General features: G+C 42.0%; 5 protein-coding genes across 5 annotated transcripts; 1 reads left to right on the top strand and 4 right to left on the bottom strand.

Moving 5' to 3' along the window:
* The first annotated feature begins 32,741 nt into the window (after positions 1-32,741).
* Positions 32,742-51,875, top strand: LOC139339106 (protein APCDD1). The gene is made up of 5 exons (XM_070974566.1): positions 32,742-33,097; positions 39,348-39,531; positions 40,499-41,024; positions 48,747-49,068; positions 50,519-51,875. Exons 1-5 carry the CDS (start codon positions 33,058-33,060, stop codon positions 50,956-50,958), a joined length of 1,512 nt encoding a protein of 503 aa, XP_070830667.1. The 5' UTR covers positions 32,742-33,057; the 3' UTR covers positions 50,959-51,875.
* Positions 51,876-58,318: 6,443 nt separating this feature from the next.
* Positions 58,319-75,101, bottom strand: vapal (VAMP (vesicle-associated membrane protein)-associated protein A, like). Its single transcript, XM_070974757.1, has 6 exons — positions 74,847-75,101; positions 67,522-67,674; positions 65,020-65,123; positions 63,498-63,578; positions 60,994-61,173; positions 58,319-59,326 (listed from the first exon to the last, which is right to left on the bottom strand). Exons 1-6 carry the CDS (start codon positions 74,902-74,904, stop codon positions 59,165-59,167), a joined length of 738 nt encoding a protein of 245 aa, XP_070830858.1. The 5' UTR covers positions 74,905-75,101; the 3' UTR covers positions 58,319-59,164.
* A 985-nt stretch (positions 75,102-76,086) lies between these two features.
* rab31 (RAB31, member RAS oncogene family) lies at positions 76,087-84,376 on the bottom strand. The gene is made up of 7 exons (XM_070974761.1): positions 84,175-84,376; positions 83,138-83,217; positions 82,345-82,426; positions 80,258-80,329; positions 79,736-79,842; positions 78,791-78,900; positions 76,087-78,266 (listed from the first exon to the last, which is right to left on the bottom strand). Exons 1-7 carry the CDS (start codon positions 84,208-84,210, stop codon positions 78,169-78,171), a joined length of 585 nt encoding a protein of 194 aa, XP_070830862.1. The 5' UTR covers positions 84,211-84,376; the 3' UTR covers positions 76,087-78,168.
* Positions 84,377-84,965: 589 nt separating this feature from the next.
* Positions 84,966-94,414, bottom strand: ralbp1 (ralA binding protein 1). Its single transcript, XM_070974753.1, has 10 exons — positions 94,308-94,414; positions 92,351-92,648; positions 90,805-91,236; positions 90,343-90,692; positions 89,646-89,807; positions 88,734-88,865; positions 88,270-88,380; positions 88,006-88,127; positions 86,946-87,066; positions 84,966-86,772 (listed from the first exon to the last, which is right to left on the bottom strand). Exons 2-10 carry the CDS (start codon positions 92,598-92,600, stop codon positions 86,467-86,469), a joined length of 1,986 nt encoding a protein of 661 aa, XP_070830854.1. The 5' UTR covers positions 92,601-92,648; positions 94,308-94,414; the 3' UTR covers positions 84,966-86,466.
* An 816-nt stretch (positions 94,415-95,230) lies between these two features.
* Positions 95,231-109,972, bottom strand: twsg1a (twisted gastrulation BMP signaling modulator 1a). Its single transcript, XM_070974760.1, has 5 exons — positions 109,829-109,972; positions 108,849-109,008; positions 100,948-101,047; positions 96,670-96,930; positions 95,231-95,704 (listed from the first exon to the last, which is right to left on the bottom strand). The coding sequence occupies exons 2-5, from the start codon at positions 108,972-108,974 to the stop codon at positions 95,523-95,525; spliced, it is 669 nt and encodes a 222-aa protein (XP_070830861.1). The 5' UTR covers positions 108,975-109,008; positions 109,829-109,972; the 3' UTR covers positions 95,231-95,522.
* Between the last annotated feature and the right edge of the window lie 1,356 nt (positions 109,973-111,328).

Here is a 111,328-nt window from a genome sequence, read left to right as displayed (position 1 = left end):
TAATGCTAGCAACATCAATGACACTACATACGGTTGACAAACAGTAAATATAATTTTACAGCATGTTCTAGAGTATCTAACTATCCAATCACATCATTGTCCCTAAATCAGTATAAAGATTTTCCCAAACAAATCTTTGGACATGTGTACTGCCTGAAGTGCTGAGCTGAACAGTGAATGTGATATGAGATGACCGCTGATGTGATTCAAAGCATCAGCGAGCTCAGAGGGGCCGTGTACTTCCTGCAGCGTGTGCGTTACAGTCGCCATCGTGTGGTGTTCAGAGGATGAGGCGCCGCCAGTAACTGTTGTAAATAAGATAATCAGATATTTTTTTCATGATCCGACTCAGGTGGTGGCTGCTATCTTCACAGCTTTACCTGTAAGCTTTAAGTTTGGCTTTAAACGCCTTACCACTGTGCTCCCCCCGCCCTGTTCGACTTGACAGCGGCATGAGGGTCTCATCAGAATATCCACAAATAGGTTAAAAAGAAATGCTGAAGCCACTTATTGTGGTAATTACTTAAATGTTAGCTTGTTAAAACGTCGCCATTAATTGCAAGCGGAAAGACTTGACTACGTACCTGTTGCTATGGTTACTACTACTTTAAGATACAGGCGGCGCATTAATTTGGAACGGTGAGCAGACAGTTCGACTGGAACTACTTAGCAGGTGCACCCTGCAGCCAATCAGAATCGAGTATTCACCCAGACCCTGATATAAATCTGAATGAATCTGACCCACGTCCTGCTGGACCTTACAATGGTGTTTTCATACGATTCCATGTTTGATCAGACCTCTTGGAGCAGCTGGCACACATCTTAAAAATAAAGGCACCATAAAATTAATTTCATTTAGCTTTGAGGGTTTTTTCAAATACACTAAAACTGTCAAAAGTATTTCAGCTGAAACTTAGAAAGAATCCATGATGAATCCCCAGTAGAGCATATAACCCCACACATAAACACAGCCAGTGATGGGACATGAGGGATTGCCCCTTCGACCTCACGCTGTCGTCAGTTTTGACAGACTCTTGTTCTTTGTGTAGACAGTCTTGATTTACTTGCATGACATAAGAAATGATACAAATTGCATTTCACTTAAAAGCCTCTTGGAAGAGTCAGATCTGTTTCCAAATTGGCTTTGTAATCGTCTCCAGACGTAACTCGGGGCAAAAACTCCCCAGATCATGACTCCACCATCACCAGTTACTCTGTGGTTTCTCCCTGTGGGGAAGAGTGCACCAGCTTTTAAAGACGAGTCAGCCTCTTACTGCTGATTCACATGCATGTCTCGTTGTTTTGGAAGGGTGCGTCGATCCGGACAGCCTAGACAGCATTATCATAAAGGCCTGTCAAAGCAGAGATGGAGGTGAACATCTCATTCAGCAACGTGAATCCTCTGTGGTTGAGAAATGGAGAACAATAGGAGTGTTGAAACTTTGCTGTAGGTGAAGTCGAGGGCCTCGCGGTCCCTTTGCCTCAGCAGGTGTTCAGATATCAATTATCAGCGATTGTTTCTTCAGTCTGCGCCTCCAGGAGTGCTTTTTATTTTGGTGTTTAATCTGAGGATGTCCCCGCTGAGGGAAAATAAGTGATTAAAGGTATCATTTCGATTTCTGTGCACTTGGCCTCTCCCTGTCTCGTCTGAGTCTGAGGGTGGAGGGGAACTTTGATGTCAGCCAGCTGTGCCGGGGTCTGCTGTTCATCAGAGGGGGCTCTGTTTTCATCTGCCAGACACTCAGACCACAGGACCCTCACTGGGCTGCACACAAGGTCCGGGGGAGTCCCTGAAAATATTGATCTATCACTAGAGGCACGCTTCTGTGGAATCTGATATGAAAATACGTGTTGCATGCATACGTCTCTGTTTTTATATCAAGTCTACAACAAATGCAACAACAAAACTTCTTTATCTGCATTCAGTCCAGTTTTATTCACTATCTGTGCTCAGCAGCTGCTGACCTAAGAGACCTTTATTCAACCAGGATGTGTTTATATCTTAAAATGAGCCTGTACTTTACTGAACTGCATACACTGTGACACTGACGCTGTGATAAGAGACGATTAAAGAATACTGGCAGATGCTTAAACCTGGTCTATCAGTAGAATAAAATCATTTAACTGACTTAGTGATGCCAGTCACACAGCAAAACTGGATCTATCGAAAGCTTGCAGGGTTGAGCTAACTATAGCCACCATAAGCTACAGGTCACACCAGACCAAATAAGGCTAATTTCTAAAAGGAAGAACGTGTAAAATGCATAGTTAGCGTGAACAGACAAATAAGAGCATGCCCTCTAAAGAAACTTTTCTCTGGGAAAATTCACTAGAAATACAATAGAAGTCAAGAAATACACAATGAAGGAGGAAAATTAACAATCAACAAACAAAGCTCTGGAAGCAGGAGACAAAAAGCAAACGTAGAAACGTACCTTTTTTTTCATGTAAGGCAAATTAACAGCAAAGCCTTTGTCTCAAAGGTAGAAACCAACTCAAGCTGAGTCATGCTAGCATCTTACAAATTTGTTATGGTGAATATGTTAGCAAATAGTTAGCTATTTCAGCATCCAGCAGATGCGCAGCAACGTTAGCATTCATTTGGAGTTGGTTTTCTGTCCCCTCAGTGAATCTAAGTGCAGTATTCACACCTCTTGTAGCTCTGTTTTGTTCTCCACCATCTCCTGAGGGAGATATCTGCCTCTTTAGCTGCTAAATGCTCCACTACGTTCACCAGTTAGTTGCTTACTGTGTCTTTCTGCCATTTGGTGCTGGGCAGGTAGGTCTAGCACACAGTTCAAGAGGCGAAATTACACATGGTCATTTGATCCTTTGTTCATATAAAAAACATTGATGTAGCTCAGCTTCACAGGGTGATTTCTTTGTCAACAATGTACCTGGTTTTGCATCTGTAGCTCAAAGGCAACGTGCAGGTGACACTGTTCATCTACTATCAGTCTGAAGATAAAAACCAAAAGATTAAAGAACATTACAGCTTTTAAAACATTGCCATACGCTTCCTCTCAGCATGAAAGCGATTTAATCTTCACAGGAAATAAAGTCTCTGTTTGACAAGTGATTGCTGGGAAGTGTGGTGAAAAAAACGCCACGGCAAGGACCGCTTAGCGCCACACATGTCACCAAAATCAAAGCAACACGAATCCGGAGATTACCACTGAACTTCAACCTCAATGCCTCTGCTTTCATCCTGTCACACATGACTCAGATCAGTCCAGAGCCGGTGTTATCAGCAGCTGTAGCGTCCTCGGTCGGCACTCATCCACAGAAAGCTGCTCCATGAACAGTGGAGGCCTTGTCTCAAAACCATCACAAGTGGTCAACAGCGCCGCAGCCAAAGGTTTTGAACTCGCTATCTGGCAACAACCACCCAACATCATCTAATGTGGTGGTTCAGCAGAGGTGGAAATCTTTGTGGAGATTTAGAGAGGTGGAAAAGTAAATGTCTTTATTTTGCCTGCCAGCCCTCTGAATGACTGAAAAAGAACAGAGTAGAGGAAAGATACCAGCAGTTTGCAGTTGTTAGGGCCGCATACTTTCTGGGAAATCATCTGAAGCCTTGTTTATCACCATCAGACCAGAAGTCCATTTGAGTTCTTTACACTTAAAGATTCAAACAAGGATGAAAGGTGGACATTTCTCTGCCATATTCCCACAATCTAAGATTTCAAACCGTAGCTTAGCGATGGTCGGGGCTCCGGCCGAGGAATGAAGGGACTGTTTTTACATTCGGGTGTGGGATCGGGGGGGTCACATAGCTCAAGTGCCTAAAATCCAACCTGCTGCCATAAACACCTCGTAGGGAGAAGGTCGGCGGGCCGCTTTCAGAGGGATTTCAACCCCCTCCAGCCCAACAGTTGCTGTTTCGGCACAAAACGGAGGCACTGTGCAGGGAACAGGTGGAGTGACGATGACGATACCGTTACAGGGGGCTAAAATGGGGTGCCATGTGCTCAAGTGTGGTGACCTATTTCTCTGCACATCTGCAAGACACTAAAGCTGGAGATAATGCTGCTTAAGAGCAGCAAATGAACGAAGCAAGGTCACATTAGCTCATCTACAAACCAGTAACTTTTTATGGGAGTGGAGCGTGTGAATGTAAACAGGATACAACACTGACTTTAATTCTATACACACACTCACTTAGTGCATGCCTTTCCCTGTAGAGTACACACACCTATCACACTGCCCCGCTGGCTGATGGGCAGGCCATCTGAGAGGTTAAATAAACCCGGATGATTAAATAGCTCCAGCGGTGAATAATTCACCAGCTCATTGAAGCTGATGCGAGTTCAGGGCTCCAAACTGGATACACTTTGTGCAGACACTTCCTGTTCACTTATCCCCGCCACCTTCCACAGACAAAGACCGACAAACACTCACATAAGTTAAACATGTGCATAGGTGTTGGGCAACGGATCTAATATTGCAGGCACTTTAAACATAAACACGTGATCTCAAGTGTTTCCTATCCATCATGTCTTGCACACAGAGGGATGAAGAGGTCGGGGGAAGGGATGTGATTTATTGAAAGCCTCTTTATGACTCCCCACCTTCACTTGTTCAGATGTGAGAGCGTTTTGTTAACCAAGGTAAAGGACACTGCTGCGCCAGAGATGAATACGCCTTATCTTTTGCTCTCTGACACTGATAAATTTGTTCCTGTCACAAGGAAAGGCTGGACAAGTCAATGATTCACTTTCATTCAATGTCATTACGTCTTTTATCAACCTACTCTGATCCCTTACTGTCCATTAGCTGTTTTCTGACACCAGCAGTTGGTTTCAGTTCAACTTACTGTTGCTAGTAGCAACCACACGAGTTTTCCTGCCATTGTTCTGACCAGTTTATAAAATGAGTGACAGGCATATATTAATATTTAGTAGTTTTATCTTCTCCCCAAATACTCTCATTGTAGATTTTCTTTAGCTGTATTGTAATCAATAATTTGTTAATTTAGTTTTTTTTTTATTAGTTTAGTACTAGCAAAACTAGCCGTTATGCTAGCCATCTGAAGCTAAGGTGTTACTAGCGCTAGCATTTCAAGTCAGGTGAAGCCGGTATGAAAGTGGTGCATTATGAAAATAACACTGAGACCATATGAGTCTGTTTTACCGAACTGTGTCAGCACATGCAGCGCTCACCACAACCATGAAAAATCTCATGGATATATCATACTGTAGCACCCGAAAAGCTGTTTTGGATTCAATTCATACATTTTTTTTTTTTAAATGACGAGTTATGTTTATTGTTTAATGTGTCATAGTCACGATCATGTGACAGATTATTTCGTACTTCAATGCTTCCTGAAGTTTGCCAAGTCAGAGTTTTTCAGTAAAGAAGCAAGTCGGGTTGAATACATTCACATTCACAACGATTTCTTTCAGCTCACTGCTAATGCGGTCACACTGTGTTTAACAAAATATACCAAGAGTCAGGATAAGGAACTACCTTCCCCATACAGCCACTGAAGAGAGCTACACACCAAACTCCATTCAAAAACTGTGGTGTTGAATGACTGTCAATGTGTGCATGTGTATGTCCCAAAATCAAGAATAAAGGCTCTATTCAAACATATCTAAGTATAACTATGTAATCCATGCAGCAGCACTTTTTTAATAAAACAATGAAGCTAAAGGTCAGTTAACAATAACGTACATAGTCAACCTACACTTCTGTTGTCCATCACCGTGTGTAAACTGCATAATTGACAATCACTGTAGGAATGAAACAAGAACCAATTCAAAGTTTAGAATTAAAATAAATAGTTTATTGTGTGTGAGGAGACATTCGGCTCATCCTTGGCTGGGGAAGTGTGGGTGCGGTGAGTTTTGGCTGCTCTGGTCCCATGAGGCATGCGCTGAGGGCGCACAGCACCATAGCTAACCGTCACGGCTGAGACAGTGAATGAAAAAGAGGATTTGATGTTGCAGTGTGTTGCAGGTAATTCATGTTTACAATGCATTCTGTCTAAAAGCCAGCATTTATTGGAAATGTGTTGCAGCATAGCTCCCACATGCATAGTGAGGGCAAGAGCTGAAATCAGTACAAAACTTAATAAATAAATTAATAATCTAGCTGTTTTTTTGTGGGAAGACCTACTTTTTTACTAAGAACTAGTCCCTAAGAAAACCGCGAGCACTGTTTTGCGAATTCATTGCATGTCACTCGTTGTAAGATGGGTCTACTCAAATCTTGGCCACAGTCTGTGTCAGCCTGTATGAGATCAATTTTGAGGTGTGTCAGACTGTGTGATGAATTTCTGGCGCAAACAGAGACATGTCATCAAGTCGTGTCATCCATCTGCGGCGCTCTCGTGTTTTGAAAGTGTAGAAAAAATTGCTTTGGCCTTTGGCGACCTTTTTTATCGCTCACCAATAGCAGCGGAAAACATTCTGTCATTTTCTGTTGTACTCCAGTTGGCTGGTTTGTAGATGTTGGTTGTAGCAACACTTAGATTAAGAAAACAGTGTCCTAAATGTCATTGTCAGGATTTTCATGCAGCTGCCTTTGAAGCAAATCTCTAAATTGGTCTTCAATGGACATTTTTCATGGTGAGATCTTGGAGTTCTATCTTGGATTGACGATTTCCTCACATTTTTCTCACGCTTGTCAACTTTTGTCTGGCACAGCTCAACAGTGCTCAGTGTGTCGGGCCTTAACTTTGACATGGTTTCTGCAAGGACACATTATTGTTGAATTTTTCACTTATTTCCACTTCCATTCACCTCTGTCATATTTGGATGACTGCAGAAGTATCATCGATTTCTCAAAAAATTTCAGCTATTTGAGAAATCGATTTAGTCCATTTATCTGGAACAGCGATCAATTTGATTTAAATCCTGTAACACATCCTGTTACATTCAGATCTAAACCCATTCAGACACACTGGAAACTTGAGCCCTTTTTTTTTGTGTCTGCTTCATTTTTCTGCCTCGAGAGGCGAACGCCCACCCCACTCTGCATTTGTGGGTTGCTGGTTCACATTGAGGCAGCCATCTAATGAGAAGCATTCCTGCCTGAGAGAGGAAAAGATGGCCGGGCTGCAAGTCCTTTAATTTTCAAGATTTGTTCCTTTGATTTTAGCCTCCCCCTAATCACCCCACTCCAACGACAGCAGGTTCCCTGTGTGTGTGCATGCGAGGGGAGGGGGGATTCACACATGTGGTTTTGGGTAGTCTTCAAGGGCAGGCCACATGTTACTGGAGTTACTATCTGCTTGGCAAAGGTGGTGCTGAGGATGAAATGTGATAGGGGCTGTTTTTTCTGCCTGTGACCCACAGCGAGGAATGCAGGCAGTTTGGTTGGGGGGGGGGGTCTGTCATTACTCCCAAGCAGAGCGAAATCTAATGTTGTCCTTACTGATGTCGGTGACGTCTGGCTCCTGTGCGTCATATCGTATGATGGCACGCGGGTCGATCCAGTGCAGAGCAGGAGAACATCTGGACACATTAAAAAGACTCGCACATCTTTTCTGAGCCTTTAAACGTCAAAAGGCGACCAGTCGGAATAAGATCGAAAGAAAATAGGAGAGAATTCATCCTGGTGGTAGAGGCGTGGAGACACATGAATATGGCTACGCAAGGATGTTTCCGTGTTGTTAATGACATACGAGGCAAAGGATCCTGCGGTCCAAATGTAGTCTTCAAGTAGTTTAAAGTAAAAGTCCACACTGTAATGTCTGCTTGTTCCAACACTTAATCGAAGTGTTTTTGTGGCTGCACCAGATGTCTTGTGCATCATTTTATGCACACATCCTATAATTTAGTCTGACATATTTGGTATCTCTGGAAACTTTGAGATGCCCACAAGAATATAAGCTTCATATCTGGGGTTTGAACAATGTTTGGCCACACAACACAACTCTGAAGCAATTTCAGGGTTCAAGAGGTTAAACTACATACTCATAAAAAGTTCCCTGACTAATATGAAATACATAATTCACCCCCTGTGCCAGTAATGCCATTGACAGGGTAAGAAAATATTAGAATATTACCATGCAGTTTGGAAAATTATCTTCAAAGCAAAGGACTATAAGAGCAAATATAATGAAAACACTTGAGTCTATATTTAACATGACAAAATACATTTTCATTAATCTTAAAGTAATGCACCCAGGATGAATCCACCCCTTTATCTTTCTGATGGATGCACTCTTCCCAAACCTCCATTTCTTGCTGATGAATATCCTACATTCCCCAGAATGCATCACCTGTGGGTTACAGGTGTTTTGGTTTTCCAATCAAGTCAAGCTGGAGGAGCTAAAAACTTGTGGCTGCACTGTGTTACGGTGAAGAAAGTCTGTCTTCTACAGTTGATTGATTGAGTCTTTAAAGACACACTTGTTTGATTTTGAGTGAAGGGAATATTTCCACACTTTAATATAGATGTAAGATTTAAAAAAAAAAAAAAAGCACCACAGCACAAGGAAATGGAGACAGGAGTGATGCGTCCGGAGCTTACAATCATATGCATGATTTTCAGCACCTGGATGGAGTTTACTCTGCATGCAATATCTGGCAATGAAAGCTCCAGGACAGCTACTAAATGGACCTTTAATGTGAGTCTATCTTGAGAATCTTTGAGAATGAGTATGTGTTGTCTTAAGGATTTCATTATGAAAGTTCAGGTCCAGTTCTCTCTTCGTTTTTTGTTTTTGTTTTGTTTTTTTCTTGGAGCCTTCATCCATACCATGCAGTCTTCATTAGCAAATGGAAAAAGTCCTTAAACAACGACGGACAAAATCATAACAGCTGTCGACAGATCCATCTCTGTGACAGCTGAGCACACTTCATCCACAGATAAAGACCCTGTGAAACGACTGAAAGCTCCTGAAAAAGCGAGTGGTGGTCAAAGAGGTAGTGGTCATGACCACTGACAGATATGTCTGTGTGTTTTGGTGTAGCACCATATTGTAAAAGCTGCCTACCTGCCAAATACTTTGTAGAAAGAAACATCTGGGTGCACTTGTTTAGCTTCTGCTGAAGAGAAAACAGTTTTGGGACAGATCTCATCAGATCTGGAATATCTGGCAATCAAGAAGATTGTGTGCAGCCTGACCTAATGTAAACCTTTGACTCCATTATGTCTGCCAGGATTAAGGTATAAGGAACTGAAGCATTTCAGGCCTGAACTTGATTTTGGGGGGGAACCAGCTGTAAATACAACATTGAAATATTATCACCTTAAAAACTGATAAGGAAAATATCAGCAGTTGTCTACACATTCATAAGACATGGAGCAACATTAGCATTTATTTGGAGTTGTGTTTTGGGCCACCTGCAGAATTTAACTCCTATATTTGCTTTCCTTTAAGCTTCGTTCAGTCTCCACCAGCTCCTGACGGCTGAAACACGTGGTGCACGAGACATCTGCTGCAGGAGAGTGTGTCCATTATAATCAACTGAGGCTGCTGCACTGACCGCGGCATCAAGCTGCTCATCTCTATTTTTATGCAGCTTGTCTATTTTTTTCTCTTTATGTGGCTTCACAGCCTTCCACCAGGTAAAAACAACATAGAACTGTGCAAAAATATCTGTTTAAATGATTCAAATATTTTATCAGAGGCAATGCAACAGAGCAGAGCAACCTTATTTTTACATTTGACATTAAATGAATTAATCAAAACAAAATGTATCCATGATCCTGCAGTTAAACTGATCAATTTGGTTCTAGTTAATATAGCCTATGCTTCTAAACCCTGCATAACCAACTGTGCACATGCCCTAAAGATGAAGTGTAGCAGGTAAAAACCCCGACAACCTGACGCATTGTATCTGTGCCCCATGTATTTTGGCCGTTAGGGAAATATCTCCCTCTTCAGCTGCTGAATGCTCCACTGTGCTTCTACGGTCTCCTAAAATCATCTTTCTATAAAGAACATCAGCCTCCACAAACTCCAAATGACAGTCTATCTCTACATGAGGTCCTGTCAACAAAGTTTTCCAGACAGCTTCTGCATCCAAACACTGAGTGGTGATAATTCTAGCAGTATTGGGGTTGGTGTTCAGTGCTTGCTGCATGGCGAAGCAGCCGGCAGAGCGAGACTCCTGCGGGTCAGAAGCCTCAGAGCTGTGCAACAGATGCACACGATTAACGCAGGCTACTTCACATTAGTCGCCTTTTGAAGTTCAAGTTCCTTTTTTGTGACATTTTCTTTTGGAGACCAGCGATGCCTTGTAACTCGAGACCGAGGGGAGGGTTGGGTGAGCTGGGAGTGAGCGGGGGAGGCAGCGTGGGGGTCTTTTTGGGTGGTCTGCTCCACAATGAGGAATGCTGAAAGTTTGCCTTTGAGCTCATACAGATTGCTCTGTTTCTCCATCGAGCTGTACTGAGATGCAGCTGTTTATTAACCAGTCAATAGTCAATATTTAATATTGAGGAAATAAACCGGAGCTTGTCCTTACTTTACAATCCTCTAACAGTATTGTTTGCAAAAAGTCAGGCACACAAAAGCACAGGTTTTCGTTATTTTATTATTATGATTCAAATAATCAGCTCAGAACATTACAACATGTGGGCTGCGCTACAATATTGGCAACAGTATCTCTATTTGTATTGCGTATTTATGTGATGGTGTCATCATTGTTGTGGACCTCCTGGAAAGCTTCCACTTTTATGGGAATGTCAAGTGGAAATCAATGTTACTATGCATCTTTAAATATAAACTTTTCAAGTCTTGTTTGGCCTTGGTGGAAGAGAAGAGCACCACATATGCTGATGTCAAACACCCCTGAAATACAGCATGATGACAGGTTGAATGCTGACGGTTTGGTCAGTATGTGAACTTGTGCCAGGTGTGTTTCCACAGGCTTGAGTGGCAGCTGCCTGTGCAAGACAGACAGGCCTTTAGTACAGAAAAGATGGTGATTCGGACATCGGCAGCATTGTTTATGGTCAAGGAGCTCACTGTATAACATTTTGTGGATAAAATCCGGCTTAGCTATGTGGAGGCTGAATTTAATAAGATTCTTAAGTCACAGAAACAGGCTTGTAAATACACCTATACACCTATTATGAAATGAAAAGAATAGAGACTGCCTTAATGATAACGAACTAGAGAAGCATCACTTTCTCTTTATTCACATCCACAAAATTGCCTACATGCACACTGAATTGGAGAGTTTTTGATGAAAGCGTGACTAGTGAATAATGTGAGAGTAGGACAGTATAATGAACGCAGACACACAGACTCAGGACCACTGTTTGGTTTGGTTTGCTGTTCACAAAGCGTGCATGGAAAAAAAAAAAGAGCTTGGCTTGAAGAAACAGTTACTGTTCACAAATGTTGGGGACTCATTTGTCCTTTACATAAATCTGATATGCATTTACAAAATGGGAACCAAATGTTCATAAATGATGAATTACTTGGCTTAATCCGCAAGCATGTGTGTCACAGAATGTCATTTCTTCTTCCTGCACTGTGCAAGAAACTGCATGCCACAAAAAAGAAAAAAAAAAAACAATACAAAACAATAAGCAGTTACATCTTTATCTGCATGGTTCTGCATATAGGCCCTGTAAATTAAAGGGTAAAAAAGTGAGGGATGATGATCGATGCCACATGTAAATAACACCAGTTCTCCATAAAACCTGATGAAAGCATGACTGCATCCATCTGAAGCAGCCAAATGTGACTTTCTGCTGTTGCCCTCCATTAATAGTGGTAAATAGAAAAAAGTGAGAGGATTATTTTTGCTTTACAGTAATAATTATGTGGGTTAACAGAGCTCAATTATCAATCTGAATAATCTTAATTTAAACCAGAATACACTGTTTTCCTCCAAAAATTAGTATATAGGTGTATAACTATTGACTAAAATCTGCAGCTGCACTGTTGGTTCCAAGATCACAGGCACTCTGACAGATTATGAGGCAAGTGTTTGAGATGGTCTAGATATTGTCCGACATTTTGCTCGGTCACTCCTCCCATCTGTTTCCAACCTGCTGGAGGGACCAGACAAGGCAGCCGTGCCAAGAGACGGAGTCGGTGAAATGTTTGAAAATCCATTGCCTCGCAACTCATCAGTAATGAAGTGTTTGAAATCGTGTGGGTTGGAGAGGAGGAGGGGAGCACTGAGACAGTCTCAGGCTCTGTGACAAATCCTCTGCAGGTTTCTAATGGCTCAAAGAGTCACACAACACTTTGGCCTGGCCGTTAATAAACTCAGGTTCACGGCTCTGAGACACTTGTCTTAATCAGTATCTTCTAAAGAGACTTTACTCAGTATTTGACTTTAGATGGTGACGGTCAGGGAGTCACATCTGGACACTCTGATGGGCGGACGATGTTAGGTTGCTAAAGTTAATCCCAAGATGTTGTGCAGAAGAACTCATTTCCACCCAGGGTAAAACACCAGTGTCACAGAAACGTTTTCATTTCCAAAGAAAGCAAATGGTAGGGTTTCCCGAAAGTTGGACAATCAGTTCATCTGACAGTCCTATGAAAAACTGGCATCACCCTCGGTGGGAGCATACTTGATATTACTTTATATAGAATTGCAACCAGTCGTCATACCCAAACCACAAAATAGGTTTGTAAAGAAATAGTCTAAGCTCAAATGTCCACTAACTACCTTTCTGGGCCTTTGGCTGCATCTCATCAGTGAATGGAGCTGGCACAGATGTCAGCAGCATGCCACTCTCATGCAATCATATCTCTACTCTCAAGACTCAATCAAAAATGACAAATGAAAACTTGCAGTTTGCAGTCTAGTCTCTTGTAATCACTGTTGGCTAACCACGCTAATTTGCAAGTCAGAGTTGGAAAATTTCATCTCATCCTTGAATTTTTCCATCAAACAGGCTTCAGCTGAGGTGATGAAGGAGAATATTTCAAATATTTGATGCTTAAAAAAACGTACATGTAATTCATACTTGTTTGAACATGCTAATGCTAATTTTTCTGCTGAGACTCTCCATGTAGCATCGCCTGCTTTAGCTAACTCCGTAGTCATTTTAGCTAGCTTAATCATGTTTTATCATTCAGAGGTCATGAGTGTCTCACATTATAAGCAGTTTAGTTCTAGGTATAAATGTCAGTAAGTCAATAATGAAGGACCATGAATCAATTTCTAATATGCCATCAAGTTTAAAATGTTAGCTAAAAAGATAGTGCTAATTATGCTAAAGTGGGATACACCAGCCAAAAGGATTTTATTAGCCTACAACCCAAATGTTGTTTTTATTAATGACTTTTGGTGATCTGTAAAGCACAATTAACCATTTTTAAAGCCATTACTACCAACTTATAAACCTTTTATAAAGTATGACTAAGTAGTACTGCTTAATGTTTATGTACTTATGGGCAAATCAAAACCACCTCGTACTTAAAAAAACAACAAGCCGTAAAAACTATTTGTGCCCCATTTGTGTCCAGCTCACAAATGGGGCTCATATTTTATGTCCTCTACGCAACACCCACTGCTTCTGCTTCACATTCAGATGCACAAAGCACCACATACCCCACAGTAACACATAAAAGAATGGGGATTATCTTTTCAATTTAGTCAGCCCTTGATGTTATGCAAACAAGATGGAGTGGCGAGGGGAAAAATCCGGTTAGTTGGACACCGTGGAATCTATTTCTTGAACCCAGAAAAGCGAGATCTGTCAGGCTTTAAGTCCTAATGTACTGCAGCTGATCCCCCCAGCTTTCACAGCCTCATTCCATCTTTCAATCATAAGATTATAACAGATTCTTAATTGGACGCAGGCTCCCTGAGTCTTTAAAGGCCTACGGGCATCCAAATCATATTGTTCACATTCAGCTTGAAACAATCTGAAGATGACAAAAAAAAGTCTGTGACACACACACAGAGACACACACGCTGTTTTCATCAGGCAATGGCTGCGAGGAGAGCAAGGTGATGATCTGCACATTGTGCTCACAGGTCCATGCAAAACTGTGAACCTTAAGAAGCACAGGAAGGATAATTGGTTGTGATCTTTAGCTGGATGTGTACCCAGAGAGAACAAGGTTAGATCTTTGGGAACTTTTGAGTAGATGACAACTTTTCATACACTATTTAATTCTGAATTTAATGACCAGACAAATCTAGTTCCAGAAACTGAGATTGTCTGTGTTCACCAGATGGAGCGATTATCCTCCAACGTTTCGGTCTTTCTAGTACAAAGTTCACAATTTGTGTCCTCTTGCTAACCCATTACAAAGTCCTGGTAGTTGCACTGCTGAGATGAAACACCAGAAATAAACACACAGCTACCAGGACAAAGACATTCACTTGATTTGACTCAGACTGCTGAAGTCTCATATTAGCTTTGGTTAAACCTGAACTTGAGTTCTGCACAGCAGCAGTGAATTTGTCTCCATTTCTTTCAGTGGAGTCACAGCACGAGGGCTTCTCTTCACGACCACAGCGGAGAAGATGAGTGATTACAGTGACGAAGAACTCTCTCAGCGAATGGCATGTGAGTATCGTATTAAGGCAGACTTGAAAAGATCGGAGCCTATCCTTCATGTTGTCAGCGTGCTTCAAACGAACCACTTGTCAGATCAGCAAATGGAGGCTGTGACCCCCTCCTCAAACTTTTCCGAGATGGTAATTGAAGGGTGTGCTGGCCTACAATCCATGGCCACCCTTGTTTTTTTCTTTCTTTTTTTAACATTTATGAAAACAGATTCCTGGACAGGAATGCCTAATCCACATTTTCAAAGGTATTTGTCAAAACAAAGCTTTTTCTTTGTGTTTTGGCCTTTCGTCCACTCGCAAACACAGTTTTAGGTCACTGAGAACTTTTGGAAAACTCCTTCAAGGATGAAGATATTCAGAAACTTTTTGCAGTGTTGATGTGTAGGTTTGACACTGAGGTTTTGCCTTGTGACAAAAAAGTGCACATCTCCTTTATTTACATGAGGAAAAATTGTGCAATGGCAGACAGGGTCAAATTATGCTGGTGCTAACCTTGCTAACAGGATTTGTTACCATGCAGATTTACAGTTATTCTTTTACTTTTTTTTACTTCATCAAAGACAAAAACAAAGCATAAAGATGCAAAGAGGGAGGAAAATAACCAAGGACAACACAGGTCTTCATGCAAAAGTCAAAATCATAGCACAGTTATTTGTGTTTTTACATATCAATGTGATTTTGGATGAGGTTTTTCCTCAGTTTGGCTTCCTATGATGTTAAGCTTTTTGTCCTGCCTTCGACTGTTACCATTCAGAAGTGACATAAACGCTCTTGCCTCTAAATGTGTTTGGACCGCACTTCACACAAACTAGTTCATCTGAAGCATATCAAGCTCTTTGGATCTCTGCGATTTTTGTTTTACGACTTAAAAGCTATAACCTCAAACAGAGTATGTACCAAAAGTAGTTGGTAGAAAGTTTAATGCAGGAATCCCATCATAGAAAGAACATTTTTTCCAAAAGAAGGAGTATGTGAATGTAATGTGGTAATGCTTTCTCCCTTCTCTGAGCCAAAGAAAAAAACTTCGTCTTAGTTTCTAATCATGTGTTGGGCAAACACAAGGGGCTCCATTGTGACCTAAGAACACTGCATTTAAAGATGTTTTCTGGGCTACTGAAGCAGAACTCAACAGTCTCTCACTTACACACAGAAACACACACACACCTGAGGATAAAAAGAGGGCTGGCAGAGATTGTGTATCTAAAAGATTTCTACAAATATACCCTCACGCACAAACACACACGGAGGGAAAAATGAGAAAGGTTTTTCATGCTTTGTGGAGTTAAATTACACACACATGCACCCAAAAATGCAACAAGCATGCACGCACACACACAGTGACTTATGGGAGAGTCGGACACTGCTGAGTGGTTGCATTGTTGATGACAAGCACCCATGAAGGAAGGACAGGCTTCCTGTCTGTGATCTTGTTGTCGTGGAGACAGCAGGGCCCAGTCAAATAGATTAGCCCAGATCCTTTGATCTTAAAGAAGGAAACCAAAGAGGATCCTTAAATTGGCACCACTTTTCCACATTAAACAAACCACTGGCATAGTTTTGGAGTTTTTCTGTCAGCGACTTTCATCTGACTCAATGCTCACTGGAAAAAATCTGCATTTTAAAACTCTTAAACCGGCATCTTGTACGTTTGGTAACACAACGATTTGTCTGAGTGGAGCCAGAGAGCCACTCTTTATAGGGACACATTACTTAACTGGCAAAGTTAAAGAGCCACTGGGAACTGTGGTCAAACTCTCAATAATAATAGGAATTTATTTTTCATTCACTCATGAACATGGCATTCGTGTGGCTGCTTTGACCATGAAAGGTCAGCGAGGCAAGCTTACTTACATACTGTAGGTGGTGGTGGGCTGAAACACAAAGGTGGGTGTGCGAGGGAGTCGTTTGATTGGCTGCTTCTTTTATAATTCTGTCTTTTAATTATCATCTCCACTTCAAACCCAGCTCTTAATGGGAGTTACATCAACTAATCAACTTGCACAAGTCTGCACAGCACATTGTTGACATTTGGGAGGTATACGCGTCAGCTCCTCTGTGAGGCTCTACGGCTACCCACAATTCCCTTCTTTGCATAGTTCCACAGAGTATTTACATGCATCATTCGTAGAAGCATAATTCCAGCCGTCATTGGGCGAGACTGCACTTTTTACAAATGCTCTTCACATTATGTCAAAGCAGTCTTCTCGTAGTCTCGAACTCTACAATTAGAAACACATACGGTTGTTTCCATCCACCAGTTTTTAGGCACACATTTAATTTGCACATAAAAAAAAACCTCAGTGAATAAAGCTAAAACTTTGTGCGCTTGGCTCAAATGGAAAAGTTTGCACATTTAAAAAGAAAAAATGCAATAAATGCATAACGGAAGGAGATTTGTCAAATCTGTTCTTGTGTCATGTGATGATGCCACTCAGCGTCCCCTGCCTACGTCAAAAATAAAGATTATAAAGAGTGGGGGGTGTGAGGATTCAAGCTCAAGTCCAAACAGATGGTCTTTATTATAGCCGACATCGTTCCCTTTCTCCATCACCATAACTGTTGGTAATAACACAACATGGCACATGGGGATCAGACAAATTCATTGTTAGATTGGCGGCTGCAGTGAAACTTCAGTTTCCATGTACTCTTGTAACGTCCTCTTGAATATATTGGCGTAAACGTCACAGTCAAGTTTAACTTCTCTTAAAGCTCGTGCATAATTTTAATAGAGAAATAACTAGTAGTATTATATCTGGAAAAACTGGCTCTCAGTATGAGAGACACTTCACAGCCAGCTTGGTTCTGGTCGGAGACATCTGTCGCATGTTCCTCTCCTCTCAACTCTGTCTCCTGGAGATTCAGTTTATATACGACTAATTTGCATTCACCATTTCGTTGTGCTGACAAACAAAATCGCTGCGTGGAGAATGTTTGGAGTCAGCGTTTGTTTGACTGCATGAAACACTACGTTTCATGTAATGCAGGAAGGTGGTCAGGCGGATGGCGGCCGCACAATGTGCAGGACTGTGACACCAGAATCCGGCGTTCCTGTCCAGACTGTGGTTAGTTTTAGGCAACAAAAGCGCTTTGGAAAAGGTTTGGGAAAGAGCGTGACTCTTTCTGTATTAAAATAGACCTTGACATTAGCATTAACAAAGTGCAGTGAGTGGTCAGAGCATTGCATGGCTGCCTGTTCTGGTGAAAAATGAAATGCGCTGTCAGTAAACATACGTTCAGTATCAACACTTTTGAACTTCCCAGGTATGTAAATTAACATTTCCTCCTTATGTTTATGCAAAACGTGATTCATTCAGCTTTTATGTTTCCTTTGAAATGTATTTGCTGTCGCTAATTAGTTGCGTGTAAATATGATTTCTAGGAGACAGGCGCCCCCTCGCTCTCCCCCTGTTTTCCATTTGGGCTCCATGTGAGGTCATGTGGTGTTTGTACCAGTAAGTGAGGTTGTATTGTAAATTTCTAACTTGTCAATACGCCTCTGCACCAATGTCAACAAGACAAACTCTGCTGTGTTTATTGGACTTGACGATTAAAGTGATTCTGATCCTGCAGCTCATTTAAAACCTCTTGAAATTCCCCAGCAGCCAGCTCAAAACACTTGTCACTCACCGAACTGCTCTCTGTATTTGTCTTCATCTTTAATAAACAAAATCAGCTCTTAGTCCTTTTCTGTTTACTCTCTGCCGGGTTCGATTGCCCCCCAATCAAAACAGTCGGATCTTTCCGTTGTACTTAGCATCCAGCGTGCGTTACCCTGCCATTGTGTTGCCCTGCTTTTGCCGTGCTGCATAAACAGTTATTTGACATAAGAGGTAAACACTTCATGTCGTGCCTGCCTCACGGAGAGACGGAGAAGGAAACAGAGGAAGCGAATGAAGAGGCGAGAGAAAGATGGTGGAAAGACTGACTTTACGTTCGCCATAATCCGTCCTTCCTCTCTAAGCAGACAGAGATGGGTAAGCATCATTTCGGAGAGGTCAGATTAATCTCACTGTCTGTGGCTTTCACTGCTTTTCAAGTCTTCTCAGCTACATTAACGTCCCCAGTGACCGGCGACCCGAGGGAAATTCTTAATGTACGCCTTTATGTTTTTTGCGGTCAAAGCCAAAGATGGAGCTGCGTGGGCTCCCTGCCAAACTCTACAGTGTCACATGAGGGTCATAAATCAAAACTATTATGAGGTTTGTGTAATGGTACAGTACGAGCGGTTATGGAGAGTCGTGGGAGAGACAGATTTGATTCAGCTTGTGTTCTGTCATCCTGCTGATGCTGGTGTGGTTGTTGGTGGCCTGGTGGTCAGACAGAGCGTCCTTCAAACGCAGGACCGGGCTGCAAACCTGCTGTGTCAGCAACAAAAGTTAACCTGGAAAAACTAAAAAAAATTTACAACCCTTGGAGATGTACAGCAGATTTTTAAGAGTCTGTTTTATCACTTTTCCCAACACGTCCTCATACCGAAACAGCTGAAAAGCTTGACTGCCAGTGACCTCCAAAAGGACAAATGTGACCATTAGAGAGCACCAGTGAAAGGCGACCATCGTCATCACGTGGTTAACGTTGTGAAACGATCACAGTTTGCGCCAAAGCTACTTGGTTAGGTTTCGGAAAAGATCCTGGTTTGGGTTAAAATCGTTCCTTTTACGTAGGTTACGTAACTTAGCGCATTAATATCAGTTAAAATGAGTGAACGCTGGGTGGAAGTCCTGTGTTAGTTTGACTCATTTGAGGACTTTTTTGCTTTTTAGACTACATCACCTGACTTCCTCCTTTGCTCCGTCATGATTACTACAGCCACTAGAGGTCGCCACCAAACAATAACCATAAATAAAGTGGGCCATTACAATCTGCTTGCACAGATGACCTATTTGGCCATTTTGTGGTAAGGATGGCTTATTTTTAATCTGGTAACTGCCCATTCCTAGAAAACAGCAAAGGATCGAGTCTAAAATTAGAATAATTTTAATGATCTTAAATACAAACATATAAAACTTCAAGGTTCCTTCTTTCTAGATACTCCACAGACTGTCATCCCAGTATACGACAAGTATATTTCTCACCCATTTTGGGACCAGAATAACTCTTGCTGTCTTGCTTTTATTGCGATCATCACTCCCTCCACCTACACAGAAAACCCACAGCTGAAAGGGGCAAGTTTAGGCATATTCTTTGGGAGTTGTCTCAAGTCATTCTGGGAAATGTAGGACACTGCTAACTGAAGCAGAACAACAGGAAAGAGAAGAGAAAAAGTTTAATAAAAACAATTCACTCAAACAAAAATGTTTCAGTGACAGTGTAAATGCATCTTTTGTCTTATGATGCTGGGCTGGCCTTTAGTCAGGACCAGGATTTCACCCTCCTCATTAAGTCACAATCCAGATATTAAATAGACGACTTACATATTCTGTTTTTCATTATTGTCAGATCCTGCCTCAATATCCAGCCAATCAGTTGGCCCTAATTCTTATTAACTGGGCCAACTAGACTGCCACAGCTCAAAGACAACAGCTGGTACAATGCCGAAACTTTCTGGATAAAACTCTAGATTTTCTGTTCCGTACTTGCGAATACGTAGAAAGAAATATATTTTGAAAGTCACAGTTTAGGTCACAGAACGTGCTGAACCAAGAAAGTCGCATACCGAACTGAATGTCCTATAACGAACAGCTCAGGATGAAAACATGTACCGCCGCATCCCCAGTAAATAATACTACACTGCAGTTCTATTTTCGGCAGTTGCTTCATTCATTTTTTTAGATTTTTAGCAGTGATGAAAGCCACCAGGGATGAGCCATGAACCATGGTTGATGTTTTTGTGTTTTCTGATGTTCAAAATGTTGTTTCAGAGGCTTTTTTCAGCCTGTTGAAAATAAAGGTCTTGTGACGTTGAATAGATAATACTAAATACATCACGAAGTATTGCCTTTTGTCTGCGTTAGTATAAAAATATCAGCTTTCACGAAGCATTATCAGTTTAAACCTTGTTGTAAAACCCTTGCATGAGTAGGATGAATAGTTCCATCAAGTTCTCATGTGTTTTGGGTTATTTCTGAGCGTACACATGAGACGCCTTATTCACTTTTAATAATACAAAGAATAATTCCATGATTGCGATACTCAGTAGCCTTTCGTCTGTGCTCTGCTAGATTTCCCTCCCGGTGATCGATTGTATTTTCATCTTCTTCTTTTTGAAAAAAAAAACAACAAAAAAACATTCATTTCTCATGTGGTGGCTGCATGGGGAAAAGCCTTTCTGGGCTTAAGTACATCATGTCATATACAATTTAAACTCCACTATGCTCTCAGCCTGGTGCTGCTCTTGGGGGCTTGAGCCCAAATAAAATACCCTTGTATGCTGATGACTGGATGTTTCCTGCTATAAAACCCTAAAATAGTAGTTGTTTGCCGACGCGTGCCGTAACTGAGACAAGATTCTTAGTTCATGTCTTGCATTCATGCTCATCTCTGCTGTTTACTGTAGACTGTTACCCCTCCAAGACACCCCCCTCTGTCTGCTTTGATGCAGCAAACTTTACAGTAAACTCGGCTGGCATGGAGGCAGCCCCCCTGTAGCCCTGCACCCATCTTCTCTCTCTCTCTCTCTCTCTCTCTCTCTCTCTTTTATTTATATATATGCCTCTGCACCACAAGCCAGTCCAAAGAGCATCTGGTTCCTCTTGGGCCTGCGGTCACAACACTGAGAGAGTGCCACATCAAAGCTCCCTCCATCCATCCCGCGGAGAAGAGAGGAGAGCAAAGAGGGAGGAAGAAGAAGAGAGAAAATCTGGGACAAATTCTGTTTCACACACACACCGCAAATCTGTCTTTGCTCATGGAAAAATTGCAGCGCACATCTGTGGTGTTGCGTTGAGAATCCATCAATCTCCGTGCCCTGACCGCTTCACTCGCGCAGATAGTCTGACTTTGGCTCCCACGCTCATCTTTTTACTGCTCTACAGACTTTGGCAAGACGGTTTTAAGCTCTAAATTTTGTTGTCAGTGTCTATTGTATTAGCGTTACATCATTTCTTTACAGTCACGACGGAGAAACTGCAATGGCATGACTTAACCTCAACCCCTGTCTTCGGTGGGTGCTCCCTGAACAAACAAATCCACACCGTGAAAAAGATCACTGGGATCAAAAATCCTCTTAATGCCTTTCCTGCCTTCAGGCTAGGACACGTACACACACACACACACACACACACACACACACACACACAGAAAGAAGATCAAATGTTGAGGGGTGTGCTGGTACGTTTTGAAATGTGACCCTCTAGCAATTTTCCTGTCACTCAAAGGCGCCCAAACACAAACATGAGTGTACCTGCTGCTTCCTGCTGCTCTTGTGTTTGACAGCTGAAAACCCAGAACAATTCTCTCTCTGCACAGACACGTTTTGACAAGTGATGTGAACGTAATGAATTGCCTTTAAATTACATTTTGTCTCTGAGCTTAAGCGTTTAAATTAGTAACAGATGAAAGTAATGCGGGCCAGCAGGGTGGAGCGTCGGTTAGCTCGGCTGGCTGGTGGTGGAAAGGTTATCAGTTCAATCCCAGCAGCGCTGCCAGGCAAGAACACCTACACATTTCCCACTTCTCAACATAAATGGGCGTTTCAACCCCTTATCAAGCACTCCTCTCTTTGAGTCCAAGCCCGAAAATGACACAATAAAATGGCAAGCGGTGGAATGTAAAAAGTACTGTACTTAAGGACAAATTTGAGGTACTTGTACTTAACTTGAGTGTTCATGACATATTATACTTTGACTGCACTGAATTTCAGAGGGAAATATGGTACTTTTATACTTACAGCACTACGGAAAGTACAGATAAAACAATTAGCTGATTAATTGATTGACAGAACATTTTAATGATCATCAGATTAGTCCAGATTACAGTCCTGCACAACACTAAATGCTACTTTTACATGAATGCATCAGTAACGATATTCCAATGATATAATACCTAACAGCATAAAAGTCACATTTCTGCATGAGTACTTTTGATACTTTAAGTACATTTTCTTGGTTTGTACTTAACATACTTTTATTTAAGTCTGATTTTCAGTGCAGGAGTTTAACAGCGTATTTTTATTTTGTTGTATTACTTTTATTTACTAAACTTTAATCTGACAGGTAAATTAAAATTGACAGCAAAAGCTGAATTAGTCAAAGTGATACTGAACCAAATTTGCAAACATGGTAGAAATGTGACTTTTTTCTCTTCCATTTTTATTTTACCATTAAGACACTGAAGTGTGTGTTCATCACTTCACAGAAGATGTTTTTCTCACCCAGTTACACCGTTTCATATCATGAAACTGTCACATTAAGTGCTGCAGGTTGTTGTGTTGCGATGCAGTTTTAGTTGTTTGTTATAATCACATGATTTCCACCCTGAATGCCTTCTGACGGCCTCCAGAGAAGAGACCTGAACTTGTGCATAAAGTTTTAAAGACCTATAACGTAGTAACACACCACGATAAAAAGCAAAGCATGTCTTGCAGCTGCAGAGCTGTGGCGTGAAATAAATACGTTGGCCACACAGCATCAGTGCCAAGCCAGCACTGTTGACCTCATCTGTCTGAAAATCCAATAAAGGGTCACAATCCCTCCGGCTCCGGGCCAGCAAGAGAAACCGAGTGCAGAGGTCAAACCCACCTGTCAGCCCACAGAGGAGGAGCTGCAGCTGAGAGGAACCTGACAATCTTCTCAAAAAAAAAAAAACCCGTCCTATAAATAACAAACAGCATTCCCATAGAAAGCATAAGGTAGAAACAGCTGTGGGCGGGTTATTCTAAATGTGCTGCAGAAATGTGGATCCCTGAAAACCATTTGTGTCGCTGATGTAGGAAGGCGAGTGAATTACTCACCTGAATTTAGATTCATAAAAATGTCAATTCTGCAAAACAACTGGACTCTTGTTTGGGAAAACAGGCAAGAAAAGTGAACGAGAGACAATTTACAATCACATTTCAGCTACTAGTATGACATCCAGCATGGCTGCACTGTCAATAATCTCTTACTGCCAGTCAGTGATCACCTGATCACCACAAGGCAACACAGTACAAATACTTCATGTCAAAGTACCTCAGTGTCTGATTATCTTAAGAGATGATTTACTCGAATATAGAATCTCACTTTTGGTGAGTTTACCCTCATTATTGCTGAGATTCATGTTTGTCTTCAGCAACGATTTGAAAGATTATTACCTTGAAGTTCAGTCTTGACTGTGGATTATGTTTAAAAGAAGGAGTTTAAGTTCTGTTTCTGATGTAAAGTCTCGGCTTTCAAGCCAACGTGGACAAGAAGTCCTTCCAGTGTTTATTTGAACATCTACAACCCATTGATTTGATGTGATCAAAAGCTCCAGAACAGCTTTAAACTTTTATGCTTACGCTTTAAAGACACAATGTTTGCTGTTTGCTTCATATTACAAACAGCACCATAAAATGTCTTTTATGTGCAGCGTGAGATGTTCTCCAGCAAAGAGGGACCCAGCATGCAAATACAAAACCTTTATTAACTGGCATTAGCTATCAAAACAGGAATTTATTTAAATGAAAAGTTCTTATTACTTTAAACTCCCATCTCCCAAAAGCCCTGCCATAAATAATATTGTCATCAACTTGTCTGGTTAAAAACACGGTCTAAAAAAAAAAATTTCCAGTAATTCAAAAGTGATGGCAGGACTTGAAATGAGGATGATGAATGCGTTTCTGGCGCCGTCTCAGCTCTTCATCCACCAGCGCCATCAGAGTCCTCAGTGAGACGTCTGATTTGCGAGGCCGCTCTCCGGTCATCTTTCTGCCACCTGCGAGCTGCTGGATGGTCAGGAAGCGTTTCGCAGATTTCTGTTCCTCCTCATCCTCAGACTGCTGCCAGAGTCTTTGATGCATGCAGCTGCCTGTCACACCCAGGGGAAAACCGCTTGGACAGAAATAAAATGAAATCTCTATATACGACTCCGCGGTAGACCTTCAACAGAGCTGTTATTTATTATTACTTTTTCATGTTTTGTTTACAAGTTGCCAACTTGTGCGACGCTGCCTGCAAACATTACTACGCTGAACAAACGCTATTAACACATGTTATCCTATGGCACCAAAGTGAAAGCTGGGACATGTGCTGGTGGACTCAAAGCCGTTTTAACAGTGCGGACAGTTTGTGCAAGTTCATCAAATCTGTGAACACAAAGCTCACATTAACTCAGCGACCCTCATTAAGGTCAGCGTGCTACGACTACGAGAAGCAATCCAGCATACAGTCTTTGCGTAAATCATGAAAAGCTCAGTTTTTTTTATAGGAGTTGGTAGAAAATGTGGATTTCTGGCCTTTTCTAAAATCTTAAAAACAATGAACACAGGTTCCCATATGTTTTTTTCCTCAGGCTGTTCTAGAAAAAGCAACAGTTTTGAGTTTATACTCGTGAGTCATGAGCTGAACTAGATTTTCCATCATTTTGAGCTATTTGAAAAACACATTGTTTGCTTCTGATCCGTCATATTTCCTCAAGTCGTAATTCAACTCGATACGTGACATGTCTGCAGGACCACAGACACGTTTGTTTTTGGATAGCAGCTAATGTTTTTCTCTGATTGGTTACCGAAGTGTTGACAGGGCTGCCCATTGACATAAACTGCCAAAACGCTGCAGTTTCATGGCATTTCACCAACAGGTGGCACTGCAGTAAAAACTAATTACATTGCTATAATTCACTGAAGCGGGGAGCCCAAACTTTTTCAGGTTTGTGTTATCTTAGAAAGTAAGTTTGTACGACAAGAAGACTAAAGTGTTTCTAAATGTTACCAACGGCCACATTCAAAGGCAGAGTCGTAGAGAAAAGAGATATGATAACGTAAGAATAACGAATTTTCAACGAATGTTTGATTGTCGGTTTGAGAAAGTAGCAGATGTGGAGGGAGGGGGTTTCCACAGTTCTCTGACAAGCACTTCTTCAGAGGCATACGACCAGCTTTCCTTTCTGTCTTCTCTCCCGTCTTTCCAAACGCTTAGTACCTACAGCGCTGCTTTCCAGGTCACCAGAAGAATTCATCATGTATATTTATGGCGATGGCTGCGCTCTGAGCATAAATCACTCCCGCTTCAGCCGGCCGATGTCCTCAGCTTCCTCGGCCTGCTTCATACAGAGCCGGACGGTGTCGGGTCAGCCTGTGTGTTCACCAGGCAGCTGGCACCATGGAGGACAAACAGGGGCCTGTCAGAGGAGGCCAAAGGCCGCTGGATGGACCAGAGGCCACAGAAACCACAAGAATCCCGACTCTGGCATAGCAGAGCAGCAGCTAAGGCGTCTCTTAGGTTGGTTCACAAAAGGAGAAAGGGTCGTGCTGCGTCATGGATTTCTGTAAATTTTATCTTTTATCTGCTTGTGCCAGTAACTACCCTTCTCCCCTCTTTTCCATTTTTATCATTTTTTTGTTTTTCTTCCTTCAGACAGAGCAAATTTGTGCCGCTCACTCTCGTTCACTATGGAAAACAACCTCAGCGGTCCTGGAAGTCGCCTATAGCAAACAATCCATCACAGAAAACATGACAGCTCGCAGTATGGGTTCTGTCAGTGTTTCGGTTTTATCAACGTCCCTCTGTGCCGAGCGGCGTGTTTTCGTATCAGCACTGCGTTACGTTACGCTCTGCCCACTGTCAATCACCACGCACCCGCATTAAGACCAGGACGCCTCCTGGAGGAAGACATCACTCAAACGCTTGTTGCCTTATAAAAGTTACATCCTGATCTTCCCGTGGGACAGCAGGTTTTTTTCATGCTTCTCTAAGCTGGACAGAAAAGTCTGGGTTTAAAAATGATATTAAAAAAAATGCTAAATGATTCAGGGAAAAGAAAATAAGATGAAGACAGCAGGAACTGTGTTTCTTTGACCTCTCCATGTTCTCCCTTGAACATTGTCTGTTTCTTTTCTCCTTTGTCTCTGGGATTTTTTTTCAGGGTTCTAGACAATGGGATCTCTCATTGCACACTGGAGTATTTACCAACGCAACACAGATGAAATAACCTCCCTCCCCTCCTCTCCTACACCTCCTCTCTGCTTTTTTTTCCTCTCTCTGTCTCTCTGCTTCCCGCTCCCAGTCTGGATTGATTTAACTGTACTGTTTCAGTTGTCTTTGCAGCAGCAGCAGCAGCAGCAGATGTCGGCCATATTGAACGTGAACTTGGAGCCAGGATTTCTCGACTGGGCTCAGGGCTACCTCTCACAGTCGTCCTTCTGCAGTCGGTGCAAACGTGGGTCAAGTGCAGAAGTACTTGGAGATACTTTTCATTTGTTTTATATCACCTTAAAAAAAATCAGTTTACTCCTCATGAAAAGTTAAGATTTTTTGGCTTCAGATTTGTGCTTTTTCAGTCTGTCTCATTTTCCAGCAACTTGGAAACTATGGTAGTGAAATACTACATCACTGGAGCAGCTGGATACTCCTTTAACTGAATGGCAGATGGTTCAAAAGAAATATGCCAAGAGAGCCAGAAAATCAAGTACAAGCATATACTCTTTATTTGACAGACAGCAAATCTCACGCTGCTTGAGTAGTTCTTGCAGGCTGAATCCCTCTTAAAGCAATAGATTATATGCAGCCACTGTTTGAACCACGTCTAATATTCAGTGCAAAGAAAGTAAATAGATTGGTACAACAGGAACCTACAGATTTGAAAGGGATTTAACTCACAGACACTGCAGTTCCCCTCAGCTCTATGGAGCATTTTAGCGTCGTTCAGCTTTGTTTTGATTTTACAGATCACGACTGTATTGTTGGTTTGCTCTCGCTGCTCTCATCAGGCCACAACAGGAAGCTTTTTCAATTCAATTCAATTCAATTTTATTTGTATAGCGCCAAATCACAACAGACGTTGTCTCAGGACACTTTCCATATAGAGCTGGTACAGACCAAGCTCTTTTATCTACAAAGAAACCAACAATTCCCCCATGAGCAAGCACTTGGCGACAGTGGCGAGGAAAAACTTCCTTTTAACAGGCAGAAACCTCGAGCAGAACCAGACTCTGGGTGGGCGGCCATCTGCCTCGACCGGTTGGGTGAGAGAGGAAGAGCAAGAGAGGGAGAGTGAGACAGACAGACAGACAGACAGACAGACAGACAGACAGACAGACAGACAGACAGACAGACAGACAGACAGACAGACAGACAGACAGAAAAGCAGTCAGAGAGAGAGAGAGAGAGAGAGAGAGAGAGACAGACAGAGACAGAGAGACAGACATGCAGTCACAGTAACAGTGACAGTGGATGTAATAACAGCAGTAGCAGTTTCAGTGGATGTCAGGCAGGGCCAAGGCAGGAGATGCAGCTGAAATCCACAATCCAGATTCAGCCACTGTCCATGGGAACCTGCAAGACGACAAAGCACAGAGACTCCGGGGAAGGAGCTAAGTTAGTAACACGCCGTGGTAGGACATGAGAGCGTGCGGATGGAGAGGGACAGAAGGACGGAGGAGCTCGGTGTATCTTTGGATGTCCCCCGACAGTCTAATCCTATAGCAGCATAACTAGGGGCTGGTCCAGGACATGCCTGAGCCAGCCCTAACTATAAGCTTTATCAAAAAGGAAAGTTTTAAGCCTACTCTTAAATGTAGAGACAGTGTCTGCCTCCCGGACAAAGACTGGAAGATGGTTCCACAGGAGAGGAGCTTGATAGCTAAATGCTCTGACTCCTGTTCTGCTTTTTGAGACTTTAGGAACCATAAGTAGACCTGCATTCTGGGAACGCAGTGTTCGAGTGGGGCAATAAGGTACTATGAGCTCTTTAAGATAAGAAGGTGCCTGGCCATTTATGGCTTTGTAAGTAAGGAGGAGAATTTTAAACTCTATTCTAAACTTTACAGGGAGCCAGTGCAAAGTGGCGAGTATTGGAGAAATATGATCTCGCTTCCTGGTTTTTGTCAGAACACGTGCTGCAGCGTTCTGGAGCAACTGGAGAATATTCAGCAACGAATTTGGGCAGCCTGATAGTAAAGAATAATCCAGCCTGGAAGTTACGAATGCATGGACTAGTTTTTCTGCATCATTTTGAGACAAAATATGCCTGATTTTTGCGATATTACGTAGGTGAAAAAAGGCAGTCCTTGAAATTTGTTTTACATGGCAGTGAAAGGACATGTCTTGGTCAAAGATAACAGGTCATCCAGGTCTTTATGTCATGAAGACATGCTTGTAGTCTAGTTAACTGACTGGTTTCTTCCGGTTTCATTGATAAAGCTCCAAAAACTCACTGTGAGCTGCCTGCCCGGCACCTAACAGCTGACAGACAAAGTTAGCTCCTATATAGCCAAATATTACCCCCAGCAATTAGTTGGTGGAGACCAAAAACAGAGCTAATAAAGAGTAAATGTTGGATTTATATTCATCAGGTGAACAGAAACGTGATTCAAAATGAATGTATCTGTCTTATACTGTATATCCCGTAGTAGCTTGTTCCAGATCTTCATTGAACCTACAGTATAAGATGTTTACACTGAATTTAACACCCAGACCTGAGACCACATGTTTAATGTGGCTGCACAATGCCACTAAATGGAGCTATTCTAGAGGTCTTGTGCATCATTTTATACACATTTTCCTGAAGCTAAGTCTGACATATTTGGTATATTTAGTAACTTTAGGATCTCTAGCAGCATTTCAGATTAAAATTTGTGGTGTTTGACCAAAGTTTGTTTGACTGAGCCACCAGTAAGTCAGCAGGTTAGAGAGGTTAGACTCAAGATGATGCTAACACACCACTGAAAACACATTGCTATTGCAGTCAGTACTCTAAGCAACTCCTCTGGGCTGCTATACAGTAACAAACAATAAACAGTTAAACAATTAACATCCCATAACTCAGTGTGAGTTTTATGCTCAGTGTGTGCCACTCCCTTCTCATTCCGCCTTTTACAACGCTCTCCAGAAATGACACAAACGTCTACGGGGAGACATGAAAACAGAGGCAAACAGAAAACAGCACAGTCATCCAGTTCTTCACAACACGGCCTTAATGAGAAACAGAGAGACAGCAACTTTGAAATGTCCCCACTCACATTCATCTGCCCTGACATGTTTAGGGACACTGATGATAAAGGCTTAATGCAAAAAGCATGTTCGAAAAATCCCTGATGGTTGAAAAAGAGAATAACAAGTTTCAGCATCCACAGGCAAAATCATAATCAGGTTGCACTATCAACGCTCCCTGTAGGAGATGTGATGGAAACATAGTGGGTACAAGTTTTTCACTGGTTTTACTGTCCCAGTGAGCCTTTTGACAATCACAGCAGTCTTATTTCCACCTCTCATAGATCACATTCCTGCAGCGACACAAAGAGGGTGCAGCGATGCTTTGATTAGCCACAGGACAACGCAGGGGTCAACACACCAGAACAAGCCGCCCAGTTTCACCTCCCTGCCTCCAGCCTCTCCTCTATACAGACTTCTTATTAATACCCCTTCCGGGCTTCTTGCAAATCCCATCAGTGTGTTTGTCCGGATCTCGCTTGGCGGCTTTTCCGGATCCAGAGAAAAGAAGGAATTGAGAGAGAGAGAGGAGGGCTGGAGTCGCTCTCCCAGAGCGTGGATCCAGGATTAGAGGAGAAAGAGCAAATACCATGGAGCGTATACAGGGAGGCAGCCGTGAGGGTTAAGACTGCAGACAATAGAAATTAATTAGAGCTCCATCAGTGGAGGATTGCTCCACTGATTAAGGATTGGAGGATTATTGGATAAGCACGTGAAATACTGTTTTTGTGTACACCGGAGCCTCCTTCACTATCATCACTATCACTCTCTATATGGGAAAGCATACACGTAAACTTTACACTGCAAAAAATGTTGTAGCACTTTGAGACAAAATCTTTCTTGGTACCCTAAAATTTTTTAAGTTTACTGAAACAGAACTCAGAAGTAAAAATGCATTTTAACCCAATTGTCCCCTTAAGTACCCATGAAAGAATCAGTGAGTGAGACTGCAATGGGAATTCTTATTGTTCATCTTCTCTGTCACTCATTCACTGTCTTAAAGCCAAATGAATAACTATGTCATGTGATTAGGTGTGTGCGTGCGTCATAATCTGCTGACCATGACAGCACGTTTGTCATTATCTGCTGAATAAGTGAACCTTTTGTCCTGACTGTACGGCACATTATTCTTTGCCTGTTGTGCCGATGTTGCTCTGATGATAGCACAAAGTCGTCCTGTCTACAAGATAATGTATTGTACATAATCTAAGACCGTCTACTGCTCTGGTCCTGCTCCCACATACAGTGGGATGCAGAAGTTTGGGCACCCCTGGTCAAAATGTCGGTCACTGCGAAAAGCTAAGCGAGTAAAATCTTATCTGATTTCCGAACAGCAGAAAGTTAAAGATGACACATTTCTTTAATATTTCAAGTGAGATTACTTCTTTATTTCTATCTTTGGCAGAAGCAAAAGTTTGGGCGCCCTGCACAGACCGTGCTTACTAACACCCCCTTTGGCAACTATCACAGCTTGTAAAGGCTTTTTGTATCCAGCAAAGAGTCTTTCAGCTCTCGTTTGGGGGATTTTCACCCAGTTTTCTTTTCAAAAGGCTTCTAGTTCTGTGAGATTATTGGTCCATCTTGCATGCACTGCTCTTTTGAGGTCTATCCACATATTTCTGAGTTCAGATGTTCAGATGGGGGTAATGGGACACTGCAAAACCTTCAATTTGGTCTTCCTGAAGCATCCGAGGTGTGTTTAGGATCATTATCCTGTTGTAAAAGCCATCCTCTTTTCATCTTCAGCTTTTTTACAGATGCTGGGATGTTCTCTTCCAGAATTGGCTGCTATTTAATTGAATCCATTCTTCCCTCTACCACTGAAATGTTCCCCGTGCCACCAGCTGCAACACAAGCCCAAAGCACGATCGATCGTGATCGTTATCAGAGAGCTCAAGTGTCTTGGTGCTCCTTTGCTTGCGTCTTTCATGTTATGTCTTTTGGACATCAGTCCATCTCCTATTCACTTAACTATTCACAGTAACATACACTTTAACCAGAGGTGCCCGAACATTTGCATGCACTGCCAGCTGTAAAGCTGATAATCAGCAATTGTACACTGAAGCATAGTATCATAAGAGAAAAAACTAGGCTTCATGCTTTTGCGCCGATACGATCAGACCAGTGTTTAAAGGCAGTTATAACACACTCGGCTCAGTGTCAGAGGGGCTGAGTGTATGAATGAAGAGGAGCTGGAGACCCTCGCCTCAGGGTCAAAAGATCAGAGAGACGCCTGCAAAGAACCATGAGTTGAAAGAGACAGGCCAGAAACTCAAGGCCAAGGTCTCTCTCTCTCTCTCTCTCTCTCTCTCTCTCTCTCTCTCTCTCTCTGACACACACACACACACACACACACACTCAAGAGTTGTGTTGTTGGTCCCCCCTCCAGGCAGGCAGGCAGGCAGGCAGGCAGGCTATGATGAGACGGTGTATAATTTGAGAGCGACAGTCAAGAAAAATGTGCAGCGTTCATCATGAATGAACGAGCAGGATGTTGGACACATGTGCAATGAATGAAGTCTCAACAGTCATGGACCGGTGTTGTCCTCGAACAACTTTATCCCTCATTAATCCCAAATAAGACAAGAGTTTTTTTTAAACAAACAGGTACTCTGGATATGTTGGAATATAATTGCAATTGATCTAATTTCAAGGTTAACTTAAAGTACTATTGTTATTGCATAGATAGCTCTTTTGAATGGGATTATGATTTTGCAAGGCATTTCTGTTTGAGCAACTTTTTTTACTCCGGGAACAACATGAATAGGTAAAATGTCTTCACTGCAAAAAAAAATGTCACACATGGAGTTAAAATCTGTTTTTCTTCAAAGCCAGTAGAAAAGTTGTGCATGAGGATTTAGACTTAATTCAGTTTTCAATCTGGAGATTTTGCTTGTAAAGTCTCATTTTAAGGGAGTAATATTAAAATATGTATATATATTTAGCATTGTGATGTTAAGATGATATGATGTTGATGTTGCTCACCAGCCTTGCACTAGGTAACAATGAAATTCAAAGTTATTTGAATTCATTTTTAAGATATTTTGAGAGTCAGAACACCTCCAGGGGTCTGCAGTATGCCTTGTACGCATGGGCGATATTTTTTTGCAGTGCGGACCTAAAGGGAGAAAACTTCAACACACACTCCACGCCCCTAAAATCTCCACCGAGGCTGAGGGGTTGAGTCCAGTCTCTGAACACACGTATTAGCACTCTCCCAGGGCGCAGGACGCACAGAAGACGCGCGTAAAAGCGACGGAGCTGCTCCATTTCAGCAGTGAGCGACGGCGTTTCAGCGTGGCACGTTACAAAGTTTGGACTTTGCTTCGTTTTCTAGATGCCAGTCTTTGTTTCGAAGCTCAGGTACAGCCGGAGTTTTATCCTCTCCAGCGAAGCGGAGGTGTGTTTCCTATGATGCTCGGATATCACAGGAGTGTTTCCTGCACGCCTCGGATACATAATGTGAGGATGTGTGTCGGAATAAACCAGGACGCTGCGTAAAGGAAGCCGAGATCTCCCCAAAGTGACCAGTGAAGCTCGTTTCAGTCCCCTTCAAGTGCGGAATGGGGCCCTTTGCTGCTCTGCTTCTCGTTGCTTTCTTAGGTGAGAAACTTTTATTTGAGTTTGTTTTGATCCATGCGGTGCAACAAGTGCCGAGGCTTGAGGGACTTTCCAAAATGAACGAAAAACATGTTTTGTTCCAGGTGTGCATGGAAAACAAAGTGCTTATACAGCCTAAAAAGACGCTTTGTGGTACAAAAGTTAGCCCTAACATAAGAGTGGACGAGATCCTCTAAATTCTCTGTTTATTTTTTCGAAATTTCAGTGAAGTTTAAATGTGCTGACATGCCTGTCTTCAGCTCAGCACACCTGTTGACCATCATGGCTATGTGTCTGTGTCTGTGTGTCCAACAGGAATAATAATAATGATAATAATATTTTCTGGCTAAGTTATCCCTTATGCCACAGTGATGAACATGTTTGAAGGCTAAAAGGCAATAAAAAGCTTCCCTGGGGCTGCAGGGCACATGAAAGCAGTGGGAGAGTTAAGAGCCACTTAAAACATCCATTCCTGATGAAAACCCTGTCTGAGCAGCAGAGGATTATGGGACTGCAGTTGACCCAATCCATCTGCTGCCAGTGACAGTGGAAGGCAACATTTGGCTGCAACTTCAAATGACCGGTTTGAGATAAAACGATATTTTGGAGTGCACTTATCCTTAAGTGTGTTTAAGTGAATCAAACGTTCAATTAAGTGGTGTGTTATTGCAGCCTTTCGTAGTGGCAATGAAAATGCACTGTCAGCCTAGATTAGAGTGTGCTGTAAATTTACTGGGGGGAGAAAACCTCAGCGAGCCTTCGGAGAGTTAAACAGCAAAGTCTGAAAAAGACAGGAAGAAACGCGGAGCTGCTCGTACTTCACCTTCACGCTGATGTGAATCTATGAGACTTCTGCTGGACCTCAGGAGGCTCTTTAAGGTTTGTTTCACCTGTAAATATTCAATGCAACAGGATGATTAAACTGTTTGTTCTTGTAATAGCTACAACTTTTTTATGTCCATTTGGATGTTTGAATTTTTCTCTTCTCCTGGTTGCAAAGTTGAATTGCGAAGATGTGAGTGTGTGTCACATTTTGGTCACTGTCAGTACAGGAATTAGACAAAACTGACAAATAATACAAAAACTTAACTTAAAAAAGCCTTTAAATCACAAACTGATCATGATTCTCTGGGGCTGGTAGTGATATTGATATTTGAGAGTTGGAAAAGAAAAGATCTCTAAATTATGAAGGATTAATGAAAATGCGTAACTTAAAGAAACATTTTTAACAATGCTCACTCAAATGTGGCTACGAAGGAGCTTTGACGTGCACTGAGGCATATTTGACAGTTAAATAATTAAACTTTACCATCAAAGGTAAGAGCGAATGTAAGCTCACGGTAAATTTTGAAAAGGAGACTTCACTGGAAATTGAATTAATCTTAATCCATAAATGTTAAAACCTGTCACACAGATACAGGAACCTATTTGAATTCAAAAGAACAACAGTGAAATAAATAAATAAACATTTATGTGCTCAATTTTTATTTAGTGTATGTATTTGCGCATATGTTGCCACCAAAGGATTAAGATATTTGCATATATACTGTATGCAGTGGTGTATATGCTACATGTATATATGCTGCATAAATTAGCAAACAAAACAAAATGTAAAACAGGATTGTGCTGGTGGGATTTAAAACAAACAATGGGCTATAAAGAAATCTCCACAACAGAAATAAAACAAACTTCAGTGTCAGTGTGAGGAATGTGATCAGCCTGCTGATATTTCATTCGGGATCTGCCACAAACACCGCTTACTGCCAGGCTTCGCTTCTCTGGGGATCAATACTCTGACGTGTTTTCAAAGCAACATGAGACAACTGACAGAAATCCAAAGACGTAGTCGTGAGCGTTGTAGCTGCAGAGGCATCAGTCAGAAAATTGGAAAAATAATTGAATATCAAGGGGAAAATTCTTAGAAGTCACGTCAACATAAACTTGATAAACGGAGGCAAACTGCAGCAACAGGAAGAGAGAACGGTCACAAGTTGGAGGAAGCCAACAGGGGAAAGATGGAGGAAAGACAGATGCAGCTCATACAAATGATGCTAATTGTCATGCAGCCCAGCAGGTCCCACCTCAGCATCAGCAGGGTCTCAGTGGTGATTCATTCAGTGGAGGAAGACGTCAAGTTGAGAGAATATATTCATTCCTGCATGGAGAGCGCTGATGGTAAAGAACACATCAGTCTCTCCTCCAGGTTCATTTAGTGGACGTTTCACTTCTATCACATGGTCTTCATCAACTGGTGCGATTGGTCGTAGAGTTGTAGTCGCCACTTTGCTCCAGACTGAAATATCTTGCCATTAAACTTGGTACAGACGTTCATGGTGCCCAGAGGATAGACCCCAAAAGCGTCTTAAGGATGTATTGTAATAACTATGGGGACTTAACGTGAAGTGCCAACATTTGTCCAATAGCGTACTTTGTCTGTATGACCAGACCTTCAAAACTAATGACATTCCCATCAAATAGGCAAATATTAGCATGCTAACACGCTAAACTAAGGTGATAAAGGGGCAAACATTATACCCTCTAGATATCCACCTGTTAGCATTGTCCCTGTGAGCGCATTAGCTATTAGCTATACATGCTACAGCCTCACAGAACTCGTAGCATGGCTGGAGGACGTTAGCACGTTGATGCTAGCATTTAGCCAACATCAGCATGCTACATGTGCTGCAGCCTCAAATAGCTTGTGGCATGTAGACTCTTAAGCTCATACTTTTATTTTTTGTGTTTTTCTCATCCTCTTAAGCTCATATCTGCCCTTTCTTTGACTGTCTGTTGGATGTTAGCAGGCTGATGTTAGCATGTAGGTCAAAGCTCCGCTGAGCCAGCCTCACTGAGCTGCTCACACGGCCGTAGACTCTTGTTCCCCAACGAAAACAATATTTTATGACCTTCCTGCTGAATGTAAAATTTGAATCTGCACAAACTAACTCATAACTGCAGCTGTCATATAAATGTGTTTTAGATTACAAAAAGTACAGTGTTTCCCTCTGAGATCCAGTGAAGTAAAAAGTGCTCAAGCGGCGATTCCTTCTTAAGTGTTATTCTCTCAACCCGGTTCAAGTCCTGGTCACTGCCAAACGCTAAGATAACACAAAGAACAGTCCTTTGTCTGGTCTCTGCTCTGGCACTTGTGGACTTTTCTCCTCTCATAAACGATGTGGAGTCTCTCCGCTTGTCAGGGGTCCCAGTGCTGTTACCTCACCGGTGGGATTGGGCCAACTGGAAATGTTCTGTGTGGTTTAGGGGTCTGGGAGTTTTGTGGATGCTTTGATTTAGATAGAGAGCAGCAGTTTGGGAAAGCGGCAGCGGCAGCCAGGGACCGGAGAGGGTTCGAGTCCAGCCGCTCTGATTATTGCCGTAATGAGGGGAGAGTATTTTTTTTAAAGGAAACTATTGGAGGAAACTCCCACCACTCACACTTTCAGCAATCATTAAATTTGCGGAGAAGGAGTCATATGACGCACCCTCTCACAAAGTAATTTTACAAACGGGCTACACACAGCCTCTTTTTAATAATTTCCTCACTTAATTCCCCTGTAAGCGTGTTTTTCAGTCTGTCCTCGCTTGGCTTTGATGTAATACAACTCTCAGCAAAAAAGATTTGTCGCTGTTTTTAAGATTACTCTAAATAAAGCTCACGTTTCATTCTAACTATATTTTCACAAAGCCACAAATGACTCTTAAAGCAGATTTGGTTTGATGTAGCTGATTCTGGATCAGGTGCTGCACAGTTTGACATGAGATACAGAGACACTTCCTTTACACCTGTGAGCAGAAACAGCCAAATAAGACGTTTTCTCAACGTTACTGGCCTCTGTAAGTGAGGAGAAAATGGGAATTCCCCAGTAGAAGCTGGGGAAGAAACTAAATATTAAACTTGAGTTTAATGTTTTCAGATTACTTTATTTGCAGACTAAATGTCCAAAAATGCTTTATGTGCATCTCAAGTATTCCTCAAGATAAGAGGGCATGCTTTACCCAGAATCCTTAGAAGGCTGCAGCAGGATGTCAGGAGATAATTCACCATATTATCAGCTGACATTTCCATAATATCTGTCACAAATATCACAAGGTATTTTAATCCATCATAGCTGATTCTTGGGGGCTCTCCAGGATTTTGGCTGTATATGAAAAATATATTTTCAGTTGCTGGAGATGGAGACTAAAAACACCAGTCAAAAATCATTATCAACATCATATAAAAGACTCATTTTTACTGTTTTAACTGACTCTTTTAAATTGGTTAAGTTGTTGTGGTGTTGTGTGTAAAGCTGATGGCACCTTAATTCGGCCATATATCAAATTTACCTCAACGCTAATAAGTGGGCAACCCCCTGTTTTTAATGACAAAGACCAAGAAAACAAAACTCCCATTAAATAGGCATTATGGTTATAAAACTGCTATATGAACAAATTCATGTCAGAAAGAGATTCATAATGTTGGTAATTCAGCGAATATTGTTCAATGCCCAGACCTTAGCTGTGTGTGTTTGTGCTCTTAATACTGTTCCTTGTGTTTCTATGTATTTATTGCTGCATACATGCATATATTAGTCTTCAGAGCATAAAAATATAGCGCATTTGTGTGCGTGCGTGCGTGCGTGCGTGCGTGCGTGCGTGCGTGCGTGCGTGTGTGCGTGCGTGCGTGCGTGACCAACCCTGAAATTCACCTGCTGCTAAACTGTAGGCACGATTTGACCAGCGGAAACCTCAGTGAGGTTGAAGTGTGTTTGCATTACACATCTCTCCAGGTTTTCCTTTTAAATCCACACACCCACGCACGCACACACACACACACACACACACACACACTCTTGCTTTTAGTTTCTGCTCTGATCACTGTGAAAACAAGCTGTTTGCAGCCGCTCAGGGTCTTTCCCCAGCTCAGGCCTGACTGCAGGTGCAAAAAAAGAGGGCCTCACACACATAAACACACACTCACATAAAATGCAGCAAACTGTGAAGGCTTTTCTTTGATTTTAACACAGCTCCAGCCAGCAGCGCAGCGTTACTAATGCCACCAGCTGAGTGGGGGGATCAAGTCTCCCCACTGTCCAGTGTTTCCACTGAGCAGCGCTGTGATGTGGTGATTTACACACAAGCCTCGGCTAACGCGCACAGTTGCTGCCTTGCTGGGTGTAAAACAACTGGATGGAGCTTTGTTCTTCACGGAGCTTTTGGCTTCTTATAATCAGAGGTTTTTTTTCCTGCCTCTGTGTTATTAGTCTCAAATTAAAAGCACAGAGGCAACCGCAGCAGCATTCCAAGGCGTTAAATGATATAGCCAGGCAAGTCGGGTCCAATAAAAAGATTTTAAGGCAAAGTCTTCATATTTCAAGGTAGATTCTGATGATATTTAGAGTATTATATGGAATAAATCCTCACTGGAATGTGAGCTTGAAGGCTTTTCTTTGGCTGCAGGCTTTGGAAATGCTTTCATTTCCGATATTTTATCCCCTTAAGCCCAGCCCATTGTTGAGAGTATTGTTATTTCATGTGGTGCATCGAGGGTACTTGGACAGGGTGGGAGCTGAGAGTTTTCAAATGTCAATGCTTCTCTCGTCCTTCTTTCACTTTGTTTGCAGATTGATTTCACAGTTTGTTTTTGTGTTTTAGCCAGGAGCCAACCGTCAGTTCCTCAACTTGGACATCTAAGCTTTGCCTTGTCATCACGTTCAGCTAATATTAACCCATACAGACTCAAACCAGGTGTTGCAGGTCACTGATCAAACCCTGTAATCCACTGGTGATGATATGAGTTAAAATGACTCAATAAAACCTTGTACAGACTTCAAAAAGGCCTGACAGACTGAAGAAGCAGAGTGAATGCATGAGAGCAAAACTTTTCTGTTTGATAGAAGTGTATTTAATGGTCTCATTAGTTGCCTTTTAAAAGCAGTTGTGCCTCATTTGTTAGGATGTAAAGATCTAAAGAAACAAGCTCTGCCAATCTAAACCCATTCATTAGTGGTTTATTTGACATTTCACCCTCAATGAATGGCATTTAGGGCATCACATTTGTCTTTAAATCTATTCTTTTTGTCTGTCTTTTTTTTTTCTTCATGTATCTGTTCAGGATTTCAGTATAATGACAGTGCTGAATCCTGAAATGTTGCCTTTTAAGACAAAAATCTTGTTTTTATATTTCTTTTTCTCCTAAAAGAGCAAGTAAATGAATAGAAAATGGCGAGATCTCCCCTGAGATAAACCCTCACTGTTCTTATTGTTCCCACAGGCTGGGCTGAAGGGTCCTCTCTTCACTATTCAGACAGTCGGTCCAGCCGTCTCTCCCTGGAGAAAACCTTTGGCCGGTTGGCCAAAGACTCACCGTGCCAACACATGCTAAAGCACCTTCACAATGGAGCCAGAATCACTGTGCAGATGCCTCCGAACGTAGAGGGTCACTGGGTGTCCACCAGGTAAACAACTATGGATTTATACCCTAAAGTTTTCTGTGCATCTGCTTAATAGGACGTTTTGACATGCGCAGTCCAATGCAGCTATCCCTATATGTTCAAACAAGGCTGCCTGACCTGTGACCTAGACAGTTTAGATGACATGTTATTGGAGCGCATCCTCTCACAGATGTTTAAAAGACCATTTTGGTCTTTTTGCATGTTCTGTTTGTAACAACGCTGCAGCCATTTCTTAAAACATGCTGCGTTTTAGAGTGATTTCTTAATTTTCAAGTAGTGATTAATGTCACTTCATGCCTGACCAGTAAGAGTGTAAGCTTGCACAGCCTTCTGTCCTCTGTTAGTGTTTTATTTAACTACTATTCATGTTAGGTTTTTTGTATTCTAGTCTTTAAAAAACAGCTTAGAAAAACAGTGCAGCCATCAGCCAATCATTGATATGGAATTTCTGAGTTTCCTTGAATGCAGCACAGAGAGTTTTCAGTTCATTTCCTTCTGCCACACAACACTTACTTAATTTTAACTTTGATCCCCAAAAAACTGCAGTCCTCCCAAGCAAGTTTTCAAATCTCTGCAAAGTGATGTTATTACTATACTGGAATGAACGGAAACCGATGGCGGCCTGGAAGGTAGAAACAGAAACATTTCCAGCAGCTGATGGTATTCTTTGGTCTGAGCAATGCAAAGTCTTCAATGGAGTAAAACATGGAAACCACCAGAAGCTTGAAGTAGGCTATTTTTAAATTCAGAATAAATTCAGACATCAGTCCCCACCATAATTAAATTCATACTTTCAGACCAAATTCAGGCCAAATTCAAATTTCTAGAGATGTTATTTTTAGTATCCTATTCTAAGTAAAAACTGTTGTGGAAGAGCATGCATGCAACATAAAACCTCTTAGTTTATTTCAACATTTTCTGCAGGTAGTCTTGCATGTTGTTGATCTGAAACCTCTGTTTTCTGCTGCAGCTGTGAGGTGAGACCAGGCCCAGAGTTCCTGACACGCTCCTACAGTTTCTTCTCCAACAACACCTTCCAGGCTCACCAGTTCTACTACGAGGACAACCACTGCACCAAACCCACCTACACTCTGGTGATCCGGGGTCGTCTGCGCCTGCGCCAGGCCTCCTGGATCATCCGCGGCGGCACTGAGGCAGAGTACCACCTCCACCGAGTCCAGATGGTTTGTCACACAGCCACCGTGGCCAAAGAGCTCAGCCAGAGGTTCAACCGCAGCTGCAGAGGGGCTGTGAAGGGCCCCTGGGAGCCTAATGTGATCTATGAGCTGTGGAGCGAGGAGGGCGGCTTTGACTGCTCCAGGGAGCTTAACTTTGCCATGCATGAGCTGCAGCTGCTGAGGGTAGAGAAGCAGTACCTGCATCACAATCTGGATCACCTGGTGGAGGAGCTGTTTCTAGGAGACATCCACACCGAGCCGTCCCAGAGGCTGTACTACAAGCCGTCCAGCTACCAGATGGCCCTGCAAAACGCCAAGGTAAGCCCCTAATGATCGTCTCTCAATTAGAGTTTAGAGGGATGAGGGTGAAATGTGGCTGCAGAGGCTCCGTAGAACAAATATGTCGTTTTAATTTGAGCTGCTGTAATTCTGTAGATTACTAGTTCCCCTCCCAAAGGATCACATGATAATTGTACGTGGTCGTGAAGTGATTACCAGAGTAGGAAACAAGAAAAGAAATGAATTCTGCAACACAAAGTTAGACTTTTCTCATCTTTGGGTGCATTTTTAGCCACGGTAGCAGTATGACTCTGGGGGTGGCGATGTCTGGCTGTCTGTTGGGCGGTCTACCACTTTGGTTCAGTCTGAAATATTTCAACAACTTCTGGATGGATTGCTGTGAAATTCGGTACACACATTCATGCCCCCTTCAGGATTATTTTGAATAACTTTGATGATAAACTGTATTTTGTGCTGAGTACCAAATATTAGCATTCTAACATGCTAATCTGAGATGGTGATCATGGTAAACCTAATACAGGCTTAAGTTAAGCATTTTAGCTTTATTATCATTGTAGACATTTTAGCATGTTGATAGCTACATTTAGCTTAGAGCACAACTGAAATGTTTCACATTGTTAGGCCTTCAAAAATTATTCAAATAAAACCATCTGAGAAGCCAAAATCTGTATTTTTTTTGGAGCTTCTCAGAGGCCATAGATATTGTTGCACCTGTATCCCGTGATGCAGGTTAATGTTTCTTTGCATATGCAACATTTCAATGAATAGACATTTCTGTAGAGGTCTTTCATAGAGTTTGTTTTCTGGTATTCCACATTTAGTCCATGTCCCTGCACACTGCAGATCTCGTCAGTTAACCTGAGGGAGGTTGCAGATAGACGTATCAGTAGGGGCCACCAGTGCAGCAACCAGGATGAGAACTTTTCCCATCCGCAAACACTGCGTTTTGTGTTTGTTGGAAGGCACAATGAAGTCAGAGGTAGGGTCATGTTTTCTGTCTTGAGCACACAGCTCTGCAGAACCTCTGCTGAACTCGACTCCCACTGTGTCGACCCTCCACACCGCAAAGACCACACACGCCGGAAACCACGTGAACTGACCCCAAAAACCGTATTCTTGTATGAGAGTTTCTTAAGTATAGCCTACGCAAGGCTGTGAGGAGACCGGAGTAACATAGTATTTGAAAGTAAGTCTTCAGGTGATGCTAATGAGGTATCAGAGTGGTGGACTGATCGGGAAAAATAATGGATGCTAAACATACAGTGAATAACACCGAAATGAAAGTTATAGTAATTTTCTGACAGCTTGTGATACAATCTGCCACCTGTCAGTGGCAACAAACAGCCGTCCAAGACAAATACTCTATAATCCCAATCTGATGTAGGATCAGTGTGTATGTCAACAATCCTGCCCTTTTGTGGTTGACATTTGCACTGGTGGAAACCAGAAACTATGTACGTTCTGATTTCATCTCCCAAATCGAGCCTTAAGAAAGAGCCCTTTCTTTCCTCCGCTGCGCTTATGGGATGTAATTTCTCTATTTACACTGCTGAACAGCAGTTTCCCTGCTGGGTGAAACCCAAGAGTGATGTTTTCACTGTCGCCCTCTACAGAGATTACAATGAAATCCTGTTCAGGTCCGCTGTCTAAATAAACATCCATTTGTATGGAGATGATGGGCTTGGTGTTGCTGATCAGTATGTAAACAGAGTGTGGAGTGAGGAGCTGTGATCAGACAAGCTCCCCTGTGGTGCTGTAATGACCAGAACTGCTCCCCATAAGCCCCTCTGGCCCACAGAGGCGCAACGTGAAACCCGGCCTATCTCTGGGAGCGATCAACATGTGGTATTCCTAGAATTTGGAATCATGCGGCCATATGAATTATTCCAGCGAGTGCATACCAGGTCTGATTTCATGCATGCCTGAGGCTCAAATCAAAGTGTTGCATGTGCTCTTTCTCTCCCCAATCTTTTCTGAATGAAAAGGAAGCCGCGGTGTTGGGCGAGCTTTTAGGTGAACTTCCAAAGTTGCAGTCAAACATAACCACAGCGCTGCCTTTTAAAGGGTCTAGTCATGCAGATTGGTTTGTTCTTATTTGCCAAGAGATCTGTTTTTCTGCTGCCACCCCAATAAAATGGAGATGAATGGGATTCTGATTGTGGTGCTTACAGCTTTTACATAATTCAACAACAACCTTCATCTCCTGAAACAGTGTCCGCAGTTACTCATAGGGACTATTTTTCTCTGAGAAAGTCGTTCCAGTATAAACTCTTCTTTCTTCTTTCCTATCTTTTTAGAAACAATGATCAGACAACTATGTTTAATGTAAAAGATGTTTTTGTGATGGCAAACTCTTTAAGCTGTTTCTGTTTTTTGCCAAGCAGCCTGCTGTGTGTTAAGTGTCTCAGGCTAAAGCTAGCAGCTAGCTGATGAACATATTGGAGCATTTAGCAGCTAAAGAGCCAGATGTTTTGCTTGGGAGTTGGTGGAGACCAAAAACAGAGCTGAAAGGTCACTGAATGTTGGTGAAGGCTTCGGCAACTTTTTTCACACGCACTGCCCCCATGTGGCCAAAAATGAAGTAATGTTGCTTTAAATCTTCCTTTTTCCCATTTTTTTAAAACTGAAATTAAAATCCATTCATCTCCATTGTTTTTGGTGGCAGGAATCACAAAAGTGGTTTTCTCTAACCTCAGTGCATAGATCCAAAACTGTCTGCTTTGCTAGTCTGGAAATACTTTATAATTTGGGTGAACTGTCCCTTTAAGGTTGGTAATATGCTTCTATAATGATACAAGGCTGCATTATAGGCATTTTTAAGCATCGTAAATGTTGACTAATTTTATAGCTTTGGTCAATTTAGGGCCCCATTGGTCATCAACTGTGCACATACAGTAAATTAGGTTTTAACCCCCCCCTTTCTTTGGTGAAGCTGTGATAGAAAATACCTCACTCCTTCCTACACAAAAAGCACTAACTCCGACCATCTCTTGAGGTTGTAATGGTTTCTTTTTGGGGATTTTTACTGCCATGGTGACTATCCAATCCATTAATCTTAAGCAGTGTACCCAGAACTGGTCCCAGTCCAGAACATTTGCTGGTGCCAGCGTGTTCATTTGTGGTTATTGGGTGGATCTCAGCAGTGATGCAAGAGCAAAGCAGCAGACTTTGTTTTAAAGTTTGCTTCTTCTGTTTTCTGTCGCCTGGTTCACTGCTGCGTCACTGAGGCAGAGCAATGACCACTTGATAATGATCCTTGTTAAGAAGGCATCTGTGTTTTTATGTTGTTGTTGTTGGTGAAGTGTTTGGGTGGTTCTTGTGTTTTTACTCGTGTCCTCATGCGGAGACTCAGTTGTTATGCTTTCCTGAGTTTGATTTATGTTCTGTTGCCCTTTGATAACTTTTTTGTGAGCCGACATTCCCTTGAAATACATTGAGCAATGAAGCTAGTCAGTCTAAGATAAGATGCCATCCTGTCCTTCAGTGTTCGTTCGCGTGTGAAACGAGTGGAACGAGCTTTGTCCGCTTGGCATTTCCCTTCGCCGTTTGTGCGGTTTTTTTCAGCGCTGTGTCCACTGTTTTTGTGGGTTCCTCTTGGTTGCGTGCTGCTTACTGTCCGGCACCTGATCACTACCTTTTTATAAAGTCCTGACCTCACCTGTTATTAGCTGGAGGCAACACACCCACTGCCCAAAGGCTGCAGCCCAGAAACGTCCCAATCACGGAAAAATAAGAAAGTAGTGATGATTGAGAGGGATTATTTTTTTAAACAATCCAGCATAGTGTACCTTTAAAGCTTGACAGTTTCTGTTCCACGTTTCAATGTTTCTGTACGTCATCTTTCCCTGAACTATGGTGGTAATCCTCAAAATGCCCAAATGAAAGATGGCTGCCAAACAAAGTGAAATGAGTTCTAATTCTGCTTCATCTACTGCGGTTTGGATTGTAGCTCATTTCTCATTTCGAAGTGCCGGCCAAATGTAGTAGTAAAAAACAAAATTAATAAATGTAATTTATATGAAGCGAGTGCAGTAATATCCTTCTTCATTTCCTCTTTTTTCTTCTCTTCCAGTAAGGGCATAAAATGTTTTGCTACCAGCATGAAAAGCCAACAATTAACTGCGACACAAGCTTGGAGAAGTTTTGTGCTGTGACAAGGCACCTTCAGTTGAGTTCATTCTAGCACTTCTTCACCACCATCTTGGCTGTTGTTGGAGCCCAAAAATCCAAATTTGGAACGATGAGTTGTAGCTGAGGCAAGATAAGTAAAGAGCAGCCACTGTAGCCAAGAGTTTAAACCTGAGAGCGTTGTTAACTGAGGCAAACATGCACCTAAACACACCTCTGTGAAACCTCAAGAACTAGTTTGACATTTTGGGAAATATTCAGTGGAAGATTGGTGCCACTCTTGTGTAAACATGACATAAAAAACAGATGAAAAAATTGTGTCTTTACACACTTGTACACATGTTTAATTGTTTTTGTTACCTTTATGAGCCAGCTAGGCTAGCAGTTCCACCTCTTCAGTTCAGTTATTATTGAGCAATAAGCTTAACAGGCAGGAACCTTTGTCTGTCTATTGCCCTGGGTTTTGTCTCTCAGGCTACATACAGGAGCTCGTTGGGGAAACTTATAGTCAATGCCGATGTTTTTTTGGATTAGAAATCACTGATTGTATGCCTTTATTTACAGTTAATAGTCTCATAAAAAGACACTAGAATTAAACATCAGGCAAAGATAAGATGGTGAAGTGCAGTGCTCTTTTTAGTAAAGAAGCAGACATTATCTATCAAACAGTATCAGGAAAACAAGCACGGTAGTCAATTTTTTATTGTAATTTCTTTGCTTTATAAATAGAAATGTTTCCTGCAGAGACATTTTTACAGAATCATGTCCTTCTGAAAGCACTGAAAAGGTGAGAGGCCATAGAAAGAAAACACGCTCACAGTCGGGTAATGTATTTTTTTCAGCTCACACAGACTGTCTGTGTTTTACATGCTCAAAGTTTCTGCAGATCTGGAACATGTTTTCCACACCTGCAGCAAAAACTCTCCCACCTCCTGCTCTTTTTCTTGTATCCTCAAATATATTTATATAAGTGCTGAAGTATGCGCACATATTTTTCTGTCTGTATACTGTATTTATTTCTCTTTCCCTGCTATATATATGCGTCTTACACATACGCACAAACAGGGCTGATATACACACCGTGCCCTCACACACACAGAGCTGGACTCACAGGAGGCTTCCCTTCCAGTCGTCCCATTAACCTCTCACTCTGAGGCGGTTATGGAGCAGCTCTGGGATTATCTCATCTGCAGCATGTAGTGATACTCCTGTTTTTTTTCCTCCCACTTCCACCATTCTCTGTTTCTCCTCTGTAACTGCCCATAAATCCCATGCCGACGTGGTGTTGTCTGGGAAAAGAGTGATTGGTTCGAGGAGTTTAGGTCTTAAATTTTGACCACCCTCAAACTGCAGCGCCTCCCTGGAGTTCGGTCTCTGGAAGAGAATACAGTGTGAAGGTTTCCAGCTCTGAATGCGTCAGGCCCTGAAGTCTTTTCCCCAGCCAGAGACTCACAGCTGTCCCGTCTGTAGACGCTATGATCACATGCTGCTCCGGGGCTCCTCTCAAGCAGACGTGATGTGACCGTAGTGTGATTAATGGTCATTTTCAGACTGCAGCCTCTGTTTTTTGTCATTATGAGGGTGAATAAAAGACATCCCGCTGTTGTTTGTGAGGAGCATGAAAGTTCAGCTCTCTGCTCGCCGTGTGACTTCCTGTTGTCCCGGCTTTAAAAGACATCTGTCTTTTACAGTCAAATGATGTGATCGCCCTGAGAAAATGCTGGAACCTTGTCTGCCTTCCAACACTCAAGAGGTTCAAACTGAAGGAAATCGCTTTTCCTCCTTCACCTCTGAACAGACGCCAGAAGTCCTTTATGTGGATTTCATGACACAATATGCTCATGATGGATTAAAGAAGCTTCCCGCACTGACAGATTTCACATAACTGGACTTCTTCAGTGGGAACTTTAGTTTAGAGTTTGTAAACAAAACGCGGCTTCACCAGCTGATTTATTTTATCATGAAAATTCTAAGTGGTATTTTGTTACCCGGCCTGTATAAATGAGCTTTTACACTTCTGTATCTATTACAGCTTGACTAATACTGTTAGCTGATGTTGGCTTATTACAGATAAATCAGTAAGTTTGTTTGTCAGCCGACATGACAAGAAGAAGAATGTCAGTGCAGAAACAGTGGCTCCATAATATAATAAGATAAGACTTAAAAAAAAATGTTTTACCGGATTTTTTTTTTTTTTTTTTTTTGTATCTCAAATTTCAAAATCTGTCAAAGATCCAATATGATTGTGGTTGATTGGTTTGACAAAAACCACCCAACAAATGATAAACATGCTGATAATAGACTGATAGCTTCAACAACATTCAGTCATTAGCTTTGAAGCCACCTTCGTCGTTTATGTTGCGATAACGTCTTCGATTCCACCACTAGGGGGTGCTAATAGGAAAATCTTACCTGTGTTGGCCTAAAACTCCTGCTCGCAGCCATTTGATCATTACGTTTTAGTGTCTTTAATCAGAAATATAACAAAACCTGGTAAATGTAATATTTTTCTCACAAAGTAATAGATTTGCTAATGTAAAGTGATTGACTTCCTTTTTAATTGAACCTTTATTTCAACATTTCAACACTTTGTTTTAATTTAGATTTTTGTTACATTTTATATGTATGTTCTAGTCTCAGTTTGTCTTGTTTTAAAGCTTTAAATCATTATTTTTATATTCACACTGGCTTATATGACTGTGATGTGAAAGGCAATATTTGCAGTGATGAACCCACAGAGGATTAGAACCCGACTCTGCAGCTCTCCTCAGCTACACGGAGGCTTTAGCGTCTTGAGTTTTGGTTTCTCATCAGCACTGTTTCAGCAAAGCTCTGATTAACCTACTGCACACCACCTGCTCAGCACCAAACAGCAGACACAGAGCTGGTGAACATGGTGGAGCATTTAGCAGCTAAAGGGTCAGGTTTTCCCTCAGGAGTTGGTAGAGACCAAAAACAGAACAAAGAACACTCACACATAATTAAAAAAAAAAACATCAGCTGATATATCACCATTGAATCTTATGAAAAAAATCTCTTCTCTAAAGCTATTGGGGTGATATCAGTCCATCTCCAGTGTCTCTTATCACAATTATTGCATATTTTCTGTAAAAATGGGTGTGATTATACCGCTTGAAGAAGTAATCTGATGGTTTAGCTTTTGTTTGTTGTTAATCTGTGTTCCTGAACCCATGTAGTAACATCCTTCATCCAATCATGTGTTCACAAAGTGGTGAACCTCACTCTATCCTCGCTTGTGATCGGCTGAGCCTTTCCAGGATGCCCCTTTCATACCTAATCATGATACTATCACCTGTTACCAAACAACCTGTTTACCTGTGGAATGATCCAAACAGGTGTTTTTGGAGCATTCCACATCTTTCCCATTCTGTAGTTGCTCCTGTCCCAATGTGTTGCTGCATCAAATTCAGAATAAGCAGATATTTACAAAAATCAATGAAGCTGATGAGGTCAAACATTAAATATATTGTCTTTGTGCTGTTTTCAGTTGAGAATATGTCAAAAAGGATTAACAAATTATCGCATTATGTTTTATTTGTTTTACACCGCACCAAAACTCATCATCGCTCCTTTCCCTGATCTTTTTTCCAGAATCATGACCATGGCTGCATCGCCTGTCGTATCATCTACCGCTCGGATGAGTTCCACCCTCCCATCCTGCCGCCGCGCGCCGACCTGACCGTCGGGCTGTACGGTCAGTGGGTGAGCCAGCGCTGCGAAGTTCGCCCTGAGGTACTCTTCCTCACCCGTCACTTCATCTTCCATGACAACAACCACACCTGGGAGGGCCACTACTACCACTACTCTGACCCCGTCTGTAAACACCCCACCTTCACCATCTACGCCCGCGGACGCTACAGCCGAGGCCTTCACTCAACCCGCGTCATGGGCGGGACGGAGTTTGTCTTCAAAGGTAACTGCTTTACATTTTCTTGTCTTACAGCTTTTCTTAAATACCAATAATCCTCAGAGGAGAATACAAAGAGCCTGAAACCACATCTTCCTCCTCTTATGAACATTTTTCTGCCTTTAGTGGGTAGAAATACTTTAATGCTCTATTGTCAGATTGTGACTTGAATTCTTATTCCAGACTTCAGGCTGTGTCCATGCTTTTTCAGCTTGTTGCTGTTCAAAAACAACTTTAGTGCATTTGCATTTTTCAGATTTGATTTGTAGCATTTCCAACAAAATCACACTAAGACCTTCAACACAAAGTAGAGCAGCCGTAGCAAAAGACTTCTGTTGTATAGATATTTAACACAAGCCAAACTATACAGTTTACCCTAACTCAGTAATTTCAGATTGGCTGATTGTTTCCTTAACTTACTACTTGTCATTTGTACTGTAAATTGAACCATTTCTGCTCGACTCTAACAGTTACACAAGTTACCTGCATTTGGCATTTTGGGAAATTTGAAGTAGTTAGAAAGTAAAATCTGCCTTCCATCACCTGTAAAGTGATTGTAAAGCAATCACATGACCACAACAAGTGGTATTTACACTTCAGTGTTTATTCAGATTAAACAAATGTGAGAAAATGAGTTAAGACGAAGAGTTTGAGCTTAAGACAAAGCCATGCTCGCTGTTTCTGCTATAAGATTGTACTCATTATGTCAATGAGTCACGTTTAAATTACATGGTTTATTTCTAAGGGCTTAAAAAATGCAAGTGGACTTGTTTGTGGTTCTAGAAGACGTTTCGCCTCTCATCCAAAAGGCTTCTTCAGTTCTGATGGGTGCTAACGGTTGGGTCGTGGGGTGGGTGGGTGTTTGGGTCACTGGGTGGTTGGGTCAACGACTTGACTCATGTGACTGTAACGATTTGCATGATGCTGGGTGGAGCTATGATCCTGCAAGAGGACAAATGCCTGGGACTCCTAACCAGTCAGTTAGAACTGAAGAAGCCTTTTGGATGAGAGGGGAAATGTCTTCTAGAACCACAAACAAGTCCAGTTGCATTTTGTAAGCACTTAGACATACCATGACCTCGATGAATGACAATCTTCACAAACATGGTTTATATAATCTTGCTAAACTGGGATTGTTTACTTGTCAGCCAATCATCTGACTGCTTGTGTTTCTTTCCTCATTGTCATCATTTTCCAGATCTTTGCAATTATCTTAGTGAGTTATAACATAAACGGTGGCCAAAATGACCAAAATAAGACCAGCAAGCAGAAAAACATTGTTTCAGTAACTCATCCAGTTGAAAGCCTAGAGTCTCTTGTTCCTGAGGGTGTATTTACTCCACCATGAGCACTACATCAGGCTGTGCTCTGGAGGTCATCAAACACAGGATGTGCAGGATTCCTCTCTAAGACATGACTGGAGCTAACAGGTCTTCTCGTGTCTTTCCTCATCTAGTGAACCACATGAGAGTGACTCCCATGGACTTGGCCACCACCTCCCTCCTCAACGTCTTCAATGGCAACGAGTGTGGAGTGCAGGGGTCCTGGCAGGTCGGGGTGGAGCAGGACGTTACCGTGACCAATGGCTGCGTGGCACTGGGCATCCGGCTGCCGCACACCGAGTACGAGCTCTTCCGCATGGAGCAGGACGCCCACGGCCGCTACCTGCTCTACAACGGCCAGCGTCCCAGCGACGGCTCCAGCCCAGACCGGCCGGAGAAGCGGGCCACCTCCTACCAGATGCCCCTGGTGCAGTGCTCCGCCACAGACCACAGTGGAGTACACGGCAGCGACAGGCCTCCGGTGAGCCACAGTGACTGCACAGGAGGCCAGAAACACATCACGGTGGCTCTTGTCGCATTCATCCTGTCTCTGCTTCTCTGCTGGCAAAGCTAGAGAGCAGTTTGGCCTTTTTCTACATAAAGACAAGACAAGAGTGTGGATTACAAGAGCGGACAGGGAGACTGCTTTTAAAAACTTTTAAACTTCTTACTTCAGTTATGTGAAAGAGGATGAAAAGTGGTGCCCTGGTCCTCTGAACCTTTTCCCAGCTACCAAAGACTCGACACTGCTGCACCACAGAAACTGCACTTTAGAGTGGAACCAAAGACCAACCTGTCTGTGTTTCCACAAATATACAAAGATGTCTATATATACACACACAGACCCGAGAGTATGTTTTATACAGTGTATTTACCTACAACTATCAGGTCACTTCTTGGTACTGCAAAAAGACTGGAAAGTTTTTCTATATGAACTCTTGACAAGAAGCTCCCCTCTGGAGGAGATGTGCTGGTGGGTAGTCAGTGTTTACAGTAAAAGGGAACTACACTACTTATATTAAAGCATTTTCTTGAAATATTGCCTCACAGCACAGTGAAATCAGCAGTCATCTGTCGTCTTTTCCACATTAAGATCATGTTATTTTGGATACAATAAAATTCAATGCTGGGAATCATCTTCCATTATAAGGAGACGTTTTTATTCCCTCACTGATCAGATAGCTGCATCTTCACTGGCCGACTCGTGACCTTGTTTCCATTGGGGCTCTTTTGAAATTATGTCATGCTCAGATTGGGAAACTGCACCTGGAAAATTGGCATGTAAACGAACAACTTCAGCAGCTGAAGACATTGTAAAAACTTGTATTAATACTGGGCTACGAAAGGTTTCGAATGAAAATGTAATGGGAAAAAAAATTACATAATAATCACATTAACGCAATGAACTGTTCACTGTTTATGCTGCTTTACATACACAAAATGCTTCACATGCAAAATGCATTGTTTTAGTTTTCTTGGAATCACTAAAAAAGCAGCAGAATTTAGCAAAACCATCCCATAATATTATCCTGTCATCACAGAATGATTCCAATACAAAAAGTGACATGCCAAAGTTTGGGCACCCCTGATAAAAATTCTGTCACTGTAGTAAGAGGATGATTTCCAAAGGTCATAAAGGTAAAGATGAAACATTTTTTCAACATGTTTGTTTTGTTCAATATTAGAGTGAAACAGGAGTACCAGAACTTTTACCAAGGTCTCAAGCTGTAATCAGCTTGTTAGAGCTTTGGTTTGTTCACAGTCATCATTAAGAAAGGCCAAGTGTGCAAATTTCAAAGCTTTATAAACCTTGTCCCAACAATCAGCAGTCATGAACTCCTCTAATCAGCTGCTTAGCACTCTGAAAATTAAAATAATTGATATCCACAAAGCAGTTTCATGTTGCTGTTTCCACAGTTAGTAAAGTAATTAAGAAATGGCAGTTAAAAGAAGCAGTGGAGGTCAAAGTTAATGTCTGGAAGACCAAGAAAACTTTCAGAGAGAATTGCTCATCAATCTCCCCATTTTACTGCAAGACCTTCATGAAGATTTAGGAGACTCTGGGTTGTTGGTGCACTATTCTACTGTGCAGCAACACCTGCACAAATATGAACTTCATGGAGTCATCAGAAGAAAACCTCTCCTGCGCCCTCACCACAATATTCAGCACCAGAAGTTTGCAAAGGAACATCTAAACAAGCCTGATGCAGTTTGGAAACAAGTCCTTTGGATTGATGGAGGTAAAAGAGAATATTTGGCCACAATGAGCAAAGTTAATTTGAAGAAAAAAAGGTGCAGGTGGACTGCAGATGGAGGGCCAGAAGTGATTTTCTGCATAGGAAGCACGACAGCACACACTCATAATGCTAATGTTTTGCGTCGTTTACGGTTGCTCAGATCGATCAACCCAAGAAACCACAGGGAGCTTTTATTGAGTACCAAATGTTGTTCATAAGGGTGAAAAATTCAAGAAATTGAGCTAAAAATGCCAGAAAAAAATGGCTTGTTAACTGTCTGGGAGAAGGAAGAATGGATTCAATTAAATACCAACAAGTTCTGGTCGCAAACATTCTGCCATCTGTTAAAAAAAAAAAGCTAGCTCGCGAGCTCAAGAGTAGTGCATGCAAGATGGCCAAAGAAACTCACAAAACTAGAGGCAAAAAAAATCCTCCAAACATGAACTGAAAGACTCTTAGCTGAATACAAAAAGTCTTTATGAGCTGTGATAGTTGCCAAAGGGGAATTATTAAGCACTGACCATGCAGGGTGCTCAAACCATTTTTGTTATTTCAAAACTGTAAATGAATAAAAAAAGTAATCCCACTCCCATAATAAAGAAATGTTTCATCTTTAACTTCATGCTGTTTGGGAATCAGCTCAACGCTGAATTATTGCCCAGACTTATGTCCAATTGATAGCTGTAACACAATATATTATAAAAGTGTTTTGTGTTTTTAAGATTTTTCAAACTTTTGGCACTTTGTGAGCATTCACACCTCGAGTGTGAATATACATACCAACATACGCACATACATACATATATACAGACATACATACACACATACATAAATGCCAACATACATACCTACATACATATACACACACACACACACACACACACACACACACACACACACATACGTACATACGGACATATCAACATACATACATACATACATACATACATACCAACATACATATGGACATATCAATATACATATATACATACATACAGACGGACATACAGACATACCAACATACATACATACCTACATCCATCCATCCATACATACATCCATACATCCATCCATCCATCCATACATACATACATACATACATACATACATACATACATACATACATACATACATACATACACACACACACACACACACATACGTACATATCAACATACATACATACATACATACATACATACATACATATCAATATACATATATACATACATACAGACGGACATACAGACATACCAACATACATACATACCTACATCCATACTAACATACTTATATACATACCAACAAACGTACATACCAACATACATACATACCTACATCCATACCAACAAACGTACATACCAACATACATACATACCAACATACCTACATCCAAAGTTTCTAAACTTTCAAGTGGAAAGAGCTTGGTCTGTACCAGCTCTATATGGAAAGTGTCCTGAGACAACTTCTGTTGTGATTTGGCGCTATACAAATAAAATTGAATTGAATTGAATTGAATCCATGCCAACATACATACATACATACATACACACACACACATACGTACATACGGACATATCAACATACATACATACATACATACATACATATCAATATACATATATACATACATACAGACGGACATACAGACATACCAACATACATACATACCTACATCCATACCAACAAACGTACATACCAACATACATACATACCAACATACCTACATCCATGCCAACATACATACATACACACACACACACACACACACACACACACATACATACATACATACCAACCCTACACACCAACATACATACACACATACCAAACTACAAACATACATACATACATACCAAATTTCATACATACATACATACATACCAAATTTCATACCTACATACATACATACATACATACACACATACCAAACTACAAACATACATACATACATACATACATACCAAATTTCATACATACATACATACATACCAAATTTCATACCTACATACATACATACATACACACACACATACCAAACTACAAACATACATACATACATACATACATACATACATACATACATACATACATACATACATACATACATACATACATACATACAGCAACTTCCAGCTTTGCTCTGTGATTGCAAGTAAGATCCTACCAACTCGTCTCTGCAGTCAGTGCAACAGTTTCGTGTTAAAACGTTATTGCCCGCAATTTTGTTCTGATGACTACCTGCCTTTTTATTACTTCGTTATCCACACTTTCTCTGTTGTTTGTTCTGGCTTGACAATTGGAGTAACATTATTTAACATGAAACAACGTCTCTGCAATTCAAGTTAGTGCTTCCAAATCTGACTTGTTCAGTTTTGATTGTGTAGCTCCTTGAAGAAGTCTTTCAGTGAGGAACCAGTGAAATAACAAAATCAAATTCATACTCTTTACTCACAAAGGCTGTTTCTAAACTTTTAAGTGGAATAATTTCAAAAGACTTTCCATGGGATTAAGGTAATCAGGTGTGGCACAATATCAGCACCCTTCAGTTCTCCTCTGGATTGGTCTCATTGAAAGTCTCTGCAACATCAGCATTGGTCTGCAGAGGTCGTCACTGGACTCTGGATCCTGGACCAGTACCTGTTTGGGAATTTACCACCATGCTTCTGTCATCCTGGAGCTTTCAGACTGTGTTCAACAGAGAAAGAAACTCAACGTTCCTGCAATGGAAAACTAAATGACTGTAATTTCTTTATAGCTGGTTTAGTGTCGTTGATGGAGCAGAATCTTGTTCCCTGACTAAATAAGCTGTATTAGGCTCCAAGAAATGCTTTTGTAACTGGATACATGTATAAGATTAAAGGATTGATACTCGTCAGAGCTGATCTGTATGTACAGATTTGTATATTGAACATTTAGCAGGAACATGTTGTCTCAAGTCGGCTTCAATCTCATTTAATGATTTCTCACATTTTCTCTGACATCTCACCACTGGAGAAACTGGGGTACAAGTTAACTAAGTAGGAAATGTTGTACTTTCTACATTTGACAGCTGTAGTTACTGGTTGCTTTGCAGATTCAGAGGAATAAAACTAAATATAATTAACAATTTTATTATGATATAGTTTAAGCAATTTGCTCACCCTTACTAACTGCAACATTCAAGTGATGTACACATAAATGCATCAATAATTATAACCCAATTACATAATATACTGAAATGACATATTACATATTTGCATAATGAGTACACTCATCTGTTACAATTGTATACGATTGCTGTGTTTCAGATTGTACTCATGCAAAACATCATTAGCTAAGATTCTTATGAATCAGTTGATAAATTTCAACAGCAGGTACAATCAACATCAACAACTAACAAACATTACAAAATTGAGGCAACTTACCAGTGAAGTCGCGTCATAAACCACTGATTCATGACACAGACAAAAACATTTCGGTTACGCTGGCAAAGGTCCAGATGGTTCAGTATTTAGTCCAAAGCACTATAATGCGTGGAAAGGTGTTTTATCATTTTAAAGTAGCTGCCAACATGCTAATCTTCCACCTCTTCCAAATTACAATCAAGCATGTGCACACAGGTGACATGTTGGTTTCCGCTGTACTATGACCTTTCAATTAACAACAATCTTGATAAACACAGTAAATGGCCTTTTCTTAGATAATGCCTTGACATATCATGAGAAAACACATGGAAAATATTCATTCTGTAGTATTGTTAATATTTTTTTATTGAACCTGGGCTTCATGCTGAGGTCCCATTTTGTTTTCCAGTTAATACAGCCCAGATATGGTCTATACAGATATATCTATTTACAAAAAATATTCAGTGTGTTTAAATTTCAAGAGACCAAAATCATTGTTTCAGGCAAATCATACAGGAATGTTAAGGTGTTAAGTTTATTTTTATTCTAATACTTTTATACTTTCAGTCAAATTTTGAATGCAGGACTGAATATTTTTATGCTTCTTCCACCACTGCTTCCTGCAAAGAATAGATGGGGATGTTTTCCATTGTGAGTGGCAACCGAGACCGTTGGTTGGTAATGGAAATCTGTCTCCTGCATTATGGATTTCTCCCCATGAGATTATGAGCACAGAAACCATAAAATAAATAGCTGTGCAGGAGACGACAGAAAACTGGGTGAGCGTGTGAAAACACTCTTCAAAAAGCAAATCACAAACAGAAAATGAAGGAAAAATAACTAAATAAATGAAAATAAATAAGTTACGAAGCGACACAACGTACAGGGAGGCAGCCGAGAGAGGGAGATTGATTACTGATGCACAATGGTGGCAAAGCCTTAGAAATCTCTGAGTGATAGAAAAACATGAAGTTTTCCTCATACATACCCCCCCCCACCACCACCACCACCACCACCACCACCCTTCCTGTCTCCCTCCAGCTGTCTCTATCTAAAGAAAGCAGAGACTTGTCTTTGTACAGTTCCATTGGCGTAATGTGTCAAAGTCAAAGGTAAAACATGTTTATTTCTTTGTACACTTACCTCTAAAATGTTACACTAACACCGTGAGACCATGACTATGGAGCGACAAAAACAGGCCTCTGAATGAAAGAACCTCCTCCGCCTCTAATTTGGGCTCATAGTTCTTATTTAACATCTGTTTAGTTCATTATTTCCTGGACAATACTGGCTTTTGAGGCCAAAATTAACAACTTTGAAACAGTTTTCTAGCATGACAAACACAAATATTTTGATATGGATCCTTTAAATTGAGTTTTTGAAGAATTATGAAAATGAAGTAAACATTTTACAGCGCTGTGTTGGAGAGTTTAGAGTATAACAGGGACATTCTTCATAACTGCAAACTTATCTTAGCTAATGAGAAAGTACAGAAATCAGCTTATAAACTGCATGTAAATACTAATACAGCTAAAATCAGCCTATAGACTTGCAGCCGTGAGGCAACTCACAGCTCCTCTACTGCCTTATATTAACAATCATGTAACTTTCAGCTTGTCACACACACACACACACACACACTATCTCCACACAGTCACAGGAAAGCTTGTTTCATGCTATTTTCTCTCTCTCTGCTGCCAAGTAGAAAACAGAAAAAAACTCTAGTGGACTTTTCCCACGCTACCCTGTCCTCAGGAGTCAGTGTGAATCATATTACTTTACGCTTTAATAAAATGATTGTAGGTTTCACTTTTGGGGAAAATACGTCTCTTGTAAAGGAGGTTCTGTATTTTAGCCATCATGCTGAAATGAGTGGAGTTTGGGGCCAAATGACCACTGCCACCAAAAATGTACCAAATTACCTCGGCAGAAAAACCTCAAAGTGGCAGCCCCTATTTTAGGAAAGATGAAGCTATTTAAAAGTATGAAATCCAAACTTCCACCTTGATTATTCTGGTCAGTAGATACAGAAATAAAGCCTGTAAAATACATTTCCTTCATTTTGAGCTCATAGCAGAGCAGACGTCTGAAGCATTTTGGCAAGAAGCAGCTAAAAATGACATTAGCCAAATTATATTAGCTGAAATATCAAGTGTAATTAAACATGGTTAGCTCACATATTCTACTTTGTTCTTGTTCTATGAAAAAGCATCAGATACAAAATGTTGGCGTCAAAACTGACATTAAACTCGGCACATAAACGCTTCAAATAGTGAATAATTGAGGGGGGAGACAGAGGAAAAGACTGCTATCAAAACCACATTTTTTCATTTTTATTTTTTCAATGCTTAATACCATGGGACAGGATTTTAAGAATGGAGACCTCATTTCAGTCAATATTTGCCTCAGAAGGAATATGTGATTTGTATAATAATAATAATAATAATATAAAGTCTGCATTGTGAGGAAAAGGAAAGGACAGAAATGTACAAGGAGGAGGCACATTTATCCCCAGCTGGACCTGAACATTCCAAGACAAGAAGTAGAAATTACAAACTGAACAAATTTACTTCAGAGGCAATCCAGCGACAGGTAGCAACGTCTTTTTGATGGAAGTTCTTTCCTTTTCGGTTTAAAAGGATTTTTAAAACAACATTTACATGACACCTAACATTCCATTCGATTCCTATTTAAAACAACAGAGAGAGAGAGAGAGAGAGAGAGAGAGAGAGAGAGAGAGAGAGAGAGAGAGAGAGAGAGAGAGAGAGAGAGAGACTAATCTTTTGACTGCCTCTTGCCCATGGTTTTCACTCTGGGTGCATCTTCCATGTTGACTGATAGTATACACCTTCCACACCCTTCACTGTCCCAGCACATTACCTGTATAATCCAGCCATCAAAAAAAAAAAACAAAAAACAGAAAACAAAAAAAGGAGCAATCACTTTGTTGTCGCCTTTCTTTTCTCAGCCCTCTGTGTGTACTAACCGCGTGAGACTGTAAAAAGGCGACGCCTTCGAATGATGCTGTACAGATGTGTTCACTGTAGGCCACACTACCAATGATATGGCAAAGTCAACAGAAAGACTTCTCGGTTTTTCCAGGCCTGTTTCGTTCCGGAGCCGGGGCGGGGGATACGGCTGGCATGCATCTCCCAGTCTACAAGATGAACTTCCCTAGGAAGAATCCGATGAAGATGGCTGCTATGACGACGAGGAGGGAGGGCAGGGAGGCGGTGCTGGCTTCTCGGCCGAGGAGGCTGGTTGAGTTTGTTGTCATGTGGTCTGAGCGGGGTACCTTTCTCATTCTAATGCCTTCGTCCTGTGATAGAGGAAGAGGAGGAATGAAGGACATGTCAGTGCAGAGCAGAGCAGGAAACAGCCAACAGATCAGTGCAATACCGGTAATCTCCAACAACTGAGTCAAAAACCTCAACCGCGCTCCTCTGAAACCAAAGCCTCTCTGAAGAACACACACTATGTCATTTTCACATTGGACACCACTTTAAGTACATGAGCTGCAAACCCAAATCCACATCCCGGTGCTCTCTGGCCCATCTGTGCAGATTCAGTTTGAAATCTTTGGGGCGGGTGTCTAACACTCCCCCTTTCGGGTGCTCGCAGCTGATCAGAGAAAAGAAATTCCTCATCGATGTCATCATCACACATGTATCTGGCATCGATCGTGAACTGAGGGATTCCAGATACGTCTTCTGTTTCATGTCACAGCAAAGCAGATCTTTTTCATTCCAACGCTTTTCCTACAACCCAGTTTCTTTAAAGTCTTCTGACATTTGTTGTATTCTTCTGGCAACGGTGTCATTTGACAGAGCGTCCACTTTGTCAGCTGCCTCTTGGCGAAGAGGAGACGCACAGATCCTTTACACACAGTTTAATCAGCTTCTTTGTTTTGGCAGTGTTGAGAAGATGCCTCCAGGGCAGCTGTTCCTCCTGAGTGCCAGGTGCATGTGAGAAAAATTATTTTTCATATAGCTTCCATAAATGCATGTATTTTTCCATTAGCAAGGGAGCGTGAATGAAAGACCTGACAAAGGTCACCTTTTAGTGACTGAGTGGGCTTACTAACCAAATTCACTAAGATTTATCTCAAGGGTGAAAAAAAGCACCTAAACTACTTCAACTGTCAAACTGCAGGTGCTTTGGATGCAGCTGTCGAGTCAATTTTTCGCTCTGAAAGCTTTCGTTACTCCACAAACCACACCAGACAAAACCATATGAAATCTAATCGTCTTCATGTTTTTACACGTTATGACATGACTTTGGCTTGGTTGCGGGCGGCCTAAATCTGAGTGACATCGCACCAGCATCATTAATTTCCCCACTCAGGTGGTTGAGGGCAACCAGTTCTCATTTTCAATTTGTCTACTACAAACGCTTTGGAAGAGCTGGAGATGAGAAGAGGTTAAGCAGAGAACTTGGGGAAAGGAGCTTAGCATACAATGTGTGTGTGATGTGATGCATCGTCAAATATTACTATATACTACATATATAAAAACGAAGTCAATGAGGGAACTTAGCAGTCCATTTGCACACAGTAATAACATGCTACCTGTGCCTCTTATCTGGATAAGGAATATGCATGTTAATGCCAGGTAAATACACACAGAAAGCACTGCAATCACAATGTATTTGCAGGACCGGTTGGACCACACTTGGAGGTCTAGCTCGCTTTGTGATTGGATCTCAATCAGGTATAAATGCAGTCTGTACAGTCTGGCCTTATTCTAAAGAAAACACCTGATCAACATGTGAAACGTCACCAAATTCAACCTCTATAGACTCTACAGACACTACAGACTGAACCCTAAAAGAGCGGTATGACATCACCTTTCTGATCTTCGGATTCACTCTGAGCCAATCAACTTCTCTATGGGCTTCTTGCTCTACAACACGCTCCACAAATCACCTCTGATTTCAGTTTTATTGTGTGCCATCATGTTATGAATGTCATTTATCAGCACGTCCAACCTTTAATTGCCGGTTCTCCTCGACCAGCTTGTTGATCTCAGCTTGCTGCCTCTTGCACTTCTCCAGCACTTTCTTCAACTCCGTATCGTCCAGTGAGGCGGAGACGGGCACCGAGGCTGCCGATGCGTCGCCCTTCACAGAGTTCATCACCAGGGCTGCTTTGGTCGCCTCCACGTCATTCTGCCCGACAAGCAGAGGGAGAGAACCACTGAAGTGAAATCCAGCACGCCCTGAGCTAAGTAGGGAGGTTAGCCTCTAGACGGGAGCCGGTGCCAAAGAAAGGCAGCCTTGTCCGAGACCCACAAGCTCACAGCGCCAGATCAAAGAGACCAGGGAGGAAATGCGTCCCTCCAGAAGTCATGTTTGATGTGGCTTTGTTTTGTGGGACAGACAACATGACGGCATGGGGAAATGAAGGGCCTTGTAATGGAAATACAACTACTGTATTGTAGTTGAAGGTTGACAATACACAGACAGGACATGTTATTTTCCCTTGTGCCTTAATCAAAGGCACGAATTTACAGTAGAAGCCCATTAAGGCCCAGGACATTTTTAACCAAATTATACTGAGTGCTACAGCAAAGTAAGGATGTCCCATCACAAATCAACAGGAACATAAGACAGACACATTGGACACTATTATACAGATGGGTATCTGTTGAAAATCTTTGATAATACTGTCCAATACAAGATCTGATTGTCTGTACAGATACAAAAACACTTTGAGGAATATCAAAAGATTTTCTACAAGCCATTTTAATTCATTTGATAAATGAAGCAAAAGTGTTAAAATTCGTCACAAACATGAAGTATTTCAGGTAGTTCCTACTTTATTTTAATTAAAACTGAGAACTATCTGGTCACAGGAGAGATAAACAAGATTACAGATGTGACCATGTATTTGATGTTGTTTCAGAAACCCTGCTCACTGTCAATCAGCTGTTCTCACAGGTAAAAGAAGTGGTCGGCAGTGTGGGGATTTTTTGGTTCTGTGGTGTGCGAGAACTTTGTAGTAAGTAGTAATTGTTACCAGCTTTGAGCACTTGACAGTTTTTATACTTGCTGCTACACACACATTACGTTGGTACTAAAAACACATCAAAGTTTATAGCCAGCTCTTTTTACACACGACAGAAATGTTGATCCTAAACATACGTTTCCCCATTGTAACATTACACTTCACACTACATCTCCATCCTAGTTCACATGCCGCATGTTACATACAAGCTACAAATGCCAAAGCCGAGAGCAGACACCGTACTGACTCAGCAGTGCACATACTCAAACTGTAGCTTCTTAGCATAAGCTAAATCTGGCCCTGGTGGTGTTTTCTCCTGAACTGTGAGGGCCTGCTGAGCTGTCCAGCTTATCCAAATCCTGATTACTCTGAGGCTCATTAATACAGGCTCACAGTGTTCACAGTCACCAGTTTATAGAGTGCAAACTAATGCAATCCATTACAATAGACTGTGATAAATCCTATCTTTGCACAGTTTACAATGGTCAGGTTTATGTCGTCACTCTCTGTAGTTGTGTGTCTCATGTATGACTGTGGGGGCTGACTAAACATGAGAAACACATTTAATGCTAAGCAGTCCAAAACAACACCACTACGAGCCAAGTTGAGGTCTTGAGCTATTGTGTTCGCACAATGCAGCGTTTGATACTTGACCATAAACTAGTGGTTGGAGCAACCAACTAAGTAAACACCCACATCATTCAAACTGTTCCTCTGACAGAGCTCTTCTCTCTCACCTTGAAATGGCTTCACAACAGCTGCTCGTGGTATTCACAGAGGACCACTCGGCCTTGATGTAGGCGGCATAGGTGACGTTCGACGTGAAAATGCAAATGCAGTGCAAAAGGTGGCTGGTGTTGTTGTGCTCCTCACCAATCAGATGCAGGCAAAGTATTCATGCACCCGACAATAGAGCATTAACAAACTATACGATGTGTTTTTTTACGCTGAAGAAACTATATTTACTTAAGCGGCCAACTCGCTCTGTCGACCTGGGAAGCATCTAGACAGCTATGTGCCACTACCGACACATTTGGACTTAACAGATGATTAGTTCACCTAACAGCAAGAGTTTCATGAAAATAAAGTTCCAGATCTGCCCACAAAAATGGCATTTTCACCACTTGAAAAAGGGGAAGTATTTTAGGTTAGGCTTGGGAAAGACACGGCTGATAATTTATTGAAAGAATAAGCAAGAGAAATGCACGTTAAAGGCAAGAAGGAAAACTTTGGAAGTTTTTCCTATTTTTGCACCTGGGACAGGGTGCCTTGGCTGGTCTTTCCACTGAAACTGCACTCTCTACTTATTTGATATTATAGTGATGGATTTTTTCCAAAGTTTTTGCTTTTATGGAAAGCCATGACATTCTGGAAATATTCAAAGTTGAGCATTCAACGCAGGTCCTTGAGCGGCAAAATCATACTTTAGGATTTGATTTAAATCATTGGAAATAAGCTGGTTTTAATGTGCAGCAGTGCCTCTTACCACTTTATCGTTTTCAGAAGGCAGCTCGAAGACACATCTCAGCTTGGAATCCATGAGATCATCGGGTTTTGCATCTTTCCACTGGTGGAGATGAAAAATGGGCATGTTATTCATCAACTCAAACTGCTAGCAGCTGGATCCTATCCACACACACTTCAGCCTACTTCATACTATTCACATGCAACGCAGCCTTGAATCTACATTACATCAACATAAAACATACAATGCTTCATTTAAATAACAGTTACAATCCCGGCCTCATTTTCCTTCACAACATAGCCACAAACTGACATGCTGTCAAGTGTACATTTTTCCATTGGTTTAAGGTCTGTATTTTTAGAATGACAAATTTCCACAAAGTCAGCTTCTTAACTCGAAGACATTTGTTTTGTGATTTATTACACTCAGTGACAGGGGGGCACGTGGTTAAAAGTGCTCATAAAGGGCAGTAAAATACATAATCTGTGTGATAAGTGAAAGGTTATCGCACAGAATTCCAAAGAAGTTGAGTAATGCCATGGAATCAATCTATCTGATAAAACAGTAACCTTATTAGATCCCAGTTTACCTTTCAGAGCCAGACTGACCTCTGTTCCCCTCACTTCCTGAATTCTGCTCATCATTCACACAAGCCAGTTCAAGAACACCTCTGTGGGGTATGTGTATGTTTTATTGACTGACTTAGCCTTTGCTGCCCTCTGGTGGACAGCTGGAGAATGCGTCTCAATTTGTTTGACATTTTTACAATAATGGTCCAGTCCAAGAGCAGAGAGCTGTATGCATAGGGCTCATTTAACAGCAGAAAATCCACAGTAAACTGTCTTTATCTTAAATATTTTATAACTGACAGATTTGGAACAAAACACACACACAAGTCATATTGAAAAAATTTAAAAATAGTATGTTCAGTGTAAACAATGCAGTTTAATAAATTTATTGTCTTTATTATTACAGTTTTGAGAGACTCCAGGATACAGTTTATTTGTGTTCTCCTCCATTCTGCTGTTCACTCTCTATTACCTGAAGCATATTCTGAGCTGTTCTAGTGGCAAGAGTGCCTAGTTTCCTGTAAACTGTGGTGAACATTAACTTATTGCAGCAGGAAACAAAATATCTTTTGCTATAAAATCTGTCTGGAAATCGGCTGATTTATCTGTTCTTACATAATCTCTTAAATTGGTGAGTTCTTGTTTGGTTTGGTTACTAAAATTGCAGCTGGTTTGGCCCGTTTACTTTGGTGGGGTCACACTCAGTAATACGGTAAATACTGTGGGGGACCTACACACATAATCCAAATGAAACTGGTTTCTTACTCAGGAAAGAGTTTGTCTTATACACTGTAACACCAGTATGTGAGCAAACACTTGTCCGGCTACAACTTCAAAGCATCCTGAGTGGATCTGCAAACATTAAAACGGCTAGTGACTCAACAACTGTTATGAAATGAAGAGTAGGTGCTAAAAGTGTGTTCTGGTATACAACATCTTGCCAAAAGCCCTAAAAGCCAATGAAAGTCACTCACCAACGAATCCATGTCAGAAACATTTGGCGGGGCAAAAATCGTCTGCACCATGAATTTGTGTTTACTTTTCTCGTTGGGGTCATAGTCAAAGGGCTGTAGCATGACTGTGAAAATCAAAGATGAACAAAGTTAAAACAGTTGAGTAGAGACATCTCTGCAAAGAAAACTAATTACTTAAGCAGTCAGCAAAGTAAATCCAAAACATCCATCCCCAATGAAACACACAACCTGTCTTAAAAATCCAATTTCCTTAAATTTGATACAATTAGATAACTTCTTTATATAGTTAATTCTATTTAATGTGGAATTCTCAAATCAGTACATCTGACCCACACTGAATCCAACTGTCATGTTGTTGTCTTTTTCTTTCATTGTTTAATTATTCCATGTGCTGTTGATCATGCTGTTGATCTTCCAAATTTAATTCAGTGAATGTGAATTGCTAACCCCACTGTCCACTTTAAGAGAGACTCCATCCAGAATTGAAACAGTATCAGCCTCTCCTGTGTAGTCTTGATGGATGGCTGCTTCTTTATGGAGAACACCAGCTGGAGCCAGCTTGAATTATTGTCACTTATGCTGTATGATGGTAAATATGCATTCAAAGCAGCTGGTTAATCACTACACCACACGACTACCAAGCAACAAACAGAAGCAGTGTGTTTAGTCACATTCTGGATAACATATTTGGATCGTAGTGAGCATGAAGACAGAGGACGAGTGGATCATGCAACAGGACAGGCTTGAGGGATTTCTTTGGACATTTCAACTAACATGAATTCAAGCTGTCTACAGTCACTGGAGGACACAAACCTAATTTTGCGACCTTTGTACAGACAAAGATGTTTACACAGGTTGCTGCAAGTTGTTCCACTAATATTTCTGTTGTCATGCTAAAGTTCACATGCAACATTGATATTACACCTTAATCAAATACTTCTGTCTACCGTACTAACTGTGACTAAATGTTTGTCAGTGACCCTTTTTTCCTCAAAATCGCTTGATTTTTGTTGATCAAAAAAAGATCAAACTATTACAGTTTTTTAATGCTGTAGTTCCATTTCCTTTGCTGAGTGCAACATATCATGACTACACTGGCAGCACACAATGAGCACAGTCAGGCCTCTGTGTGTGTGTGTGTGTGTGTGTGTGTGTGTGTGTGTGTGTGTGTGTGTGTGTGTGTGTGTGTGTGTGTGTGTGTGTGTGTGTGTGTGTGTGTGTGTGTGTAGGTCTATTTTACAAGTGTCGGTTATGTGTAGGGGATGCTAATGTGAAACTGCAGCAGGACAAATGCTGATCTTTCAGCTACCTTCTAGGTCTATTTGAAGCAGCAGTAGAAAAACTAGCAAGCTAACTAGCTAAAACTAAGCCTTACACCTTGCAATCATATACAACAGCCTAGTACACAGCCAACACCTGAGCAAGAAGGGCATCTGATACAGGACAAAGACTAACTAAAATAAAAAAGCTGTCAAAAATAAGACTAGATTTTTGTGACAGTCTTAGGTGACTACTGCAATAAGACTGGTCTTGGCCGCTTCGTTTCAGGGCACAGACACACCCAGCTGATAATCGGCTGCAGGTCATTGTAACCTGTAGTTCTGGCGTCGTGTACTGTTGCTCTACTGAACCCTTATCAGCACCCAATGAGCTGAATCAACACGCTGATGTTTGAATTTAGGTATTCACAAAATTAAAATTGTCCTTCAATAATACAATTTCTAGTATTCTTCGTGTTTTACCATAATTATGGTTATCAGGAATACATACAATCACAATAACCTAGTGTTTAACAGTGTTTACCTGGGCTCCAGCTTGCTCACCTTACTGCCTTCATTGCATCTTGGCTGGATAACTGCTTTGCATTGAAAAGGTAGCCAATGACCCTCCAATCAGTGAGTGTCTCATTTGTTTACAAAAATCTCCTGCCGTGTCTATTTTAAGACATTAAGGTATCCTCCTCTCCAGTATCTCTCCTTTTTGGAAAAGACTCATTTTTGTCAGATGCATTACGCAGCATATGCTTCCTCAGCCTTGGGTTACAGGAATTTACATTTGTTGAAGCTAAAAATACTGGATGCCAGTACTCACTTATTTAACCGACCAAGCGAATACATTGTGCACTTGTGTGCAAGTTATTAAATTTGGCCATGGATGTGTCCATTGATGGTGAACGGTAGCTGTTACAGCCCTAGTCCACAACTGGCATAGAGGGCAGTTTCAGTTCACATCCAATATGTACACTGTAACACTTGGGTCACAAGCGGAATGTGGACAGCAGATTTGTGTGGTAAAAACTGCTTCCGCATATCACAGCTCGGGGATTTTAACACCTCAACTTCAACCTAACATGTGGTCTTGTTGACCTACAGCTACATCTCCCAGACCTAGTTTCCATCTCAGGTTTCCCTATGTCTCTCTGAATTAGTATAACATTTTATGGACTAAAGAGAAGTCTCTTTCCACTAAACTAAACGCTAAAACTCTGACTGAAAAACTTACCAGAGATAACGACAGTTGCTCCGGCATCAATGACGCCGCTGTTTGGCCGTACACAGTACCTGCGCGGCGCAGTTGTCTTCACTTTAAAACATACTCTTCTGTCAGAGGGGTTTTTCAGTTTGAGGTTGGTGGTGACTACATCTGTGAAAGGACCTGATGGACACATAATGACAAACACAAGTACATTATTATTTTTGTATTTTGATGTACATTTCTCTACTGTGCACACACCTCCACAGCATAACAGCAACTGGGAAATAAAAGCAACAAAAAATATTCTTATAGCCATATTTCTCTAAAACAAACATACAAAGCAGTGCAGTCTACTACTTTAACATGTTTTTGCTATGATTAACCACTGAAAGAAAGCAGCACATCATGCGCAAATTAACCCAAACAGAGCTGAAGGAGAAACCAAAATGAAATTATCTACTGTTGCATGAAACTGCAAGGGAGACACGATGAGCTGGCGTCAACTGGCCAAATTTAGAGTACCAGGCAGCTTAAATATGTTGCATGTTTATGTTGACACTGTAGAAACGGAGGAAATTCAATATTTCAAGTTACACCTCATCAGTGAGACAGACAAGGCTGCAGTGTCCTGGCACCAAAGTTAAAAAATAACTTTAAAAGATTAGCTGAAAAAAAAAAAAAAAAAACTTCAAGCTCCAACTGAATTAGATCAACATGACTAAGACAGCTAACTGGATAGTGATTTCCTTGGCTTGAGCATGGATGGCAGGATAGCTCTACCATAAATATTCTAAAAAAGCAATGGATGAAGCAACACACAGTACAGCCCTGACAGTACAGAAGTAACACTTATTTAACTTAATATAAGTTAAGTTATTTAACTTAATATAAGTTAAATAAGTGTTACTTCTATACATATCATTAATGACTCACAATATATTTTCTAGTATATGAAAAACTGTGTTAGTGCCTATGATTTACTTGGTTGGACTATAACTGAAGACTTTTCAGATGCTCATTTGTAAGACACGCTATGCATAACTGAAAGTGGAGACAGACAACTTTTCAAAGGTTGCTAGCATTTCCAAGTGGTATCGCTGTTGGTGGAGTTGTCACAAAGACAACCGAATCACTCTCCATTTTCCTTAGAGCAGCAATTACCAACAACACAGGTCGCACTGCGTGTTTCCAAATTTCCACAAAGAAATGATCAACACCACTTTGTTATTACATACATAAAATGTATAGACTTCCAGACTTGAAATAGCCTTCTCCATTTGCACAATTAAAACACAGCAGTCCAATTAAGATAGTACAAAATGATACTTAAAACTAGGGCTGCAAGTAATCAGTATTTTCATAAAATTGGTGAAAAACATCAATTGGTTTTTCCTAAAGACCAAGATGATGTCCTCAAATGTCTTATCTGTCCACAACCCAAAGATATTCAGTTTACCGTCATAGAGGAGTGAAACCAGTAAATATTCACATTTTAAAAAAGTCAAAGAACTGATGAATTGATTATTAAAATAGTTGCAGATTAATTTAGTAGCTAACAACTAAAGCATTAATTGTTGCAGCTCTAATTAAAATCTGAGTTTAATTTGGCATTGTAAACAGAAGCCAAAAGAAGAACATAATCATAAAATAACACTTTTCAAGTACTCATACCAGTGACACTGAAGGGTTCACAATAGATATAACTCAAGCTGCATGTAAACAATGCAATGTACAGTCATCCAGGGAACGTCAAATAATTTGTCCAATCGGCACAGCCATATAGATTGCTACATCACTACTGGCTTGTTCACATAGCCCAGATCTGCCAGTTAATGGGTTATGTGAAGTTTGGAAACAGAAGTAAGAGGACATTATATACCACAAGCTCTACGATTCGCCTGTAAAGCTGATGGTGGATGCCTTCAAGACTGATTGTGATCCAAAATCGTGAGATCGCAGACGCCAAGCATAGCCTTTTAGCGATATTTAAAGTGCAGCATAAAATATTTGATCAACTACACAACCCTGATGAAGGGGCACCACTACCGACAAATGCAAAGTTTAGCTCATGAAGATCAGGACCTCCAAAAATTCCCACACTCCTTGCATGTCTCCAAAGGAGATGGGCCAAACCACCTGATTCAATTATGAGTCTTTATCAGACAGCTAATTTCATATACAGTAGATGACGTCCCATGTTCATTTTGGAAATTAAGGTCCTTCTCAACTCAGGTCATATATCAGGACATCAATAGGTAGTCCTCAATCTTGTGACAGAGTGACAGAGTTTGCTTCAAATTAGGTCCTTAACCACAGTCATCACCACCCAGCTTTGATGAGCCATGTCCTGTGGAAAACACAACTGGAAGTCAAAGGTATGCAAAACTCAATTAGCTTGGAAGTCTGGCGGGAAAAAAGCCCCCACAATCACTAGTTGACATAGGGTGCTATGGGTGAGGTTTACGGATTTTACCTTCTACGCGATATGCCCATTGTCCGTCAAGCATTTATTCTGTTGTCACAAGTTCTAACATAAACTTGGGTTTCATAGAATTTATCTAATCAAACCAGGGGTATTTACAAATTATCAAGCATTTGAAGGTTGAACTCGTGATGATAAACAACTTCGCCCTCAGATCCTTTGAGGGACACACCCTCGTGAGATCTATTCCAAAGAAGATTCAAATCTCTAGACTGGAACACAGCTCAAACTTTATATTTTCTCAACTGCTAGTTGTACACATGACAGTGTCATGCGGGGCGAAACAAACAGTGCAAGTTGTAGGGTCGTGACAATCACAAATGACTGGTTGGCTATACAACTTCATTTTGATTTTGTACTGAGGTTACACTCCGGTAGTTCTGTCTTCCATGTGCCTGACACGTATTTTACTTAGTACTTAAGAAGGCTAAATAATAAGTGATGAAAGAAATTACAACTTTTGTGCAAAGTTACCAAAGTTTTATCCAATAAGTCTACATTATTTCAAAATAAACTGTTACTAAGTAATCATCAGGTGTTTCTCTTGTGTCTTGATCTACAAGACTAATTGTGAAAACATCTCACCGTTCAGTTGTCTTTGGTGTCAACTGAGTCACAATATGATTGTGATTTGCCCAAAGATACATAAAAAGATGGAAAGAAACAGAGACACTTAAATATTCTGTTCATACTGTTTTACAGCTTGGCTGTAGGTCTGGAGTTCACAAAGCTACACTCAGTCCTCCTTCGCACAAAGTGCTCAGAGAGATAAGAAGCAATGCATGACCAGATTGGAGTGGCTCCACCCAGCAAAAGCTAACATGGAGAGTTTATGGTGATGACTGAGGTGTTGTTTTCAACACAGGTGCGTCACAAAGGCATTCCTACAAACCTGAAAAACCTCGACACAGGCACGGTGTCTGCAACATCTGATATTTCTTTGTTCATTCTCAGCTTTTTCCTGAATAGCTTTTTAGAAGTGGGAGAGAATATTAGACGCTGCCAGCTGTGATATTACCTGGTTATTGTAAGAAAATTGTTACTGCAGTGAAGTTTGATCTATTATCATATAACTAGCAATGATGTTGATGGACAGTTAATTAATGTTCATGAGGTTGATTAAGAGCAGTAATATGAGTCCATTTCTTAAGATGAAATAATGACTTGGCACATTTCAAAGGTACATTGCAGGCATGATAATTACAGCTTGTGGGGCATACAGGAAAGAACCACTTTTGACTAATGCACTATCCATATGAAATTATCAAGAGTAACACCTGCACTTTCAATGAGACTAAGGAGGTAAAAGGTCTGTTTTGTTATCAAAGCCTCTTCTGTAACACAGACTCAACAACATTTAGACCAAAGACAACTGAGCAATTCCTTCCACAAAAAGATTTTAAGGATGTCTGAGATACAGTGCTACACTATGTGTGTTCTGTACACTGTGAGCATGACTAAAACCAATCCTGAAACAGATAAAATGACTGGGAAGCAGTTGTGCGCATCAAATGTACACCCACATAGCCTGCATCCATTGCCTAACTCTGAGAAGCCACCTTTGCTCAAGCAGCGTTAGCACCGTCTCTCTCATCTCTTTGCGTGTATGCTGAGTTAGGGTCCCCCAGGCCAGTCCTACTCTAAAAATACCAGCCAAGGAAAGGAGGGCTGCCCCCTCTAGCTTGTTGGAGGAATCCCAACAGAGACTCTAAAACAGACCAGCTCTCAGATACACGCAGACCGATTTAGATCGGCCTCTGTGACAGTATGGGAGCTGTGGTCATCTTCCATCTCCTCATATTGCTTTTCAAAGGCAGAATGGAAACCTTTTCATTTCCCTGTGTCTTCCTACTAAAACACAGAAAACACTGAAAGCAAATATGTGTGATCCTGTCTCTTGCAATATAGTGCTTTGGAGGTGGTGGTGGTAAACAATTAGACTGGGACCAAGGCAAAAAAATGAAACTTTCTGCATAACACTTCATATTCAGGCCTGCATAGACAAGAGGTTAAAAATCGGGGCTATTCAAATTGTACTAGAGCAGATGCAGTGCTTGTGTAGCTTTAAGTCAACTTGCTATTATCCTCCTACTAAGAAGAAATACCAATATATTTGAAACTGTTTTGCATTTTGATTTACATTTCTTCCTCGTGCTTCAGATTACACATTTTGTTTGGCGTAATAGAAAAGAACACTTGTTTGATTATTAATGAATGATTATCAGTATCAACATCACCTTGTTAGTAACTTTTGAATATAGCCTTGCATGCAATCCAGTGTGCAAAGGGTAAATATTTAATCTGATGACAGAAAACGTAAACCGTGTGACTGATCAGTAATCAGAATAAGTCTAATTAGTGCAGAATTTCTCAATCAGGTAAAATGAGGTCCATGATCAGATTATGATGGACCATGTCTCTGGCATCAGGCTAAATATCACTTATCAAGTTAAGGTTCAGCTGAAGGACAAACATTAATTTATGTATTTGGGTTTATCTCTTGACCCCCTTTTTTTTTTCATGTATCCAAAACAAACTGACTGGACTTACCAGTGCAGTCAGACATCTACTCTCTCCACCTTTTAACTATCTGAATGAAAAAGTTGACTGTTAAAGCACCAAGAACTTGTTGCGTAAACTAAAGGCAAGTTGGATCAGATGCTTACAATTACGTTTTGTTGTCACCAGTATCCCCTCGCAATTTCAAAGCAAAGCAGTGCCTCTTGCAGGAAGGCTCTATTCCCCACCACACATCATCCACCTGACAATTTTGGACACCATCAGATATCATCTGACAACAATTTAGCCACTGGTGGCAACAGCCCATGTATCAGGGCTTCTGGTGTAGCCAGGAGAGATCCAGATCCAGATCCAGATATCTCTTCTGTGTGACAGTCACTGTTTACAGTCCAATTAGTAACATCACTTTGAAACTCGAAAACAACTCAACATTTTGGCCAATCTTTATACACAAGATATCTACATATGAATGCAAATATATTTTAAAAAGCTAATAAAAAGGTAAATCATTGTCAGACAACAGTTGCTGGGTTCTGAGATTGTATTTTGGCCAATGTGTTCCACGTCTTTTGTGCTTCATGTGGACCGTTTACCTGCATGCAACCAAAGCCTGTTCAAGCGTGATTGGTAATTACTCCTCTGACTACCTAAGGAAAACTACCAAAGGAAACCTGCATTCATATGTAGATATCTGTTTATAGTGTTTATGTACCTGATGATGAAGCCAGGTGGCTAAAGCACTCCTAATATAAATGAAAAGTTGATCAGTTTAATAAAGCCCAGAGAGTGAGGGGTTTTAGGGTCAACATGAGGCTTTCTTTCTTCTTGTCAGTCTCAGGTATCTGAACTATGTAATGGTTTATAAAGGTGTGACAAATCAGTACGTGCACATACTCCTCATCACCAAAACATCTCTGCGACATTACCACACCCAAAACTATTCTCTGGGTCTGGTATTTGAACTAGTGACCCTTCTAACAATCCTGTCAAGTCCAGGTTACAATCAGCAACTACTTATACCTAGCCCTGACCAACAATAAGTCTCACAGGATCAGCAAGACAATGGGCTGAAAGATTCTTGGTTCCATGACAGTGGTATATTCATCAGCAATAAAACAGTGTCTCATTGACAACAATGCCTGCAGCAGACACAGAGACGAGAAACTAGGACAAATACAAGACATGCAGCGGAGAATTCCAGGTTTAAAATGAGTAATGCTCATGACAAGTAGCTAAAGTGTTGTAATTATATTGCAATACCATAGCCTTAGCATACTAGCTACACTGAGACGTGTACTCAAATCAGTACAATACAGTTTCACTGCTAGCTGTTACCTCAAACACTTGTAATGGTCACCTAATAACAAGAGCAACAGTTGAAATCACACAAATGTCAGAAACTTCAACACCATCTAGGAGTTTCTGGAGCAATGAGACGAGGTTGACATCTGTGCAAAACGAAAAACACGACCATTTGTCGTTGGAGAGTAGAGGACAATGTAGCTAGATCTCAACTTTTGCATTAGCCACCTAGCCTAGCTATCGGTAGCCAACGCTTGATTGACACATCACTGAACGTTATCACTGCCGGGCAAGCAATCAGTGGTCACCAAATGTGCGGATTACTTTGATTTCTCATGAACGAGGGCTGGAAACAACGCTGTCCGTCAACATATTTTACCGAGCAAATAAAACGTTAACAGAAGAAACGAACTAACGTGAGCCAAATGTTGCTGAAAACTGTGCCTGTTCGTTATTAACCTTAGTTAGCCAAGTTTGCCATTCTGTCAGTCACTTTAACTGCCTGACATGGCAGAGTATCTGCCAGAGGTGTGTCAGGTTGGACGCTGCATTTGTCGGGAAAAAAGTTAATTTCCTTCCATACTACGTCCGGGTTGTGAGCGGTAAGCATTTCAGGGACTAGGCTGAGCCCCAAGAAAACAACAGTTTGCTGTGGCTAATACTACTAGCAACAGCATAACGTTAGTAGCTCACGTTGCTACTAAACTCAAAGCACTTGCAAATACGGTGCGTCCCGTGCTAACAATAATTCCTTTATACAACCACTGACAGTTGTCCCACAGTCTCCCACGTCTTTGCTGGGTGTTGTCAGTGAGCTGGTCATGAATGGCAGGCGGTCGAGATGCACGCCACGCCGGCTTTCCACGTCACTACAGTGCGAGGATACAGCGGCCCGTCTTGTCCCTGGCTAACTTAAAATGGCGGTGAATGCTAGCTAGCTTGCTAGCAACGAAATTCGCTTGAGGGAGTGTGAAATCTTTTCAGTCAGGTAATTCTCCACCACCACTCGCTGAACATATCCCACGTCAAGAAATCCTGGTTCACCTACCTTTAAATTTGAGGTCGGAGGGAGGGTCAAGAATGAGAATCTGATCCAACTTTGACATTTTAGCTGGGGGGATGCACTTGATTTCGGTATCGGGGAGTAACTGACAAGTGGAAGTCCTGGATCCCCTGCCACTACTGAGTCAAACGCTGACTGAGCGCTGCGCACGAGCATGTGGGTACAAATACTTGAACGCGCGAGCGCACAGCCCTGTTGCGCGCCCTCGTGGCTCAGCACCTGATGTGATTACGGAACAGTAAACTAGTTCAACTGCGCTGACGCGAAACTACTTGGGAGGAAAAACACTTCATAAGATGAGACGAGTCCTCATTTGACCCTTTTTTCAGAAAAATGAAGGGGTTTTTTTGCTCTGTTTCAGGCTTAAACACGCACCAAAAGGCCATTTTGTACACTTACATGTGGGATTTGTTTCACTTTCAGTTACTTCCCACCCTTAAAAATTACACGTTATCTACACATGGTGACTATGCTTCATTGGGCTTGGCCTCCCTTAAAACTATTCTTTTTTTCAAATTAATATAATAAAGATAAACCTCAGAATATGTAATTTCAGATGGCACACATCATGTGAACTCACCTACAGACATGACTGTTTTTAAGGAGTAATTAAATGCAGGCTTATGAATTAATACAGCAAAATAATATAGCAAAGAGTACAAACAAAAGTATATTTTCCATTTGTGTGACTTTGAGGACTCCCATTAGTCTTCATTTTCATTGTTAAGCAGATCAAACTGCAGGATCACTTTCAGATCTGTCTAGATTCCAATCAAACATGTTTGTCTACAACTATGACTTTGTCTATTAACTATTAATATCCCACTTTACTGTCTGAGACCACTGACAACTTTAGCTATGGTAAAATCCATCTTCGTGACAGGAAGTAGAGACCTCCCCTCTGTAAGCTGCTGAAGGAGTAATCCACCGCGGTGTACTCAACAGGACTGCATGTAGTTTGTGCTATTGACAGCTTTTCAAAGGATCACGTAAACCATATATCTGCGCAAAATAAGGCAAGTTTAATATGTTGAGTGTTTCTTATTTTGGGGTTAAAGCAAGCAGGTTGTGGGGAAAACAATACTATTTTTCCAAAGTTATAGTTTCTTACATAGTACTATTACTGGAGTGAAAGCTTGAGTGGTAAGAGTGATATGATGACATTTAAAAACACACAATTACCCTGACAGTAGGCGAGAGAAACACAAAAAACACAACAGAACAATAGAATAATCACTACTTTATTACACTGATTAATATACAAAAGTTAATCTGTCCTACAGAGGATACAGGGAAGCATGACGTAGGCACACAGTATAAGGATGGCTGCAGATAACTGGCAGTTTCAACGCTGACTGGTACACATACAATTAGTCTGTACTGATTTAGTCAAGTCAGTCATGCATTATTCTAGCAGTATGCACTTTTTAGCCATGTCATACGTTTGTTTAGAAAAACATAAAAAAGGCACTTGTGTGGCAACAATATAATACTTGTTGAACATGTCAACATTTGATCTGTGATAACATTTCGTCATGTCGTTTTCTCTTGTATGGAGGTCACATCATGCCAAACTGCATTGAAAAATCTGCATTTCATGAAATTTGTCTCAGTCTGTACATCTGAGCCATCGAGCAGCTCCTACTTCAGTTTCAACTTTCAATTTCAGCTAATCACCGTGTGACATTTTAATGGAGGTCGTAGCCAAATGTCTGATATTTGCATGAAGGAAAATATCCTTTAATATTACATGTGACACACATTATCATGTGGAAACTCTTGATTAATTAATTGGCAGATTTTTGAAAGAAGTTTGGTACGAATTTCCAAATGTTGCATTAAAAACTACAAATTTAGCTCTAATATCTTGTCGTGCATGTTGGTAAAAACAGTACATTTTAAATTACTTTTTAATTTGTACTAACAAACATAGGCACACATGTAAACATATTTTTAATCTATGGCAACACAGAACCAGAAACACTGTTCCACAGGAAACCATGTTGTATTTAAGTCAATGTTCATGTTTTATCACAAAATGCTGTTAAGGAGGACTGTAACTGCTCCAAAAAACTATTTAATAATGTTAAAATGGATGCAAAAGTGCTGTTACACATCTCTCAAGTGGTCAAATCCAAGGGTCCTACTGCCACAGACACAGAGGCAAACAATACAGATAATCTTAGTTTACACAACTGGGCTTCAGACTATTTTCATCATTATCCTTTTTTCCCACTTTTTTGCATGCTAACACTGATTGGTTCAGGGCCATATTCCCATATGTGCTTTTCGAGATTGTTAGTACAAAGAACACAACACTTGTGGAGCTTAAACAGCTTTAGAGTAAAACATACGCAGGTCGTTTCTCCTCTTAACACTATAAATGTTACCCCTTATCGAGTTAAAAAAAAAAAACTACATGGAAAACTCATGTTTGGCAGTCGTATACAGTCACTATAGTGAAATCTCAGACAACACATTTCAGCATGTAGAATATCTTTAGCACTATGTAAACAATTCTAGTATTGATCACAGTGTTTCAACAGGGCGTGTCATACTGTATTTACGATTTAGGCCTTTAAGCTGTTCACTCTGCAGCATTACAGTTAACCCTTGTACAGCAAATGTGCGTGAAAACACATGACCAAGTGGAATGTAAAGCCGCTGCGTTTAAGCTACAGGACTGAAAGCTTGTCTGAGGTTTGATCTCCACGACTTCTTCAAAATTTAATTCTATACAAGAGTGATACATACATGTACATGGAAGTGTAGCCTCGATAAAAATGAGTATAAAAACAACCCCTCATTTTAATGTGTGTGATTTTAGAGCCGCAGTGCGATGAAAATCTACGGAGCACTTGACTGTGGAAATTGAAATGCAAAACCTGGCTTTAAAAGCACATCAGCTGGATCACTTAATTAATTTGTGCTAAAGTTACTGCAGAAAATGGAATAAAACCACCTTTTTGTAATGACTTACTGTGTGGAGCATCCCGCACAGACAGAAATCTTAATGTAATTCAATTAAACACCACCAGAGGGCGACAGACTGGACACTCTCTGCTTCCTGGCCTCATCAGAGTCCACACTGCTACAATTAAATGGAATAACTGTGCAATGACACATATAATACTGTTGGTAGGTTTTTCTGTTTCATGTTGCAGGTGACAACACGTGCAGGCTGACCTCCGTCTGTCCACTGTCTTGTCTTTCCCAGGTGTAAGACACCGTGTGCATCGTGGACAGCGTGCTGTGCTGGTGGGGTCGGCGGTGCTGAGGGAAGTCATCTCATCAGCCTCTGCTGGCACTAGCAGCACCTCCTGGCGGGCGGAGCGGGCTGCCTGGTGAGTTTAAAGGACTCGTTGCTCTCCACCTCTGGGTTTTCCAGGGGTGGAATCTGTTTACCTAAACACATAGCGCAGGGGCATTTAACTCTTTTAAGCATGATAAGTGTTGCATTACTACCACTGCGTTGTCTTTGGCAGTGCATCCTCGTAAACATCCACTACAAGTAGCCATGAAACAAAATATGATCTATTTGCAAGGCAAAGCACAACACCAGGGATACAGCTCAGCCTAATACACACTAAAATGTCATCAACTAAAAGACATAAAATGGTATTTGTCTTTCCCACATTATGGCAGAAACCTGCAAAGCTGAAGAAATGACAGCAGTAAAGGCACATTGACAAACCACCAAAAGTCCTTAGCAACACAAGCAGTAAATGAGTCATATTTAGTCATCGGACAGATTTTTTTTTTTTTTTTCGTGTATTACCCTTAAACTGGTCCATCCCTTCTGAGATTACATGGCATGTAATAAAACAACACATAAATACTGAAAGGCAGAATACTGAGAGGCGTCTCCAGCCTGTCTGTGAGTACATGCAGACACGGGACACAACACGCGGTGAGGACGTGAAACCTACTGATTTTCTGAAAAAGCTCCTCGACATTGACAGCATTTCTGGCACTGGTCTCGATGAAAATAGCTGCAATTGATTCAGCAAACTCCTTAGCTTCCTTCATAGGAACTTCCCTGTGAGAGAGAGGGACACTCAAGTGAGCGTGGGGGCAGGTTCACAGTAAACAAGGGTTCCATAAATAATCAACATTTCATCGTCAGTGACTTCCACATCTCGAACAGGTTTGCTCTGGAGGTCTGCAGCAGAAGACCAGACGTGAAAGAGGGGTCGAGGTTCAACGCTAAATGCTTTACAGTTTCCACTGTGCTAGGTTAGTGTGGCATCACCGTCCACAGAGCGAGCAGACAGAACAAAAATATGCCCAGACAGGACTGTGTGTACAAATCCATCACCATACTTTGAGACTGACGGTGGGCAGCAGGGACAATGTTTAAAAATGGCTCAAAGAGATACTGGAAAGTGTCTCAGGGACACATTTATCAATGTTTTGGAGGTGTTTGTCAGTTAAGTGAGCGAATATTTCTAATGCCTCAGCTGGTTTCCACAACCAGCCCTGCTCCAGTCATCTTACCCGACAATTGAAAATCACAATGGCAATTACTGAGACAGGGTGTTTTTGGCACAGTGGACTTGACGTGAGCTACGTAACAGGTATAACAAGAAGACTGCCTTCTTGTTTTGTTGTCACGATAATGAGTCTCAGTTGTGAACAAAGACAGGAACGGCTCGTTTGCTAAACCTGAAAGAGTGCGCTGTGCTGAAAGTCTTAAAAGGAAGTGATGCAGTAAAACGAGAGTCAGAGCTGAGACCGCAGTGACTGTGGAGGCAAATGATGAAGCAACACAGAAAGGACATTTCTGCTAACAGAAGAGTGGTTCAAGCTCTTTAATACGAACACCTAGTATATACAGCATGTCCCCGAGAATCTGAGAGCCTGAAGAAACTCACCTGATGTCTCCTAAATCATTCTTGTTCCCTGCTATGGCTACCACGATGTCCTCTGGACCGTGCTCTTTCAGCTCCTTCACCCACTTCTTCAGTGTCTGGAAAGAGTCCTGAGCAACAAGAGCACACCACAGTCGACTCTGGGATAGGTTCCTCACGAGAACGCGGCCCAACATTTTCTACAACTTGTGTCACACATTCATCGCGCTGGATGGTGTTTTTCAGACGAGTTTCCATTAACAGACCAGGAAAGAATGGCATTTGTAGGTCATGGAAGTAAAGCATCCCAGAGTGATGGAAAAGGAACTGAATTTTACATCAGGCTCGTGGTGTGAGAGCAGCTTCTTCTCTGCTCCAGCGGCACAGCGAGGGTGAAGGGCTGCTGCAGCCCCTCAGAAAGCTGCTAGGCTTTCAATCCAGGATTCTGTCATCTGGTCTGGGTTAAGGAAAACGATGAAACCACTGACCCCCGCCGCCACCCACCTCAAGTTTAATTGACTTAAAGAAAAAAAAAGCTGTTCTTACCAGTTTAGTGATGTCATACACAATGACAGCAGCAGCCGATCCTCTGTAGTACATTGGAGCTAACGAGTGAAACTAAAAAAACAACACATTTGCAGGAGTCAGTCAATATATCCAGTCACATTCCATTTACATAGCACAGATGTCACCCCAAATCCTTTTTAAGGATGACTTCAACAACAGTGTATGGCCATTTAAAGTGAGCAGACACGTGTTAGCCCATGAGTCGAACACAGTACGCTGCGCTGCGAGCAGACTATGCCCATACATTCTTCAGAGATGAGTGGCCGATGGAAAGTTTCAGCTCGTCATGAACGCTGCTCCACTGTTAAGAAGAATGTTCCTATGGAGAACTGTTTACAGCCTCTACATAATATTTAAAACTGTATTTAAGAGTTTTCACTGCAAAGGCTTTTGTTTGCATGACACCAAAATCCAATATTTCTACCCTTAAGGCCTTAGCAAACGCGTGTTTTCTCCCCCGAGAAACACCCAAATCTTTAGTTTAATGTTTCAAAACCTGCGTTGTTTGCTTCACCTCGCAGTCCTCTCGTGTCTTTTACTGAAGCGCTTCACAGCACATCAACACCACCAACTGTTAATATGCATCACCGCCGACTGCAGTCAGCAGAAAGCATCCCATCATCCCTCTGCTCGCAGCAATACGAGCAGAAAGGACAATAAAAAGGCCCTCTGTTCAAAACACTGCACTAGAGTGTCTTTATACTGCATTTTCTCTCTTGGTTGTTGTATTCAGAGTTTTGACTGTGTGTCAGTTGTTCCCAGATGTTTATGGTAGATAATGTGGTAAATTACACAGTCAGGTGTGATGAGTATAACATTCGTCACACAGATAACGCAGACTTTAAAAAGGTATAATGTGTAAAGACATGGCCACGTGTTGAAGGTCAAATATGGGGCAGCATAACAGCAGCTTACTACAATCTTTGGCTGCACCTACTGGCTGCTGTTAGCTAGTTAGCTCAGTTAGCCGTGCAGCTAGTGGCTCTATAAACTGAGTGAGTCTTCCCGGAGCAGGAGCTCAGAGCACTGCAGCCGGACCAGGACAGCACAGAGCCTCCAAGACTGACAGAGGCCAGTCTGATGACGGGGATTACAGTGACTTATAGTGACTCTGACTCCGAGGACGATGGAGACATAGCGAGGGATCAAAAGAGGAGCGAGAGGGAGGTCGGGCCTCAGCAGCATGTAGAGCCAGAATATTTCATAATAATAAAATTATGTTTGTGTAGCACTTTTCTTACCAAAGTGCTTCCCAGAGAAAAAACAGTGTACAGAAACTTCAGACTCCGTAAATAAAGGTTTATTTCAGCCAAACCAGAGCTGATGATCGTTGGAACAGTTGAGACAAACCAACGGTTTTGTTGAGTTTTATTTTGCTTCGAGTCTGAATGACGTGCAGAAGTGAAGTGAAACATGTATTCAGACGGTGTGCAGTTACACGGCTCCTTTCTTGACACTTATTTGACTAAAGGAGCAAAGAAAGCTTGTGAAATGTCACAACCTCACCGCTCACATACTGTCCCAGCTAAAACTCAGCTATCACCTCACGAGGCACAAAGCGGTGTGAGGACACAGGATGGGCCGGGACTTGCTGGATGTCTCAGAAATAACGTCAGAACTGTTGGTTCTTCACGTTCTGTTCATAATGCAGGTTCATCTTTCGGATGTTATAAATTCTGGCCGTGTTTTCCACAGTGCACCTTTAAACGCTGGTAACAGAGGTTTCAAGGAATCATTTTCATACGCAGGCAGGAAAAAGCTCGCACTAATTTTTCCATGCTGTAAGCAGGTCTGGAAACCTTCACACCACCACCCCGCCTCAATAAAATGAATCACTGTGATGATACCACAGTGACCTTTGAACCCTAACTAAATCATCCTATTTCATGCCTAATAATAACTTTATGTCATGAGGACCACTGACAGTGAAATGATTGTGTCACAGCTTCCTCATGCAAAATGTAATGGACAATTAACTGTTCCAGAAACGTGACTCATACAGTCATGTGTGTTAACTTAAAGCTAATAGTAAGTAAATGAGGAGTTTCTGTTGTGGGCGCACTCACCCTTTCCTGTCCGGCTGTATCCCAGATCAGAAATTTGTGCAGTTCGTTCCCACATGGCACGGTTTTGGTTAGGAATGATGCTCTGTGGATGATAAAGATCGTTTCACAACAATGCTTCTAAGAACATTCTTTAAAAAGGCACAACAGGAAACAAATCAGTCCACGTCAGCATGAAACAAACAAGATGTCTGACAGTGAACTAGGGTTACTCAGAGGCCCACACAACAACAACCAAACAAGAAAGAGCCAACACAATAATAACAATGATCAGGTGGACTCAAATGTTTGTTTAGAGGTGACTTAAAGGGACACTCCAAAATCACAAATATCAAATTAAAGCCTGGTCTGATGATGCTAACCTGTGCAGATTAGTTTACACCTAACTGATACCGCTAGCTAGTGCAACAGCTCAGCAGAGGAGGGCGCCATTCTTGTTTCCATCCTGTGAGCCTGTCCTCCATGAGGAGACGCAGGCCACGGCTGCTCTCTGATAAGAGAGGAGATAAGAGGGCTAATCCATTTTTTAGACAGCAGAGTTCTTATTATTCCCTCTGTAAATCAAACTGTTTATCTTAAAAATGTCTCTTTGTGAGGAGATTAAAGATCTGATTCCTGTGGTCAGTTATAATCGTACCAACATGTAGTCCAACTGAATGAGACTGTTGCCACTTCAGATGTGACTGGACATGATTTGACATCAAACCATGACTTGAAGCATAACGTTTCTCTTGTCTGACTGATTCCTCTCCTGCTGTTTCACTGTCTTTTGTGTGGTGTACCACAAGGCTCTTACCCTATTGTGGGACTTATGTTGTGGTCAAAATGATCCTGGACGAATCGGCAGACAATGCTGGATTTCCCAACTCCAGTGTCCTGGAAGCAGAAGTTTGCACATCAGTCACATCACCCTGAACAGATTTACTATATTGATCCCCAATGATTAACCAACTGCCTGGTCACATGGCCACCCCATCAGATCCTGACTGACCATGAATTCCACTACAAGCTCTGAATTTAAGGTTAACATTGCTTGCAGGACAGCACACTGCATCTCCCAGTCACCTAAATATCAAATAAATCAACATGAAAGCTTGCATGTCATTTTTGCTCCATGTCATTTTGGTGATCCAATCATAACAACAGCTCTTCTCCATAAAGTCCCCTGCAGATCACACAGATAATCATGTGCACCCCTCCAGTCCAGGGGCTAACAAACGATTGGTAAAAACAGTTAAACGTTTGTTATTAAAATGCTCGTCAGCGGCCCTGTGGCGGAATGCAAACGCCTGGTAAACGTTGAAGTGGCTCTTAAAGACACCACTTCCCCTTTGCCTCATTGATAAAGTGCATCTGTGCCGTCCAAGCTGTCCGTGAACGTCCCGGTCACCGTCTATTTAAAGGCACCGCGGTGTTTTGCTAACGCAGCAGGAAATCTAACGGCCGGCTCGTAGCGGTCGGTCTGGGGATGACGTAATGGATGATAAACTGTCAGAGCCGTTAAAAATTAAGGACAAAAACCTGCTGAAAAGTGCAATTAGTCGATTAAACGATGAAAAACAGACGAAGACGACGAGGAAATAAACGTTAAACGACCGCTGCGCCCACCGGCCGATTAGCTGCTGGTTTTCAGTCAACTAGCAATCAATAGTTAAAATTTAAAGTTTTCAGACGAGGAGCAACATGATTAGAATTAACCGACATTTAACGAGACTTCGTGTCATCTGGACTCACTAAACTTCTGTTATCGTCAACATGTTGTCGCTTAGTTAGACTCGCAGCAGACAGAAGGAATTTCCCCCAAAGTGGATCAACAAAACATCTCCCACTTACCCCCAGAAGGCAAACTTTGAGCTCCCTTATGGCCATGGTAGGTTGTGAAGGTTTTTAAATCATTGTTTGTCAGTGTTCACTCAGTGTCTTTGTCCCGTCATGCTTAAACTCAGATTTTTTTCCCCTTCTTCTTGGATAAAAGAGAAACCCAGCCCCTGAGACAGACAGACAGACAGGCTGACCATCTACTCCAACATAGTGTGAAGCGGTGTTGCTGAAAAGTAGAACTTCCGCTGGTGGCTTTCAAAATAAGACTTGCAGAGCCTGCTATACTCCATATTGCGAATTTCATCGACAAGAATAGTCTCATTTGAGTAATTATAATTGTTGCTTCCCAAAAAAATACAATACAACATCCAAATACAACAAATTCCAGATTAAGGTCACCCCGCTATAAACTTCTCTATTTTCTATCTAGTCAAGGTAAAGGTACTTTAATTTTGAAATCAAGTTTACTTACATCCGGTCTCTTTCTCGCTGATTTTGCGCAACTTGATGCTGCTTCTTTCCAAATCGGAAACCACTTAAAGCAATGACAAAAAAGTCGGGTGGTTCCACTATCTCTTAGGTATTAAGACTTGATTCTGAGTGAAAACCCAACAAGGACGCGCCTCACTTCCTCATCATAGATGCCCAGCTTTTATTTCCAGCCTAATTAGGCTGGGAGAGGGGAAAGTATTCAGAGAATGTGTAATGGAAAATAGGAAGTGCTAAATACGGACCACAACTTCCAGCCAACATAGTTGAGCAAAAAGGTAAACATTTGGCTGTGTATCAAAGACAGATTCAAATGAGTTATTCGGATCGACTCTTTATTCTTCACAGCATTATTCTGTCTGCAACAATAAGCTGCAAAAGCTTGGAACAATATGAAAATAACCTCATGAGAAGCTTCTGAGCACAATCGAGCGTTTATCTGTTTCAGTCACAGGATTAATAACAAGTTGAATCATGAGTCCAGATGAGATTGATTTGATTTGCTTGTGACCAAAGCAGGGCAGTCACACTAGCATACTCCATACAGGTCATTAATAATAATAATAATAAAAAAGAAACATATGACAAAACATGAGAGCTGAAAATACAGTATGTTTGCAATTTTACAATAATATACACAAACAGTAAGTAAGTCTGCTCATGCCTTTGCTCTACTGAACGATGACAGCACTTTGCAACAGTCATGGATCAGCTGTGAAATGAAATGATTGACTTATGATCATGAGTTTTTTCTTACTCACTTCCAACTGATGCCACGAACAACAGCTCATCACCAGTAACGCATTAAGAGTTACAAAATACACTCGTGTCTCTGCGTGCGTTTTTGGCGACAAGAAGCACGACTACAGATCTGTTATTCCATCATAAAACTGCACTAACGTCGTTTGCCATGTTTCCTTCTTTGTGCAAGACAGGCAGAGATAACAGAGAGGATGATTGCACTACAGAGCAAATGTCGTTCCAGCTGTTCGTCTACACCTTGCAGTGATGAAAGTACTTTCGTCATCCACTGGTCAGCTGCAACGCCACAGTGTTCATGTGCATCTGCTGTTCAAAGAAAAGAAAGCATCTACAATGTATTTCTACACATATCCATATATTACTAAAAAGCTGAGATTTAAAATCAACGTACTTCTTGAATAGTCATCCGTATTCTTCAGAATACTACTTAAATATATAATATATAGACAGACCCATCGTAAATTCTTCATTATTCAAAGAGCGTTTGTATTAGTGGTTCTCTGGGGAGGCGAATCCAGTCTGGCATCTTCAGTTATGGCACAGTGGTCTCTGTCCTTACAGGTCAAATCAGCCTCTGGGTAACGGGCACAGTGAGATACACGAACTGAGATTACATCTGCCTTATTCTTGTTTCTTCAGCCTTTACCAGCAGAAAATAAACTTTGTCATGTTCTGGCAAGGCGCCTACCTCTTACTCTCTCCTCCTCCTCCTCCTCCACCCCCACCCCCCCCGCCTCCTCTTACAGGCTTGGCACTGTGATTTTGATAAAATGCTCGTCTCTCTCAGCAGTAGCCAGTTGTCACTGCAGCATTTATCTACTCTACGTTTTCTTTGTGTTTTGCTTTGGAAAATGGGAAACAAGGTATTTGATTTCCACAAACAGGATAACAGATTTTTCCATAGCAGCCACTCAGCGGGCATGATTACTGATGAACCCACAGATCCAGCAAAGTGAAATCTCCAGTGGATAACGAGCGACGCTACGGGACAACTGACCAGCGGCAGACACGTGCAGCAGCACAGAGCCACCGATGTGTCGCCAAGGCGGCATCTCACATGCTGGTGTCTCTCCTGTCTTTGCTCGGTGAGGGCTTCGAAGGGTCCTTCGCCGCCTTGCCGTTGGCTGAGGCAGCGGCGTCTGGGCCGGGGGCCGCCACCGCCACCGCGGCCGAGCGCTTGGTTTGCTCCTCGCCACGGGGCTCTGGGCTGGGCTGCGTGGGCGGGGCCTGCTCGGCCGGCGGCTGGACAGTCAGTTCCTGCTGCAGTTTGTGGCTCTGCAGGAGGCGAAGCTGGACGCGGAGCTCCAAGATGGCTTCCTGCTCCTCATGGATGGCCTGGTTCAGGTGGGTGTTTTTGTTCTACAGAGCGTTGAAGACACACACGGCGCTTAAAAAAAGTTCAGCTCTGGTAATATTTACAGAGAAACTCTTCATCCTATATTTGCTCAGAAAGACAGTATATAAACACAAGTAATATTCCAAAGGGAACTTTCAGACTTCCACACTTCATGCACGCCTCACGGCCTTCTCACCTCCAGTTCCTCGTTTTGCTTCTGCAGGTCTTCAAGAATCATCTGCAGCTCTTCCTCGTCTTCACTCTCACTTTCACTGTCTGATGAATATTCCTCCGTCTCGCTGCGGCCCTGCTGCCGGCTGAGGAGCACAACGCTGTGTTAACGATTCCGATTCCATTATCAATTTTGCTTATCGATCCGATTCCTTATCGATTCTCATTGGGTGAGGAAATAAAAGAGTACAAATGGGTTTGTTTGCGTTAACTGTCTTTTAGATTTTCATCTCTGCACAGAAAATCTAACATATACAGTCTGCACAAATGATGTGTGACGTAACCTCAGAACAAACCTAGAAAGTAGGTGAGCTACTTCTCAGAGTAGGAATGAATGAAGCAGAACTACACCGGTTAAAATAACAACATGCACCGCTGACAGAACTCAAATTTCTGATTTTCATTTGAACAGATATGCCAGATAAAATGCAACGAATTAACCTACTGAAATTCAGGGGCATGTACAGTGGCAAAAAGGTGCAAACCTTTCACCACAAATCTAGTGACCGCTCTGTGACATTCCTTTATCCTCGTCTCGGTCATTTTACTCTTCCCTGCCTCAGTGAAACAGATGACGCCCTGGCATTTGCTCTGCCGCTAGATTCACAAGCGTCGCTAAGTAGCGTATCAAACACGTGACATTCCTGCAAATGAATTGCATGCTGTGTGGACAAATGTTGTAGCATGTTGGAGGTATTTCCCCCCTTTGAAGAAATGGAAACTTTGCACGTGTTGCAAGTGGCCCTGGTGTCATCTTTTCATGTGAAACAGTCATACTTTGGAGCGTTTCTGCCTCGACGCCACATCGGCTACATTCTAAACCAAAATAATGCAGAGTGCGTGACGTTATCGTGCATGTGCAAGACAGGCAGAATCGATAAGCTGAATCATTAACCAGGCAGGCAAACAATTCCAAGGAATTGAGCCACTGGGAGCCGGTTCTCAAAAAGAACCGGTTCCCGATTCCCATCCCTAGTCACGCGACACCAGATTTAGGACCTGGAATGGTTTCGCTCTCGTCTTACCTCTGTATGTCTGCGATCTCTGCTCGCAGTCTCTCGATTTCCTCCTTCTCTGTAGCAATCTGCCTGCGAAGCACCTGCTCCAGAGAGATCAGCTCCTCCTGCTCTGTCAGGATCTCATTTTCCTGATGGTGGAGAGGAAACACGAGATTATTCCATCTCAGGCTGACATACACGGAGCTTGGTAAGAGTTGAATCTAAGTGGAGGATTTGTAGCACAACTTTTGTTGGTCAGAACACATTCATGTATGTTTGTGTGTGACTCACCTGTGCCAAGAGGAGGTTGATGACTTCCTCTTCATTCTCAGTCATTTCCTCCTTTGAGACATCTTCCTTAGAGAGGCTCGCTATCTCCTGGGCTATCTTACTCTCACACTCCTACAAGGCCAAAGCAGGAAAGATACAAGAATAAACCGCAACAGTCAAACAACTTAATCCATCAGACTGTGTCAGAGAGGTGCTGAATCTCGTGTGTGGTCGTTTCAGAGGCTGTAGTTTGTAGTGTGGTTGTACTGGATTGCATCATAAGGTGTGCAGTGCTCCTGAATAAGAGCAGCTCATTGTGTTCATGTGCATTAGCCTACTTGAATTTCAGTACACTGGAAATGTACATCAGTGCTGTGACTGAACAGGCGACACCTCGTAATAAGTCAGGATGATCATTCTTGCTCTTGTTGAATCAAATGAAAAAACATCCATCGACATACATGCAGTATCCAGAAACAACTCACCTGACGTTTGGCCTCCCTCAGCTTGCGTTTTAGAGCAGTCAGGATCCTCTGAACCTCCCAGAGTCGCTCCTCTTTAGACAAGTCCTTCACCCCCGCCTGCAGGTCCCTGTGCAGGCAGTTCAGCAGGAACTCCTAAAACACGTCAACCCCAAAACAGCAGTCAATGAAATCCTTGCATGATGAAAACATGAGGTGCAGAGCTCAGCTGAAGGGAGAAGAAACTTTCCAGACGTCCTTCAAAGTCCAAAGCTGCTTATGCAAAGTTAAAGTTGTCTGCACCAGGTGTGCGTCTCCAGTTTTTCGTTTATTTTGCAGTGTTCGCTGGCATGTAAAATAAATGGCGGGAACGTCTGGCACATGGTGACAAAATATTAAGTCCTGGCACACCGAGAACCAGAGGCAAAGATAAAAACGAGCACTGCTGACTAGACAATGTAACAGAAGATGCTGACTTTGCTAAATTGCTGCTGTATTATTTTGTATCTACTATGTAACACTTTAATCTCTACTAAAAAAAAGATTTGGAAATATTTCAGAGTACTTTGAATTTAATTGAATGAATGTAATTTTCACATATTCGTCAGAAGACACAGTTTACGTGCAAACTTTATCAAAGGTGTCGTAAAGCAGGTCAAGAAGCTCACATTTAAGAAGACGAAACTGGCAAATATCTGCCATTTTTGCTTGATGGCTCACATACAAATTACCTACATTTTGTTATTTGTAGGGAATAATCTGAAAACCCCAGTAAACATAGCTCAGTATAAACACCGTAAACAGGCAAACAGCTAATCTGGCTCTGTCCAAAAGTTAAAAAAATCCACCTTCCAGCACCTGAAACATTACTAATTCACATGTTAAATCTGGTTTGTTTAATCCATACCAAACAAGCCGCAGTGGCGCTGAGCCTACCTGCCGTCGAATCTCCTCTTTGATGCTCTCCTGGGTCTCGGGCAGCGCCGGCATCGTTGCCATGTTGGACCAGCGGAGAGGCCGCACCACCGGCTTCAGGACTACGTCTCCAAACAGCTCCCTCACGTGTGTGAAGAACATGTAAAGAACTCGGTTCCCAATCTGAACACAAGGTAAACAAATGAGGGAACGCACAGGTTTACTGCACCCTGTCCTGCATGTGAGATGTTGTTTGTATTTCATGTGTTAGACCGCAGAATGGAGACAAATCGCCTCGACGTCACCTTCTCCACATCTTAAATTCCTGCATATTTACTCAGCCTGATTACACTGACCTGCTCGTTAAATGAGAGAACTGTTTATTTCACAGTGTTGTGGCTACTGCTGCTGTTGGTTGAGAATAAGTGGAGCAGCCACAGAGACGTCCCCTTTGAGAATATATTAGCTTCACTAAACTGGGCCACGGTTTAGGAGATGAACTGGCTGTTTGATCCAATACAAACTCGGTCTGTTGCTACGGGAAGGTTTCCTATCCTTTAGGTACACAGCCTGAGCCCTAGATCCATTTTTCTATTTGCATGCTGCTGTTGAATTTACTTCTTTATATGATCATTTTTCCCCACTTCCTTCCTTTGTTATCTTTTCCCATTCATCCCAAATTCCATTTACTCAGCTCCGTCCGGCCTTCCTCTCTGACCTGTATGGTTGGGTTGAGGACAATGGAGATATTCTGAATATTCATCTTGGTATCCGCCTCCCTGACGATGACGTGGTCCATGTGCGTGACGAGCCAGGAGAGAAGCAGTCGGCTCTCCGCGGGCACCTCGGCCAGCAGCCTCTGGAACTCCGTCACCTTCTCGGCCTCCACCTGCCGTCCACAGGCGTCCTCGAAGCGCTGGGCCAGATCCCGGCCCAGCAGGTTCTCCGGCAGCTCGCGTAGGTACTGCTTCAGGAGGCTGGCAACCGTGTGGGGGTCGTACTCCTCCAAACAGGGGCACTCCTCACGGTCATATGCTGCTTTCAACTCATCCACCTTGGACTTCATGCCTGCAAGGGACAGAATCTGATGTGAGTATCAACCAGACATGCAAATATTGGGATACACTCAAGTACTACTTACATCTTTATAACCTTTTGGATGAAAATCAAGTTTCTGTACCTGAGACTCGGTAGATGCCTTCACACTTCATGCCATAGCTTTCAATGTAGTCCACACACTCTCTGAAGATGGCTGGCAGCTGGAGGCCATCATACAGAGCTGTCCTCTTGACAGCTTCAGCCAGAGGTGCTCCAAAGATGGGCCTGAAGGTGGGGATCTCCACTGGAACCGGCTCTGCCTCCGTCGTCGGTTTCTTCTTCTTCTTCTTCTCTTTCCATTGTTTGACCACGTCAGCAGCCGTCAGGTCCTTCGATTTCTTATCCTTGGCCTTGTCCTCTTTCGGGCCCTTCTCCTTCACCTTGAAGTCCTTTTCTTTCTTCTTGGAGAAGCTGGGCTTCTTGAACACGTGGATTCCTTTGGAGCGCTTCATCTTGGACGGGCTCTCTGCTTCGTCTGCTGAACTGTCCTCCTGGAAGGCGGCGTAGCCTTCCGCTGTGAAAGTAAAATGAAGAGGGTTAGATGTGAGGAGAGAAACACCCCTTGTTTCTTATCCTCCTCCTACGACAGGACCATAATAACAGTGAAATAGAAACAGGAAGAGAGATGTGTGAGAGAGAGAAGACAGCAAAGGAGGGGGAGAATGGGGACTTAGAAAAGAGGTCAGCCACCAATTTAGCATAGCTCCCACTGCACCTTACGCCTCTCCTCTCTAGAACAAGCTCGGTTAAAACATTTTTCCTGAGAGCTAACAGCTACAGGATGGTGTCAAAGACAGTCATGTGGCTCTTCACAGTTTTGGCCTTCCTCTAGTTATCAGCACTCTGGGTTTCCCTGAGAACAGACCCTGTTTCTCTCACCGCTGCCGGAGACACACCTTCCCTGGGCTCTCTGGGTGTGCTCTGAAACTGTCCATCTCTTCCTCTCCCCCTCCGTACCCTGTCGTTAAAGCTAAACACAGTCATGGAAAAACCCTGATAGTAAGTGGACAATGAGCCTGACAACCACTCAGTGAAAAACATTCTCAGTAGAGGAACATCTCTCACCGCCACAGCCAGCAACAGCCAGCAGGATGGAAAAGTAGGAAGCTCTCTCTCTGTCTTTCCTCAACAACTACTACTGAACGGGCCTTCAGCAACACTACAATTGTGCTCTGACCTCAGCTGCTCTAAAGCCGAAGCTCGGCCTGAAGTCGATGATCTATATGTACTTGGCAGCTCCATCATGTCATATTTCTTAGTCAGCAAATCTCGTTAAAACAGTGCTGTGTAGCCCAAAAACGACTAAAACATGATTTAAAAGCACATCAATGAACACACACCCTTTACCAGCAAAAACGCCTTCTTCATTACCTTATTCAGTTACTTCTCATTTCCATGCTAACCACACACTGATCAAGTGTACTGAGCATGCAAGACTGCCAAAATGCTACTACATTAGTGGATATTACATCACTATTAAGGTCTTACAGTGTATATTAGTGTAGAAGAAGAAGAAAATACTCCTGAACATTGTTTTGTTAAAGACTTGAAAATGTCCAGTGCTAAGACATTTCAGTCAAACTGTCAATAATAAACCTTCAAGCTCAAATTAAAGGATCCTTTCTTACTCCTTTTCTCCTTCTTCTTGAACTTGTTCTTCTTCTTGCTGTGCTCTTTGTCATCGTCTGAGACGTAGGCGTCAGGTGCCTCGTGGTGATGGCCATCATGAGGTGGCGAAGGTTCCCCGGTGCGGTACAGTCCGGGGAACTTGGTGGGACTGATCTCCTCAGAGCTGGGGGTCCGTGCCACGCCCCCCGGGTGCTCAGCCCTGCGCTGCTCTGCAGGGCTGCTGCTGGGCGGCAGGAAGCACTCCGTCATGGCTGCTCTGGTCACTTCTGTGACTGGCACATCACCTCGCCATCACACCTGCAGCGGGCAGAAAAACAGGATATGAACACATGACAACCCATCGTTCGACTTCTCCGGTCATCTCCTGTGGTCCAGTTTCCACGGACTCTGTAACTATTTGTTATCTGCCCCTTATTTGGACTACGTTCATTGTGGTGTATATCTTGTCTCCATATTTTTCCTCTGCTCTACTAAGGAGGATGCTCTTGCAAAAGAGATTTTAATCACAATGAGTCAGATTGAATGAAGGTTAAGAAAAAACAGCTATTTAGAGGCTCTACTAAGACCTGCTTAGCACAACAGAAGTAGCTTATAACAGTGTACAAGCTCGCTGTAGAAACACAAACTGTAGCAGTGATAACAATATATAATATATGCACCAACAAATGGAAATCTAAACGGCAATTCACAGTTTTGGTTTTAGCAATGGGAATTTCACACTGTTGAAACCATGTCAGGCCAGGTGGATTAGGTGAACAACACAGCTGTAATGCACTTTAAACAATTAAACACCACAAACTTAAAACTAAGATACAATTAAAATGCAGGCAAGCTGTGGCAAATAAGTTATTTTCAACGCAGACTATCATTCAAAATCTTAAGCAGACCAGTTGATTAGTACATTCAAACAGTAGCTGTAGCCCGTCCCTGCTTCTTCTTCTTCCTCCCTTTATATTTTAATGATGTCTGTATGAACAGAACAGCTGCAACAGTAACGTCCTCCCAGCAGATGGGGCTCTGCTACACGTATGAACAATCATGTCCCCATGTCCTACTTCTAACATGCCAAATCTGACATCAAAACTACAGTCCACCTCATCAGGTGAGGTGGCAGTGATTTATCACATAGTCCTGATGCCTGTAAACTGGCGATCTGAATTCTCGCGAGAATAATCTGAAACAACACTATGGATGCCTCCGCTGTTTATGTTAAATTAAGCACAAAAGCTCAGCAGGCAGGTTGTACATGTTTTAGGAAGTAGGTGAAATTACGTAACAACTGGAAGGGTGTTGTGTGTTTTACAAAGATAAGATTCAATTTGCCCGACTGCTTATTTCAAGATGCCTCTAAAACAGACAGCGGGTTGGAAATCTCCCATTACGTATTTTAATAGAAATAAGTCAAGTGGTTAGTTTGGTGCATTCACAGTTTATCCAAAAAATCCAATAAACTAAATACGATAAATGATTTAACACGACAGCTTTACGTTCACTTAAAGTGTCTTGATTGAAGTTTGTACGCAAACACTTTGATTAAAATCTTCCTGTCTGACATCTTAATCTTTCTTCGCTGTGAGCACATTACCTATTTACTTGCTTTGTCCTGTTTCCAGAGGGAAACTAATCAAACACAGCCAGTCACGTACCATTAACTTGTTGCCAGAACATCCTCGTTAGCCTCTGTATTAATGGATTAAATCATATTTACATTAAAAACATTCACAAAGTAGAAGCTCTGCACCTCTGAATGGAGGGGCCCTTATGCTAACGGTAGTTCAGCTAGCTGCCAACCTGCTAAGCTAGCTGATTAGCTGGCCTCTCCGTCACAATTACAGCTGCCGTTTCGTCCAGACCAACCAAACATGAAATACATAGTTAGCTACACATGCTAAACTCTATTTTGCAACCGCTCTGCTGCCGTTGAACGCAAAAATCACAAAAGAAAAGAAACTTTACCAAGTACTATCCCGTTCGGTCAGTTTCAGAGAGGGGCTTCCGGATGTCTGTATACTAAATAAACCCATCTGCGCTTGCGCGGCAGCCAAAGTGCGTGCTGGGAAACGTAGTTCAAAAGTGAACGCTTCAATTTCTTAGCGCTTTCACCGCAAATGTATAATCTATGTAGGTTTCTTGGCCGAGGACGATCTGGAATTAATGAAGAATGTTTAGGCTGTGGTGTCATTCTGATCTTAACCACAAGTCTGCTACAAGACAAACTGTCAAACAATATTTTGAATAGCAACTACAATCTTAATTTGGTGAAACCACTTGCTATTTTGAATTATGTGTACTTTCCCATACGCTGTGGTTGGACTCAGAAGACCGGTGGTCATCCTGACATATGAAACACATTAGCCCTCTGATCTTTGTTGGCACCCTGTGCTCAAAACCCACAGCTGCAATGGCGAAATGAGGTCGTGATTCAATATCATAAAAAAGACAAACAAGGTCTCATTGTGCGTCTGGTACATTAGTCTGTGCAAACTGCTGTTGCATGCCAATTGGGAACAGAATCAGTGATAGGGCACCCTGCTGCCTTTTGAAAAATGCACTGGCATTACAAAGAGCATTTGTGTGTGGCGGTGAGAGATTGGCATCAGTAAACGCTCTCTTTCCCCTCCGCTTGCATGAGACGGTCAGTGAGCACTGGAACACCTGTGGACCAGAATGGCATAATAACAACTTTGTTTCCCCAGGAAATGATGCGTTTCCTGACTCGGGCAACACTAGGCTCAGATTAGAGCAGGAGACAAGCAACCGGTTGGACAAACATTCGCTATTCCACTCATTCTACGCACTTTTCACACATCTTTTTAAGACGACATTTTAAAGGATGAAAAGTATTTTCAAATCAGACACATTTCCATAAAACAAAACAGTCCATGTCACCAAACTTTTCTTTATTTGGCATGAGACTGGGATTTAGCAGACCATAATTGTAAAAATACATTATTCATATACACCTCTAGTAAAAAACACTATTGAAAACATATCTAAAAATATACAGTGAGACATAACAGCAGAATAAAAACAATTTGCCGGGGTAAAGGTGGGGTGTAGGGGGTATTTTACAAGGTAACTGAGGAACGCTAACACATAATCGTCATAGTTTCCTCTGCCCTCAGTCCTCTGGTATGGCCCAGACATTTGGTACCAATGTGTGCCCGCACGTCAGAAGAGACAGTTCATGCACTTCACGGCCTTGCTGCCGTAGTCCACACACTCAGGTCCGATGCACTGGCAGCAGGCGTTGTGAAACCAGCGGTACTTGGATCCTCCCATTGACTCACAGTATAGTTTACACTGACGGATAGACACGCAGTCGTCAAAGTAGACCACTGTGCACATGTTTTCTGAAATAAAAAGCACAGGCGAAGCAGAAGGCGTGAGTCACAGGTCCAGCAAACGTGGTCCAGGAAAACAAGCAACATTTTAAAGTTATTACCTTTAACTCTCAATGTTCCTATTCGTACTACAGGGGTGAAATTCATTCGCTGCGACAAAGCATCACCCTTTGTTTTGGTGAGCTTAACGAGTTAACTGCTGGGCTCTGTGGGAACACTCTCATGATGAGTGTGTCTTTATAGCAAATAGGACTGGCTTAGAGGTGGACAGCCAAAACAGCCGCAAATGAAAATAAAGACATGGCAGCGGAGCAACGCTTTGAACCCAGTTACAACTCCCTGAACTGCAGTTCTTTTTGCCATTTTGAAATGTGAAAACCTGACCCAACCTTAACTGGTCTGAAGACTTTGTAGTCCACTTCAGCTTTGAGTCCAGTCTGATTTTATTATCACGGGTCTTAGCGAGAAGCCATAAATGCAAATGAAAAATCTGACTGGACCTGACAGAACCAGACAGCTATGTAATAACAAAGCATGTGAGCAAAGCATGTTTTTTTCCTGATTTAGTTCAACTTATTCAGAAACTTTATGAGTGAAGTGGATGTGAAGCAAGTTCTCAAACTCAAGTCAAGTGGCTGACCACGCTTTCCTGATCCAGGTCTATCAGAAACACTGGACGGCGTCTCTCCAGCAGGGCTGCAACTATAAATTATTGTTAATCACTGTTGTTTTATTGCTAAATCACCTGTTTTAAGAATGCCCATCACAATATCCCAGAGCCAAGAGTCACAAACTCAAAGACAATTAATTAAATGTAGCAGAGAAAAATGTAGCAAAGTGGTGGTATAAAGTAACATAAAATGGAAAAATTTGTATCTTTTTTGAGGACATCCTCAATGTTTTGGACTAATGTTACACTGAAAAAGCAGATCTCAAACTTCCACAGATGAGGGACCAAACTGTTCGAGCGTTACCTTGCGTGTCGTAGCTGGCGTGGATGCTGTTTCCAGGCACGGAGACATTCTGGTGCTGGTTGTCGAGAGACTCCAGGAAGGACACCAGGTTCTCGTGATGGGAGAGCTCCTCGGCGACGGGGAAGGACACCACCATCATGTTGATCGGCGCATCGCCTTCCGTGAGGGCGCGGAACAGCGAGGGGATCGGGCGGTGCAGCTCCTCCACAGTGCTCTTCGACGTGGCCGGAGAGTCGCTGTAGTTCTTAGGGTTACACATCCCTGATTGAAGAAGATGGATGAAGACATTAAAGGGTCAGGGTGCATTAAGAGAATTTTCTGACATAACCAGGCTGTGCTGTCAACAGTGAATTACAACCAAAGAAACAGTCCCTACGAGCTCTTTGTGGATTATTATCAGGAGGTGTGACACTGTGCCTGCAAAGATTGAATTTCTATTCTGTTCAATACAACTGACAAATCAAATTCCATTCAGCTCACTTGCATTGGGGTCAAATTTCCCCACAGCAGAACAACAAACAAACTCTGCAGAAATGTCTTAATATTTAAAACAAAAGAAAAAAAAATTCCTTTAATTTATTCATGAAACTGTTAAGATGTGTTTTATGTAAATTCTCGGTACATTATGTTGTTTTAAAGCCTTCTCTACAATGCCAGCTATCAAAATCTTTCATTTAAATTTATTTCACACAAAAACAACTTTGGGACATTAAATCTGAAGAATGTAAATTCTTCTTCATGTCATTAATTCACAGATATATTAGCCAGGACCTGTCGCTAATCCTCGATGCTAATCGCAGCCTTGACTGGGGCGGAGGCAGATAACTCAGCTCTTAAAACCTGGGGGAATAAAACCAAAACTATCTGCATGTTGAGATACCACCAGTTTGTTTTTCTTTTGTGATTTGGGTGAGCTGACCCCTTCAGCACACTGGCAGGGCAGCGAGTTTATTTGTAGATCAAACTCAAAATAGACAAGTTTAACAGTTAAAAGGTTTCACACACGATTTCAGGGCAGTTTTGTAAAACCGCACGGCTGTCAAGAGTATCTTGTCTCAATTAAGGTCTTTTTAACACTTCATTTAATTTCCAAATACAGTAGTAATCACTTGACAAAGTCCCCACATCCTCAGATATGATCTTCCTCGCCCTTTGAATGAGTCAAAGTGAATTATAGCTAATGGGTAAATCATTTAATGGGGAACGGAGTTTGACAGAGGAATTGGATTACAAGCCAGTGCTCAAAGCTGAGCCAGAGCAGCTGGTTTAGATAAAGCATACACATGGGTCCTCCCTCTCTCCTCCTCCCCTCCTCTAAAATACAAACTGTCCTCTCCCCACCGCTCCTCCACTGGGCCGCTCTAACCACTCGCAGATACACACTTCAAAGTAGCCAGCGTTTGGCACAGTAACATGTTTGGAGTGGAAACTTACTTAAAGTGGTCATAAGGCTAACGCTGCAAGAAAAAATAAAAACAGATAAATGAGAAATATACTTGCTTAAAGCTACAGGCCATCCTCTGTGTATTGTAAAACGGCCTGTCCAAGAGGAAAACTCCACCACAACATCTGTGCAGCAGCAGCAGCAGCAGCAGCAGCAGCGAGTTCAGCGCTCTGTGTCAGATACTTGTATTTGTGTTCCACATGAAAGAGCTGTCGTCAAGCCTCCTTGTCAGCACGTACAGCAATATCTGTCTGTCAACGCTGATCTGAGAGCCCACTGGTTTAAAATGGCCAGGCCAGAAGGGTTGCCCCCTCTCCCAAAGCACACCTGAGTCAGATAAAGGACCAGGTGCCCCTGGACCAGAACCTCCGCATGAAGTGACTGTTAACATGTCTTGTTGGAAAGTAAATCAAACAATGCAAAAGGACCACAACAAGAGGCTAAACAACTATGAAGAAACACAAAGTGACTTCAGAGAGATGTAAAACAATGAGAAAAAGACACAAAACAATCAGAAGGAGATGCCAAATGTCTACAAAGAGACTGAAATAATCACAATCAATGCAAAACAGCCACACAGACACGCGAAACGACTAAAAACTGATGCAGAACAACCAGAAAGAGATGCAAAATGACCACAATGAGATGCAAAGTGACCAGAAAGACACACACAACGCTGTAAAAAATGGGCACTAATAAGAAAGGCATAACAATTAAAAGGGAACAAAAAAAACCACAAAAGGATGGAAAATGACCACAAAGAGACCCAGAATGACCACAATGAGACAAAAAATGACCACAATGAGACAAAAAATGACACTGGCCACTTAAAAGAGAGGCATAACAACTAAAACTGTACGAAAAACAACCACAAAGAGACTCAAAATGACCACAATGAGAAGCAAAGTGATGAGAAAGAGACACACAACGCTGTAAAAAATGGGCACTAATAAGAAAGACATAACAATTAAAAGGAAACAAAAAACCACAAAAGGATGGAAAATGACCACAAAGAGACCCAGAATGACCACAATGAGACAAAAAATGACACTGGCCACTTAAAAGAGAGGCATAACAACTAAAACTGAACATAAAACAACCACAAAGAGACTCGAAATGACCACAATGAGAAGCAAAGTGACGAGAAAGAGACACAAAACGTGCAAAATGACACTAAGAACAAAAAACACTGAAAAGAAACACAGAATGACCACAGATTCGCAAAATTACCCACAAGGCCAGATGCAAAACAACCCGAGAAATTAAACGTAAAACATCTGCAAAGAGACGCACGACAACCACGAATAAACTCAGAAGAAGAGTTGTCTGTGTCCAGGGGCTCCTTGTCTCATGAGCTAAGAACCAGGACACTTCTACTCGTTTTACAAACATGTCTTCATCTTTGAATCTGTGTCAGACGCCTCCTGTCAGAAGTGTCCGAGCCGGCCCTGCTGGTTCGTTAACCAGCCAAATGTTTCCTTGTTAACAAACGCGGTTGTGCTGGATCTGGCTGGGAGTTTCACCCCCGCCGCACCTCAGCATGAGGCCGAAAGTCAAAGTTCACTTGAGCGGGTCGGCCTCCTCGTCCCCTCTCTTTTCCGGCTTCTTCACGCTTTGATCTTCTGGAGTACCTCGACACTTCCTGTCCACATGTGGAGGGGCTTCTCAGCAGTGACAATATTCCTTTAATTTCCTCTGCTGTCATAAGCGCGGCTCCTCTTGGCTCTGCTTTGCGTTAACCTCCACAGTGCTGCTCTTCAGACGCACCGTCGGCGTCTGGCTCCACTCACCTCGCACTCGTCTTGTATCAGAGCAGCAGTCTGAGCAAACGGAGCGTCGGCCGTCGAGTGCGTTACAGCCACAGCCTCAGTTTTCACAGGCTTTTTACAGGGAGAAGGTGTTCTGCTGCAGATGAACACGACTGAGACTCAAGTGGTGCGTGTGTGGAGAGAGATTAGGGCCATTTTAAACATGATATAATCCCACTATGATCAGTTACAGGGCATCGCTTCCTGTTACCTGTATTTAACTCTATTCATCTGTGCGTAATGACTTGTTTTTACACTGTTCATATTTGCAACTTCAGCTCATTTTACTGTATATATTGGCCCTAACTAATTATTATTATATCACTGCTGCAGCTAAAGCTTTCAGAAAACTCCTTCCAGGGTGAAACTTGGCAGTGTTGACGTGCGGGCAGGGCCATTTTTGGAGTTTCTGGCAGATGTGGCCAAACAGTGCTGGTGCTAACTTTGCTAACAGTTTAACAGACTTTTTACATGTTTACACGTTCATGCAGTTTCTCTTCCACCTTTATTGAGGAACAGAGGTGTCAGAATGTGCTGCAGAGCTCACTGATGCATAATCCAACCAGCTTTGGACGAGACCCTGTCGCGACATAGAGGGGTCGTACCTCTAGGAGCCTCCTGAAGCCTTTTAAGGCTTCTGATTGGCCATTGTGGCTTTAGGGTTTGGATTATATGACCGCCTGTTGATTTTGCTCTTGACAGCACTTCAATTGTGTTTTTGTGTTGGACAGTGCTTGTTTGTGAGAACAAAGCAGGAAAAGGTCTTAGATGTGACTTTAAACTGTGGCAGTCCGACACAAACCTGACAACTCAAACGGCGTCTTCGCTGGCAGACGTTCAGCTCAGCAGGCATCACCAGCCGTGTGTCTTGCTGACCTGCCTGTTCGTACCTGCTAAGTCACTGTAAGTCCGTTTAAAACAGGAGCGTGGGCTAAACCGTTAAGTTTTTCCAAGTCCAAAATTACATGCTGACTAACAGCGGTCAGCTTCAAAACACGGTGCTAATAAATGAGACGCTGCACTCACCCACGCAGTCGCAGCACTCTTCCCAAAGGTTCCCCAGACAGAGCATGCACTCTTTACAGCACGAACAGTTCCCATCAGACGGACGACACTGGCACAGCTCCTGCAGGGCGCACACACACAGACACACACACACACATTATGGCATAAAACAGTATATTTTAGCCTATTTAGGCTTTTACATTAGGGTTATCCTTTGTGTTTTGGCTTTGGCTCCTTATTGTTTGGGGTTCCACAGATCGCACTGCAGCATCCGTCAAGATAATCACAATAACTGAACAACATTTCCCTTTTAAATGTTCCTTTCTTTTCTTCTGTCCTTGTGTTTTACAGCAAACCAAAGTAGCACATCATTTGTGGCGGTCTGAAATATGTCGACCAGTTCAAAATCATGTTAACAACCAATTATTCATCAAACTGGGAAAAGCCATAAAGTGAAACAAACAACCTTACGTGTGATGTTATGATGTGCAACATTAAAATTAAAGGCAATGCTTCAAATTACAGCCCCACAAAATACAGCACAGCCTGTCATAATTTAGAGTTAGTCCTAGGACTATTTTTAGTAATACTACTACTACATATAATAATAATAATAATAATAATAATAATAATAATACAATAGGTAGAGTATTTTTGAGGTCCCAGGTTGTTTCACTCTTATTACCAAAGTTTGCATCATGTTTTCTTGTACCTACATGTATGTACTGTTATGTAACAGTGGATGTATGTACTGTTACGTGCTGTAATGGTACATCCTTAGTACAAATAATTACGCCATTAGTTATGCTGTTCGATGCTTCCCCAGTCTTCTGTTGCTCCCATCCCAAATTGTTTGAAACGTGTTGCTGCATCAGATTCAGAATAAGCAGATATTCACAGAAATCAATGAAGCTGATGAAGCTGACATTAAATATACTGTGTTTGTGCTGTTGTACTGAGCTTAGCTCATTTTAATAAGACTGGAAAAAGCATCTGTCCATCACACATTAATATTAGATGTCAGCCTAAAAGCTCCGGGTCTGAAAGGTGCAGCATCAGAGTGAGAAACCACACAGCAGACAGAACGCAGCATGTAGACGCGCTGTACAAACACGAGACGTGCCATTAAATCATCAACAGCAGGTTTGCTTCATGTACAGTAACTATTACCAGACACATTACAAGACAACTGCACTCCACACGTGGCGAGCGTGGTATCTATCTGGTATCTATCGAGGCACGTCAGCCCGTCTGCAGAACTCTGTGATACAAAATAAACCTCTGCTGTATTTCCATTCATGAACAAGGCAGGTCCCGAGGGGTCAAAGGTCAAATCATTTTCATGAGTGGTTTCACACTGAGGCTCAGCAGACAGCAGGGGGATGTAACTAATCACTGCACTGAAGTACAAACTTGAGGTACTTGTACTTAACTTATTTCCATTTTATGCTACTTTACACTTCTACTACACAACACTTCAGTAGTACAGTATTAAATTAAAATTAGCTCCATCTTAACGCTGCTTTAAAATGCCAATAACAACTGTATAAAAATAAAAGTAACACTTTGAATGAAAAGATAAAGACAAACTGTTGAACAATTACCCAAACTGGTCATTTTTATTAGCAGCAACTTTAAGTGTTTCCTCAGAATAAAGTGCTTTAGATATTCGGGCCGAACTGTCCGTTATAATCTTATCAAAGCTGGAAGCAATGAAGGCCAAAACTACAAAAAGAAGTTATTATAAATCAGGATGATCCTTTAAGTCAGGGATGAACCATCACCATATGTTGCATAAGCATGTACAACCAGCACTGACCTTATTAAACGGACCTGATATCGACAATGTGATCCACAGTTTCCAGAGTTTTCCAGTGAGTCTCACGCAGTGTGAGGAAAACATGGCACTGAGTCGGGGAATTGGAAAAAGATGGATCTGTGTATTTCTACTTTAAGTCCTGCTCAAGTCTCAGCTCAGACGTACTTAGTAGTTTTTCAACCTGTCAGCAAAACAAGGCAACAGTGCAACAAAAACAAGGATAAAAAGATGTCATTTCCACAGACTGCAGGTTTACAGCGTGCTTTGTGATAAACGGTAGAGAATTTCAGGCATTTTAAGTGATTCCTCACAGCTTTTAAATGCAGATCTGGTTCACTGGGTTCGTTTTTGTATTGTGCTTCTCCGTACGCGGGCTTGTCAACACGGGGAAAAAAAGCGCTCTTGCAGAAAATTTCTCATGTAGCTTTTTATAGGAGGGAAGGTAATATTATTACAAGAGCTTCTGCAAACATCCAAAAACACGAAGCCTCTGCTGATCCCATAACTCTTCTGCAAACACTTAAAACCACGAAAAAAAAAACAAAAAACGCTTCATTCCTCAACTCCAGTTTGTCTCCGGGGGACGCGGAGACAGTGAAGGAAACTAAAATGTGTAGGTGGGATTGAAAAGTGGGTGAGACTGCCAGAGGAGTTCCTCTTTCTCCCCCCTCTGCTCCCTCCTGACACAGAACAGGGAGCACATTCCTCTCAGTCAAGGTCACCGCGATGAGGGAGGCAGAGGGAGGGAGAAGAAAACACCTGGAGAACAGAACATGGCTGCTGCTCCCCCCTCCGACAACACACTTTCCCCCTCCTTCCTCCCTTTCTCCTCCGCTCCGTCTCTCCTCCCTCCTCCCTTTTTATGCTCTTCTCTCGTCACTCTTGCCTCCTTTTCTGTTTGTCTGTTTCTTTACCCTTTCTCTCCCCCCGCTGCTCCTTTATATCTTCGCGGAGGCCATCTCCCGCACGTAAACAGTCCCAGCAATGATAAAAGACTCTCCAATGACTCACCAGTGAGGGATTGCAAAACCACACACAGTTCACTTAATCACCAGCCTCTCAATCCCCAAACCTCTGATCAAGATCTGATGCCATGAGTAATTATGACTCTCAAAGGTGGAATTATAAAAACTAAACAGCTGCCCCGGAGGAAAAACATGCAACTCATATTTCACAAATCAGATTTCTTTTCTTTTCTTTTACTTTTAAAAGCCATTTCATGATAATACAAGAGGCTGTAATGGACATGGAGCTGGAGCCAGAAGGTGGTTAGCTTCTCGTAGCTTAGTATAGCGACTGGAAGCAGGGAGAAAATGCTTGCTTGGATGTCTCCAAAGTTAACATTCAAGCACCTCTGACCTTTTAAACGATGGGAAATATACACCATCTTAGATGAAAAGACACCTCTTAGCTAGGAGGTGACAGCTTAGCATAAAGACTGGAAGCAGGGGGAACAGTTAGCCTAGCCTGACTGTCCAAACCAGCACCCATCAAAGCCCACTATTCAACATGTTATGTATTATTTGTTGAATCTGAACTCAAGCAAAAATGCACAAACTATTTTAAATAAATAATACATTTGTGGTTTTGAAGGGAAAGCTAAGATGTTTAACTTAGTTAACACTAGCTAGCCTGGCTCTGCAGTGACTTCCTGTTGTCTTAACATATGTAAAAACTGTTGTACGTCTGTGAATAATTACCTGCTAAAAACTGCAAATGATCATTTTTACAATCATGTTTGTATACGGGTTAAACAAACAACTTAAAATGTGTTAGTAAGTGAGCTTTACAGGTGCTGTTCGGCTCATTTTTGACAGAACCTGGTTAGCAGTTTCCCTGTTTATGCTAGCTACGCTAATTCTCTCTTAGCTTAGCGTGTAGACATGAGAGTGGTACCAATCTAGATAGATAGATAGATAGATAGATAGATAGATAGATAGATAGATAGATAGATAGATAGATAGATAGATAGATAGATAGATACTTTTAAATCAGTGTATTTCCCAAAACGTCAAACTATTCCTTAAAAACAAATAAAGGAATGATGCAAACATAAATTTGTGGGTGTTCACTGAAATTTGTGAATTCTTTGGGTTCTTGTCTGATGGCACCCAAAGCTAATGAAGTCATGAATCATAATAACGCAGACAGAAAACTTGCAGAGGCACAAAGAGACATCGACTGCTCGAGCCTTTAAACAGATTCTGGCTGCAGACATTCCCCTCTCTCCCCTCTTTTCCTGTCAGCTTTCCAATAAAGACACAATGCAACAATAATATTATAATCATTTATCAAGCGAAAACTGGCAAACGCTGTCTGCTTTGCTGCTTTTCTTTGTCTCAGAGTAAACTGACTCTCTGGGTTTTGGACTGTTGGTTGGACAACAGAAGTAATCAGAAGACGTCACCATTCTGACATTTTGCAGAATAACGCATCATAAAACCTACTGGACAGGAGCCGTAACAATCAGTAGTTGCGACCCTCAAAACATCAATTTCCTCACTGAAACGGATGAGGTTATCTCGGCGGCATCAACAGCTCTTATGAGGCTGCCTTTGCCTCTCAGGCGGAAACTGCTGCAATCAGTCAAAACTCAGCTGCAGCGAGACAAAAGGACTCTGGAGAGAAAGTGTGCTGCCTCGTCCTGCCGAGCGACCGCTGCTGTGTGCTAACTTTGAAATCTGCTGCCACACCCTGCTAAACAGCCCGGCCTGCACAGAGCCGCGGCTCGTGAAGCTCGCCCAACTGTATATTTCCCTCGACCAACCTCCCCCCACAGACACACACACCTCCTCCTGACCTTAGCCTCCCCTCCCTCCTCCTCCTCCTCTCATGTTCTCCCACCCTCAGGGGTTTTGGGGAATTCAGACAAATGACTTGAGATGGCAGCAGAGCGTAAAAGCGAGCGTCGGACAGCAGATCCCACTAATCACTAGCAACATGGAGCTTCTACAGAGGAGCTATAGGCGGAACCGTTTCTCCTTCACGGCACACGCACCATCGCTCTCGCCTCTGACAGCTAGCGAGTTGGTGTCGGCGGGGTCGCGGAAGCTACAGAGCTTTGTTGTCCCGGCCGATGATTCATCAGGCGAAATAAGCCACCTGGAAGCAAAGGAGCACGAGCAGAGCCACAAATGTTCACAGGAGGTTCGGATTTTGCACAAAGTGAGCGCAGGAGGAACAGAAGTTTGTGGTTTGGTAGCAACAAGTTTGTGCCTAAAAAAGCTTAAAAACACAGGCTGGAGTCTAAAAAGGGCCACTGGAGGCTTTACTGCCTGTGAAGACACAAAGTCTGGAGTATTATGCAGTTTTCTTAAATCTTTAGCTTGAAAAACTATTTTAACAATCAATTAATTTAATAATTTATCAAGCAAAAATTCCATTGTCGTTGCATTCAGTTATTTTTTAATGTCACGTTTTCACTTGAACATTTTTGGGTTTTGTGCCATTGATCCGACGTCAAATTTGAAAACATCACCTCTGCCTCTGAGAAATTAATCAATTGATCAAATGTGAAAATGATTGAGAGATTAATCAATAATTTAATGAGTCAGTTGCTTGCGCATGTCGTGTTTGAGCAGCAGGTGTTACTCAAAGTCCCATTTAGAAAGAAGAATTTTAGTTTTTATCCTCAATGCAAAGAAAAGTTCAGAAAATTCAAAGCTTCCTTTTTGTAATTTGCTCTTCTGTGTTTCTAAAGTTATAACCTGAATTATCTGTTTGGTCTCTTGTCTGTGCGTCTTTGGTTTGTTTTTGATGGTTTCTGCTTTTAGAGTTAAATCTAACTGAATAACTTATTATTTTAAGTACTTTTAAGTCCTGCCTTTTGTTCATGGCTGCTGCAAGGTGAGTTTCCCTTGAAGCAACAAAAGATTTAGTAAAGGTGAGCTTTACTTTGTCCAAACTGGGACAGGAACAAGGCTGAATGACCAACCGGGCAGAGTGGACAACTGTCCAGGAGCCGGAGGCCCCTGAGGACCCAGACTCACTGGGGGCCAACAGGTTTTAGGTAATTTACTGCATATTTGTGAAAGAATCTGAAGCAGGAAACTGAGGCAGAACCTGCAGTGTTGGCTAATTTTGTGGCCCTTTTAGGCCACAAAAAAGCAACTTCATCTGGTTCAAATTAGGGCTGCAACTAGCGATTACTTGAATGATTGATTAGTCTGTTTTTTCTATTTTATAATTTGGTTATTAAAATACATCAGAAAGTAGTGAAAATGTTGGTCACAATTTCCCAGAGCCCAAAGTGACGAACTGAGTAAATGTTTGGGGACAATTAAAAATCAAAATTGCTGCATATAAACTTTCTGTTGATTGTGGTGTCTTCGAGGATTAGCAGTAAATACTCACTATATAATAATAATAATAATAATAATAATAATAATAATAATAATAATAATAATAATAATAATAATAATAATCAGTTTTTTTCTAGACTGGGACTTCAGTAAATGCTAAAATGGCAAAAATCAATCCTTAAAAAGTCATTATCATTCTGTCAGTGGATTCAATTAATGGACCGACCGCTTCAGCTCTAGTTTAAGGTCGTGCCGTCTATACTTCACCCGCTCTGTCTCTTTTAGACGCCTCCTTTCCAAACAAAAACATCTATTTGCAGACAAAACTCAACTTCCTGTGACCGACCTCAGCTGGCTGCAGCAGCTACCTGCCGCTCACTCACACAGGTGAGACGTCCACTGAGGTTAAAGACGGTACTTTAAGGATGTTAATGGGAGAGGCAGGGCCACTGAGCACACACACACACACACACACACACACACACACAGGACAGAGGACAGGCAGCAACTCAAATTTGACTTGACAGGTGGTGGAAAGACAGACCAACACTCCTCTTGATTTTTTCCCTCAAAATAACAAGAACAAATGACAGAATGCGTCTGAACTCCGGGGTCCCGCCCCTCCACCCCTCACCCGCCGGGCTGCAGCCGCCACGGAAAAAGTGACACAAAGGAAGTGATGCCAGAGAGTCAACACGAGTCAAAAGTCAGAGGGTTTGATGTGAAAATAAAAGGAGTCCTCACATGAATCAGAACGAGCGAGCGATTTCAGCCACCGGCCAGAAACATCACGACCTGGAAGTGACCTGCAGGCGCCGCGCAGGTAGAGAGCAGGTGTGCGCGGAGCCGCACAGTTAGACTCACATCTCTGCTCCTCCGCTGCTCGCCTTCCTTCCAGACTTCACTTGGCTTATCGAAGGAATGTATCTGCATTCTTCACAACAGATTCCAGCTTTGTTCTCCGGTCCAGATCCCCATCAGGACACGGGTCGATTTCAACTTGAATTTGGCTACTGCTGGATTGTTTTTGTTTTTGTTTTTTTTATTGTGAAGTATTTGCACGAAACTGAGCTGCATTAACAACAGCTGAGAAACATTTTCTCTACCACCGGTCGCAGGAATGCTACTGCATATCTCGAGTCTGTCCTGCCAGTTTAATGCTCATTTAAACTGTATTAAAAACAAGTTAGGCTGTGACTGCTCTGCTGCACTCCGAAACTGAACCGAGTCTGGCTGCAGACGGCATTTAATTTGTGTTCTTGTCGGGAGAAACAACAGTCTCTGTTTACACAAAACAGATGTAACCCTGGAGGATAAAAAGCTTGAACTTGGCTGCACTCGCATAGAAATTTCCAACTTTAATCAGCAGAAAAGCTCGGTTAAGTTCAGCACGCATAAGATTAGATTATCTGTCTGCAACCATAAAGTCACCTCAGCGCGGTGGAGCTCGTTCGTGAGCGGTGATGTGGAGATTTCTGGGCACATTTTTAAAACAATCGTGGGATTTCTGATGATGCAAACCACATTTTCATGTAGTTCCATTGTTGTTTGACACTGACAAACAGAACTGCATAGATTATATTACAAATTTAAAGTATGGAAAGTAGTATCTGCAAGTGAGGCGGGTTAGTTTTACAGATCAGTTGATTTCTCTGACTGTGAGTCAGAAAATCAGTGCAGCCACGGTTCAGAAGGGGAAGGATGAGTTGTTCATGGAAAAACTGTTGTGCAAATCCAACAATCAGCATCTAACACTCTCAGAGAAAGTGTGGACAGAGTGTGGAGACCTTGATGTCCTTTACCTGGATGAGACACTTGCTGACGTCGCTCGCGCAGAGGGCTTTGTTGCAGCCGGAGGTCAGAGACAGCCCTGACAGGAGGAAGAGGAGAGCGGCGGCGGCGGGGAGGATCAGCTCACCAGGCCTCATCCTGACGGCTCACCAGCACGGCACTGGAAAACACCTACATCAACACGAGACACGGGACCTCAGACACCAGGCAAAGACAAGCAAACAAAAGTTCATCACTGACATTCCACACGAGGAAGAGTGAGGAGCTGCAGTCGGTGCATAACAGGACATAAAAGGCACACTTTGAATATGTAAACCAGCAGAGAGGCTCTCCTCACACTGAGCCGGAGCCTCGTCAGGTCTCAGCTGTAAAAATGATCTGTTTCTCTTCACATTTTGAACTAAACAATAATAACGAATTCTGCGTCTCTTCTTCTATTCTTTTGTGTGCTTCATGCAGTACAGGAGACCTGAAATCAACATTTTAGTGCTGAAACTCACACATCAGAGCTAGAAAGTGACGCAAAGAGGAGATTTTAAATGTGTAAGAAATACAGTGAAAATCACAGCTTTGTCCTGCACAACCAGAACAAACTTTGCAAGCATCACATTTCTAAAAAGGGCCTGCGTCACATTTCATTCAAAGCCAGGTCTCACTCACGTTACTGTGGAATAACAACACACACACACACATCTGGCAACATCAGCTTCCTTCACCTATCTTTTTTTTTTTTTTTTTCATGGCACGTTAACACGCCGTCTAATCCCGCCGCTCTGCTTTTACACTTCACCCCTTTGCTGCACATTGTTCCATTTCAGGACGGGGAGAGAACATGTGAGGAACATTAGCTCCCTCAGTCATGAAGGCGTTTCTTCACCTCTTTCTGCGCTCATCGCTAACGCCAAAACTTTGTTTCACTCGCGCGCAGCTACACGAGAATCGAGCGCAGAAAACAGCGAAACTAAACAAACGGAAGAAACTTCAAACTCACCACAACGCTGTTGACGAGTTCACGACTTTTCTTCTTGGGAGGGAGTGCGGCTGTTTTCTCTTTGAACTTCTCCAGGATGGTGTTCTGCCGCCGCTCAAGTGTCCACTGTGTCCAGAGGGCGTCAGTCTCTCCGCAGCAAAAAGCGACAGGCAGTCGGGCGCCTTAAAGGCACACACTCCATTTTCTACCCAACGTCTGCGGATGCAAACACCGGGCCTCAGGTCACACACACACCGGCTCAGTGTCTTCAGGGTAACGGGCATGAATGATCCGCCTCACCGCACCATAAACACAGCCAAGAGACTACATTTACGGCTGCGCCTCGCTGGAGTTGCGTGCGTAAAAGTCCTGTGCGTAAAATCTCTGTTTACCTCTTTTTAGCCCAAACTCCAACCATTGCTCGGCTGTCCCGGTGGGCTCTGTTTGGCTACTTTTACACAAGCAAATCTCTTCTCTCAAGGCCACCCCCACTCCATTAAACAGCCCTTTGTCTGTGCCCTTATCAGCGGCCTTGTGAGTGCGCTCATTAGGTGAGAAAGGGCGATTCGGAAGCTGTGAAGCTGCGCAGACTTCCCGCTGAGGAGCGGCCCTGCGCTCGTTTGTAGCAACCCTGCAGAACTGCTCTGATGGCCCATTTGACTCCACAGGTGTTTACACGTGTTTTCCTGAGGCTTCATCAAACCTACAACAGGCCCCGCTTCCAGCCTGTAGGGCAGGAAGGTCAGCGCGGAACACACACACCTTCAAAGTAAATGTGAGCCAAGAAAAAGATGCCAAATCACTTAAACATGACCAGAATTATCACTTTATCTAAGTGAACCTGAGTCATGACGTTAAGAGGAAGTATGAGTCACGTGTCAGTGTGATGGTTGTGGGTTAAAATGAGCTGTTTGAGGGGAAAGTGAGTCAGTTTAACTGGCTCTAATTACACTGACACTGGTTCATCAAGTTCACTTTCACTCACTCTGGAGCCTTTGTCTTGTACTGACGTGTGTTTATCATATTTAGTCTGACCCTGTTGATGTAAACAGGAGTATATATGTATGTGTCTCAATTTACCACTGGTGCAAGAAGTATTTTACTCACGCAATCACGAGTTAAAGAACAAAATTTTAAGTTAAAGTACTTAAATAGGCTATTGCCAGATTAAATTTATCTTCCACATTACTGATGCAATAATATGTAAGCAGCATTTTGATATTATTAAAGTCCTCAACTCAAATTCCACTTCATTTACAGAAGTGAGATGAAGTTAAACTTCTGCTTCGAACAAATGCATATTCATAGATTCTGGACTTTTCAATGAAGGATTTTCTTTTCAGGAATTTTTAACAAACACATTTTTATCTTTTTGTGGAAAAACTATCACACAAACAGACATAAAACATTCTTCCAGAGTAATTTTATATGTTTTGAAACATGTCTGGAGGGAGTCCTTTAAATATTTATACATGTATTATATTATGGTAAATATATTAGTTTTGTTGGAAAGTGAAACGA

The sequence above is a fragment of the Chaetodon trifascialis genome, chromosome 11 (genome assembly GCF_039877785.1).
Source record: "Chaetodon trifascialis isolate fChaTrf1 chromosome 11, fChaTrf1.hap1, whole genome shotgun sequence".
Lineage (NCBI taxonomy): Eukaryota > Metazoa > Chordata > Actinopteri > Chaetodontiformes > Chaetodontidae > Chaetodon > Chaetodon trifascialis.
Note: the sequence above shows the minus strand (reverse complement) of the source record. Positions and strands in the feature narration are given on the sequence as shown.

Excerpts from the sequence above, each read along its gene's own strand:
- LOC139339106 (XM_070974566.1), top strand. The coding sequence starts at position 33,058 with ATGGGGCCCTTTGCTGCTCTGCTTCTCGTTGCTTTCTTAG. Across the intron at positions 33,098-39,347 it reads GCTTCTCGTTGCTTTCTTAG|GCTGGGCTGAAGGGTCCTCT; the intron begins GTGAGAAACTTT and ends TTGTTCCCACAG. Across the intron at positions 49,069-50,518 it reads GACGGAGTTTGTCTTCAAAG|TGAACCACATGAGAGTGACT; the intron begins GTAACTGCTTTA and ends TTCCTCATCTAG.
- vapal (XM_070974757.1), bottom strand. The coding sequence starts at position 74,904 with ATGTCAAAGTTGGATCAGATTCTCATTCTTGACCCTCCCTCCGACCTC. Across the intron at positions 67,675-74,846 it reads CTCCGACCTCAAATTTAAAG|GTCCTTTCACAGATGTAGTC; the intron begins GTAGGTGAACCA and ends TGTGTCCATCAG. Across the intron at positions 63,579-65,019 it reads TTTCTGACATGGATTCGTTG|TGGAAAGATGCAAAACCCGA; the intron begins GTGAGTGACTTT and ends CATCTCCACCAG.
- rab31 (XM_070974761.1), bottom strand. The coding sequence starts at position 84,210 with ATGGCCATAAGGGAGCTCAAAGTTTGCCTTCTGGGG. Across the intron at positions 79,843-80,257 it reads TGTATGACATCACTAAACTG|GACTCTTTCCAGACACTGAA; the intron begins GTAAGAACAGCT and ends CTTGTTGCTCAG. Across the intron at positions 78,901-79,735 it reads AATGATTTAGGAGACATCAG|GGAAGTTCCTATGAAGGAAG; the intron begins GTGAGTTTCTTC and ends TCTCTCTCACAG.
- ralbp1 (XM_070974753.1), bottom strand. The coding sequence starts at position 92,600 with ATGACGGAGTGCTTCCTGCCGCCCAGCAGCAGCCCTGCAGAGCAGCGC. Across the intron at positions 87,067-88,005 it reads GAGATCGCAGACATACAGAG|CCGGCAGCAGGGCCGCAGCG; the intron begins GTAAGACGAGAG and ends TGTGCTCCTCAG. Across the intron at positions 86,773-86,945 it reads AGCAAAACGAGGAACTGGAG|AACAAAAACACCCACCTGAA; the intron begins GTGAGAAGGCCG and ends AACGCTCTGTAG.
- twsg1a (XM_070974760.1), bottom strand. The coding sequence starts at position 108,974 with ATGAGGCCTGGTGAGCTGATCCTCCCCGCCGCCGCCGCTCTCCTCTTC. Across the intron at positions 96,931-100,947 it reads AGAGTGCTGCGACTGCGTGG|GGATGTGTAACCCTAAGAAC; the intron begins GTGAGTGCAGCG and ends TTCTTCAATCAG. Across the intron at positions 95,705-96,669 it reads CGCCAGCTACGACACGCAAG|AAAACATGTGCACAGTGGTC; the intron begins GTAACGCTCGAA and ends TTTTTATTTCAG.